General features: G+C 44.0%; 4 protein-coding genes and 1 long non-coding RNA gene across 7 annotated transcripts in view; 2 read left to right on the top strand and 3 right to left on the bottom strand.

Moving 5' to 3' along the window:
- The window catches only part of LOC125943304 (uncharacterized), a 36,369-nt gene extending 17,351 nt beyond the window's left edge, over positions 1 to 19,018 (top strand). The window contains exons 1-7 of one of the 2 annotated variants that reach the window (XM_049662326.1): positions 6,682 to 6,925; positions 13,599 to 13,712; positions 13,790 to 13,805; positions 13,884 to 13,979; positions 14,122 to 14,209; positions 15,028 to 15,134; positions 18,844 to 19,018. In XM_049662326.1, coding sequence (XP_049518283.1) covers positions 6,896 to 6,925; positions 13,599 to 13,712; positions 13,790 to 13,805; positions 13,884 to 13,979; positions 14,122 to 14,209; positions 15,028 to 15,134; positions 18,844 to 18,848 — 456 coding nt within the window. In that variant the 5' untranslated portion in view covers positions 6,682 to 6,895 and the 3' untranslated portion in view covers positions 18,849 to 19,018. Of the gene's footprint in view, positions 1 to 6,681; positions 6,926 to 13,598; positions 13,713 to 13,789; positions 13,806 to 13,883; positions 13,980 to 14,121; positions 14,210 to 15,027; positions 15,135 to 18,843 lie in introns of those variants that run through there. The other variant, XM_049662327.1, reaches the window with a different exon arrangement.
- Positions 19,019 to 19,087: 69 nt separating this feature from the next.
- Positions 19,088 to 35,353, bottom strand: LOC119442703 (COP9 signalosome complex subunit 2). The gene is made up of 10 exons (XM_037707670.2): positions 35,194 to 35,353; positions 34,445 to 34,558; positions 34,269 to 34,349; positions 33,185 to 33,310; positions 31,882 to 32,049; positions 26,764 to 27,170; positions 22,750 to 22,847; positions 22,583 to 22,665; positions 22,436 to 22,494; positions 19,088 to 20,477 (listed from the first exon to the last, which is right to left on the bottom strand). Exons 1-10 carry the CDS (start codon positions 35,245 to 35,247, stop codon positions 20,330 to 20,332), a joined length of 1,338 nt encoding a protein of 445 aa, XP_037563598.1. The 5' UTR covers positions 35,248 to 35,353; the 3' UTR covers positions 19,088 to 20,329.
- A 5,246-nt stretch (positions 35,354 to 40,599) lies between these two features.
- LOC119442702 (NBAS subunit of NRZ tethering complex-like) lies at positions 40,600 to 131,788 on the bottom strand. 2 transcript variants are annotated; one of them, XM_037707669.2, is made up of 57 exons: positions 131,644 to 131,788; positions 131,123 to 131,165; positions 130,909 to 131,014; positions 130,246 to 130,293; positions 130,141 to 130,184; positions 127,674 to 127,807; positions 125,269 to 125,360; positions 124,880 to 124,936; positions 123,106 to 123,352; positions 122,672 to 122,728; positions 120,657 to 120,785; positions 117,394 to 117,510; positions 116,201 to 116,344; positions 110,777 to 110,952; positions 109,894 to 109,963; positions 108,601 to 108,726; positions 103,300 to 103,451; positions 102,061 to 102,198; positions 100,051 to 100,129; positions 98,503 to 98,741; positions 95,473 to 95,559; positions 95,294 to 95,368; positions 93,137 to 93,266; positions 92,525 to 92,659; positions 91,669 to 91,842; positions 91,502 to 91,575; positions 89,293 to 89,352; positions 88,190 to 88,258; positions 87,928 to 88,050; positions 87,003 to 87,105; positions 86,010 to 86,221; positions 84,026 to 84,138; positions 82,624 to 82,700; positions 81,488 to 81,583; positions 80,860 to 80,981; positions 78,496 to 78,646; positions 77,217 to 77,383; positions 75,882 to 76,014; positions 71,325 to 71,457; positions 70,536 to 70,627; positions 62,886 to 63,041; positions 61,127 to 61,317; positions 59,036 to 59,146; positions 58,256 to 58,503; positions 57,571 to 57,689; positions 56,702 to 56,791; positions 55,789 to 55,902; positions 54,940 to 55,022; positions 52,406 to 52,571; positions 50,160 to 50,308; positions 48,817 to 48,906; positions 47,947 to 48,055; positions 46,238 to 46,324; positions 44,886 to 45,027; positions 42,251 to 42,380; positions 41,978 to 42,106; positions 40,600 to 40,977 (listed from the first exon to the last, which is right to left on the bottom strand). In XM_037707669.2, coding segments are annotated over exons 1-55 (6,492 nt in total). In that variant the 5' UTR covers positions 131,755 to 131,788; the 3' UTR covers positions 40,600 to 40,977; positions 41,978 to 42,106; positions 42,251 to 42,378. The 2 variants fall into 2 exon arrangements, with proteins under 2 accessions (XP_037563597.2, XP_049518282.1); XM_049662325.1 differs by lacking the exon at positions 48,817 to 48,906.
- Positions 40,675 to 42,340, bottom strand: LOC125943582 (NBAS subunit of NRZ tethering complex-like). Its single transcript, XM_049663027.1, has 2 exons — positions 42,251 to 42,340; positions 40,675 to 40,977 (listed from the first exon to the last, which is right to left on the bottom strand). The coding sequence occupies exons 1-2, from the start codon at positions 42,338 to 42,340 to the stop codon at positions 40,675 to 40,677; spliced, it is 393 nt and encodes a 130-aa protein (XP_049518984.1).
- On the top strand, positions 65,034 to 65,847 carry LOC125943303 (uncharacterized). Its single transcript, XR_007465728.1, has 2 exons — positions 65,034 to 65,558; positions 65,713 to 65,847. It is a non-coding gene; the product is annotated as an uncharacterized LOC125943303 (long non-coding RNA).
- Positions 131,789 to 138,046: the final 6,258 nt, after the last annotated feature.

Here is a 138,046-nt window from a genome sequence, read left to right as displayed (position 1 = left end):
AACTAGAACACCAATGCATTTCTCCACAAAGTTCGGGAATTATCTCGAAACTGGTGCCATCCTGAGAATTCGCCCCAAGTGGGCCTTGCGACATCCCCGGCTAGAATTTGTGACATAAATATTAGTTGAAACATAATTAGTGAATTTTTGTTTAATTAGTCGATTATCCCTTTCAACATTTTGTGCAAGTTGTGTCCCCCTCTTCCAGTGGACCAGCTCATGGACTAGAAAGGTGACCCGTAAAATAGCGAGGGATTGTTGGATGCGCCGTCTGCTAGCTGCTTCCGGTTCGAGTCAGCGCAGCCGCCGCCACCACTTCGCCGTTGAATTCTAATGGATGCGCTTGCAGTCCGTTCTTCTTTCAGGTTTTACGAGCCAACCAGTTCTGATTATAGCACGCCGTAGTGGAGGGCTCCGGATTAATTTTGACCACCTATGGTTCTTTAACATGCACTAGAACGCAAGCCACGGGCGTTTTCGCCATTTAGGTTCCATCGAATGCGGCCCCGGCGGCTGGGAGTCGATCCCGCGAGCCGCAACGCCTTAGCTGATTAGCTACTGAGCCACTTGCGCTGCAGTCCGGCTTTGTCCCACTCGAAGATTACCCATTGTAGCTGCCTAGCAAAACCATCGTCGGCTGGTCAGCCGTTGGCTGCTCAAATTCAAGCGTTAAAGGTGAACGCATGTAACTACTGCCTTGCAGCAACCCTTGCTGAGTCAGCTGTGCCAAGCATCAGAGGAATGGCTGCCACTTACAAAACAGTAACAAGGCAGAGGACTATCCGTGAACAAAAAGAAAATGAACATACAGTGCCACTTATCAGGCGGCGATTAGCTGTGTAGGGGCCGACACGGAATGATTCCCCAAGATATTTCTTTCTCTAACATTGACTCAGGCAACCAGAACTATGTCAGTACTCGCATGCACATATAAAGGTATTAGGAAACGAGGTTTTACGGCGCGAATTTAAGTGGGACACAGCGAGATACATACATAATATTCGTAACCAACTAGCTCTCCTTATCGCCTTCAGCACAGATAGAGATAATGCGCAGCCGTAATATGACGGCGATGCGGCAATTGCTGACAAAAAAAAAAAAAAAAAGCGAGAACGTCTAACTACGTACCACTTCAAATGAACCTAGAGTTTCGACCTAGAAATGCCGTTGACAGCGCGCAAAGTTATTTTCGGTGCTAGCTGCGCCGTTATACCGACGATATCGGTTTCTAGCTACGATCACATAAATAGCATGCACCGCTGTAGCCATCGCCTCAGCACCCGATTTTGTAAGTAATGCTTCTATACGCTTGATAAATTATCGGATAACGATAACTTTTTCACCTGTCTGACTGACCCGCAGGCAGAGCAGTCAGGACGGTGCGTCCAAGCAACGGCAAATGTCGTAGAGCTAAACCTGGTAGAAACAAAAAAGGCCGCCGAAACGAAAAGCAGAGTTCCTTTATGAATAAAATCATATCCTTGCCTTTCTTGGCTCGTCATCGTCACGTCAAGAGTGAACTGAAACCTAGAAATCAGCTGCATGAATGGTACGACATTGCTGGTCGACAAAGCGGACGGAAAGCTTCGCACGACTGACAGTTGAAACCGCGTAGAAAAACACGCTGCACCGGGCATGCCGCCGATGCCGCACGTCGTCCGTCGAACCGGAAGCTGCTAGCAGACGGCGCGCCCCACAATTCCCTGCGATTGCTCGTTTTACGGGTCACCTATTGTGCTATCTGCCACAGGCAACTAAAAAGAAAAATGAAAGTGTTCGCTGGAACACCATGACATTTTATACAAGCAAGAACTTATATTCGTTTCACAATGTCTTCATCGCAATATAGTTATGTACGAGGTGAAGCTTACATAATGTATTGCGGTGAAGGAAAGTGGCAATTTGTGTAAGTACCAAGTGCAAACAACGTGTCATTATTTTGTATACTTAGGAGGCGCATCCGAAACACCGAAGGGTCAAGAGGGACATGAAAGCTATATAGAACCCGGACCAGTCCGTGGCATGGGCGCTCGTCGAGGTCCACGCAAGCTTTGATGCACCCACTGTCCCTTAGGTGTACCCTGGATATCCTGCGCCACCCGCTTTATTATTGCGTTTAGCATTCTAAGGTGACTTCCGGTGTCTGATTATGTCCGTATCTAACCGTTCTTCCGCCAACTTGAGTCACTGGGTTGTCCATGGTCTAATAGGCCCGGTAGATCATCGGGCTGCTGTGCTGAATGAACCGTGAACATGCACAGCGAGCACCACGGCGTCGAAGCAGAAGCGGAAAGGGCGCGAACGCGGTCGCGGAAGCTACATTGATCTCGACGGTGCCACGCCATGGTGGGCCACAGGGAAAGCTCGAGCCGGTAATAAGTATCGACGGCAGCGGCATTTTGCTTGCCTTTGTGGTCGGAATTCCGGCAGCCCCAGCTTGTGTCTTGGTCATTGGAACTCCCCGAGTAGGATCAGATCCTTACCCTTGGCGAGGATGCAGGCACCTCGGATGAGGGTATAAAAGTCTGTGTGGCGTTGCGGGGGTGGGGGGGACTGTAAGCATTGAGGATGAAGAGGCTGTGTTTGCTGGTATTTTTTTTTTTTTTTTTGGCGCCGGAGCACGAGCTCGACAATGACATGCTCGATATCATGTCCTAGATGACGTCGTGGGCAATGACAGTGAGCGCCTTATTGACGAGAACGGCCGCTTTGCCCTCGGTCGGGCTGTCATAGGCCTCGTAACCTGGCAGGGTCGGCGAGACACCTGGCTCTTGTAGGGCGATGGCATCTGGTGGTTCATGGGTCTGGGTGGTTCATGGCATCTGGGTGTTTATGTATTGTTAAAGGAGGCTTCGCTTACGATAGCTTCGGCAGTTCCATTGCCAGATTTCTAAGCGTTTTTGCTGGGATGCGGTGGTGCTGCCCACGTTAGTTACGAGAGGTGGGGGGGGGGGGGGGGGGGGGGGGGTTAGAGTGAGTTGGGATGCCTTGAGGAGAACTCCGGGGCCGGTATCTGGAAGTGACCGGGGTAAGCTGAAAGGGGGGGGGGGGGGTCATTTTTTGCAGACGGAGCCGCCTATTTCCGCGAAGCGCGGGCCTCAAAGTGTGTTTCTACATTCGCGAGACGTTTCCTGCCTAGTTGCCAGAGTTGGGCAGAGAAGGTCGGCGTAAGCTGGTGGTGTTGTTTGTGTTGTTGTGTGAGCTGTTTCGTGAGCTGTTTCGTGAGTTCCGCCAACATTTCGTGTAGCACGGAATATGTTATGGGGGGTTCCTGGGGGAGTGCAGGAGCATCCGCGCAGGAAGGAGGCCTTGTGAGGGGGTGGAGTGGGGTAGCGGATTGGGTGATAAGGGCGCGTAGCTCAGCCATTTCACGGGCGTATTCGGCTTTAAGTTGTTTGAGTTCATTCTTAAGCTGCTGGTTCTCGTGGGCCAGTGCTGCGTATTGAGGTGTGGGCGGGCTGTCTTTGAGCGCGGGGCGAGGGGAGTCGCTGCCACAGTTGGCCAGCTTACCTTGGCGGGTACCGCGGAGCGCTGTTGCAGGCCGATGCGTCGGTCTAGGCGGCGTTGCGCTCCGGCCGGGCGCGGGAGCTCCGTTGCTCTGGCTGGGAGAGTTGAAGCTGGTCCTGGCCGGCTGGTGGAAGCAGCGGAAAGGAGCGTGACCGGGACCGGCTCCTTGACGAGTCGTCCTCAGTGCTGAACCACCGGCGGCGCGCGCCCGGCGGCTGGCGTTGAGCGTTTCTGCTGCGCCAGCCGCTGGCGAAGAGTTTTCAGTCGTTGATGGCACTCCTTCGCCCATGAGAGGTGTCCCTACCCGCAGAACTTGCACTGTGGAGTGCATGGGTGGTTCTCAGGGAAGTCCAAGACACCAGATTGGCGGCACACGGCAGCGTACGGGGTGGGGCAAACGTCCGAGCGATGACCAGGCTGGTACCTGGCACACCTGGCGGGTTGGACGGCACGCGTGGCACGTTACGCCCCCCCCCCTTTAGTAGAGAACGTAGCGGGGAATGAGGGGGCCATAGAGAAAGAAAAAAAAGTTTTCTTTTTTCTTTCTCTATGAGGGGGCCTTTGAAAGTTATAACGTACGGCCGTCTTTATAGACCTACACCATGTTTGTAAACAGCGGTAGGCACCGTCGATATATTTTAGGCCCTATAGCGACGTCGCGTAGGCTCCGCCCAACGTTTGGCTCCGCCCACGTTCGCCGCCATGCACCGCTTGCACACGCGGATGGCGCATCTTTTTTTAATGGGGTGAGGGAGCTAAAACCACGATTTCATTATGAAGCACACAGTGGTGGGGGCGCCGGATTTAGTTTGACTACATGAGATTATTTAATGTGCACCCAGTGCACGTTCTTGCATCTCGCCCCCATCGGGATACGGCCGAACGAGACGCTAGGCCTAGCTCGTTGACCGCCGCAGTGACGGCCGACAGCGCTTGCGACCTGGCCTGCTGCTCATCATTGTGCGCTTATTTTTGACAACACGATTAACGTGGGCTTAAATGAATTGGTTTTGTTGGTGTCGTTGGTGCGAATAGCAAACGAAACGTAGTACTTGCAAGCCAGCCGAGCCGCCTCGTTGAGACGGCCGATGCTTGGTTCCCGTCTACGAGACGAAATGCCGTTCGCGCCAGTGGTTTAGTACGGGACGCTGCTTTACGAAACATGCGCAAATTCGAGATATTTTTTTTCTATTAAGCGCTATTTCATGTTAAGAACAAGCTGTAGCCGATTTCTACGTCGCCGTGAGCGGTGCATGATAGAAGCGATCGCCTCGGTGATGGGACCGGCTGGGTACCGGCTGTACGGCGACGCCGCCTGTGTAGGCCCGCGCTATGTGAGCTAGCTGTTGTACGCGGCCGTCCGATCGCTCCAACTCTGTACTAACACTGTACATTTTGTTTCGCGCTCGAAATTTAACTGACACGTTTAGGCGCGTTTATGACTTCCACACTGCAATAAACGCAGCTGTGACCCTGCTGCCTGCGTATGTGAACGTGTTATAGGATATTTACACTGCTGGGGGCTCAATTCTTTGAGATGAAAACAAATTCGAATGTGAAGTGTTTTGTGGGGCATCTGCTCGCTCGACCTACATTCAAGGCTAATCCTAATCTAGCTTTCCCACAGTGCGGCAAGCAATTATAATGGCACGCTATAATAACGATCCTAAGATCGTATATGATCCTAAGATCGTAACGATCCTAAGATCGGCTAATGCACGCCAATCAAAATAAAAGAAAAGCTTAACGGTTACGAAATGTATTGCGCATAATGGATGATCTGGTATCATAATCCAACTTTCGCTTTTTACCGCGGCGGCCCATTGCTTGCGACGGTTTTCATCAACAGGAAACCTATGAAAACTTTCGTCTCTTGCGTATTTCGACGCAACTCAGCTCGTCCACATACTGCGTTTCTTTCATTGTAAAATCGTAGAATAAAGACCTCACAGATGGAACTGCACAACCACCCGCGAAGCCGAGCGGCTGCTGTGGTAGGCGCGACACGGGCGGCGGCTCGGCGGCGGAGTGCCTACCAAGCGAAAATAAATTCCGACGACAGCGCCACCGCATTTTCGTGACGTAGCGCCGTGGTGTAGGTCTTGAAAGAGACGCCTACTTCTGCAGCCCTTAAGAGAGAGAGAGAGAAAATGACTTTATTGACATTAATCCGGCATGTAGGGGTGGATCAGGCCACGTAGGGCTCCATCAACCCCCTATCTCACTAGACCTCAGCGCGGACCGGTCCGGCGCTAGCTACTAGGAGTTGCCTCCGTTCGCTTTTGCCGGGCCAGGGCCGCGTCGAGCCGCTGGATGGCTTGGAGTTGCGCCTGATGGTCAGGCGAACTGATGTAGTGTTTCCATGTCCGGTGGCAGAGAGTCCCGCACGGTTCCCCCCGCACACGCGTCACACCCCCACAGCACGTGGGCTAAGGTTGCCAGTTCTCGCGCACACACACTGCACGTAGCACTTTCAAACAGTCCGGGACACACGTGCCGGGCTAGGGCCGGCGTGAGTACTGTTCCAGTCTGTAGCTGTCGTAAGAGGACCCCCTCACGTCGCCCTAGTCTCGGGTGAGGCCCAGGCAACGCTCGGCGGCCCTCTCGGTACCAAACGAGGATACCTCCGTAGTCCAGTAGCGGGTCCGGAAGGGAGCACGGCGCAGAACGCGCGTTTGTTCTCCGCCGTGCGTTCACTCCCCGTGAAAGCGCGCGCCCCTCGCGCCCTTTCACTCGCACATACAGCGTTCGGCGCGCGCTGAGCCGTGCTCCCTCAAGGGCTGCAGAAGATAGCGCCAACCTTTCCCTTTCCCTCAAGAACCACTTATCCATTGACGTCATACGGAACCTCACGGCGACGCCGACGGCAGAAATCTGCTTTTGAGTGTCCATATAATTGCTATCGCAATAATAATGTTCGACCCTGGACGGATCCGCACAATAAAGTCGTTGCCGGTGCACTTGGGATGGTAGTTGCAGGCTCCCACCACAGCCCGGGACACCTGATGAGTTGTGAAAGTATTGATGGCTAGGCCCTTCTTGGGGCGCAGGATCTTAGAGTCGTTCCGAGGTAGCAGAGGCAGCCGGCTACCCGGATGGCGCGTCTCTCGGGGATAGGGAGCCTACATGCAACGCCGTTTTAAAACGGCGTTGCATCTAGGCTCCCTACTCGGGGAGAGTTCGTGGCGCTCGCTGCGGACGCGTCGAGAGTCGCTGGCGTTGCAGGAGGCGAATTGTTTACCGGCAGCCCGGTAGCCTGACCTTCCAGTTCTCGTGCTCGGTCCTAACGCTATTGTTTTTGCCTCTGACGCCGGAAGAGTACCAGTTGCCAATTTGTGTCGGACACACTGTGTCCTTTGTTGTTGGGCCGCCTGCTGGAGCAGCGGGGATGGACGCTCGAACGTCAACACTGGCTGAGGTGAGTTCCTCCAGCTAATGTAGGTCCGCGAACTGGGGCGTCGGGTGAGCTGGGAGGGGATGCATGGCCGGAGATTGTCCGGCTTGCAGACCCGATGTTGTAGGTGGTGTACGTACGTATCCGTGGGGGTTCAGGAGGCCACGTCACGGAGCCTAGCAGGTCATCGCTCACCGAGGGTGAGCTAGGCCTACTTGCGAGGCTTAAAGGGATACGGACACGAAATCTGAAAATTTTACGAAAACGCTGAAAATAAATCCTCAGTGTGTGATTACATCGAAAAGAAGTAGTCACTTCGCTCATTTTTGAACCGATGGCTTTATTTTTGTCGTTTCTGTGAGCGCGCGACACGCCGCCCGACCTGCGGGAGTTGGAAGGCGTCCGGGCGCGCCACGGTCATTCGAAGCGCGCCGACGCCGCCATCGCGAGCATGGATTCGAGTTCTGGTGCGTCTACCAGCGATGAGTACACGTCTGAAGACGAGGACCATTCCAGCTTGGCAAAAAATATTACTGCTTACGGTTACGAACCTTCCGCGTCAAGCGACGAAAAAGAGCAGGCGGCCGTGGAAGTGCCGGTCAGGTTTTCGCGAACCGTAGCGCGAAGATTTCGCTCTGCACCATACACTTGGCCCAACCGCATGCACGCGATTTTCAAGCGACAGCGACAAGCGACGGCGACGAGCGACTGGTTTTGCCGTCGAGGAGGGCGATCCGTCGCTGTCGCTGGTCGCGTCGCCGGCTTCTGGCCAGCCAGAAAATATCGCTCGTCGCCCGGAAGTCAGCACGACGACATCCGCTGGGGACAGCGATTGCGCAACAACATGTCAGCAATCAGTCTGCCCGCTTCGATCTGAATTCGCTCTTGCAACTTGCACTCTGCTGTGACAGCAAAAAATAAAAATAAATAAATTGTACATTCAGTCATCACTTCGTCTCATCGCTAGCTGAGGACTAAGTATCGGCGCTCTCTTGTCGTTATTATTGAGATCGGTTGCGTGTTTTGACGCTGTTAGGCCTGAGACGCCACCGAGAGCCGAGAAAGTGTTTTAAGTTTTACTCAACAGATGGCGCCACGGCATTTTACGGTGGCGGCATGGGGCGGATTTTCACTGAGGATGCATGAGACGGATTTCCACTGGGGATTATAGCATATTTTAGCTAGGTCTAGATAAAACGTTGACTTTTTGATAAAATTGAGATTTCTTTACGCGCGCACGATAACATTTATTCGCACAACAATGTAAATCCGTCGCTACTGTTTTTCGCGATGTCGCGTTCATGTGGTTGCTCCACGCCGCGACACGACAACGTAACAAGGTGTGCCTGTCACGTCGCTGTCGCTTGAATATCGCGTGCATGCGGTTTTGTGCGCGACGAGCGACAGCAATTCGAGCAACGAAACGGGCCGTCGCGCGAAGAAATCGCTGGTTCTTGTCGCTCGATCGCTCGGTTCTGCAAATGTAGAATTCGTCGTTCGTCGCCCTATGGTGGCTAGCCACCATAGCCCGGAGGTGCTATGAGTGACTATCCAATAGCGCGAAGCCGGAACAGGATGTACATCAGTCATGTACTACCGATTGTCGCACGGAACGAGCAAACGACTAAATTTTAATACGTGCAAGGATGAGAACTTAGTGCAAGGCATTTAGAAGTATTTATGCTGCTCTTTACAGTAAAACACATCAACTTAAATTATTAAAGCACGCGTCGCGCCAGTTTCGGCACGTATTTGCTGCCCTCATAGCGGCAACACCGGGGTGACGTCGCTCAAAGTCGTCGCCCGCTTGCGGTGAGACATTGTAGGTGACGAGCGAACGCGACAGCCATCTCCGTCGCGTCGCTTGTCGCTGTCGCGCGCAAGATCGTGTGCATGCGGTTTATACTTGCAAGAATTATTGGTCATTTACTGGTGCAAATTTTCGGCAGTGGCGTAATCGTGTTGCTGCCGAAGATTTACACCAGCAGCGAAGTAGAATACACTCTGCGCCACCAGGTGGCAGCACCATACAGGCCGCTCACGTTCACGGTTCCGCCCGAACGCCCCAATGCCCGCGTTTACCCGATTACCGGGCAAGCTAAAGCTCTCGAATAGGCAGCTATCCAAAGTTTACGCACATTCTCATCTCTGGGAAACGTGTGCGACGGCTCGTCACGACCGACGATGCTGTTATAACAGCAATGTCTGGGCATTTCCTTCCGCCGCGACGATCGCGTCAATACAAACGCTGCAAGGAACCGACACCCCTGGAAACACTGCGACAGCTGTGGCCGACCTTGGCCGCGGGTGGGTGTTATGATGTCAAATTTCAGCTTCTGCCGGCGGCCGCTTGGAGGCAAGGTGCAACAGAAAATCGCAAAAAAAAAAAAAAAATGTTTCTCGTTCTTTTTTCAAAGCAGCTTGTTGTATTCGTCATTTTCAACAGTTCAACTTTTGTTCCGACGCGAAAAAGCACCCGCCAACTTTTGTGTCCGTATCCCTTTAACGGGTCGGCGCCCGTTTCATTCCTCTCGGGCCGATAAGGGGAAGAGTGATCCTAGCGAGTTGAGAGTGGGGTCCTCAGGGTCTCGCCGATGAGGACTCGAATATCCGACACAGTGCCTAGGGCGACAGCGAGGTGGGCCGGTCAGAACGGGCGAAGGTGGTGGAGCCGAGGTGACGTGTGACCGCTCAGGCCAGCGGTCATATATTCCCTCTCGGGCCACAGGGAAAGCGCATATTGCTACCAAGGAGGTTTTAATTTAACCCTCCTTGATTACTGCACATGCAAAGAAGAGACGCCGTGAACATGCACAGTGGGAGATAGAGTGATTGTGAAGAGGAACAGCGCCTCTTTCTCTTCACAACCACGCTCTCGCTCTCTGTATGTTCATGTTCGCAACGTCTATTCTTTGCGTGTGTAGTAATATGCGCTTTCCCTGTGGCCCACCAGGCATGCGAGCACCGCGGCGTTGAAGCACAAGCGTAAAGGGCGCGAACGCGGTCGCGGACGCTACATTGATCTCGACGGTGCCACTCCAAATAAGCGTCATTTTCTTCTTCAATAAAATCACTACTACTGCCACGCCTTGTGGGCCACAGGGAAAGTGCATATTGCTACGCATGCAAACACGAGACGCCGCGAGCGTGAACAGCGAGCACCGCGGACTCCCGGAGTCGAAGAACAAACGGAAAGGGCGCGAACGCGGCGATTCTCCTCTCCACCTCCAGGCGCCTTCCTCCTCCGACGCTGCATGCCGTCAGGCGACCACGGGGTGATATGCGGCTCCGGGCTCGTCGCCTGTTGCAGCGCGCGTGCTGCATGTTGCTGGGTGACGTAAGAAGAAAGTCGCATCGAGGGGCTCGGCTTCGCGCTCGCTGCAGCCTACAGTTTCGGGTTCACGCGCTCCGATAGCCGAAACTCGTCGTGCCACAGTTCCGCGGGTAATCGCATTCTTTCCATATCCAAAAGTTGATACGGCTTGTGCGGAGAGCTCCTTTCAATTGCGCTATTACGATGAGTCCCTCCGAAACTAAACGTTTAAAAGTTAATTAATAGATGTTTGTTGATTAGTGACTAATTACCCCGCTTCACCCGTCACCCCGTGGTCGCCCCACTGACGGCATGTCTTCGAAGAAACCGCAGTTTTATTTCAAAACGGCTATTTTTAAATATTGCTTAAAGGGACACTAAAGGCTTAAGTCAAGCTAAAGTGATAGATTAGTGCTCGAGAACGTCTTAGGCGTCAATACTATAGCAAACAGAGCTTTAGTAATCGAGGTGAATGCAGGGCACGATTAGAGACTCCCCCGGGACATGCAAGTACAAGCTTGATGACGAAGCCAATCCTCATTATAATTCTGTCACCAGCACTCAAACACGTAGTAAAAAGATTATTTTATTGTATTATAAGACTAAAGAAAATGCTACCTCTCCAATCCTATTTAATTTTTATTAAAAAAAAAGAACTAATTGACGTTACCCTTGAGAACAACGCGGACGGTCGGATGGCTTCGTTTTCTCCATGCACTCTGCGCCGTCCGCGCTTTCGCGTTCCACTAGTTTCGTTGTCGCGTAGTGCTGCGCTGGGTTTGCTGGTTCGCGAAACTCACAGCAAACTGCAAGTAGCAGAGAATTCTACGTCCGTGTGATGTCGCGGTATTCGCGAACGGTCCACGCCACTTGACCAAGCGGAGCTGCAGCGGCGAATCCAACGCTGTCTTGGCTCGCTTTCTCCATGGCCGCGCGTTTGCGTATTGCGCAGGAAACCATAGCGCCGTATGTCGCGCGCGGTTTGCTCACCGACGTCTGTAAAGGTCGGAGGTCGGTGATGGCGTATGTATACGTCACTACTCCCCCCTCGAGGCGGGCTATTTGAACTGCGCTATATATATATATATATATATATATATATATATATATATATATATATATATAGTGTGTGTGTGTGTGTGTGTGTGTGTGTGTGTGTGTGTGTGTGTGTGTGTGTGTGTGTGTGTGTGCGTGCGTGCGTGTGTGCGTGCGTGCGTGCGTGCGGACCATTCAGACGCAATTTTCTCGTAAACCAAGTCTTTTCTTGGTACGGAACAAGCGCTGCAAGGTTTCTGGAATGGTATTTCAACAGCTCACGTCGACTTAGTATTTGCCTTTAGTGTCCCTTTAAATTTTTCGTAGAAACCACCTATATATGGGGTGTTCAATAAAGACTGAGACTGCTGCTCTGAAGTCTTGATATCAGCAAATTATTATTCGGCACGTTTATCTCTTTCTATGGGCTTCCCAGTAAGTGAAATGCACGCGTTCCTATACGTTTCTACCAAGCCTAGATAACACGAGCGGATCCATCTTTCTACACCTACTTAATAACCCCTCTAATGTGTTTACAACGCCTGGTTCCATGTATTAATTGTTCCATATCGAATCAACGTCCATTCTTTTACCGGTCCCAGAAGCACCGCAACCATCCCCTTACCCGTTTTGCAGCCACGATGCGGCACTCTCCGACTTCTTTATGTGCCTCACGGTAAAAAGGGGCATGGCTTTAACATGAAACAATCTATAGTTAATTGGAGGCGATATTAAAGTAGGTGTGAAAATTTCAGATGACTTGACTCATGTTATCTAGGCTTGGTAGAAACAGCGGGATGCGTTGCATTTCACTTACCGGGGAGCATATAGAAAGGGATAAAAGTGCTGATGACTAATTTTCAGAAATAAAGCTAGCTTACAGAGCATCATGCGCCTCAGTCTTTATTGAACAACCCGCGTATACATGACGCGTTTCGGCGGTGGCAATACGGTGTGTTGCCTCAATGCTAATCATATTAACGCTTGCATTCATCGTGAAGTGGGTTCTGCTAGAATTTTTATAATCTTGGGGGCTCTCCTGAGACGTCCGTTTGCTGCTATGCTTTATTTTCGCGTGCTAAACAATCTCACCGCATTACAGGTCTGCATTGCGGTGAAGCTTACTAAAACGCATCAGTCTGCACAGAACGCATATATGACCCTAGCCTATATACGTCATACATATACTGGGTGTTTCAGTTAACACTTTCAAAAATTTCTAAAGGTTGCCTGTGGCCGAAAACAAAATTCTAGTTCATGAGCTGCACAAAAAATTGAAATGCATAATCGACGAATCCGACCAAAATTCACTAATTAAGTTTTCAACTAATTACCTTATGGCCCATATTGGAATTTACAAATGTTAGCCGTGAAGTTCGCAAGAGGGATCCACTTGGAACGAATTCTCAGGGTGACACCAGTTTCGAGATATTAATTCCCGAACGTTCCCGTAACTTTTGTGCTTCAATGCATAAAACGTTAAGAAAGTAACTGGAAAGCCAATGCATTTCTGCGCAAAGTTTTATCTCGAAACTGGTGTAATCCTGAGAATTCGTTCCAAGAATATCCGCCTAGCAAACTCTACGGCTAGAAAGTGTAAATAGCAATATGGGCCTTAAGGTAATTAGTTAAAAACGTAATTGGTGATAATGTGTTAATTAGTCCATTAGGCATTCCAATTTTTTGTGCAAGTAATGTCCGCCTCTTCGAGTAGACCAGCTCATGAATGAGAATTGTGCTATCTGCCACAGGCAACCTTTAAAAATATTTGAAAGTGTTCGCTGAAACACCGTGTATAATCCAAACACGTCTACGGCGATTCTACAAGAAAGTTTAAAAACTCTTTGCAGTATAGGAAAACTTACGTCGTGTTGTCGTGTTATATGTTGTTCACTTCACAGCACAAAAAACAGCGCCGATGAAATTACTTCCCAAAAAGCAGCGTGTTCGCCGTTCAGTGTCGTCTGCACACAACACCAAATCTTCGTCTGTTACAGCGTCCCCTTGTTTCAGCAGATACCAAGATAACTTGCACTTAACTCATTTAGCGAAATATTATGAAATTAGTTGTCGCCAGACAAATTAATGAATTAAAAACAATAAATATGGTAACAATGAACGCGCTCGCCTGTAACTATTATTCGAACAAGGAACAGACGACGCGTTTTCACGACTGCACCGAAGCTCACTGCCGCCGCACTGCAATCTCCGCCGACTAAAAATGTCGTTTCAGAGCCCCTTAGACGTAAGTGGTGTGTTAATTAAGTGCTCCTGAACCATTTTGATGTTCTAGGCACTCTAAATGAAACGATAAACATGTAGAATCGCATGCACTCGCTTAATTTGCAGGGATCATCTAGCCCTGACTATGGAGCAAGAGATCTTCATGAAGAACTGGAGCGATACCGACGAGTGTCTATAGAAACCCTACAACAACTACAGGCGACTGTGAAATTCAAAAAGGTAATGTATCGAGCTTGAACTAGATCGGCGCTTTTTGGAGAGTATGATTCGTAACAATGTGCCATGTTTACTTACAGTACAGGGAGAAAACAGGTAAGCTTTTCCTCCTGCCAGACGTGCGGCTGAGCTGCTTTGCTAATGACTGCCATTTGCTGCACCAAATGTTTTTAGAAATGAACGACGAGATGTCAAGGATTTCCGACCCACTTTCCCCGATACCAGAAGCGCCTGATAACACTGAGATGATAGAACAAGAACTGAGGGAATGTAAGTACTACTGAGAAAGAAAAAAAGTCACTCTCAACTGTACGGTGGTACCTTATTTTCGCTTGCCCGAATTGCTAAAAAAATGAAATATTCGTTTATTTGTGAGACTCCCTTCGCTTTTTTTTTTTTTTTTTTTTCCTAGGTACAGGGATAGGCTTCGCCAAGGCTAAAGATTGCACACTGGAAAACGAACTGGATGAAGCAATTCGTACCTGCAAGATAGTCAGGCAGTAAGTTCATCTGCATAAAATACGGCGCCACGTTGTCATACGTCGATAACGCTGCTTTCACAGCCAGTAGTTCAGACGATACTACGAAATAATGTTTCCATATACAATGACTATGGCAACTGTTCTAACGAGCAATATACGCAAGAAAAGTGCTAATATGCAATGGAAAACGATGACATCGCGTGGTCCTATTTAAAAAAAAAAAAAATAACCTGCCTCGCCATTCACAAGAACTTCGCGACAAGTCTGCTGCCATTGTGGGCGCCGTTAGCGCGGCAAAAATAGTAAACTGACTGTTCAAAAAGAAATTAAAAAGAGGACGAGAAGACCATATTACAATTACGACGACGCTGCCAGCCTGCCTCTCGTCCTTTTACACTGCCAATTTTCATTGGCCATTAGGACTAGTATTGAAACCTATGCATAAGCACGTGTCAACAGTTTACTGTCCCAATATAACGCCGTGGCTGAGAACTTTCGGCGCTGTTCTGGCGGGCACCAGGACGTCCGATCTTTTATTATTATTATTTTTTAGCGCAATAACTCTACTACTCCAGGTACAAACCCAGAAAACGCCTGGTTCCGTAAATCTGACCTTCAAGTTCAGCCAAGGGCAAAGCGCGGCGCCTGCCGCGTTTCTACCAATCACAGTTGCCGGGAAGCGTCAGAAGCAGTCAGGGATCTTTGAATGCTATCGTGTTCTACTCTTAAAGGCGAAGCTTAAGCGTCTCACAATTTTTCAGTTGACCACTTACATGACAATGGAGTGGTACAGCTGACTTTTATCTGACAAGCATCCTCCGGTCATGTCTTTTCAGGAGAATTGAAGTCCTGATGGCGGAAGCGGCAGAGCTGACCAAACTCCTGAAGGAGGCGGCCGAGACGGATTCGGACGACGAGACCGGATCCGCTCGCACAAGCAGGAGTATGGCAATGAGATAACCGGAATCCATTTTACTTTTACCCTGATACAGTGCGGCTTTGAGTAGCTCTCAAGCGTGGTACGACTGTGTCAAATAAGGTGGAATATATGAGCCGTTTATGCAAGATACTAGTATAGCCTCACTTGCAAAAATTTCGAGAATTTTGTTTTCTTTCCATTATGTCCATGCAAGTGTGGCGTTTCTATAAAGTGATGAGCTGGGTTCTGGTAACTCCCTTTTTCGGCGGTAACTGCATTTATCCTACATCTTTACCTCTATTTTCGGGAGTTCACGTACACCCCGATAAAGTTCACTCTTAAAGGCTGCGCGCATGTCAATTGAGGCCTAGACTTTTTTTTTGTACCACCTTCGATAATCATAAGTGCGTTCTCTTTAGGAGCTAGGAAACTTTCAGTTTGAAGCTGTTATCTAGATACATGGTAATAGAGAAATCGCTTTTCTCAGCATCCCCTGAACCGATTTTGAAAAGCGTACCTCACACCATAGAAAAGAAGCACGCGAAAAGTGCCGCGCGACACTTTCGTATTTTGTTCCTTGCGGGCATTAACGAGCAATTGAAAAAAAAAAAAAAAAAAGACGCGTTTATGTAGCACATGTTGAGAAACAGAAAGATGGCTCGGGAATGTTGATGGCCTTTAATTTTATGATTAACAATTCTGCATTGATTATAATATTCGAAAAGTTAATTAATAGCCAATTATGTAATTAGACAAAATACAAAAAAAAATAGTCCGACTTGCTCCAAGCGACGGCAAACGTAAGTTACCTTGGTTCTGCCCAGCTGCGTGGTACTCGCATATTTTTTAAATTACATTTCTACATGAAATCTGAACATAATGTCGGCTTATACAGGTACCTCTGAAGCACATCGACCTCTTAGCGGAATAGCGCATTACATTTAACGGACTGTATGGTTTAATAGACTTTCTGTCATTTAGCCATTTGGCATGATGTGCCTATTCTTAGCAAATCCTCGAGAATGGTTATGTATGCCACAGTGACAGAATTAGCGTTGTCTTGAAATGTAGCTATAGCTATGTATCGTACTTCTCTCTGTGTAAGCCTGTAATGGCTATTCTCTCGCAAGCATCATGCATCGTCTTCGTGACATCGCTGCGTAGACGTCTCACATGGTGCATCCACCTGACCTCGTGTCTGTATTTTGGCATAGCTCGTGCAAAATATAAATACTGCATGAGCTCAAAGGTGTAACCTCTGCGGCGTGTGCGGAAACATCAACATTGCACGAGATTACACATTGTATATGATGAAAACACACACACACACACAGTGTACAGGGTGTCTACCAAGTTGACATTTTCAGATTCCCTGAGTTTTCCAGGTTGTCCCTGAGTGACTTTGGTAAATTCCCTGAGTGAAACGGAACTTTCTTTTACATCAAGACGGGCTGACACCATGTTGCCTAATGTTGTCACTCTTTAGTAAGCACGTAAAAAAATGTCGCAGTTTCACCCGAAAGGCGAAGCATCAATTGCGATAGCAAATTAGTAGAGAGCTATACGGAGTATGGATAGTAGTTTTATCAGCTGTGTAAACTTGGACATGCAGCAGCACCAGCAACGCGCAGAACTGTTGTCGACGCCGTCGGCGTTTTGCCCGCGTTCGCACCGAACGCGCACGGCGTTGGTGACTGTTGCCGGTGCCTCTGGGTCGGCTCGGAGGTTTTGGACGAGATCAGAGAACGGGACACTCGTCGAGCAGCATCCGAAGTCTTTACCACCTTCTCGCCTCACAAAATTATTTATATAAATACGCATTTGGTGCCGCAGCTCAACGTCGCCTCCCCTCCCTCCATTACCGCAACTTTCGTTCCCTTTCAATAAAATTACAGCTAATTTAATTAGGGTTGGGCGAATAGTGGATTTGAGGTTCGAAGTGAATTCGAAGCGAATATTGATTTGGTCGAATAATTTCAAATCGAATAGTTCGAATAGTATATATCACATATTACAGTAAAACATAGTCCGGATTATCAGGGTATCCAGAAAACAATAAGCAAATGATTACTACATCAGCACGATTTTATTAGTGTAATGAATGAGCAAATCCTTTCGCTATTTTGCACAAAAGCAGTGCGGAGGCTGCAATTCTCGTCATATCGTGACTGATTGGCTCTCGCAGCGGTGATCGACGCCTCGCGACTTCCTTCGCAGAACGGCCGCGGCGATTGCCATCATTTGCGACACGCTTTGCACTACCGCGCACACATCCCGATTATTTTTCGCCAGTAAGCTGACCGCCAACAGATCGCACGTCCATCGCGATGTATCCGGTGCTCTTCATCCTCGACAGCTTTGCACCGAGTCAAACCGAAGCAACTGTTTGTCGCAATCGTCGCGATTATGAACGCGTCGACGGGTACGGCCACGCTAGGGGCAAAAACGCGCGCGTCATGCCGCGCGCGCGGAAAAAGCGGCAGGAATCGGGGGTTTTACGGCTTTAGCCGAGGGTGCCGAAAGCGACGAGGGTGACGTCACGGAGCCAATGGCAAACGGACCTCCGCCGCTCCGCTACCGTAGCTCCGCGCCGGGTTATCAATCGACGATCGTCGTCTCTCGTGGTTCTATGTAGGGATTTCTGGACACTGTCCGATCGCACCCTTTTCGCTCACGGTGATTCTGCGTTCCGAGAGCGCGCGAAATCATATCGCCCTACCGCGCGGCTAGACGCGATTGCCACGGTGGACTTCGCGGCAAGGCGCGGACGCACGACAACTCGCCGCTCGTGGCATGACGCATGCGTTTTTGCCGCTAGCGTGGCCGTACTCGGCCTAGGCACGCACCGAGTCAGAAAAAAACTCATGTTCGCTGCAACAACTGCAGACAAAATCGCGGTCGCTATCTATGCGATCATGGATGGCCACTACGCAGCTTTTTAGGCACGTGGCCGACGTGCATGTTGAGTCAAAATGAGACTTTTTGCCGCAACCGCTGCGAAAGAAACCGCGGCAGCTATCGACGCGATGATAGGTGGCGACTATGAAATCCCACGGCCAACGCGTTGTTATGCGCGGCGGTAAACGCAATAAAGGCGCAAATAGGCACGAAGCGTTCCGTCGTTGCTGTCATTCACGTACGATTTCCGCTGCTGACTACGGCGATGCGGACTCCGCCGCTTCGTTTCGGTTGTGCGCTAGCGCCGTTTCTGCTCTTCTGCGTCGCACATTTCAGGCTCTTTAATGCAAAAACGTATAGCCTTTGAGATTTATGATTGATGTATGGCAGCCATGACGTGACATAGCCTCCGAGATGTGTACCGCCTGTCCGTAGCTTTTGGCTGCCTATTTGGGAGCGCCGAATAATTAGAAAATATCGAATACCTGAATTCAAATCAAAGCGAATAACGAATATAGAATTATTCGATTGAATATTTGACAATACTGTATATTCGCCCATCCCTATTAATTATTCCCTGATAGAGGCACAAATTCCCCGAGTTTTCCCTGAGTATTTCCAGAATATTCAAAATCCCTCAGAATTCCGTTTTCCCGGTTGGTAGACACCCTGAGTATGCCTTTCAAGACTTTTCCAGGCAGCATTTTTAAGAATGGCACACTCGCACTGCATCTAGGCACCACATACAAAAGATAGCTCTGGCAACATATCTTGGCCAAATGATGAGGTTGCAAGCAACGTGATCACTTAATAACAAGTGTTTCTCATCTTTCAGATTAGGCCATCCATTCACTTGGTACCAAGGAATACACTAAAGGATGTTTTGCCGCAAAGATGGACTCTGGTATCAAGCAATACCCTACAGAATGATTTGCAGCAAAGACTGGCTGTTTGTTTCTTACAACGCACATAACCAAAAACTGAAAGAGCAAATAAAATTCTTTGTTAGCACATAAAAAAAACGGCCTCATGATTCTGGGAAAAAAAAAAAGAAATAAGAACACACACATGACCACACCTTGTCAAAACTCTCTGGCACAGCATTTATTTTACAAACCCAAGCAGTCTATCACTCACTCTTAAATAGCATGGAAGGAGGCGAACTGCCAACAGGCCAGAACCATCGAACGTTTCTGCTGTCCTGTTGGCAAACTGTTATGTACAAGACAAGACCAACAACAGATCAGAAGAAAAATGCTATCCACAAAACAAGGACATGTGAGAACGTGAACAGAACACTGGATGCCGATGCATTCAAGCAAAACAGCACAAGTTAAAAGCAGCACAAGTGCTCCACATTTGCTTCACCTTCAATGATTAAAAAAAAAAAGAAAAGTAAAGCTAGTATTTTGCTCCTGCTGGGGAAAGTGGGGGAAAAAATAGGTGAAAATCAGAGGCACGACAAAAGGGACTCCTGTTGTTCCAAGTGAGCTAGCATTTAGAACATGTGTCAGCAACTGGTTCAACACACATGGGCATATCCTGCCTACTCTGTAACACGATTTACACACACTCGAAAGCTGTGCGTAGCAGCAGATGCGGGGCTCTGTGACGGTTTGCAAAGGTCAAGGTGTCCCCATATGCACTCTGCAGCACTAGTGCAGAAAGCTAAATATGAGTGAACTCAGGCGAAAGTGACTATCAGCCATCTGAAAGGTCATCAGTGGTTTTTTTTTTTTTTTTTAACCTTTCGTCACAGTCAAATCCCGCCATACATTTCTGTAGGATCTAATTGAGAAGGGGGGAACATGGTCATGCCTTGAGCAAACCATAGCAGGCAAAATGGCAGATTCAACATTGCCAATATGTCCAGAAGAGGGTCACAGGAATAATTTTTAAAAGTTACAGCAATGTAAAGAGCATCATCACATGCGCTTGCCATGATGACCATAGACCACCAGCACACTTGGCATGGTACGCTCATTTCTTCTGCTTCTCCAGCAGGAAAGTATCCCATGTAAAAAGAAAAACATCGGTGCACAAGCTTGAATTAAACTCGTATGCCTGTAATTTGTGTGAGACACAGCAACAGGTGGACAATTTGTAGGTCTTTGTTGGCAAGTGTTGCTAGACCCAAGTCCAGGAAGGATCGAGGTGCCAGCCTGACACAATGCCACTGCCACAGAGCCGGCGATGATAGGATTTAGAAGTTGCACCTCAAGTGGACGCCAAGAAGAGAAGGCATTCTTAGGTGGACAATGTGGTCGCTGCACTCAAGGACTTGCGCAGCTTGAGAGGCAGAGGTCTAGGCCAGCCGTATGCTACGCCATGATCTTGTTCACGATGGTCTGATGCAATGTCCCAAGTTGAGCCGTCCACTTGTCCAGCGCATTGTACCGGGCGGCACCTTGGCCCTTGCTGTCCAATTCGAGAACCTGATTCACCTGGTCGATGCGACCCTGGATCATGCTGCTCCGAAGCAAAGCAACAAGTGGAATGACATGAGAAAAGGTGGTATGCAACAAAGGTAAGAGATAAAATGTAATAATTTTCTATACTTTATTATTTATTTATATGAATATTGTTTTTGCCTCTTCCCTCTATAATGTACTACATGTACCTTGAGGATGTTTATAAGTAAATAATTACATACATACATAAACATCTCCTGATAGCATCTAAGAAGCATAAAATAATTTCTTTAGTTGTGTTTCTTTAGTTTTGTGCAACCAACAAAATTAATTCAGATGCTGATCATAAATCTGGCAACAAAAGCTAATGCTCAAAATATCTGCAATACAAACGAGAACATGTGATGGCAGTCACTGCCTTCTTAACACCAAAGTACTGAAAAGCATAAAGACCTAAGTGCTTTGATGTATAACAGAATGTCCCAGAAGTAAATGAATTTTCTCATAAAAGAATGCCAGCACATCGTAAAGTTGACAGCGTCAAGACATTATGGTTAATGGCATATTGGAGCGCGAAGGCACAATTACAAAGAAGAGACACACTTCACAGGCGCTACTAACAACTTTATTCGAAAGACAGCGAGATGCAGTATATATACAGTTCCCAACGCGCAGGTGCACCAGCCACATCGGGCAGTCTACAGAGGGCGATTATCAGGGCTAGCACGACCATTTGGAAGTTCTAAAGAAAGTAAGCTCCGCGTTGTACAAAACAACAGAGGTCTGACTTACACAAGCACTACCCTTTTCTTTTATGTAAAACGCTTCCAATAGCTGGCGGGCGGTTTTATCTTCACTTCTGCCCAGGATCTTCAAATCATGAACTCTCGGAACACAAGGGCAGGCTTTACAGTGAGCTGAAAGATGCGCATTCAAGTCTTTAGTCATGTTATTAAGCATGCTCCCTCATTTGATCACCGACGCAGCGGCCAGTTTGTCCTACATAGGACTTACCACAAGACAGGGGGATTTCACTGTGTCCCCACATAATGGGCAGCTCTAAAATAGGCTGCCAAGTGTAACATGTGAAATCTTACGTGCGGTGCACCACCGGAGTGGTTTACGACATTCCCCTGTGTTGTGGAAAGTCCCATGTAGGACAAACTGGCTGCTGTGTCAATGATCGAATGAGGGAGCATGCTAATAACATGACTAAAGACTTGAATGCGCATCTTTCAGCGCACTGTAAAGCCTGCCCTTGTCTTCCAAGAATTCATGATGTAAAGATCCTGGGCAGGAGTAAAGATAAAACCGCACACCAGCTATTGGAAGCGTTTTACATAAAAGAAAAAGGTAGTGCTTGTGTAAGTCAGACCTCTGTTGTTTTGTACAACGCAGAGCTTACTTTCTTTAGAACTTCCAAATGATCGTGCTAGCCCTGATAATCACCCTCTGTAGACTGCCAGATGTGGCTGGTGCGCCTGCACGCTGGAAACAAACAGTATATATACTGTATTTCGCCGTCATATGAATAAAGTTGTTAGTAGCACCTGTAACCTGTCCGTGTCTCTTCTTTGTAATTGTGCCTTCGCGCTACAATATGTTGTTAAGCAAACACCAACTTGCCCAACAACAAGTTTTATGGGCCTCACATTACAACCACTGCCCAAGCTGTTTTAGGCTGCTGCAATGTTGAGTTTAGCAAAAGATTGACAGACTTTGCACAAGCTACCAGCTAGTTGCGGTACTATTGAAAAGTCTGTTTTCTAACTGCTCACGTACTCCAGCAGAACAAAGCAGGGATGCAAGAAAGAATGTTTGGCATCCACAATTTTTTACAACAAATTTTGTCAAAGGTAATCTTCCTGCATAGTGGCCACGATGCAGAAAAGCAGAACAAAGTAGTTGCACACAAAACCACCATTTTCCAGGTCACTGCTGGAAGAACAAGTTTCAGAACTACAGTAGTACATCACATTACCTAACAGAGAAAAAAAAAAATGACAAGATGCCCACCTGTCCAAGATACAGGATACTAGAAGATTTTCCACCTCACTTGAGTCTATGTTGAGCTCCTGGAAAAAATTAAGAAAAGATAAATATAAATAAACAAACTTGTAAAGAGAGCCACAAAACGATCAGCAATGAATATAGAAAACCCACCTTTGATATGAAAGGTATGTGAATCCTAGTATAAGGTGTGATGAGCTTTATTAAGACTTGTGTTCTAATGTTCCTAAGCAGATCTGTAAAGAAAAAAAAAAAAGTGAAACTGTAAAGACACAGAATAGCACCACATAATTAGGTTTTCTAATAATGCTTCCACTAACCTTCAATGTGCTCTCTGATGAAAGGGTCATCCATTATGTTTCTCCTGTTGGTTTTCAATATTAACTCAAACTCACTGATGTCATTATTCTGGTAGGCACTGCAAAGACGACATCACATTAATTATGCTTGCAATATTTTTAGCAAAATATGAGGGGGGGAACACCCCAAGAGTAACAAGAATTTTTTTACTGATGCAGAAAGGGCAGTTACTGCCGAAAAGTGCCACTAGATGTGCATACTACGCTATAGTCTCCATTAGTTAGCCAAGCTGCATCCTTGTGTAAAGTTTCGTCCGCTCACTGCATTGCTTATTTTTAGCCTCCGTCGCTGCCTGCGTCAGTTTTACAATGCCGGACTGTTAAAGAACCACGTGTGTGCTTCAAGTTCTGTTCAATATTGGGAAAGTATTTTATATCAGAAAGCCGGTCCACTGTAAATTTGCATCGCAAGGTGAGACAGTTCAAACAAAGCAAAGAGCTCAGCTTGTGCATTACGACAATACTCCCACCTACACAACACTGCCTGTACAGTACACTGACAAAAATGAGATGGCAATACTATTACCTCATTATCTTTATACTACCCTTATGTTGTCCCTTGCCATCTCCAAAAATAAATGAGACCATAAAGGGGAGAGTTTTAAAGATCTGGAGCACGCAGAGAAGTGTACGACGGAAGCATTGAAGGACATGAGCTTGTAGGAGTCGCTGAACAGTTTTGAACAATGGATAAGGAGGTGGGGCAGGTCCATTGTTTTCCAGGGATAGTTGTACGATGATGATTAACATTTCTGAATGTTCAAAGAAATATGTGAATTAGAAAAAACATTCTCATTACTTTTGGGTATGCCCTCCCACAACTAGCTCAACTGTCCTGTGCATTGGCGATTACCAGGCAATATACACAAAACAGTACTGCAAACATTTTCTGGCAGAGGGCACTGATTCCATGTTGTATGTAGTTGTAAAGAATAACTGGTCAAAAATGCACTACGTATTACAATTTGATTTTCTCCCAACCATCAAATTTACAATCACAGAATGGCCCTATCAATTCTTTGAAAACAACCAACTTCCATCACTATGATGTGCACTTCTGACAACTTCTGACAACAACCGACAACTCCTATTAAGAAATCGTAAGTGTCCTGGGTGAATCCTCAGGACAGTTGTAGTGAAAGCTACAGCAACTTATCAGGCTATCATGTAAACCTTATGTACTACTTGTAACAAACCCGTGACAACTATTCTGTACTCATGCTCTGCATGATCTTACATGGACCTTGTCGTTAACCTGTGTGAGCTTCGCGACACTGCTGCACGTAGTGGCTGATCATTATGTGTGGTATAGTCCCAATTGGTTCAACCATGGTTGTTTCTGATGCACCACAAGATATGAAATTCAGTAATGCAGAATTATGCAATGTATAGTTCGAAAACTGCTCCTTCAGTTTCAATCTCAGTCGTCTTGTACAACATTTTTATGAGTTAGCGCAACTCAGAATTAGTGAAAAAAAAGACAAAGACGAAGAAACAGGAGACAGTTTCACCAATTCGTGAAAACCCGTTATGAAATACAAATGCTCCCAAACTGCCACTTTTGTAGAACATATAACAAGATATAAGATAGCTTTGGCCACGTTAGCCCCCTCAAACACACTGATGTTTGAAATACCGTATTTACATGATTGTAGGTCGACTCATTTTTTCAAATTTGACAATCCAATATTGGGGGGTCGACTTGGAATCGAAACCAAACCGTGTACCGCTAGTAGCGGCAAGAGAAACAAGAAATCAGGGGCGCTACGGCGTGGTTACAACTTTGCACCTATGTTTCCATGGTTACGGTAGAAGCGTAGCGTATTAATTTACCGTATTGCATACATTTTGATTGCGCGCACCACGAGCGCACGGCTCTTGTGGGAGCATCGATCATGGAAGAGCCGCCGTTTGGGGGGGTATTGGTAGTTGGCGGAAGAGCCGCCGTTTGGGGGGTATTGGTAGTTGGCGGAAGAGCCGCCGTTAGGGGGGTATGGTAGTTGGCAGATGAGCCGTCGTTTGGGGGGTATTAGTAGTTGGCGGAAGAGCTTTTCTTTGAGATACGATTGTTTTCGACGGCCGCACGCATCTGTCACTTCTGCTGTTGTGCTGAATCGTCGCGCCCGTCATGAGTGCCAAGAACTTTCGGCGCTCGTTCACAGCAGCGTTCAAATGGGCTGCTATCCTCCATGCCGAGGAAACTAACAACTGCGCAGCGGGACGCAAGTTTGGAGTCAGTGAACGTGTGGTACGGCAGTGGCGGCTTCAGCGCGAGGAAATTTGGCCTCCCTGGCTACTGTGTGTGGGTGGGTCCTCTCTGCGTGGGCGGCTGTACCTCACGATGTCGTGGTGCGGTCGTTCGCGAAGTGTGGACTCGGACTGACTTGATGACGACGTGCTGTGGGACCGCAGCAGCTATGACGGCAGCAGTACCAGTGAGGTCGACTCGAGTGACGATGAGTAGTCTTAGCAACCCCATCAATAAATTTCCCTTGTGTGAATGCACTAGCGTGGTTCCCCCCCCCCCCCCCTTCTTTCTGCGACATGCAATTTGGGGGGGGGGGGGGGTCGACCTACATTCGAGTCGACTTACAATCGTGTAAATACGGTATGCCTTCTGCATGGCACACTTTGCAAAACAAACCATGCTAATTACATTAAATCTGTTTCAAATAAACATTACTAGTGAAACATCAGCACTAATACAAAGACATTCGTGTGTAAGCATTAGGTCACTAGCTCCAATGATTATGACTCATTACAAAAAACTCCCATTTCAATACACACATGGCACTTATAATTGCTTTAGCTTTTACAGAGCACAGGTGTCACATTTAAGTTTCATCTGTGAAGACAGCTGCCTTTTCTTCACATACAAGGCCTCAGAAGATGGTGCAATGGTTTCTTTGAACCAACAACCAGTCACACTTCACCTGGCCACATTCAGTGACTGGCTTAGAGTTTTGACAATGATAGCTGTAGAGGCCACCTCAAGAAGCAATAATTTTAGAACCATCAAAAACAGATATTTTTTTTTATGCTCAAGAGATGCAACCTTCACGCTAATACTATGTCACTCTTAATCCCCATGTAAACAGCGTTCGTTTCAGAACAAGCACTATCAGCGAACAGCTCAGCATGCATAAGCTACCGCATTTACCCAAATCTAACGCACAGCTTTTTTCAGAGAAAATGGGTCGGAAAATTATCTGCGCATTACAATCGGATACAAGACCAACACTGCGTTCGTGGCATTGGCGACAGCCTACCATCAGAGCTGTCAGAGAGAGCGTCATCACAATCACAAAATCGTGACGGAGCACGATTTCGTGAACGTCGCTGCCGATTCATTTTGTGCTCAACTACGATCCCTTGAGCGGCAATTTCAGCTATTAACTTTCGGAGATACTAGTAGCACTTTCGTAAGTTTGAGCACGACTTGGCACTGGATCCACAGGCATAATCGGCCGCCAGGATTTCTGGCACTGTGCAAGCTCGTTATCTGCGCAAAGTGCCAGGAACGCTGCCGGACACATACTTCGACAATCCAATGCAGAGTCCTGTGAAGTGATAGTACTATCTTTAAAAGTGACTGCTCGAGAATATCGCCCCTGTATGCTTGGTATCTGTGGCCAATGAACCGCAAGCGGCGATGATGACACGGCACTTTCATTATGACAGCTCATTAACAAAAATGTTTCCCTTCTGCGAAGATGGATTCTGCACGTCTCATTTCTTTCCGATTGCGAACATGAGGACATGATTATTTTTATTTTATAAATCAGGCGCATGCTACATTTAGGTGTACTTTTATTTTCGTACATTGCCCGCAAGAATTGGGTGTGCATTAAAATTGGGTAAATACAGTAAGCAGCCAGAACACTGGAGGTTTTCGAAATTACATTTGAAGATGTGTGGTCCTTCAAGTCCAGAAAGAATGGGCACCCCTAACAGTTGCAACAAACAGTGACATACCTGACAAGGTTGGTCATGGCAAGAATTTCAGGGTCATTCTTGTAGGGCTTTGCCTCCTGGGAGTCAAAGGGGTTGATGCCGCTCTTCATAAGCATGTTGGCCAGCACAAGGTACTTGAGGCAGGTGGTCCGTCGTGGGCTGCCCGACTCGTCGTAGTTTTTGAATGCCTCAAAGAAGTCTGTGTGTGCGCGCTCGTACTCGGCCTCACGCAAGTGCATCTTGCCACCACATTCACGAATCACTCCCATAATCAATGGATGTGGGATAGCAGACTTGATGTGCAGCGACTGCTCATACAGCTTTTTCAGTTTTTTGTTGTTCTTCTGTGCCGTGTACATTTGAATCTCCAATGCATAGATCTCCAATAGCTGTGTCCCCTTTTTCAGGTCATCACAACCATCATCAGTCTGCCATCACATGAAAAAGAATGATGACAAACACTCATTTAGTGCTAAGACAAAGCAATTCATCAGACCATCTCAATGTGGAACCCCGATTATACGACTTTCAAGGGACCAGACAAAACCGTCGTATAAAAAAAAAAAAAAAAAAAACAAGAATATAGGCAGTGATGCTCAGTCTTGCCCAAATAATGGGTACAGACTGCCTGAATAAGCCCGCGGCATGAACATCCACTGCTCCAAGGAAGGTAGATTAAATTATGAATAAATTACCGTATTTATTGATGTAACGCACATATTTTTCACGATTTTCTTTGTTTGAACTCAACCCTCACGTTACAGTCAAAGAACAGCAAAATTGGCCATTTTAAAACAAATGCTCTAAATCCCGCTATTTCTAGCGCTACAGTTGGCAACCTGTAACTGTACGCCTCGATCCAATCCACATACAAGTCGACCGAAGTCTGAACTTGTTTTTGATTAGAATCGACGCTGTTTTCGCTGTGCTTGTGCCTGGTTAAGATGACGCAATACCCTACGGCCTTTTGCGGTTCGACTCTGTTCATTCGCAACGTTGTGGCGACGCAGCGCATTCGGTAAGACGGCCGCTTCGAGAGACGAGCAATTTTGATGGCCAAGGAGCTGGGAAAGTTTGTCCGCGGCTCGGTGTTTCGACGTCGACGAATTGCAGATGGCGGGACCAGCAGCAGGCCCCCTTTAAGTGTGAGGCCAGTCGGAAAGGCTCTGTGGAACCTAAAGTGGCCTGGTACTGACCCCGAATGAAATGCCGTGCGGTCTTTGAAGAAGTACATAAATCTCAAACAAAAGCTTGACGGCACGGAAGGCGACTAGATTCTTGGGCGACCACTTCAAGATAGTTTCGGTTTCGCGAGACTCTGCTCGTCCCGGCACTGAACCCCTCGAAGTACACGGCCGACAGCGCTCTTGGCACTGATAGCGTGCTTAGGACAGCGCCATAAACACTTGGTGGGGACGTTTTCAGTGCCGAGTCACGTGAAATTTCGTGAAAGTGAAACTATCCACGAAAGTGATCGCTCGTGAATATCGTTCAAGGAAAGCCCTGTCTCCTCTTCAGACGATGATGATGGGTGAAGAGAACATGTTTCCGAATTGCAATTCCTTGAATAAAGGTACCATTTCTTTTTCCATTCATCTCGCGTTACATTCCTGGTTTTATTTTTATTATTTCGCGTGACTGGAAAGTCGCCCCTCGCGTTACAATGGCGGTCACGTTACATTAGAGTGAATACGGTACTGCGCACCCGTTATCAGACGGCTGCAGTAAGCTCATGCGCCAGCCTGCGTCTGCTTAGGGCTTTTTTCTTTCTTTTTTTTTTCTCAGATGGTAGCAACAGAGGCGTCATACGAGGTGGGGTCAGCGTAAAATTGCGTTGTATAATCGCGGTTTTTAATAGATTATTTCTATGGGGGTTATGCCGGGACCAAAACCAATTCGTCGTAAAATGCGGGTCGTCGCACGAGCAGGGGATGTATAATCGAGGTTCCACTGCACCAGTTTCTCCTTTTCTATGACCAACAGCCCATTAGGACATGAAACTCAGACTACAACTACATTTGTGGCCACATGAAGCAGATAAGGGTCTATGGTACAGCTGTGGAATCCCTATAATTCAAATAGATTCTTGGGTCTCATCAAAGCTGGAGAAACTTAGCAGTTAAAACATGATGTGCAATAGTTAATTTGAACACAATTCCATGCTCACGTTTATCACTTATTACAGAAATTTGGTATCAGAACGCAGATCTGTAATGCCACATCACAGTATCAAATGAGTCACTGCACATGCAGTAGTATGTTCTTTCCTGCAGCAGGAACCACCACAGTGCAAGCGATTGAGTCATTTCTCCATGCCACAATGTGACCATGCCACATGTGACCCCAGCATGGCATGCACAATAGCAGCACGACAGCTTCAGCTACGCTTCGTTCTGCTATTTTGCATGCTGTCCGTATTTCTTCAGCAATTCAAATCACAGCTTGCTTGAAACTAACCTTGTAAATATATCTTAGTCACAAGCGAGAACTTAAAAAAAGTTTTCCAAGCATGACATCCTTGATAGGGTGGCCAACACTGAGCATTGCAACACTCATAAAGCGAAAAGCTGGATGAATGTCAATTAGGCAAATAAACACTCTTATTAGCATGAATGATGCATATATATTAAAACCATTTTAATATGTACCTTGCACGAATGCGCCATAAATAGGCACTTAACGGTAGCCTTCATTAACCTTCACATACAAATTTGCATCTTAAGACGTGTGCCGCCGGTATCTAACGAAAATATCATTACGATGCCACCTTAAATGATGGGCAAAATATGCACTAAAAAGTTTTTTTTCCCTATAGCACTGGAAAAATTTCGGCAATACCAAAGGAGCATTTAGAAAGTTTGGCAGAGAACACCGTGGCAAACATGGGGGCTGTGCAGATGACTCGTCCAGCATTCAATGATAGCGTTTGTACAGTGATCTGCTACTCAGCAAAACCCCGCCGCTTCATTAAAACGGGATACTTGATGCCACAAAGTGCTGATCATCCAATGCAATTTGTGTGCGGTGCGTCCTCTACTAAGCGCATGCAGTCACTAAGGTCAGTGACTGTGCCGAGATGCTTGCTAAAAAAGCATGCTCAGGCAATCACTTCAGAGACATAGTTTTGCTTTTGTGAGATTTTGCATGACTTGGCACCGCACTTGTGCATGTATACAGACGACATCATTTCTGGAGCTTGTAAGCTCGCTATTTAAGCACAGTGCCAAGAGCGCTGTTGGCAGTATACTTCAAAGTGCCAAGTCACGTGACAGTGAAACTATCTCTGAAAGAGACCGTATGCCTGCGTTTCGGGGAGTGTCTATGCAGTGAGCTTTCTGCATGCTCGCACCACTCCTGGCTGTGCACAGGCCCAGCACCTGTGGAGCGTATTTTGTTGAGCCAACACGCTGACGGTGGGCTGCTTTCATTTCTGAAAGCAACGCACACCTGAAGCAGTCCCACTCAAGGAGGTGGCAGAGAACAGCGGCGCTTATGGGTTATCGCCCATGAGATAGGAGCAATAGGCTTACGACGACGCTATGCACTACACACGCACAGTCAACCAGATAGCGAAGATGCTAATCATGACAAGGTTCTTCTTTCTGGGGTTTTACGTGCCAAAACCAGTTCTGATTATGAGGCACGCCGTAGTGGAGGGCACTGGATTAATTTTGACCACCTGGGATTCTTTAACATGCACTACAACGCAAGCACACGGGCGTTTTTCAATTTTGCCTCCATTGAAATGCGGCCGCCGCGGCCGGGATTCGATCCTGTGACCTCGTGCTCAGCAGCGCAACGCCTTAGCTAACTGAGCAACCGCGGCGGGTAATCGCGACAAGGTTGGCGGCAATAAGTCACAGTGGCGCCTCCATTGGTGGTTATATACTTTGCTGAGGCCGCCAACACTGCTCCATGCATTTCCTATGATTATCTATGACGACGCTATGCACTACACACGCACAGTCAACCAGATAGAGAAGATGCTAATCATGACAAGGTTCTTCTTTCTGGGGTTTTACGTGCCAAAACCAGTTCTGATTATGAGGCACGCCGTAGTGGAGGGCACTGGATTAATTTTGACCACCTGGGATTCTTTAACATGCACTACAACGCAAGCACACGGGCGTTTTTCCATTTTGCCTCCATTGAAATGCGGCCGCCGCGGCCGGGATTCGATCCCGTGACCTCGTGCTCAGCAGCGCAACGCCTTAGCTAACTGAGCAACCGCGGCGGGTAATCGCGACAAGGTTGGCGGCAATAAGTCACAGTGGCGCCTCCATTGGTGGTTATATACTTTGCTGAGGCCGCCAACAGTGCTCCATGCATTTCCTATGATTATCTGCATAGGCGCAACCACACTCATGCCGAAGCAGGAATCATTGGTCGTCGAGTCTCATTACTTTCTGAAAAGGTGGACAATATTTTGTGACAACATGGTGTTGGCCACACCGCAAGTAGAGGCGGCACAGTTAACCTTGACGAGCCAAAAAATAATTGTTATGCACTAACCAGTAGTTATACGAGCCACTAGGGTTTAAGCGGTCAGCCAATACATTATCAGGGATTCATCAGAACTATGTTTAAGCTGTCAGTATGTTTTAAGCAGGTACATATTAACGAGGTTTTACTGTAGGTGGCATGCATCATTGATTTGGCGTGCTGTGAACACAACCAAGGTTATAATGCATTCCCTTTTTATGTACGTCAGTATCGATTAACACAAATGCACACTGCATATTCATATTTCTTGCAGCTTCCCTCTATTTTCCCAGATTGAATTTTTTTTTCTCACGCGAATTCCCTGCCGCAACGACTTGGCATCACATCACCAAAAAGTTTTGAAGCAGTCTTTGTAGTGTGCAGTGAAGCACATTCTATGTGGCTGCTATGCACTAATTTGTGGAGGCATTGTAGTTTTTGCAACACAAGGGTTCCCACTAGTTTGAAGTCCCTTTATTTAAACACATTAGTGGTCCCCTTGGGGTGTGAATGAATAAAATTCTACTGGGATTTGATGTCTGGATTCAAATGACGGACAGAATCAGTCCACGAATCGAGTGTGGTGCGGCTCAGCAGGTTTCCTGTATATAAACCACAACTGTTTCTTTGTACTAACAAGAAGCACAAATCTCTTACCTGGCATGACTGGTGCAACTGTTTTAAAATTTTTGCCAACTTGTTGAACTCGTTTCGGTCAAAGTAAAGCTTCCCTAGCTTCGTGTTTGTCTTGAACCACAGCCGGTCATTCTTTGCATCTTTCAGGGCCTCCAGGGTGGTTTCATAGAACTCTTGCAGCAGCTCCATCTAGGAAGCGTATGCAGTAATTAAATGCAAACTGCATGCACAAAACATAAAAAACAAGTACTCGACGTTGCTCGATCTCGACAACAAATCTCGACGTTGCCACCTATTTGCAGCGTGCCGAAGGTCGACAGCTCGCCCGCCTGCGCATCAAGAACCAGCAGAGGACCGACAGCCGACACTACAATCTTCGACGACGTTATGTCGAGTACCAGCCCGGCGACCGTGTTTGGGTCTGAACTCCGATACGCCGACAAGGACTTAGCGAGAAACTGTTACATCGCTATTTCGGATCACATAAGATCATCCAACGTATTGGCGCACTGGACTATGAGGTTGTGCCAGACGGCATTTCCCAATCACAGCGGCGCCGGGCACGACCTGAAGTCATCCATGTGGTGTCTTAAGCCTTTCTACGCCCGCTGACGAACTTAAGATACTTTGTTGCTTTGTTATTGCTTTTTTTTCTCTCTCTGTATGAGTGGTTTTGTTTTCGCTTTTGTGTCTGTAGCATCGGAACGATGCTTTTCAAGGGGAGGGTATTGACACGTATACATGTTTATCCTTTCACCGGTGACCGCTTTTCACCGGCTGTTAAACGTTATCGCTAGGTACAGGACGCGCCTGCATGTATCAGAAATTTCTCGAATGTTATTAATGCTTCCATCCGTTGTCTCTTGTCACCGGCGCTCATGTAATCTGATTGTATGAGCGAAGTGAATTGTTTAGAACTTTCTGGAAGACACGCGGGTACCAGGGATTAATCTGGAACCTTCGATGACTCATGTATAAAAGCCGACGCGTTTCGCCGCTGATCAGATTTTGACGATCACCGACTGTGTTCGCCGCTATTATTGTGCTTCGGGTGCAGCTTGTTTTTGTGGGCACAGGTTCGCCGAATAAACTCCGTTTCGTCATTCACAGTTTTGCGACTGTTTTCTTCAGCGTCACTACTACGTGACAATATGCCACAAGGGTTTTTTATCCAGCTTCTGCAGCACATGACAGGAAACACCTATACAGTTGGGCATGTCACTGCAAAACCAGTTTGGCATGTGCCAATGCAGGCAAAAGAGCTTCTTCCTGCAGATGAAGTCAAGTAAGTGCTGAAAATCCAATGCTCCACACATCCACTGACCTGTTTGGATGTGGATATGTAATCCAGGATTGAGTTAATTGACTTCTCCGAGTAATTCCTCGTCACCGCACTTTTGATGTAGGTGAGTAGTTGCTTATACCTCGTCATCATCTCTTCGTACTTGCCCTGTGCATCAATGAAAAAACAAAACTTGCTTAGCGTGAGCACACATGCAATTCTTGCTCCAATATACCTGCACATTTTGGCAACTTAGAACACATCATTGTAAGATGAGGATATTATTATGTACTTCAAAATTATGCACTTCATGTGAGTTGCATTGCAAGTAATATTAAAAGGTACAATAAAGATACAAAAGTGAGTGTACAAGTTTACTCGTTGATATTACGATGGAAAACCCAATAAAAAGAAAGTTTAACTTCCCTTCATTTACACACAAACCTAGTAATGGGCAGTTACGTCAACCAATAATGCAAATGGCTTTATAAAGATGGCTTGCACTGATGTCATCTTAGGTGCCATGTTGGGGAATTAGCATGGTAACAAGCTGCGTCAATTGGCACCTTGTGCGGCTCCAATACTCTTCAACACAGATGGTAGGGCAGGGGCTTCTAAGCTTTCTTTTCTCCATGAAAGCAGGTCACCCATGGCAGTGAATATGATATACTGACGTCATGTCATGTGCAAGCGATCTACAGCAAAACACTTTTTTTTTTTCTGTGTCTAGCTAAACTTCGAATAAATTACTGCAGAGTTTCCTCCCATTTTATAATTTCATTTCTATTCAGTTAATTAAATAACCCATTGTTTGCTGAGCTTTAGAATGCCAATGATAGTTCTTCACACCTCTTGGAACTCTGTGTACCCAAGTCCTGCATAACCCCATCGCTGACTGCAAGACAAATAATTCAAATGACATATAGCCATTTTGCACCACTAATTCCCACGCAAGTCATAACTGATCACTCCAACATTCACTAGAATATTTCGTTCAGTGGGTTCATTGGCACAAGCAGCAAAGGGAGCATGCTCCCTTGAAGAAATGGTCACTAGCACCAATAACAAGCTGACACTTCCACCTATATTTAGATTTTACAAGGATCCCACAGGGACAATGACTTACCAGCTTGAAGTTTATTTTGATCATCTGTTTAAGTGCCTTGAATCCCCATTCTCCCTTGTCGTTGTGCTCCAAGTCCAAAACCTAGGAAAGATCAAAAGCGCGAAATAGGGTTCAAGAACGTCTCTATTCGAATACAAGTACAGAAAAATGCGCAGCAGCTAACTTTGAGTGCTTACCTTTTGGAAGCTGACAAGGGCTGCCATCGGGTCATCCTCCTTGAGTGCTTTCGAGTTGTAATATTGGTTTTCCAAGTCGACGTCTGGTTCCGAGTTACTGTCCTCCGAATATTCCTACGCATCAAAAGCAAATCAGTACCGTGAGGCTATTACGTCGCGCCAAGTTGTCTGCCTTGAGGGAACAAAGTTAATTGCGCCACATGCGATGGGCGTCGATGCTGCCAGAGGTGCTTACGATCGTCGTCTAGTGCCAAGACAGCTGTTATGACCTAAACTGACACAACACACCAATCATTGATAACCAGCCTGCGCGAGAAACTGCAGAATGTTACTATGTGTTTATGCTACAGAAGTAAACCTATGTCGAGCGAAAAGGTAACGCCCGAAAGTGATCCTCCGACATCGATTCATTCGTTAACACAACAGTGGGTTGAGATTTAATGTCGGTGCAGTGTTCACGCTTGACGACTAAAACTTTATATCACTTAACAGACAATCCCAGACAAATGGCACGAAATTAAATATTGATTACTTATTGCAGAGCGAACAGGAAGAGATGAAAGTTCGCACACTGTCAACACAAAACGGCCCATGCAGAACACCGGCACAGTGCTAGGCCTAAAATGAGTGTTTATCAGTCTGTGATTTTGGAAGCAAGACACGGAACGTGATTACGTATGTGACTTTAACATCGTCAGTTTTTCGGGTGAGACGCTAAGCCTGCAAAATTTAATGACACATCTACATACCAGGTCATAGTCCTCTTCATCGTCGCACATAAAGTCATCCTCACCGTCCGACATGTTGACTGCGTGCCAAGGTTGCCAGATGGCGTCGACTAAAAACTGCCAAACGAATGTCAAATGTAGCTCAAAAGTGCTCAAAAGCACGCCCTACTTCTCAAAAGAGCCAAACCAACCTGGCCAAATGCAAGCAATCAGCATCGGCCCCAGTAACGGCTTCCTGCGGGCAGTGGCGTAGCCAGGGTGTAGCACACCGTGCCAAAGCACTGACAGTGCTTGTGCCCCACCCCTCGAAATTCATGTGTTAGAAATTTCTGGCCACGCCACTGCACTGCGGGTAACAGAAACAAATCTCGAAAGCCATGCTATTGTTGATTGCATGCGTTGAAAGCGATCTTAAAGCCGAAAACGACTCATGGCGTCGTTTTGAACACCGTCCGGCTTTCCCCCGGCCCCTAGGAACACATATTGGACCAAGAAGTTTACGATTTAATTCTTCATTACAGGGCGCAGATATGAAGTGCGCATTTCGTGAGAAAAGCCCTACACGTCCGTACCATTGGGTTACGCACGCGTACGCCAATGCACATACCAGTGGCGCACCGACCGGGGGGGGGGGGGGGGGGGGGGAAGCGGTCTACTTCCACCCTCCCTGAGGCCGAGTTAGCTACCCCCCACTGTGCCCCACACACACCACGCGTCCAGCCCCACCAGTCCAACGTGTACCATCAGTGCTCTGTTCACATTGTCATTACAATTCCGGAGGTGGCTTGAGGTCCAATTTTTCTGATGAACAAAAACACTATCATTGTCTTGTATTTATTCATTCACTTTTAAATTACGTTGAGTAAAATGCTGAAGAAATAAACATCGTCATCATCCTTGGTGTCATTAATATTATAATCAATAGTCATTTTATTTGCTGTGGGATTCCTATGGCTAAAGCAAGGAAATTGCATATTATGCAGTGCTTGCTACCCCCCCCCCCCCAAAAAAAAAAAAAAAAAAAAAATTGACTCCCCCCCCCCCCCTCCCCCTGCAGAAATCCTGGATGTGCTACTCGCACCTACCTCGTGGAAATGAAAGTTGACGAGCACTCCAAAGGCGTTTCATTTATTTCAGTTGCCATCTAAAGTAAATCTAATTTTATTGCTTGCATTAAAACTAAATTCTGGGATTTATTTTGACCACGCGGGTTTCATTAGTATGCCACCAACTTGTGAAACAGAACTGCTAGAAAACTTGAAATGACTTGAAAGGCTTGTAGACATCTCGGAATATTATATAATACGGAATAAACATTTGTGGCAAAACGTTCTTGAAAACATTTTTAAAACATCGACCTCAAGAGAATATTATTAGTTTCGAGATATTATTTCCCAAAGTGTGGGACGAAATACATGGGCGTTCCAGTTACTTTTGTGCTTCAATGTATAAAACAGCATTTTGGTGAAGACGTAGAACAGCAGTGCATTTTTACTGCGAGTTTGATGGCGCATATCTCCAAACTAGTGTCATTCTGGAAATTCATTCGAAGTGGATATGCCTGACAAGCTTGCCGGCTACAATTCGTAAATTGCAATATGTGTCGTAAAATAATTAACTAAGAGGTTCATTAGTCAATTTTTGCTATATATATGTGTTCAGATTTCTCGTGCTACTAATGTCCACCTCATTGAATAACCCAGCTCAATGATAAGAATTATGCTACCTGCCACAGGCGATTTCTAAAAATTCCGTAAACTGTATAGCCACTTCATATATAAACTGCTAAAAACGAGAAAAAAATGGAAAAACAAAACAAAAAAAGATTTTCCCAAGACGAGTAACCATTTTGAATTGACTACCATGTATAATTGTGTTGACTACCATGTTGCTTGTGTTGTACATTATTGCATTTGTGTGTAAATCCTCTTATAATGTGTTATGCTCTGTACATACATGAATGTGTTATTTGTACAACCGCAACAATGTGTGCTAATGTTATGAAATTTACTTATACAAATGCAGGAAACATTTGAAAGAGTATGTATTTCAGTGTAATAATCATGTTACGATTAGTTTTTAAAGTATTATAATGTTAGTAAAAATATTTGTGTTTGTATCATTATTGTTGTGACATGCTCTTTTTCATTAATACTTGAATAAATCCCAACTAGCCTCAGGCCAGGGATTCAGATGCAAATTCCATTTTTGTAAATTGTTTTGTCAATAAAATTCGATTAAAAATTGAAATTTCTATTGAAGTTTGCCGCTACTCAATGGGATACTGGCACTGTACGTTAGCTTGGTGTTACCCTTCATCAATTTCGTAACAGTAGCTCACATTGGCCCGATTACGGTACAAAACTGCAGCATGCAGCTGGGGCCTGGGTTGGAAGAGAATTGTCCGTCCTCGGAAGGGCAACCGTCTGCACTACTTTTCTAGCTGCCAAGCTAATTTATGTGCTTTAAGTCCTCCATTGTGCAGTGAAAAAATATTCAACTCTTCCATAGGGTATTTGCCCACTTTATCTGGTGCCTTGGATGGGAGCCAATGCAATGACTTGTTTCTCCCACCTGAAAGTGTTGGTGTTGACCTTGCCCATTTGTTTAGATGGCAGTTAGTCGCTTTTTTACAGTTTCATGGTTACAGTTACACCTTCGTTTATATGCGAGGTCCTACAGCACCATATATAATTTAACTTGCCTTCCCTTGTTCTCCTCCTTGTTGAAATGTATTTCTTTGTACGAGTTCCAAACAGAAATAGTTGATGCTGTTTTATTTCTTCATACCAGGTTTTCAAGAGCTTACTATTTATTTGGCTTAACTTGCAAGGCGATGGTGAGGGATGTTATTGATGTGTGTTTACCCATGCCTCTATACTATACTACATTTGGAAATCGTCAATTGTCTTATGATAAAATTGCGTTAAGAAAATGTGTGTTTCGCCGGGAGCAAAGACTTTCTTCTTTAAGCTTCATACCTCGACATTTCCTGCATAGACGTGGTATGAAGACTAAGGGTTTCTTTGATCTGGGACACAAATTGTGGATTGCTTTGTTAAAAACCAGAAAATATTGATTGCTTGATTGTTGTGACGCAGCTTTTCGGGAAGATGTTCTACAGTGAACATTGAAAAAAAGACTTAAACATTAATCCAATCCCTATCAGGTACCTTGACGTGACAAGACAAAACCTTGCCATACAATCTAATTTTGAGTACGTAAACATTTATATGTCTACCCAACGAGAAAACCTGTCCGTCCATCATGTAAGACAATCGCTTTCAAGATAGGGCCCGCAGCAGCGAGTGAATTCACCTCTGTGCTGCCTCTCACTTCAACACGAACTAACTGATGAGAACACAGCGCTCACGAAGCTATCAGCACTTGCCACACTCTGTCCCCATTGCAGATCACTTTCAAGATAGGGCCCGCGCAGCTGCGCCATACACAGCCGCCGCTAGAGTACGTTTGATCATGATTGATAATGGTTCGCATCAAGAGGAGGCAACGTCATTGACCACGTTTACGTACGAGGTCTACCAAAAGTGACACTATTCTATTATGTCACATACTACAGCACGCATCGGCCAGTGCTCATCTTGCACGAAGCAGCGGCATCATCCAACATGAGTGAACATTGCTACTACTCGACTCTTCGTTGTCGTATCATGCTGGTCTCAGTTAACATTTTGGTGTTGCAACTGTGCTTCTCCGTTTCACGATTCTTTTGCAGTGCTTCTTGCAATTACACCAAACACAGCAGCATACGATGACGAAACAGCAGGATGATGCTTATACATAATTTCAATAACTCCCACAGGAGATTCTGCATGTAATTTTTTCTTGCGGGTTGGCAATGAAAACAACATTCGAAAACCAATGCAACTGTGAAGAATGCAATAAGGTACCTTGTGTGTATGAAGCCTTGATCAACACTGCACTGACATCATGCAGCCCAGTAGCCAGCAACTATTGTATTAAATAATTATATAGAGGTGACACTGCATCATTGTACTGATATAGTACAAGTGTTCATCAGTCTCTGCCTGATGAACTCTTGTCAGTCAGTCAAGAACTTTATTCAGGTCCTGAGGAGTTTTAACCCGTTGGAGATTTCACGCAGGGAGCTCCTCTGGCCAAAACCGTAGGCGACGCCCAAGTCGATGAACTCTTGAAGCTTAATTTTTTCTTGTTTTGTGAAAGGTGTAAACAAATGTACCTAGACACAATTGCACAACCTCCATACAATCTTATCCTCCGCTGAGCATTCGAATTTGTCTCCAAAAAATGAAGCCCAGTGTTTGACAATAACTCGTCCAACTAGGATAAATCATAGACGAAGGTAAAGATAGATGCCAGCATAAGACAAGAAAAAGAAGAAACAACACATGAACTGGGTACTCATATGAAAACTAAAACGATTATTTTTTTTCTGGTGGGCCATATATTTTTACCTTTGAGTTTCACTCCAGAAAGTTGAAGTCAGCCCTGTTCTTAGTATGAAATAATCACCCTTTCAACATTCCTACTCTGCTTCTAAGCTTGAATTTTGAAACCAAGCACTTTTAGCGGCCACTCAAAGACAGAGGAATGGAGGAGCATTTATAAAGCAAACATTCTTTAAAGAAATTACCAATGAGTGTTACCGAATTTTAGCATCTACTTCAATCAAGAGTTGATGTTTTGTGAAGCTTTGTTGTATGCACAATAAAAGAATTGTAATTTTGATCCTGATGATTTCTTGTACTTGGCGTAGTAGAGAAAGAGGTTAGAGTTGAGGCCTGCTTGTGGATGCGAGGGTTACCTTCATTACCCAGCATTTCCAGATGAACTTGTTTTTTTATTCAGACAGCATTTTTTGCAATCGCATGGAGCACATAACACCATTTGGCCTGTTCAGGTGGATTACCTGCAGAGGTGGAGATTACTTGCACGATAGATTGCCATGTCTAGGTAGCTAATTAGATTCATTAATTAGAAGTGAAGTACTTACTTCACACCAAAATGCATCGGTATTTCAGTTAAGATCATCCCGACTGTTAGAGGGATGCTCTTGGGAAAATTTGAACTGGCACACCAATGTATCTTACAGCACATATTAAAGTATGGGTATGTCAAAAATGGTTCTAGTCTTATAATTTCTTCTAAGCAGACAAGATTTCATCATTGCTAGGATTCCATTTTGCCCCTGCTGCATGTATCCTAAAGTGCATAATCAGAAAGTTAATTAGTGGACCATCTGATTAGCTACACACTGAGATTTCAAATGCAAGCAATTTCTGCCTCTTCCATAAATTCATCCGAAAAGGTGGAATAGCGTTATCTGTCAGACAATTAAAGAAAATGAACTAAAAAAAGTGATAATAAATAAAGAAGTATAACCAGCAATATACAAGAATGAGGAGCACTCAACAAGAGTTAAATAAAATAACTGCTGTGCGCAGCATATCGATGTATATTTAAGAATAAACTATAGCTTCTAGCAAAATGTACAATTCACTAGGGTTCACTGGTCGTCCCTCGAAGCCACCGCCTCGCAGCATTCACGGCTGCATTGAAGGTGCACACAGCGGGGTGTGTGCGTGACGACTGTAGCAATAGTGTGCCAGCTTCTGCCAGCATATTAGCATTGGTAAGGCTCCTTGTGGCTTCGTCGATGCTGAAGTGCTTCTCTGCAGAGCCTTGATTAGCAATCAGGTGGTCTACGACAGGCTGGTACAGTGCCGTTGACACCACATCAGGAAGCAGTCTCAGCTGCAAAATCCTGTTCAACACAGTTTCGTCATAGTCGCATTCCGAAACCTGTTGAGCACGAAAAAAAAAAAAAAAAGGAAGACTCAGAAACTACAGGGAAAAATAACCACTTTGTTATAATACAAAGCGAATGCAAAAGCAATTGGAATTTTATTCCTTTCCTGCAATTTAATGTTATGGGTGCGACAAACTGTCACGAATTGCCAAGAAAAGTGCACATGATGAGAGACAGATTGATCAGCAACCCTAAAGTTGAAGGTGATGCTGCATATCAGCCTGTCTGACAAAGAGCAAGAAAATGACAACCAATAAAGCTGCATGTCTAATTAAAAAAAAAAAAAGTTTTTCTTTTTTAATTCTAATGCCACTTGTTTAGTGCTCAAATCTCACACAGAGATCATGTTTTTGTGGTTTACATTAAAAACTGTGCAATTAGGCATCAGTGCTTTCCTGGCTGATTCAGGAAAGTACCAATGCAAGTACCAATTGTAATGCAAGTACCACTCTCAATTGATGAAAGTACCGACTCAAGAATAGTAATAGGCAAGTTCAGCATGTGAGCGGACAACCCTTAACACCAGTTTCCAGTGCTGCTCCTGCTGTTAGTTGCTTCATTTTCTTCATGGTAAACAATAAAATAAAATAAAATTGCAGGGGAGAACGTCCAAAAGCAACTCGCTGACTATGAGCGAGGTTGAAATGGGGAGCTCCAGATTAATTCTGATCACCTGGGGTTCCTTGACATGTACCTAAATTCAAGTACACAAGTGTTTTTGCATTCGACCCCCCTCAGAACGTGGCTGCGGCAGCCAAGAAATCAGGAAGCACATGTTCAACGTAACAATTAGTAGTAGAGGAGCTCTGGAAACAAGTGTCAAGGCCAGTCTACTTGCATGACTTGCTTCTTCTAGATGCAAATGGTTTTACAACGAGCTGCCACGGGTTCTTCGGTCACTCACAATGTTTTAGGAAATTACGAAGACTGATATTGCTTACTGATTACGCAGGTGAGAGTGTTGATGAGAATAAAAATGGATATTTTTCTCACCTTATCAACATGCCTGAGGAAAGCAACTGCATCCTTATGGAGCTGTGAGTAATCAGTTTGAAGAAATGGTCTAACTATGTGAATCAGGCTGTTCTTCTTCTCGAACTCGCAGAAAATATAGCGGCAACACTGCAATAAATAAATAAAAAAATATTAAAAACAGACATTAAGAAGATAGTTTTGAGAACCAAATGCTTTCGAGCAAGTGAACACACACACTACTAACACAAAATATGCCAGAACATTCCAATAAACAATGTGGCACACACTCACTTCTAAATTGAGGTTACAATTCTTGATGGCAGCTAAGAACAGGCTTTCGGCTGCATCCAAGCCCGATGTCTTATCACAAACCAAAAGCATATTGCCTATCAGTCGAGTCCAGGGATTCTTTTCTGGGTCTCTGAAAAGCGATGTCAAAGGGAATCAAGAGAAAGAAAAGAAAAAGAAATAACAAAGACATTGTCTTACAAAACTGCCAAACATTGAGTGTCATCTTTCTATGACCTATCCTGTCCCATGCTCATCCCAGTTTTGACAACCTGACAACTACGAAATGTGAAAATAGCGCTCAGAAAGTTCACACATCCACAAATTGCCTTCATCGTGGTTGTTTCTGGTGATTAGACGACTGGTGCACATTAAAAGCAACAGGTTAACCAGCAATCTCCTCTATGCTTAAACACAGTAACCTTCTCCAGCAAGAATACTAAATTACAGCAATTTTTTTATTTATCATTTACAGCTGGCCTACACATTAAGTATTAGGCAGGAGTGGGAATAAAAGTGAACACATTGTACAGAATGAGACAAAATAACTTACGCCAAGCAAAGCAGTCAAGACAGAAACAATGAAGCAGTACACACATGCCCAAATATGAAAAACAAAAGTGCTACGAGAATACCTGTTGTGTACATACATCCACATACAGTTAAACCTCAATTTAAAGAAGTTGATGGCACCCAAAAATTAATTATTGAACTGAGAACTTTGTTAAACCAAAAAATAAATGCACGAAGAACATGGTGTTTATTAAAGGAGGAAAGCAGATGTAATCACTGCCTATGTAACGCTTTGCCAGACTAAGAAGGCTGCACTAGGAAGACAACAAACAAATGTTTCAACTCGGCTACAACAGAGCAAGTGGTGCCATTTGGTAGAACCGATGCTGAGCTTGCAATGCTGGGACACTGCAATGGGCAGTTGCACAAAAGTAAAATGGCCGACCTCAAACCACCATGGTAATGCGCTTACTGTAGGTGTGGGTGTGAATAAATTTCTAAGCACTTTGAAAACAACAAATTTCCTCTGATGTTGTTCTTTACCACACATTTCTTCCCAAAACTTCACTAAATAAGGCAATACATAGAGTTCATTTCGTTGATTCAAGGTTTTTCAATGCATTAGGGTATATGAATATGTGTCGAGGAATCGAAAACACTTTGTTAAATATAAAATTTTGTAAAATCAGCTTTGGTAAATCGAGGCTTAGCTGTGTGTAAATGCAGCATGTGTATACTATACAGCACCCTGAAAGCCAAGAACAAAATACAATCTGCTTGAGATGCTACGTGAAATGCTTGATGCCTCATAACCATTACCATGTGCAATGTATGAAACCTGTTATGTAAAGGAATCTATAGTCGGTTATTGTGAATACATAAGCAGGCAGAGCATTCCAGTTAGCGATTGAGAAGAGAAAGAAAGATTTTAAATGCATTCATTTTAGTTAAAAAAATTTTAAGCTTGATTCACAACTACAGTGTAGACCGCTTATAACGTAAGTCGCCGGAGTCGTGAATATCCGCACTATAAGCGGTACCGCACAATAACCAAAACAAATATTTTATTGCGGTAATGGACACTCCAGGCGCATTTCTGCCGTCGCTGTCACCGTGCTCTAGGTTCTGTATTCGCTTACTAAATAAATTAACCAGCACGGTGTCACGTGCGCACAAGCAAACATGAGCACATCTCGCTCGTTGACTGCGGAAACGAACTGTCAAAACGCTCGAGTAACGAAGCGTGGCGAGTGAATTGACCTTCGTGCTATCATGACCTCTCGCTTCAATGCGACCTATAAGCGGCAAAAACACGGCGTGCGGCGGACTTCCCCTCGCCGCAGATTCCTTTCAAGATAGGGCCAAGGCGATTGTATCGCCGAAGTGGATCGTCGCAGATTTCGTCCTGCTTCAGTCCACTGAAACCGTGCTGCATTGATTTGCTGGCAAAAATCCTCTCCTTCTGTTTGCGCCAGTCCCGAACAGCAAGTTTCCGATTCTCAGAACGCCTGTGATGCGGCCCGATTTCCGTCCGTCTCCGTACACATGATCACTTTCCTTTTAAATGCGACATCATGATGAACTCCGTACTTCATGATGATAGAGCAGATGCAGAGAACGTAAAGACAGACAGTAGACTATTGCCTAAGCACGTGTACTGCAGCTCATGGAGGAAGCTACGGTAGCTAGGCTCAAGAGTAGCTATAGTTCGACGCACGTGCAAGGCGGCCATCTTGAAATGCCGACGGCTATATGGTAACGCAGATTTAGGGTCGTACTCGATTCTAACGCGCACGCAATTTTTGGACCTGTTCTATCGGAAAAAAAGTGCACGTTAGATTTGAGTAAATACGGTATTTGTGGCTTGAGGGGAGCGTTTGCCGTCTAGGTTGACTGCCGAACTTCCAGGCAGCCGCACTGTAACCGGTATTTCGTGTCCCGCAACTGCACTATAAGCGATACGCGTATACATAGAGTACTATGGGAAAATTAACGGAAGTCTGAAAAGACTATTATATCTGGTCCGGCACTATAAGCGGTTACATTATAAGTGGTCTATACTGTACATTCTAATGAATTAAGCAACATAATATAAAAAAAAAAGACCAAAGGTGAGTCTCCATACAATTCTGACGTGGAATCCAGGGGTCACCGCACTGAAGGAGCTTTCCGAGGACCACAAAGCCCGATAGAGTGCTGCAGCGTTGAAGGAGTTCATCAAACATGGCCTGCCTCGTGTCACCATCCAGTTCAGTGCATTCGTCAAGCTTCAAGAAAAGATGAAAGCACAAAGTGTATTGTTCTCAGGAGATACAACAGACAACACATTGTCTCTCAACCACACGCATGGCCAGCACATATTCTGACGTTTGGAACGTGGAAGTGACCAGAAAGTCTGCTAGGTTTGCTAGTTATTGTGCAATGCACACAAACTCGGGAAGCGATAGCTAAGCATATGTTTCTCCCACTCAACTGAATACAACATTAATTAATTAATTCATTCATTCATTAACTCTTTTAAGGACATGCTCAGCTATCATTGTTAAGGCACAGAATACCACTGTTATAAGGCACAGGTTTCGGTGGTGTCCGTGTACGCAAAAAACTATCATCATCAGCATTGGCTCGAGCATTGTCTTTTTCTTCCACAGCTGGCTCTATGGCACCTCTCGGTTTGCGCTGGTGCTCATGCTCGGCACGTGCTCGTGCCACTGCTCCCGTGTTCGTCGTCATCTGCTTCCACAGTTACCTGTGTTGCCCCTAATCCTTCCAGCATAGAATTTTCTTCCCTTCCGTCTTCGTAATGGGGACAGACAGACATGAACTTTATTTGGTCCTGAGGAACTACGTGGGGACCCCCTGTGGGAAGTCCGTAGTAGTCGCTGGCCGAGTCCATGTAGGGGCAGGAAGACCGTAGTCCTCCGCCCTTTGGCAGGCCCTCTGGACAGCCTGGAGTTAGGACTGAGAGTACGCTGCTTTATGAGGCAGCGTTTACGGGGGTATGAGCCATTGCTTAAGGGTGTATGAGCCATTCATTGTCTTACGTAACAGACAGATTTAATTTTGGAGCAATTTAATTTCGAGAAATCGCAAGCGGCAATGGCGGGAGAATGCTGCCGAGCAAACTCGAGACACCGAACGCAAGCGACAACGGCGGACTGTGGGCTACCGTCACTGATGTCGTTCTCTCCATCGCAGCCATCACATCATGGTTAGTTTAGGTGCACCCAGGACAAGCTTTGCCTACCCCCATTTTTCGGTAGGGGAGGGGTTGGTAATTTTTTTTATTATTAAATCAGAGAGCCATCCCATGAAAAATAAAACATTCATTCATGCAATCAATAACTCACTGACTCACTCCCTCCTTCCTCAATCAATCAATCAATCAATCAATCAATCAATCAATCAATCAATCAAAATGTTTTGACTGGGATGAAGTTTTCCAAATGTAACCTGTAGGAGCTTTGCTGCACTCACCTCATAGTCCGGCCACTCAGACCAGATTAGTGTCTGTACTTGCAAGAGCAGCAGGAGATTCTCATCGTCGGTGCTCAGCGATACATTCTAGAAATTACACAGCATGCAGTATGAATTATTCGGAAAACCTATAGTGCAATGTGACGTTAGCTAAATAAACATATAATTTCAAGATTAATTAAGCACATGAAAATTTTGAGCAAATGCTTACGCTTTTGTAGAGCTAGAATAACAGAGGAAGAGAACAAGTTGACATCACAGAACTATGCAATAGGATGTAAAAAAAAAAAATAATAATTTGGTTGATTCACACACAGTAGATGCTCATCACATATAGCCAAGTAAAAATCCCTACAGCAAAAGACTAAAAGCAAGCACTACAGCATGCACAAGGTATTTAAGGATGTGGTTTCAAAGTGCCATAGACTTTAAAATTTTCAATCTACATATCGAGGCACTTCGTCTTTTCCAACTCCTCTGCCACCAATCTAGCCCATTTATTCCAGGGTAGTATTCTTTATGGGGTTTTACGTGCCAGAACCAGTTTCGATTATGAGGCACGCCATAGTGGAGGGCTTCAGATTAATTTTGACCACCTGGGGTTCTTTAATCTGCACTACAACGCAAGCACACAGGCGTTTTTGCATTTTGCCTCCATAGTAATGCGGCCGCCACGGCCGGGATTCGACCCCGTGATCTCGTGCTGAGCAGCGAAACACCTTAGCTGACTGAGCTACCGCGGCTGGTTATTCCAGGGTAGCAGTAGCTTCTGGTCTGACAAAGGAGATGCAGTCCTAGTCGCCTTGCATGCCCATCCCAGAGACTTAAGAGGATCGCCACATTTTCACACATCAGCCAAAATCCTTTGTTTTCACAGTGGAACAAGAGCTCAGGGCCAATTGTCATTTGTGACAAATTGCAATGAATGCTGCTAGTGGCCAGATGCATTCAGCCGGTTTAGTTTCTCCAGCTAGTAGAGACCACCATGACTAAAAACCCTGAGAATCTAATGATGGTCATTGCCATGTAGCTTTAGGTGGCAAATTGAACCGTCAGGATTTTGGTGTGTGAGGTCATTAGGCACCATTTTTAAGTAATGGATTTCCTTCTTCCCTCTGGCCCTGCACTTCCCGAGAGTGTCCGATTTTCTGTAGACACTACACCTTTAATGTGGCGTCCAAGTTTCTAATATTTAAACCTGCTATGCTGCTATGCACAGGGGCTTTACTGAGAAGGAGACCAACAAACAGTCATACAATCATTAAAATTCTATCTGATATTGTGCTGCTGTGGACTGCTACTGTGAAAGCCCTAGCCAACATCGACGTGCACCATCTGATCTGAGCATACAGTTGTTATAGAAGCGGAATTTAGTCAATTATTAAGCCAGAAGAGGGTTATATTGAACACTCTTAGGAAACAGTGATAAAAAACAATGAAAATATTTTGAAAGAAATATATTGAACATTATCTATTATTTATTCCTGGAGTCATTATGTCATCAAAAACGAGCAGACCACCGTCAGTTGCCACACACACACATGCACGCACATGAGCATGCGCTTTTTTAAGCTCTCTCATTCCCTCTCTACCTCTTTTTCCCCTTTGACACTCTTAATGCTAATGCATTAAAAATGAAAGAGAAGAAAATAAGTTTCAACACAGCTGCCATTATTATGTGGCAATGAAAGTTCGGTATCAGTACCTACCTTCTCGAGTATCTCCAGCACCTTGAGGCGCACATGAATTGCAACACTACTGTCCAGGCAGAAGGGGCGCAGCAAGTCGAGGACCATGTCACCGACAAACATGTCTTCACTGCAAAGAAGAAAAAACACCCTTAAAAAACTGATAAAAAGTTTCTGGGTGTCATCATCCTCTCCGTTGTCAAGATAGCAAGTGGCACCATGCTGTGTTCATCCAATGATAATGCTCACTGCCAATCAGTGCCACCCCCAAGAATTTCTTGTTGCCATTGACAAAAGCGAGACAAAGGAGTTGCACGACTATGGAGACTTGAAATGATCAACAAAGGGAAGCCTGGAGCCAACATTTCAGTAAGGTGACAAGGGTGGCAGTTTGGCCACGTTAGTATTCCATAAGGACGACTAAAGAAGTACAACCAGGACACAGACATAAAAAAGACACACACACGAGAGTGCTACTTCCGACAAGTTATTCTTGTGACCTTGTTACTGGGGCAAGTAAGCGTGCAGTAGAAGTAAACCAGCTAGAAGCGAACCTATCAAATTATTGTTGGCTTAGATTCAAATAAATAGGGTACCTATTTGAACATGCTATTAGCATTAGGGCAACAGGGTTCATCAATATTATAACTGCGAATGTGTACTGGTAACAGCTTCCAGCAAAATGACTCCGACCATTTACCTTTCCTACAAAGCACGCCTGTTTATGATGTTCAAGCCCTTTTTAGAGGCCCTCTCTGACACATGAAATGTTGGCACAAAAGGTACTGTTGGATCTGCATTGAAATAAAGTGCCACCTCAAAGACTTTGAACCTGTGCTGCCACCCTTTCCCTTGCCAACTCTTGTCATTCCTGGCAGGCATAGTACTTGCCTTTCTTCAAGCACCTGGCGAAGGATACGTTCCAAAACTTCCTCAGGCGTCATCACGTCGAACACTTCATGCAATTTCTTTTCTGGGTTTCTGAGTGAAAACGAAAAGCACAACACACACGCTCGTTTAGTACTTAAGAGGGCACCTTCTGACATACACTACATGTAGGTGTAGTAATGCATCAAGTACGCCAAACAAGTTCTGAGAAAGTTAGGAGGCCGCGATCAGCCTCCTAAAATTTTTGAGGTTCCATGCTTGAACAGTACAGGAAAAAAAGTGCAACAGTCTAGCGATTCTTTCATAGTGAATGAACGGCAGTAAAAACCACATGTAGGTTCCGAAAACGTAAAGTCTATGTTCCATAAACCCACATCAAATACAGGACTGTTTAGGACCCTCATCAAATACTGGATACAGACTGTTGGATTATATGGTTCGAGATGAATAACTTGGAGTGCACGACAACAGGACAAAGTGAGATGCAAATATACATACAATGCTCAAACATACATACAGCATTGTATGTATATTTGCGTCTTTGTCCTGTTGTGTACAGTCGAACCCGGTATATCGAATCCACATATAACAAAGTATTGTGTATAACAAACAGCAGTAAAATCCCCTCAAAATGTTTGTATAAAATTTTTATTTTATATATCGAATTACCTATATATCGAACTTTTTTTGTGGTCCCCTTCAGATTCGATATATCTGGGTTCGGCTGTACTGCAAATTAATCATCAAACACAAGCTGATCAATCCTGTGTTGTGCTATCATCTCGCTGATGTGACTCCCCTTGTGTTCTGCCTGCATTTAAAAAAGCCCACAGATGGGTGTTCTTGCAGAAAGCTAAGTAAAAAAAACAAGCAGGTCACAGAGGAGAGGCAAGAAGGCACTGTCATCACTGGCACAATGAACATGGCAATTGATGTGGCAATGGATACCTCAAGCAGCTGCTCCATGCATGCCATAACAATATGAAAAAGCTGCTCTATATACGTGCCTTTAGCAAATAAACCTTCCTCTTTCAAAGCTACTACTTTTAACACATATATAAAAAAAGAGGCTGTGATTGAAGCTATGCAGTACCAAATTGCCTGAATGCATACATTACTTTCTTTTTTATGTCTGCTGCAGTAAGTTAACTGTACTATAGCCTAGCTAAATTGCATTAACATTTTCTCACCCAAATTAACTAGCAAATGAAATTACAAAACTTAATTCTGGAGATCTTCCACACACATTAAAGCACAGCCTTCAATATTCCAATTCCAACGCCATAGAGCACAACAGCCTGCATTTATACAACACCAAGCAGAAGTCATGCATTATAATCACTAACCTGAGCTGTTCTGAAGCTAGCAAGATGGCATCTGAATAGATATCTGTGGGTTGCTTGTCCACTGTATTTGGTGGGCAGCAGGACAGCAGGGACTGAAGCAGCCCGGGCTTGGTTTCTGACATGGCACAACGAAGCAGCATGGCTTCCAACTGTAACAGAAACAACAATAATAGAGTTTTATCGTAGCATTACCATCTTACCGTTATTATTATCCATACTGGCTGCCAGGACTGTGCCAGCGTGGAGTTTATCAAGCTCTGGTCAGTTTGTTGGAATGGCTCCTGACAGTTAATGTGATTGCGTAATAACATGGCAGTGTCCAGGCTGCCTGCCTCGATATTACTTTGCGCGTATTACTTGCTCTCCGTCATGACAGCAAGAAATAAATGGCAAGATCAGCCATTGCTTAATCTCACCTCAAGCTGAGTTCAAAGCATAAGCAATGTTTTGTTGCAATTGAGATCAGCTGTTTGTTTTGATGCTGCTAGACCTATAGAGATGACATCAAGGTGAGAAAGTGTGTCGATTTCCACCCAGCAGATGGTGCCACAGCACTTAGCATTGACCAACGCTGTGGCCAACATAGGCAGCCAATACACACCTAAAAAAAGAATGAAGGCTGCTGCAAAACTGTGGTGTCATGGTTCTTGCGTGAATGTTGCAATCCCCAGACCTGAACATAATTTAAGATGTATGGAATTTAATGAAAGCAGCTTTGTCCCGCCAAAGCATCCACGGCATAGAGTTGGCACAATAGGTGGATATTCAGTCCGCACTCATCAATGTTTTCGCAGGCTGTGTACACACTCGCACCCGTGTGCACTCACACTCGTCTGTACTCATTGACACACTCATGCCCACTCATACTCACCGACATTCACAGGCATTTATAGTCACTTCTACGCACGCTCATACACCCATCCACCCCCACTCACCAGCACTCACTCAAATACATACATCCACTCACAGTTGCAGACAGTCACTTATGTTCATACTTACGTCCTCTCAAAATCACTGCCACTGACTTTCGTTCGTGCTCACGCTAACCCTAATGCATTCTCGTTCACACTCGCATTCACTGACACCCTTTGTCACTCCTTCTATCTCGCCCCTCTGAGATGAGTGTGGAGTGAGAACGAGTCAGTGTACTCATGAGTAAGTACGCCGACCTGTGATCCATGGCACATCGACCAAAAGGCTCTGGGCCATGGTCCAAGTTAAATGGAATTGTGTGAAAAGGAATGTGAAGCTCATTAAAGCACTCTCATTCCCTACCCAAGTAGATGAGGGCTGTGTTGGATGTTAGTGAAGATATAACACACTACTAGTAAAACTGCACAACGAGGCCATCGATGCAAACAAAGCACAGCCATGCCATCTGGTCATATTTAAAAGCAGTAATTTTGAGAAAGAATAATTGCTTCGCTGCTGCTTTTTCACATTTTATGCCACTGTAGTAGAGTGATGTGTACTTATACACTTTCTACCTCTCACGGTGGCCTGCTAAGAAACTAAATATATTTCCTGTGTAAGTGACATATGACGTGCTATTGCGCAGCCAGGAGGCTTAGAACAACTGAAAGTTGAGCAAGTTGGCAGAGATTCATGTCAGTGAAAGGCAGACGTGTAAACACAGACACAAGTAAGAACAAAAGAGTCAAAACAGAAATGTTAACTATCAAATGAAAGGTCGCACAGTGGTGGAAAAGAAGGAAGACACTTAGCTGTGCATGCTCAAGGGAAGGCAGCGCCACCTAGTCAATCATGGGCATGTGTGGGAACTCGTGAATGATAACTGTTTGGGCATAACAATGCCTTATAGAAGAAAATCGAGGGCTGACTTCGTATGATGCATATGCCATGCATCGACCATAAGACGCACTTCATCCTGATGTCTGAACAAAACTATACTGCCTGAAAATTTTCAAGTACATTTGAAATCACAGCAGTGTAAAGAAAGGTCAAACGATATTCCACCAGGCAGCGACTGTTTATGCTCAATCCATCTCCGATTGACCCAATACGCTTTCAATGTCAGGAGGCTGCATGCCATGTGCAGGTGATGCGAAGGGGTGGTTTGGTAACGTATGACACACGGCGTTGATTGCTTTTGTGGCATTCTGTGCATGCATTGGGTTATCACCACTGTTGGCACCTGCTGCTATGGCAACCATGAGCCACAAGCTCGTGTGTTCATGCTAACAGAGGACTGACCTACACACGGCACTCACTGACATTCAACTTACTTTTGTTGGAATGCCACGCGAAAGTTCAAACTCAGTTGCATAGCTCTGAACCACGGGATTGCTAGGGTCGACAGCTTCGTCCAATACTCCATCCGCTATCCTCTGCAAGTGTGACAGGTAACTCTGGAGGGTTTTTGCTGCATCATTCCACTCTTTCTCAGATCCTCTGAAGGGAGCAAAATACATAAAAGAAAGTAAATTTTTAGTGTTAGTGCATATGACCAAAAAAAGAAAAGAAAAAGAAAGCCATGCTACATTGGCCCTCAGTGGCCAATGTGTACTTGTCAACATAAGACTGCTATGTAGGCAAGGTTAAACAAATTAGAATGCACACTAGCATTTCCATGCTTCTAGTTGAATAAAAAAGCAGTGCATGTGATACCGGCATGATTATTTATAGAATGTGGACGTTTGATGACATAGCCAATATAAATTCTGAATCAAACATGCAACTAATCAGCGTGACACATTCCAGTTTATGTATTTACATTTGGCATTGAAATCTATGTTGTTGGTATGCTTTACAGGAAGCTTGGAAACAGAATCTTGTTTTCCTCAATATGAAAATGCCTACTGCGTGGCCACTGCAAGACATTCATCACCTAAAGAATAAAACTTAGTGATTTAATCTCCTTAACATTTTTAGCAACACATAAAAAATTTCATCAGAACTATAATGAAAGTTCCTTCGTTACTTAACTCTTGCTGCTTCATTCCTATCTATTCATTTTCTTTTTCTAATTTTATTTCTTTCAGATGCTATAAAGGTAACGCACACTCCAAACACTTAGTGTCGCCTATTAGATCTCAGGAGAACTATATTTACAGTGAAAGCTCGATGATACGAATCTCACGGGGTCACGAAAAATATTCGTATTAGCCGAAATTCGTATCATCGAAACACAATTAAATCTACAGTCGAATGTCGATAATTCGAACTCGAAGGGGCCCGAAAATTTGTTCGAATTAAAAGGACGTATTTTTGAAGTATTTGTGCACCATAGCACGTTGCACGAACGGTGCGAGTCGTGAAATATCGCGGAGAGCAAGCGCATAGCAAGCGCGGGCCACGAAACTGCCCACGCCGGCTAACGGTCGCTTCCCGATAACGGCAGAAAACGAAGCTTCAGGGAGCGGGCGGCGCCGGCACACGGGTGCGCGCGGAGACCGTCGAAGGTGAGGGAGGAGGGCGGCATGGAAGCGGATTTGGCTAGATTTGGCAGCGTCAACTCCGCCGCTTCGGTGGCTCCCCTCGCCCTCCCTCTCAACTCCCTCGTAGCTCTCTCACCTTCGACTCCGTGCGCACATCTCCGTGCGCGCCCGCCGCCGTGCTGGCGCCAGCTTATTTTAGCCGCTCCCTGAAGTTTCGTTTTCTGCCGTTATCGGGAAGCGAGCGTTTGCGGGCGTGAGCAGTATCGTTGGCCCGACTGCGCCTCCGCCGCTGCTTCCCTCTGCGCTGCTGCCGCAGCGTGCAAGGTCAACATGTGACTAGAAAATAGAGAAGGGTTCACTGCCATTTTATCCGCGTGGCTGAGACGTCGGCACTAGTGTGTGCTAGGATACGGTTGTCTAGAACACTCTAGTCGGCACGTACACGCTTGTTCCGGCGCGATGCAGAAACGGCGACCTTGCAATTTGAGAGAGGGTGAAATTTCCGCCGCGGGTTCTTTTTTTTTTCCCCGGGCTCCTTCGCGCGCGGCATTGAGGGGTCTCTCCTGAGCTTTTGCTCTATGGCGGTGTTGGAGCAATGCCGGTTGGAGGCGCCGCCGCGTGATTTGGCGCACTGCTAAGAGCATTGTCGGTGCGCGGTATGTTCGAAATAAGCATGTTCGAATTAACGAGATTTGACTGTAGCTAAATTAAAGAGTCAGAGGTGAACTCAGTCAGGCACATGTACGTAAAAAGCATTTATTTCTTGAAGAAAAAGTCTCTAATGTCCTTCTATCTCGGTAGACAATCCTATCTCGGTAGACATAGCTCGCTGCGACTAGGTAAAATGGCGCAAACACAAAGAACGCGGCCTGAAGCACAGCAGCCACTCCGTCCTATGGGCGGTCGCAGAAAAGGAGGAAAAGTACAAAAGCGCCACCGCTTCAAACTCTTCGCGCCCAGTTGCGGAGTCCACGCTGTCCGGCGCCGCGTCCGCGCCTCCGCACCAAAAGATAACGGGAGAAAGCGCGTGACTGCGCGCTGTTCTCTTTCGCGGCCGTCAGTGGGGCGGCGTTTATTCGTATCAACCGACGCAGGCCGAAAATCGATTCGTAACAACCGTTCTCTAGCACGTTGCAAAGTAATGGGGCTCGGCCGGGACCACAGAAAAATTCGTATCATCCGGAAATTCGTATTAGCCGTGATCGTATCATCGAGCTTTTACTGTACTATCTGCCACTTGTTATATATACCCATCATACACTTCTAAAATATTTTTGCAATTGAAGTGCTCGCGAGTTTTGATGTAAATATTCAAAAGTGTCAAACCGAAAGCTGAAAAGTTGCACCAGCTGTCATTCCAGGAAACGTGAACTTAAACTTACATTTTAGGGGTTTTCTCGACTTGATATTGCTTCGCAAGTTTTAGGCACTGCCTCACCACATCCAGGCGTATTCGCCGGCTGACCTGCATGAAGAAATGTGGCTGTAAGCAGCGGTTCATCCGAGTGTAATACTACTACAGAAAAATTGTATGCACACGAACAATGCAAAGGGCTCAGTTTCCTTGAATTGAGTACCACATTTGGAAACAGATCAAGGATACACCACAGATTGACTAGGGCAGTTATAGCCAATGGTTGATGAACCACGCAGGAAAAAAAAAAAGAAAGAAAAAAGAAACAAAAAAAAAAAAAACAAGCGAAGTCACTAAGTTGCGTATGAACTAAACTGGTGTATGTCAGTTTGTCACTAAATTTTAGAAGAAAGACCTTCAGAGATATTAAAAAATGGAGAAGGTTGCTTTGACCCTTTCAACAGCTGAACAGCCAAACTTTCACAGACCATGAATGTTTCTTGGACACACAAAAGTGTTGCACAGGATTGCCCACACAGAAAAGACGTCATTATATTCGAGCACTTAAATTCAACAGGAAAGATTACAGACTATATTTCATTAATAATGATGCACTTTAGACATAACGTCAGCTGCTGTTGCCTTAATCATAAAGTAGAGAAGTCGTCGAAGTTATACAGGACTAAAATGTAACAAATTGTTTTTACTAAGCACGTCTGGCCCTGACCCACATCAACATAAAAAAAAATTGATGCCCGCAACAAGCTGTGTGAAACCACTTACAGCCTCAACATACTTAAATCAATGCACTAAGAGAATCTGCACTTTTTAGGTCAGTCGCACACAGGACGGCACATTAGTAAAAGCCCAAACTTACGCGTTCAAGCGACACCTTGTCAAATGCAACTGATTCTGCAAATGTAACAAGATCCGACGGAGACAGGTTCTCAAGGTATCCCCGGCATTTGTCAAAGTGCTTTGTCCACTCAGTCTGAAAAGTGAGCAAGAAAAAATAATGAAAAGGTCTTGCTCGATAAAAAAAGAAAGAGTCATAGCAGCGCAAGTTTGTGAAACAATATAAGCCCCCATGTCGAACTTTAAGTACTTAAACATGAGAAATACAAGCAGATGCACAAGCCACCATAATGGCAATAAGCGCCTCTGGTTGACTGGTTCATCTAATGATTATTAGATTTATTGATAATCACTTGATTAGAAGGCGGTTCCTCGCCTCTGCCTTTAGCCCCTTCGTCCAAGACGATGTACTGTACATCTAAATAAACAATATAAATAAATTAGATTTTACATCCTGAAGGAACATCTAGGCCATGACTTGACACTCTGGCGAGGAGACTCTTGATTAATGATCGGCACCTCGTGCTCTTTATGTGCATCCAAATCTGAGCACATTGGTGTTCTTGGATTCTGTCCCCACAGGAGTATGGCTCATGCAGATGGGAATCAAACCTGTGACCTTGTGCTCATAAGCCGAATTTCATAGCCTTAGAACCATTATAGCAGCTAGATGCATTTGATGTGCTTTACAACATCTAGTAGACATTTTGCCTACTTGTTTTTTTTCGCACATTAAGCTTGAATGTAAAAATGTTATTTGATAATGAAAGCAAGACCTGTGAAAGGTTGCAGATGTGGTTCTTCAATCTATTCATGTACCCCAAAGATCCTCCTGCGTGGGTATTACATAAGGAGGACCTATGACGAGTGTACTTTAAACTTAATCGATGTGTCCCTTAAAGTAAATGAAGGCATTATCCTGATTACTAAATTACCGTCGTTAGCACTGTTTCTCCTCCCTTCGACAGGAAAAGCTTGGAAGCCCACGTGCAATAAATGGAGGAGGACGTCAGGCGGCTGCCATCCTGGAAAAGCAGAAATGGAAAACAGCTGTTACCACAGAATTTTCGCCAGCACTGGACTCGTCTCAAGGCCAAGACAGACATAAGCTCTTCTGTGAGCGTCTTCCTGCAGTTTCCACATTACTTACAGAATCTTAATCCCAAGCTGTCTTAGTAGTTCTGTTATCATCACTATTCTAATATGCATCTTTGTTGCATGTGATGAAAAGCAGGATAGAAGAGGATGTTAAATTTCGATAGCTGTTGTGGGCCCGTTCCTGGCTCGAAATGATGCAGGGTGGTCGCTACAACAGAAACTAGCTGTTCACATTGGCACATACTGGTTTGAAATGGTGTAGCAAGCACTAAATGTCGCTGAAATCGGCTGCTTAAGGTTGGCGCACAAGTGAACAGGTGTCACAAATTTCACACAAGGTGAATAAGGTGACACAGCCATCTCTGGCTGTGACCATGCTGTGGATTCAAAGAAAGCTGCAGGCTCTTATTTATTTGCTTGTTGTTCAAACCTTTGAGACCCAAACATTTACTTCACTATGTGACATATGATTCATATCATGCACTGCCAATATAGAAAATATAGTACTGTAGGGTGTTCTTTAGTCGTTTAGTTTTTAAGAATTATCTCTCTAAACAGAGTGAGATCTGTATTTAGGCATTGGTAGAAAAAAGGAAGAGTGTTTGTAAACACTGCTGGCTCATTTTCACCACACTATAAGCACTGTAACCCATACAGATTTTAGTTACTAAGATTGATAATCAATGTCATACAGCAGGATACTCACATGGCAGGGAATGCTGGGAGCCAATTCTGCAATGGCCTGAACTGTGTCTTTGTTCACAAATGGACTTAGGATGACAAGAGGTGACTGTCCTGGCTCGAGTAAGGCCTTGTAGTCTATTTCTGAAAAGCCACACAAGACAAATGGTGTCAGTGGAAAGGAAGGTTAAAGCTGTCCATCCTCTCACCTAACCAATTTGTTAAACTATCATAATGTGATGCTCGGGGGTAAAAAAGATTTGTGCCTATGCCAGTGTTTGCAGTCGCACACAATGAATGTGTCTGATATGGTGCAATCTGGTGCAATTTTGTACAAAACCTGCCCAATTTTGTGCAGTAATGTGTAGTGAGCTAAAGATGCTGCTGCTGCCTTATCTGCAGTAGTGTGCCTGCAAGTATAGTAGTCTTTCTCGAAGTTCCACGGCACAAGATCTTCCACTCTGCACACAACTGTCAAAATATTATTTGAATACTTACAAACAGCCTAAAGCATGAAAAATTTGGCAATAATTTCACTGGCTGCAAAGGCCTGTAATCTAGTATCCTTGCATCCGCTGCACTCCGCAAATGCAAATCAATCCTTATTATGTCTGTTATGCACGCAATGAGAACCCAAATACTACGTAACAAACTCTCAATTGCTGTTTGCTGTAAAGAAGGAAAGGCGGGACATAAATTAGCTTACGTACTAGGGCATGCTGACCGAAGCCTCTCCAGGAGCCTGAGGTGGTCGGATGGTTTGAGACCCAAGTTGTCGGTGACCGTGCGGCCACAGATATCCAACAGCTTGTAGAAAAACCTCATGACTCTATGGTCAGATCCATTGAGTGACGGGTAGATGCGGCTAAACAGCTGTTCCCTGAGGGACTCGGGGCTGGAAAGTAGGGCTTCCAGCATGCCGCCAGTGTGAAGGCGCTGTTCGATATCAGTCACGTCACTGCGCAAAGTTTTCATCCTCATCACACCCCCCTGTTCCATGCAACACTCAGAAAAACTTGATCCAACGAGACAGCAAATTGATACATGTCCCAATTAAAGCCAAGGCTAATCATAGATTATACTGAACTAAGAACAATCTAGTTTGTTTGCCTTTATCTTTACCAATAGCTACATTAGGTTTGAATTACATAAAGTCCAAGGCCTGATGCTTGAAGCAATGTTCCAGGACTTCTGATAGTTTGACAGCATTCTACTTGATAGGGCTGCTGACTCAGTTGCAATTGAGCTTTCCAGGTGTCGGCAATTATTCATTAAACACTGAAAGTGTTGCTGTTACCTATCTGGCTCAGATGCCAAGACTAAATAAATGCTGCATATGGTAAACATGCTGCTGCATAATTCGTAGGAAAATGCTGCTTAGTGACAAATGAGGAAGCGGATTCACTGCTGAGCTAGCACTCAAGGAAGGTTCGCTAAATGCACACGACGTACGAGAAGCAGAAAATCGTAAAGATTAAATAAAACCTCACCATCCTTCAGAAAATAGAAATTCCAAATGGCATATATAAACATCCCACGCAGGAATGTCATAGCGCCTCGCCAGGGAGATAGCTGCTTCCAAGGCTTCCTGGTCCAGTGTGCTGTTTACAAGAAAATAATAGAAAATATCTTAGCAAAGTATAGTGAGGGAAACTACAGCCCACAAGTTTGCAATGCAGGCCCTCTGAGGCTACTGAAAAGACTGCCTACCCTCCCAAGCATTCCAAGAGTAATGAGAAAAATGGCAGAGAGATAGCTGCCCAATGTATGCCCAAGTATGACATTTATCTACACAAAAGTAAGAGTTGAAAGCAAATCTACATCACCCTGCCACCCCTTGGTCACATGAAACAAGGATAACATTATATGTATCAGTATGACATGCTTCTTCACTCCATCAAAACATACATGCGAAAAGATATAGTGCTCTTCTGAATGCAAATTTGCTTATCAGCCACCTTTAGCTTTTACTCAAAATGCTGGAGCAAGGGGCATTTCTCAAACAGATCCTCGTTGCAGGAACTACATAGCAGCATTATCGAAGCACAGCGACTACTCTCGTTGATAGGTGGTGCTTTCCTCCACTCAAAAATGTTAAGGTGGCATTTCAAGTGGAAGAACAATGAATACAGCGGAATGGGATGAACTAACTGTTCTTCCTTAAACAAGGCAGATTCACATTAAGTAGGGTGGTGTGAAGTGAGCAAAAGATTAAATGCAATCACAGCAGCATGCAGTGACTAGCAGATTGCGCATTAGCAAATTTCTGTGAACAGCTGAGCAAGATTGTGTGGAGGTAATAGCAGCTTGTGACACCATGAGAACCAGACCGGTCAATGTGCTGATCCCGTAAAGGTGACACAGAGAATCTGCCAGACTGACTGCAGCTTTAATCAGATCTCATTTTAGTGGAGTGCCTATAAAGTATTTTTCTTTTTGTCCACAGTCAGCCCAGTGACACTAAATGACACACATCTGTCATTTTTTCAAAGGCTGATTTGCATTGCTGTATTTAATCATGTAAGGTCTCTCCTTGCACATGGCCCACACCCTATATTGAAAATTGAGCTTTCGGGAAAAAATATGTTTCAGCTAAAGACACCCACATTAACACTTGTGCCAAAGCAAGCTAAATTACTAATAGCAAGAGCAAAAACAATGAAGAATACTGAACAAAAGTTTTTATGGTGGGTCTTCAATATTTCAATATTCTGTGTAGCAGTTATAAAGCAGCACACAGCGCCAACAGAGAGACACGAGCTTGGATTGCATAAGAGCCACAATGGGTCGAGAAGGGGGAGAAGGAAAAAAAATGAAACAAACAATTAAAATTAATTAAATTATTGGGTTTTACGTGCCAAAACCACGATCTAATTATGAGGCACGCTGTAGTGGGGGACTCCGGAGATTTGGACCACCTGGGGTTTTTTAACGTGCACCTAAATCTAAGTACACGAGTGTTTTCGCATTTCGCCCCCATCGAAATGCAGCTGCCGTGGCCGGGATTCGATCCTGCGACCTCGTGCTCAGCAGCCCAACACCATAGCCACATGAGCAACCACGGCGGGTACCAAACAAACCAGGAAAGGAAGAAAGGTGTAGGTGTTACACAAGTAAACGTGATTATATGGGACAGAGTAGATGAGACCTCATATTGTAGTGTACTACAAGCTACAAGTCCCAGAGCTACAATAATGTCACTGACAAGCAATTATCCAGCTTGTTACTTTCTGAGGTTGATTGACATGATACGGCAGCTCTATATACACACTTCACAGCTGTAGAGAACAATGCTTGAGTGCATGGTTTACACACAACATGTAGCAGTTACTGAACATGACAGTGACATGAAAGCATGCATGCATGATCGACCAAGTAAATGCCCAGAGTTTGTTCATTTAGCTTGAGGTGGTTATCACAATGATGTTACCTCAAATATTTAACGAATTCCGTGTTTTTATTTAACGAAGACTGCCGAGTGTTTTTTGCTGACAGCCTGTCAGGCCTGTACTACACAGAACTTCATGCTACAAGAGTGGCCAGTGTCACAATGCAGGGGATGATGAGGTAGTGCCACTCACAGAGCCATCCCAAGAATTGTTTCTGCCTTGTAGCGATTGTCCTCGGTAAAACGCTCCACATCAATGCTTCCACCCTGCTTTTTCAGCAGCTCGGCTTGAGCCAGGTCTGCCTGCATTTGGCAAAACTTCGAGGCAAGCTCTGCGCAAACATGCGCATCATCGTTAAGTGCATCATGACTCTTGCTTGAAACCTACAAGAAAAGAGAAAAGAAGAACTCAGGCACACAGTAAACCAATGTAACAATTATAGCACAAACTACTGGTGCTATAATGTGACCATAGCTATCAGTATAATCAGTGGCTATATTTTGTATGTAAATAAAATTTTTCCATTCCCTGTTATTTGATAACTTATTCAATGCCTCTGGAAGTTAATTTTACAATCTATATGGTTCTACTCAGAAAGGCAAGAAGGTACGCTGCGAATACACACCAATTTTTTTCACATGACACACTTTTGCTTCTTTTTAGACAAATCTTCCAGTTGGCATGCTGACAAGATATTAAAAGCTTACTAAGCCACAAATATTTACAATAGAATTAAGAGCATTTTAGACAATGAACAATTTAAGTACTCAGTGAATGGCACCAGCATAGAACCACAAGGGCAATATGGCTTCAAAATTTCCCTTCCAAGATTACTTAAAATTGGGCACCGTATTCTCGATCGATCACACTCAGGGATACATTAACTTATGCGTGACTCAGCGTCTGGTTCAACACTCTGCTGAAATGATGGGTGTTCTGCCTACTGTATTAGGGCTCTTTCACACCAGTGACTCACAGAGGTGACTCACAATAAGCTCACAATAAGTGACTCACAATAAGCTCACGCTTATTTTATGTATGTATGATGGTGCAAGCAGACGTCAATGACACAACTCGCGAGACATCTTGAAGTGACGACCGGACCAACTAGCATTCACTGAAAGTGTTATGCCCAAAAGTGATCATTCCAGAATAAAAACACAGGTGAAAGTGGCACCTCATGTGTCCTACCCTACCCTCATGTTCACAAGCAAGCACCACGAAGCTCTTCCTAAATACCATTTAGCATAAGACAGGGCCACTGCTTGGCTGAAGTAGACACTGTGCATTAATAATGTTCACTGCAACCATAGACAAAAAAATTGACAATGAAGCCAGGGAAAGCATAGGTGAAATTAATTGTCATTTTTAATTAAAGTGTAGAAATAACAAGAAAGATGGAAATAACAGTGGACGAAAACATAAATTGCCACCAGTGGGAGCTGACCCCACATCTTCCACATTTTGTGTCTGGTGCTCTACCGATTGAGCTACGGCAGTGGTTGTCCCTCCATCCACCTTCTTGGGTATGTATACTCGATGTAAAAAAAAAAAAAAGAAGCGTTAGCCAGTGCCACTTACGGTCATGGCAGCAGAATAATGGCTAAAGAATAATGTTCTTTAGCGATTCCAGTGATGAGGAGAAGTGCTAACGAAGTGCAGTGACAACTATAGTTGAGCGGTGGCACTGCCCTCCGTTTTTGAAGACAAGGTGCAATGTCAAGTATAGGAATGTTTGACATTGCTAACCTCTTAACTCCTCTCCTAATTGGGCAGTACTTACTGCCTGCAGTATTTGTAGACAAACAAACAACAACTAAATAAATAAATAAATACATAAATAATAGGGACTGGTCCTATTTTTTGTTTTTTCTGTCTTCACTTGGCAGTGCTTCACCTCAGGTAATGCTGTTTTACCAAATGCAAAAAAGTGTGGGATTGCATAGCGCACCTCTTGCACCACCTGCTGGGCATCCAGGGAAAGCAGCCGATCTGTGTCGGCTGGATTGAGGGTGACGAGGACCAAGAGCGAAAAGAAGTAGGAAGCGACGCTCAGGACTATAGGTGTGCTTGGCAAGTTGAGGAAGAACTCTTCCACCTGGTCCAGCTGAAAAAGTACAGCATGTCTTGCAATAAGCACTTGATACCCCAACAGGCTGGCACAATACGATGATGCAAAGATCAGCGAGATTTAAATCACATTGTACATCAAAAGAAGCAAGCAATGCGTATAACCCGGAATGGAGCAAGCACATAATTCAGTGCAGCAAAAAATGTGCCACAGTCCCTTTACCAACAGTAAAGCCCCACACATAGTACGCAGGAATGACACTCCTGAATGAATGCTTCCTACAGCAAAGGGCCTCAGTGTCACTAACGACTAAATCTGACAAATACACTATTACAGAAAGCATCAACAGCTTCAGCAGTGCTGTACACTACAAAAACTCGCAGCCACAAAGAAGCCAAACGGCTAAGTTCTTGCTCATAATGCACCATGACATGTGGCAACGTCTTACTATGGAATCTTCAGCTCAGCTGCTACTACTAGTTGCTGCTTCCAGTTTGCACGCCTTCTGTCGCAAACAAAACAACAATGTGCATTCATGCTGATATGAATGATACGTTTGTTGAAGTATGGTTTTCAGTAGCTTTGCCTGATAGTAAAAATTCTGATGTAGAGATCATCAATTCATTATTCTTGTTTCCTATAGTGCTTTATACTAATGATATTTCACTATTTTTCAACAGTGTGGAAAGAGTTGTCACAGTTAACCTCTCTAGGCTGTTGTCATGATTTCGTGACATTTACAAAATCCGAGCTCACAAAACCAAACGGGACGCTTAACCCTTTTCCTCCCATTGACGAGTATAGTCGTCATGAGATTTTGTACCAAAATGACCGATGACAACTATACTCGTCATCCACAAAATTTGTCACACAGGGAACCAATGACGACTATACTCGTCATAGCTGTGTTTCTTGACGCTAGATGGCCGCACTTGTCCATGTTGTGCAATTTGTGCCTCGGCTTTTATTGTACTGCCGCCTCTGATACCACCGCATGAAACATGGCTGCCTCCTCAAAACGAGGCAATGAAAGAACGTAAAAGGAATTTCTTCTATGACTGCTTGTCAAACGACAGCTCACTAGAGTTTTGTATGGATACAAAAAATGATGTGTTCTCGTCTGACGATTTTGATGACAAAATTCTGTGGATGGACCGGAGGACCTAGCAGCTGCCCGTGAGTGCGGAGTTGGCCTCTGTGCCGCACCGTGCTTCGAAGTCTACCATACGAAGACGGCCTACTAACTGTGTTAGGAGCTGTGGAAGTATGTGTTTTTGCACCGTTTAGGTTATTTTTGCTTTGTATTCTCTTGTTTCATAGTTTATTGAGCCCTGACAAACGCTTTTTTGCAAGACACTGCAGCTGTGCAGTGAAGCTATCTTCGAGCTATCTTTTCCCAGTGAACCACAAATATCCATTCGATGTACCACAAAAGACCAAATATCCAAGACATTTAATGACGTCCAGTTTACATCTATAGTACGTTCGACTGGTACGTGGCAGTCAAAGGTCATCCATAGGACGTTGAATGTCCTTATGATTTGGACATCTCTTGCACATTCAAAGCTCTCGTGCATTGATCGTACATAGTGCGTTATGAGTAGATGCACGCACTATGCCGCAGAAATACAAGCAAATTGTCTCTAATGCCTAACAATGGGAAGCTAGGAGAGAAAAAGCATTTAATTAATTATTTTGCAATTTAGCACGACCTTTGCTCGCACTGTTGGAGGTCTAGTAACGTTGCTGCCGGACACCGCGCGCCCAATACTTTCGCCATTTTTTCGCTATGCTTTCGGTCTCGATTACGTCATTTTCTTTCTCATACAAAGATGCTTTATTTTTCAGTTATATCTATTAGTACACTGTTGAAAATACGTAACCTTTAACTTGCTGATGTATCACGACAATTTATAAAGAAAAAAAGAAGCTTGAACCAGCTTGAACTCGCAATAGCTCTGACTTCGCATCGCCACTGATATCAATTCAGCAACACCCGCCTCGATGCAACTGCTACGGTGGCTAGAAGTGCGCAGCAATGTTCCGGGCGTGAGCAGCGTGTGCTTTATTTGTGTCTTTTCGACTTTTGTGCGGTTGACCATGGCCCAAGTACGTGTATACTAGGCAGAACTGTACAGTTGCGTGCTGAAATTTCGAGCTGTGCTTCTGACTGCTATTTGTGGTACGTTTGTTCGCCTTGCGGAGCGCTTACGGGAATACTCGGGAGGCAATGTTTTGATGGTTAATTTTCGCACATGTTTGTATCGCTTGGTTTCCTGCGTTCCTCTTCAAGTGTCAGGGATATTTCTCATTTGCAATGCATATCTCTAAGTCTCTGGCAGCATTATGTTATTGACACTTTTGTGATCTGAGAAGCTGCCTGACCAAGTTGCCTATCAAGATGAACATTCCATCTCTGGATTCTGCTTGCGTGGAATTTATTTCACCATATATTTTTCAATGCAGCTGGAAAGTACTGGCTTTCTATCTTGAATCCGGTGGCCCCAGAAGCAAGTGCTGGCAAGCAGGCCATGCGCTTTTGGTCATTAATTAGTATGTTATACTACCTCTTACTAATCAGTTTTATTCTTTTTAATTATAATTGTGGCACTGTGCCTACTAGTCATTTTGTGCCTACTCGTTACTTGTGTTTTAATGAAGTTTAATTTTCAAGAATATGTTTTTGATTACGTTTTTTTTTTTTTAGATCCGCGTTTAACCTGTTTGTATACAGCGAGAACATGTAATGAATAATTTCATACATGTGCGTGGCTGGGGGCCGATCATTTTTGTAATAAAGCTTTATCAGTTGTATAAATAAAAAAGTAACATTGGTATGACATTGTGAGTTTCACTGGTGTGCTTTACCTAGTGCTTACTGAACTCACTATTTTTCAATTATCCATTGCAGGATTTGTAATGATGCATAATGATCAAAATGCGGATTTAGGGTTTTGTTAGCACAGTTTTCGCATTTTGATGAGCGCTAGAACTATATATAAAAGTTGACAGTCACTTTAGCGAACACTGAAGAGGATGAAGGCAGAAGCCTGTGCACTCACGAAGCATTAATTAAATTATTTGTCATTCTCATTCGCATGCGTTGTTACTTCTATTGTTTTCTCCTACCAAAGTTGTGGGCTCGAGTGCCTTAATTAACTTCGTCATAATTAACACCAATGGTTGCGGGCTCTACTCCCACCAAAGGTCGAGGGTTTGAGTGCCTTAATTGTATCTTAATTAACTTTGCCTTAATTAACACCAAAAGTCGTGGGTTTGACTTCCACCAAAGGTCGAGTGTTCGAGTGCCTTAATTAACTCTGCCCTAATTATCTTGCCTTAAGTAACTTCGCTCTAATGAACACCCAAGGTAGTGGGTTCGACTCTACCTTCACCATGTCAATTGGAATCCAACTTGGAGATAATTTGGAGATGTGGCCGATTCGCCCATCTCTCCAAGTGGTTTTGACTCCCAACAAAGGCCGTGGGTTAGAGTGCCTCAATTAACTCTATCTTAATGAACTATGCCTTAATTCGCTTCGACCTAATTAACACCAAAGGTCGACGGTTCAATGCCCAATTTTGGTGCCATTAAATTTTGGTGCTGCAACGCTGGACATCGGATTTTTCGACCATTGAGCCATCTAAGGATTTCACCTTAATAAGTGTTGCAATTTATATTTTCACATTCACACGTTTACACGCTAACAAAACATTTCAAGCAAAGTCACCAGTTACATGCCGACAATGGGGGTAACTGTGCCATTAGTGTGCCTCAGCAGATGTACCATCGAGGACAAATTAAATGCGAACAGCGGAGTGTGTGGCCGAAGCATAACTAAAGGTATACTGTGCATGTCGTCGGCCAGTCGTTGTGCACGTGCGTGGGAATGTAGTTCTCGAGGAAGAGTGCAGCGCATCCTCGCCCTATTGCGACAAACATCACATGTATTTTGTCCGAAAGTTGTTTTCTCATCTCTCCTCGACAGTGCCATACCCACCTGGCAGTACAGTGTTATGGTGACTAGCACCATTGCTACATCTGTAGTGTGGCATGCTACCCAGCTTGCTAACGTGCATTGCTTTGCTTTTGTTACCACCATCAAAGCTGCCAGTGTCTAATCGTAATTTGAATAGCACGAAAAATGTATTGCATTGGATGCGCAACAACAGTGCTAGCCACCGATAGGAATCACAGATAATCACAGATAGGAATGGCACTGCAATGGCGGGGTGAGAATACAAGCTTCCAACAAAATACAGGTGACGTAATACGCACTAGGACAAGCAGCCCCGCACTCCGCATCGAAACCACATGCATGTGTACAATCATCGCTGGCCGACGCCACACACTGTGCTTTTAGTTACGTTTTGGCCACACACTCTGCTGTTCGCATTTCATTTGTATTCAATAGTACATCTACTGTGGCACTCGCAGGTATACAGCTCATTATAGCGTCAGCAGGAAAAATCCACTAGATGTGCTATGGACCTCCTGCGTCCCCAAAAAGAACATCTATTAGAGGTTACTTATGTCCAGCTGTGACATCCTTTCAACGTTAGAGCAACATGATCTGGATGGGACTTAGATTATCCATGGTACGTATTTGTAACGTTGTTTGGAGAAATATAGATATCTATAGGATGTGTGCAATGTCTCAAACATGATGTTCTATGGACATCTATGGTACATTAATGGTTCACTGGGTTTATGCAGTTAGTGAAATAACGGAACCCCATTGAATTGAAATAATGGTGCCATTTTATTCAGAAAAAAAAAAAGCTCCACAACTTAAGCGAAAAAAAAATTTCCGGTAAATTTGGTACAATTTTCTTCTTTTCTCACAGTAGGTAAAGGGTTAAGCAAGAGAAATTAAAGTCGCCATCTCTGCGACACCGACTGTTTCACAGACTGCCATAAGATGCGAGACGGTTCACTTGCCAAGTCTGAGTATGTTCAGTGTCAAAATATGCAAATATAAAGGCACTGTTTTGTGCTAGATGCCCGTCTCAGTTTTCTTTAAACTAGTCTACAAAGTTAACCCGGGCAGCAAATGGTGTGAAAATAATTCTGTATTTTCTTACCAAGCATACCAATATATATAACTGCAATTCCAATGTTCTTCTTCAGCCAAAAAAATTCAGGTTATGAGAGTTTATTGCAAGCTGGGTAACATGCTAGTGTATCTATTCATCACAACACCCAAAACTTTGTGACCTTTAGTGAGAGTGGCGCAACGAAACCACTATAGTCATGCCATAATGCTACACATGCTAATGACAGCTTCAATGCTCATACACACAGCTCATACTTGCAACAAACAAAAACCACAGGTCCAAATTTTGCACTGATTCTTTCCATTATTCATTCTTCTTCCCTTTAGTCACTGGCTTGCACAGTGAGATGCCACTTTATTGACTTCATCAGTCTTTGAACAGCATAGTGGATTGTAAAGACTGGCAGCAAAGAGAAACAACTGCTATGGTATGTGGCTCCTGACCACGATAAATCCTGCTGCATGTAAAATACTTGCAAGTTGAATTTCGCTGCTTTTCTTTTTTAATCATTGCAATTGCAATAAGAACATGGAAAAAGACACTGCATGATGACAGATGGCATCGCTGTTCCGTTGCAGAGAAATTGTCATCTTCTGAGATGACATACACTTGCCACTGCCTTGAATTGGCACTGCTTCAGGCTTAAAGTGCCCCTCACCAGGCCACATAGCAAATCTTGGTTACACGCTGGAAGTTGTTCGGTGCCCTCTGAGGAGTGTTTTAGTGCAAGATTTTAAAGCGAAAGCTCTACTATGCCATGTCTCGCAAGGTCATTCATTGCGTCACAATGACCTTGAGCAGCTGGAGCGCGAGCGAGTGTGGCAGGTGTGACGTCATGCCACGTGATCTGCTGTGGAGAAGTGTCACAGCTGCGCTCGCTCGGAGCTTCGCCACTGCGGTACCACAAGACTAGGTGAGGGTTTAACGGCTGCTTTGCCAGCGCTTGGTCGCTCAGTCTCGCCATGGATGGCGCGCCGGCTGGGTCATCTGTGCGTGTGCTTCAGCGCAAGCAACAGGCCGAATCCAATCATCTAGTAGATATAGCTAGACGGCAGGCTGTGAAATCTCAAGCAAAGGCAAAGTTGGCTGCTAAAAAACCGGAGCAAAGGGAGGCCAGATTAGCCCGTTATAGAGAAGCTTACCAAGTGTGGAAGCGTGCATTAATGAAACACTGTGTGCATAGTCTTTGCAAAACCAAGCCAAACAGACCTTTCGCTCATGATAACTAGGTTTACAAGAGTTAAACCTCAGCCAATTTTTTCAAATTAGTTCACTAATAGCAGAGATATAAATATATGAAGTGCCACGAAACCATGATTTCAGGAGGTGAGCGCCACCACCAACATAGTCACTCTCTCCCGTCTAGCCTCCGCAAGCGAAATTTCTTCCCTGCGTTCTCCCATACCGGAGCCGGAGGATCGCCTGACGAATATGTCATGGGCCCCGCCTAGTTTATTTTATTTTTCTCTCTCGTGTTTTTGCTGAGTGGCACACTTCTGGTGGCAGTCTTGTGCGCGAGCTTTTGCGTTTGTCTTGTTTCGCGCAGCGGACGATCTTGCGCGCTCTGCACGAGGAGACCTGCTTAGCGGTAGAAGTCAGTGGCACAATCACGAGCACTGAGGCACGTGTGAGAGGATGAAAAAGCATGATCACAGCGCTGGAACACGGTAGAAAATGACATAGTTTTGTTCTCTGCACGCGCGACTGCACGACACGGTAACAAGCAGATGAAACGGAAGTACATCTCTCTTGCTACGGTACGAAGTAAAACAAAAACACGCAAACATTCGGTTTGTATGTTTCATTATTTCTCTAAACTTTAATTTGTCTACTGAAGCAACAGATAAAACAAATAAGTGATACTGCCTTGAATAAATCACGAAGTCACGTGTCACTATGACCTGACATCACAACACTGCCATGTACATAGGCACACTTGCGCGACAGACGTCGACTCTCCGGCTGGGAGCGCGGCCGCCCGTGAGGAGAAGGGCCAGACGGTGTGTGGTTTGAAATTTAAGCTGTTTCCGTGGCACGTAGGAATGTTATATTTAGCAGACACGATCGTCAGCGTGCACTGTACACACTGCGCTTGTCAGCTCAAAATGGCCAGACCTGGTGAGGGGGACCTTTAAATGCTGCTTTAGAGTGCCACAACAGGTTCCTGACAAAGTCATTCCTATTATGATCGGGTTCAATTCCCAGCCACAGTGGCCACATTCTGATGGGGGGTTGAATGCAAATACCCTTGTGTACCCTGCCATGCTCTGGGTGCATGCTAAGGAGTCCCAAGTGGTCAGAATTAATCTAGTGTCCCTCACTATGGCATCTCTCATAGCCATGTTCGTTGCTTTGAGAGATTAAACATTCTAACTTTTCAAAAGTGAAACATGCAAAGCATAAATCTGGCCCTGCATACTGAAACCTTCAAAACTATACAGACTGATACTGGCACTCATGAAAGGCACTCACATGTTGCACACCAAACAAGCAGCACATTGCCAGAAGTGTGTCATCAGGCAAAAGACCCTTGGCCAAACCGAGCAGGATGGAGCTGCGGCTTTCTGCAAGACAGACAGTTGATAAGACCTGACTGCACTGACGGTACCTGCCAGAAGTGTTGGGGCTCAACAGCAATCGGCACAAGCTAAAAAGAGGGCAAGTTAAAATTGACAATGCATTCTTTCATTTTTAGCATTCATCAATTATGGTGATCAATGCACCCTTCTTATTATGACAGATATACCTTTCAGAACTGCAAAACTACCAAATAGGCTGCACAAACATTGCAACGGGTGAAAGGTTTTGTGATTACCCTTTACCCGTTTGCATTTCAAATTACATTACAGGGCACAGACAGACCTTGCTCAGAAAACTGCACTACCTCTAGGTTTAGGTGAATGCATGGTGGTTCTAGCAAGGTGAAAAGATGTGTGCACAAGTAGAACGAGGACACCAGAATGAGGTTTTTTCTTTGTGCTAACCATAAATTTCCCTGCTTATACAAACTTGTGAAAATTTTGGATGGCACATAAGTTAGTTCTCCAGAAATTACTAATACAGAAAAGAAGAAAAGACCATTTTCAATTTACTTCTTTCCGGCTTACCTAGTAAAAGCCTAACTCTACATTGTATTTACAGTTAACTATGAACAGTCTTTCTCTAGGAAATTCCAAGGCTACATGACAGAAAAAAAGAACTTTTAAAAAGAGGGCAGAAGAAAGCCCTATAACACAAAGCTAAAAAGGCATAACACTTTACCATATGAGCACTGCGCTGAGGGTGACTTGTCATCAATGGATTCCGCTATCATGGACGCCCTCAGAACATTGAAGAGATCCACCAACACAGGACTCCAGTTGGGGCTGTCCCACTTCTCATAGGACGGACTGTACTGTGAGAGAAGACGCGTGGAAAAATGAACACCATATGCAGAAAGTCTCTCTTAGTAAGAGAATGCAGCATTGCCTAATCTTAAAATGCAGTGCACCCATAAATTCAAACTATGAGATTCAAGCACCCAACAAAATAGAACCATTAGTGACAAGTAACAGGAGAAAAAGTACAAACCTCTATGAGCTAGCATTTGCGGAAAAAAAGAAAAAGAAGCTATCTTCATGGCCATTTTTTTAAAGGGACACTAAATATCATTTTGCTAACTAAGTTAGCAAAGTACTATTGTGAAGTATCTTTTTTCAGGACTCAAACAACATATATTTGGTGGAAAAAAAGTTGGTTATTTACAGAAAGAACGTAGGACAAGTTTTCCTTTTCTAAAACTTTTGTGCTTAAACAGCAGCGCAAGTCTGTTAATGTGACATAAAAAATTTAACAATATTTTCACATGTTTGGGCCATTTTCCTTGAGAAAAAGTTCTCAAAACTCGCAAGGTTGAGTATTTAGTTCATTTCGTATGAAATGTAACCCTTGTTTATTGATAAATTATTACAGATGAGTGCCTCTACAATGAACGTCTCTACAACGAAATGACCTGTATAACGAAGGACTAATTCTTCTTCTTCCTTCTGGGGTTTTATGTGCCAAAACCAGTTCTGATTATGAAGCACACCATAGTGGAGGGCTCCGGAATAATTTTGACAACATGGGGTTCTTTAACGTGCACTACAATGCAAGCACACAGCTGAAATGCAAAAACGCCCGTGTGCTTGCGTTGTAGTGCCCCAGTTACATTGTGAGCTGTGTGGTGTGAGACCTTTACTACGAAGTGACCTATATATTGAATGATTTCGGAGGTCCCAAGCACTTCGTTATAAAGGCACTTGACTGCAACTGGTTTCGAGCAAATGCTGTCCAAATCTCATAACATCATGAACAGCTAATGTAGGAACTTGCAGTTGGTCTTTCATTTTTGCAGCATTTCTGGATTACCAAGATTTTGTGCATGGAAAGACTGATGTTTTTGGCATTCCAGAAATGCTATCTACCAATACAGCTTATTTTCCGATACCTGCTTAGTGTCCCCGTTAAAGAATGCGGTGAGAACTCACTGTACCTGGCAATAAAGCAGGTATATTTACTTTTCGAGTCTTTCTTAGATTCTATGAAGATGAGCATAGGATTGCAACATAAATTGTTAGTGTTTTGAAAGGGACACTAAAGACAAAGAATAACTTAAAAAGGTTTAAATGCGAGCTTGTTGGTATGAATCCATCGAAGAAAACAAGCTGAAAACATGGACAAGAAAGGAAGAAGACAGGACAGCGCTTGTCCTGTCTTTTTCCTTCCTCGTCCGTATTTATAGCATGGTTTTCGTTGATGCATAATTAATAAGTCAATGTGTACTGTTAAAATACCATTCCAGAAACCTTGCAGCGCTTGTTTCACGCCATGAAAAAGCTTAGTTCCAATGAAAATCACGATTAAAGGGATACGGACACAAAATCTGAAAATTTTACGAAAATGCTGAAAACGAATCCTCAGTGTGTGATTACACTAAAAAGAAGTAGTCACTTAGCTCATTTTTGAGCCGATAGCTTTATTTTTGGCGTTTTTGAGAGCACGCGCCTCGCCGCCCAACCCGTGGGAGTTGGAAGGCGCGACGTCACGACACCCACGTCGGATAGCCAGCCGGCTGACCGTGGTCATACGAAGCGCGCTGACGCCGCCATCGCGAGCATGGATTCGAGTTCTGGTGCCTCTACCAGCAATGAGTACACAACTGAAGACGAGGACCACTCCAACTTGGCAAGAAATATTACCACTTACAATTACGAGCCTTCCGTGTCAAGCGACGAAGAAGAGTAGGCGGCCATGCAAGTGCTGGTCAGGTTTTCACGAATCGTAGCGCGAAGATTTTGCTCTGCACCAGACACTTGAGCAAGAATTATTTGTCATTTCCTCTGTAAACTTGCTTTTTCAAGAGCGCACGCAGGCGAGGCAGCTGCGGGGTACTTCAGCACTGCGTGGATGACTGAATAGTAGTTTATGCCGTCGGTGTGAGCAACTGCTGTGAGGTATCAGTACATCTGAGACTCTCACATCCACTTCACCAGCCGCCTGACAGATAGCAGCACCTGTCTGGTGTTCTCCCCAGTTTTTGCGCTTTTAGCCTGTGGAGAAGCAGAGCTGTGTGTGTGTCTGCCCCACTGCCACGTAGGACTGATCTCGTGAGTCACGCTCGCACGCGCTAGCCTTGTATTGTTTTACTATGCTTTCGCCAACATTTTTAAAGACATTACTTCCTTCGTGTCCAGCCTCGGGCATCTCGCCTCAGCCTCGCCCTCACACTGCACAAGAAGGCTGCAAGTGAACGAAAACAGTACCGACATCTTTTCGCCTCCTCTTTTCAAACGTGCCGCTGATCATTTCTGCCTTGCGTTTTCATGAGAAGACCGATGGCACAGCGTCAGGCTTTAGGCGTCGCCTTTTAGAGCGGCATGCAGAGGTTTTTCAGCACAGCCGGGCTGGTCACAAATTCATCGTCGAGGAAGTGGTCCGCACAAATGAAGTAATTTTTTAGAGGTCTCCAGGCTGGGCGTGATGGCTGACAGGAAGGTATCCAAAGTTTATGCACCTTCTTGTCTCTGGGAAACGTGTGCAACGGCGTGCCACGACCGCCAATGCTGTTATAACAGCAATGTCTGGGCATTTCCTTCCGCCACGATGAATGCGTCAATACCGAGCAACGACCACAGGAAGGCGCATGTAAGACGCACCACCTGCGTGGAGTGCCGACGGTAATAATGTTTCAGGCGGACCCCGTGCAAAGATCGCCGAAAGGGGTTAAACAAACGCTGCCAGGGACTGACACCCCCGGAAACACTGCGACGGCTATAACCGACCTTGGCCGCGCGCGCGCGGATGGGTGGGTGTTATGACGTCAAATTTCAGCTTCTGCCGGCGGCCGCTTGGAGGCAAGGTGCAACAGAAAATCGCAAAAAAAAAAAAAATTATGTTTTTCGTTCTTTTTTTCAAAGCAGCTTGTTGTATTCGTCATGTTCAACACTTGTGCTGACAGAGTGCTGCCATTGCAAGGAATGGTGCGTCTTGCATCAGCACTCCGTCTGTGGCCTTGTCTGAGGCAGAACTAACATATCTCCGGAACCGTCATAATTCGCGGGAAATCCAAATCTAATCAGTGTCTATCTTTTGCCCACGCTCAGTGATATACCCTTCTTTTCTTTCTTTTTTCTTTTTCTTTTGGTATATATATGTCCCTTTCTGAATAAAGAATTCAGTCGTCAGTCAGCGCTGGTGTGTGTCTCCCCTCTTGTCTTCTTGTGTTTTTTTGCGCTGTTTCCCTCTCGAGTAACAGTTCCTTCCTTTTTATAATGCAATGCAATAATCGTTTTATTATGCGTGGTTGAATACTAGTGACAGAATTATAATGAGGCATTACAACATTATTGGGACACTACTAGAATGTCCCGGTAGAGTATCAAATCGTGTCCTACATTTACCTAAATTTCTCGCTTACTAAAGCTTTGTTCTCGATGAAGGATTAATATTTTGCTCACAATATTGACATTTTAGATGCATTCGAGCATCAATTATCACTTTTGCTTGACTCAATATTTGTCTTTATTGCTCTATTAAAGATGTTTGTTTTGACAGCAGACTGTGCAATCTGAGATTCACAACTCAAGTGTCGGTTAGACATGTGTTGTTCACACATGATTTACGTACTGTTGCAAGAGGCCTTTGTCATACTTTTTCACTCAGTAATGGACATTGGCAGAGAGCAATAAAAGATATAACCTTTTCGGGAACTGCATGCACAACTGTACATGCCAAAATAATGAATCAAGATGCTTCCCACTAGATCTACTGTACTGCAAAATCCCTTAATAAGTGCACAAGAAAATGAGCAGACATATGGGTGGCTGGTAGCTGCATCAGTATACAGGTTTATAGCGGTAAGTTTTCTTTCCCTCTTTTTTGACAGTAATGATTTACATGTATAACAGGCAACTTTTTGAGATGGCTGCATACTTTCCTAGTAAATTGCATCTAAAAGTCAATTTTATTTCATGTGAATTTTTCTGAGGTGTTCAGGTGCCTAGTCCTCATTAGAGTATGCAATGAACCTCTGCAAAAGCTTCAAATATTTTAATCTGTTTTGCTACTTTGCTACTGCTGCCTGGTGTTGATGATGCTGAGGATGCCACCAAACCAATATTAAAAACAAATGTTCAAAAGAACTAGCTGACACATGAAGGAGACGTGACTGATATCTCAGGCACATTCACATTTGAATGACAAAAACTACAGGAATACGCATGCACCTTGCTTCGCAAGCAACAACAGAAAGTGAATACCATCAATCAAAACCTTTAACTTCATGCTGAATTGCCATACCTTGCTCACATAAGCATCTCTGAAAACAGACTGGTAGACAGCTGGGACAGCAAATTGCTTGAGGTCGGTGTTAGAGCGCACTGTGGATGCAGTTCTTTGAACTGGCTTGTGGCGCTTGACGTTAGTCAAATTCCTGCATGAAATCACTGCATAAATATACTTCTGCAAATGGATGAAAAGAAAACTAAGTGTAGTGCTGCTAAAAAAAAAAAAAAAAAGAGACACACTGGCATTACAAGTTTAGTAATTAAGTAAACCTGCAACTGCATCTGATATTCTGGGAAACTTGATAAACGGCAACACTATGCAAGTAACAATTATTACCACATGCAGCTGAGATATTGAGAGCTGCAGGTTGTGCAAACAATAAACATTCATTTAGTCCACACAAATATATTTTGTGGTATCTGATCCATCACGTCAGTATTCAACCTGTATGGCGACAATAATGCATACACGTTACTTGTTTAATTAAACAGTGTACACTACTTTTACCATGAAGGGCAACTGGTAATATGTGGGGAATGTGGGGCAAAGCAGGATTTAAGCAGGGAAATGTTCATAATGAAAGCCGGCTGCAACACTACTAAATATGTCTTGTTGACCTCAAATAATGGTTTCCAAGAAAGAAAAAAATTAAGCTTGTCAGCTCTACTTTTTTTAATAGTGCACGGTATGCCTGTCCCCAACATGTGTGGATCATTTCAAAATATAGCCAAAGTACAGCCAATGACTTCCATTATTTGTTTTGAAACCAAATATTAGTGATGTGTTTCTGTGACAATGGAGTGAACTTATAAAGGCTGTTATTGAAGTTTACTGTAGGACAGTGTTTAATGGAAACCTATCTAGTATGGAAGGACCATAACTAAAATAAAACCCACATTTTATAAATAAAATATTATAATATAGTGACTGACACTTCAGGGTCTACGGTGGTCCTTTGTTCACAATAATTTTCCAAATAAAATTAATGATAGATTCTGAAGCTTCAGGATCCATACAAGTCCTTTGTTCACAAAAATATTGATTCTGCCATTTTGGGGCCCATGTGGACAGGTCCCTTGTTCGCAATCATTGTGCACAGAGAACCTGTATAGGCCCTGAAACAAGAGAACCAACACTTGACTTCATTTGGCGAGTCGTCTTCTTTTTAATTTTGAGATTTAATGGTTCCTGTTTCTATATCCCAACCTAGCGTAAGAACTGCAGTGTGAATATAGATCTAGGTTTTCACTGATCTATACAGGGACCAGCAGAGAACAGTTACAAAAAATGTCACACAGTATGAGCAGTAACTGTAATCTAATGTTGCCAGGTGATGACAGCACACACCTCACGGTACTTTTCCAGAAGTCAGCACTGCCCAGGGTCGTCAGCATGGAGCGAGTTTTTCCTGCCGTGAAGCCTACGAAGCCCCAGGAATTTTCTTGGCTCCCATCTGATTTCACAGAGTCTCCAGAGCCCCATGAAGACACCATCTTGTTGTCAGGCAGCTGTGCCTTTTTTCAATAAAAAGCAACAATTAAATGAGCAAGTTAATATTTTTTTTTCATAAAGCACCATTGATACAATGCCACCAAAAGTTCTGCTAGGAATGTCCACCATGCTATAGTTGGGTACAACTTTAGAAGGCAGCAGCATTTGTCCCTCCAAGGCGGATGCACGTGAGTCTCCACCAACGAGCGCGCACTCTAGACTGACATCATAAGCCGGACCTCAACCAGACAAACATCGTGAACACGATTACACATCTGTTGAAACCTTACACCAACAGCGAAGTAGAACACAGTTGTTTACTGCAATATTAGCACTGTGTTTTTCTGGTTGAGCTCTGCGCCACAAGGTGGCACCACAGCTCCAGCCGCTCGTGTTTATGCCTCCGCTCCCCTTTATTCCGCTCCTTTAGTAGAATACCGGATATGCTAAAACTCTCTAAAGTCCGCTACTGCGTCAGCAAGGGCGGCCCCTCCACAGCACACTTAATGCTCTTTTTGTGCCGAAAATGAAGTGAAACACTCGCTTGGGAGGCATCGAGCACAAGGGGCTCTGCGGCGCACGCAACATGTAGCACTGCGTGGGTCTCTACACCGAGTATAACTCTAATTCGAAAATTCAAATAGCAAATATTCAATTTGCGATTCCAATTATTTGTACGTTCACTATTTGATCTGATTTGGTGATATTCCAGTATTCTCACAGCCCCACTTATAGCCAAAGACTACCTAAGAATACAGCAGGAAATACACCGCCGTTCATGTCGGTCCGCACAGGTGTGCCAGCCATTTATATGTTCACTCATGTTCGTGACGTCATGGCAGCGGTAAACTTTTTTCAATGTCAGCATCTCCCAGGAATTATGTTTTCAAGAGTGGAGGAACAGAGGGTAGTAGTGCGCAAGGGCTGAACTTGTAATGAATGTTTACGTTTTCACCACATATAGTGGATTCTTGTCACATACAAACAACCCAAACTCATGCAGCAAGAGAGAGAGAATAATGGTTTTTACTTCTGCACTCCGTACTGAATTTATATGCTGCAGAGATGGCATGCGAAACGACAGTTCTAAAACTCAGATAGACAGCTAGGGCAGATGCGAGTAGATTGCTCTTACAGATTCTCTGCTGGCGCTGCTTGACAGTTCCTCCTGAGGAAGGTCCAGCTGTTGGTAGATCTCCTGAAGTTCCAGCATCTGAGTGGCCTTCAGCAGGTTGTCCACTGCAGTGTCCGGACAGTAGCAGAGAGAGAACGCAAGCAGCTTCTGCCTGGACCATTTCAGTGAGAAGGCAAAAGAAAATGAGAGAGAGAGGGACTGACATACTTAATTTCAAGTAATCAATCAACATTTAAATTTTTATTTCTTGATATGCAAAATACAGCATCTGCCATCTGAGTCCTTAGTGGTCATGGCTAGACATAGGTCCATGTATGGAAAGTCGGGCAAGGTACTGAGAACTGAATGTGAGTGAAGCAATATACTATGCACAAATAATAAATAAGTGCAACAAACTGTCACGCATACTCAACTGCACATTTATTGTTATGAGTGACCACTAAGAGCTTAACACCATTATTTTAGTGCACTGCATGCAAATAAAACTAAAATAAAGGCAAAAAGCATAGACATGCAACATATGAGAAAAAAACAGAACTGGAAAAGTTTTTTTACAGACTAGAAAGCGTAATGATGTAAGCAATGAGAGATAAAGCAAAACACAGGGCATTGTCATGTAATGCTTTTCAGCAGTAAAATAGCCTATGCTCAGAAGAGAACCAAGAACGTACACACCGCATATCTTCCATGTGTAACACTTTAAACTTGGGTGGCTTTCAACAGCAGAAGTTGTGACCTCATTTCAGTGCTCAAAACTGCACTCGTAAGCATAAATGAAACACAATTCTCAAGCAAAACTACAACTTGAGTATTTGGGGCAGAAAGGACAACAAAAACATGTCAGCGGCTGTGGACCTGTTTTCAGGCATAGGTACAGACAGTGTTAAAAGTTTACCGACATGTTATCTGAGGAAACATTGAATTTCTATGCAGTTTGTCACAGTAGTCGGTAAAAATGCACAGCGCTATGTTTGCCTATGCAGTGGAACTTCACTTATTCAAACTATAACGTCCTCGAAAATTTATCAGAATAAAAGAGAGTTTGAACTAAAGAGAGCCCTTATGAATAGAGCACCCAAACAACTCGTACTACAACGTGCAGTGCCATATGAGAAACCATAACCTTATGCTAGTGATGGCCATATCAACTATTTTTGAAGAGCTGCCTCGGAAATTGCGAATCACGCACAGAGTGTGGCTAATTTGACTTGAGAACACACAGAGAAAGAGAAGTGCACCAGTGTGTATCTGTGGAGTACAAGTGGTGCCCAAATAGCATTAATAACAGGACTTCTGCAAAGGTAATGACAGCTACTGCCAGTTACTGTGATTACCTAACTACATAGCCACCCGTAAGTTAGGGCTCAATTCACCCTTGCTACTTTGCTCCGAGTAGTAATGGCAAGAAATAAATGGTGAAATCAGCCATCACTTAGTCACATCTCGCCTTAAGAGCAAAGTATATTAGCAATGTTTTGTCATTGCTACCGAGATGAACTTTTTGTTTAAACGCTGTTACATGCCAAAGATGCCACCGAGCTGCAAAAGTGCTTTGATTTTAACCCACCAGATAGGCGCTACAGCATTTGGTGTTGGTTATGCATTGACACCATGGAACAATTTGTATTATACTTCGCTGAAGCGTGGCACGCAACGACAGTATGCTAAAACGTTGATCTAACGTCATGTCTACTGCTGTTCTGCAGAGAGCCGGCATATCAGCTGTGGGCTTGACGTATCACCACAATGTATCATGAAAAACTAAAATGCATGGTATGTATTGTTATACTGGCTAGCAACTCATCTAACCTTGGTCAACCTCGAAACAAAGAACCCCATCTAACCCTAGATTTGCCAAAAGGCCGTGTGTGGAAGCAAGCAATTTTGTTCGAAATAACCGTTGCACAGTTTGTGGAGTTGGCATTTATGAGAGTTTTTTCCGATTAAGTACAAACGACTTTCTTGGGACCAACCAAGCAGTTTGAATTATACAGATTTCACTGTACTATCGGTCCAGGATAGAAATATAAATACCACACTACATGCCCAAGCTGTGGAAGCATTCAGCTTTTACTGAAATCTTGTGGCTTGTAACTTTTGACACTGACTGCATGTCAGTGATCTTGGCAAATAATGTCTAAAACAAAACAAAAAGAACAATATAAATCTGTGGTCACACTTCCCTGGCAGTTGAAATGATAAGTGTTGTTCTAGTTCTGCTAAAAATTTACCAATGAAAAATAATGCCACCACCATGAAATGTGTCATTATAAGACTGCTGCAAAGGTTGATGAAAGGCAAAAAAAAAAAAGAAAAGACAATGGAGGGTTTTATGATTGACTAAAACAAGAAGTAACACATTACCGAGCTGCAAGATCAGCAAACTCTGTGCACTCTCCAAGGTTCTGGCAGATCTTCCAACCTTCCGAGTGGTACCCGGCCATCAGCTTCTGGCAAACCTCATAGCAGTGCTTGTAGTCTGCATCCTAGAGAAACACAGAAATTGTGAGCTGCAACCAAGCAACGTAACCTCTTTTGGAACAAAGTTACCCAAAATGAGCGCATGTACACAATGTGTTGTTTGTTTTTGTATACACTCTGATTTGCTTCCTTGCCATCACACAGGAGTGACAGCAATCTGTCACACTGTGCAGATGCCTCTGGAAACTTAATTAGCATTTAAATGCTGCCTCAAAAATTTTTGTGCTTGAGTCTCACAAGGTTAAAATGTCATGAACTTGTGCCCCGAAGTTGAATGCTTTGCCAGAGTTTTAGCGGAGGGAATCAGTTTCAAACAGTCGTGCGCTTTATGGTGCCGCTTCCAGCCATAAATAAATGTTAATTAGCTGCACTAGACGACTACATACTATGACCTTGTTTGACAATTCCTGTATGTCATTAAGGTATGTGTATAAGCACTTGTCAGGTCTGAGAAGAGGTTTTTAGGACCATTTTAGGATACAGCACCCCAGCACTCTGCCTAAAGCCATACCTCAAGGGCAACATTTGCAAGTAGAGAGAGAACAGCTCCTTCACGCCTCGCAGTGTCCTCGCCGTACAAGTGCAAGAGTTCTGCCAGCTTGAGCACCTGTAATGACAGCAAGTGAGACACAGTTAGTGTTTTTCAGCTTTGGTGTGCTTTAGAACTGCTAACTTAAAGAACAACTTGCAAGATGTACCCACTTTCAGACTTTACACACAAACTTTTTCTGGAACTGAGTTACAAAAAAATCAATTTCGAGGATGATCTTATAGCAGACAATGCTCACTGAATTGTGCTGGTCAATCTGGTCATAGTTTTGTAGCTAAGTGATGGAAATGCGTTTTCCACTCAATGCTTTGAATCAACTTCTACCATAGCAGACTGCTCTGTCTTGCTTCAGTGCCAAGAATAGATTGAACTAGATGTTCTAAAGAATATTGAGTCAGTTCTGGCAACTGGGCATCACGACTTCTGCTTTGATCCAAAGTTGAACACTGTTTTTCTCTAGAAGGTTTGGATTTAGAAGATTCAACCTTGACTCAAATGCTTGTTTGAGGATTCAGGTAGTTATTCCAAGCTACTCATAGTAGAATTCTCCACTTGTGTCTGTTTCATGCTTCTGCGAGATTACAGGTGAAGATACAACGTTTTCCCTAGAGCACAGATAAACTGAAGTGTACTACTGCTTTGCTGGGCTGCCATTTTAATGAAAAACCAATTTGGTCATCACTATTGGAAGTTGAACTGTCTCTGGCTTGGCAGTTGTAGGTTTGGTAGTAACCTCCTATAAGCTCTAGTTCAGTGGATTATTCACTGGGTAAGCAGCATATATACTATCAGCTTTTTCAACAATGTTGTAGTGGCTACTTGATGCTTTTGATGGGCAGTAACAAATGCTGCAGTAACGTGCCAATGACTAAAGATTAAGTTAAAGGATCATCATCATTATCATCAGCCTATTTTTATGTCCACTGCAGGAAGGCCTCTCCCCGCCACCTCTAATTACCCCTGTCTTGCGCTAGCTGATTCCAACTTGCGCCTGCAAATTTCCTAACTTCATCACCTCACCTAATCTAGTTAAAGGATACTCAGATTCAAAGATGGTTCGAACATTTGTTTAAAAATACACACAAAAATAGCTTTACCTTGCTTGACTGTTTGTAGGCATTTGGTGTCTGTTTTAGAGCTTCTCTGACCAGCTCCATCTTATCGCAGTGCCGCGCTGAAGAAAAAGAAGTGTAAGGATAAAACATGTATCAGTTGTGTTAAATTTGTGTTAAAGAAATTAGGTGACTTTGTTGCGCCTCTTTCAACATCACATTCATGCCCCTTATGAGGGCTCTAATCTTCTGTGGATGAGTGGCCAGATAAGGCAGCCATCCAGACCATAGGAACATTCACACTACGCATTGTGCTTTGCAGGGTTGCTGCGTGGCTGGTATAAAAGAATGTTGTTGATACACAACTGTTTGTTGCTTCTTCCCAAACTCTTACGCTTTGAAACGCTGGTCCCATTTAGTTTCCATAGGGTCATGTGTATTAGCTTCCAGTTTGTTACATTTCCCTTTCTGTTGCTTCTTCCCAAACTCTTACGCTTTGAAACGCTGGACCCATTTAGTTTCCATAGGGTCATGTGTATTAGCTTCCAGTTTGTTACATTTTCCTTTCCAGTTGTTATGCCCAATAACTGCAACTGTCCCCCATCGACGTGGCATTGCCTGTCGGCGGAACTTATGTTGACTACCACATGTCGGTGCTAAAATGGTCACTTCGCAGCGTCTGCAGTGCGGCGCAGTAAAATAGCCATTGCCCCATTGAAATTGTCACCAGTCCCCGATCTCAACATGGCTGCCGATGTCGAAAGCGAAGAGGAAGTAGATGAAGGCACAAGTGGTTGCTTCACATTTCTGCCCATAGATGCTGTCGTGACATTCGATACCTTGAGAGCTTACTCCTATACACACTCTTGAGTGGAAACTCAGAAAGGGCAGCGAGTGCTGGATGAGGTTTTGTCGTTATTTAACGTTCAACCCGAGCAATAGATGGAAATCACAAGCCTCATTTATTGTCATTCATAGCTACGACAGCACCGAAAATTTGTTTAACTGTCAATCTAACCAGCGGGCAACGAAAGCGAGCTTATTTAACTGGTTCCCAATATTTGTTGGCTTTTTATTCAACTTCAAATAAAACACACATTATGGAAGTTTCAAAGGCAGAGAATATGAGGGAAGGGATTGTCTGATTCAAAGCATAGCTTTTTATCTCATCTGCAGTGCCGCCGCATGTGTTATTAAATATTACGTTTTCCCAGATCCTGTGTTTTCTTATAGCGGTCCTCTAAGAAACATATCAAAAGGGTTCTAGCATATTTCACGGACGGATGTTGAGTGCTCGGAATGCAAAAAAAAAAAAGGGTATAGTACATATATAAAGCAATTTGCATAGTAACAATGAGATGAGAAACAGCAGTAAAATATATCTCATAGCTTGTCAGCTGCTTTGGGACATTAAACCCCACAACTTAACAGCAATCAGACCAATCACCTTGAACAGGGAGTGCAGCAACTTTGAACTGGCTCAGCAAAGGCAATGCTGACAGAAAGTCCAACTCTGCCTTCACTTCAGGAAGTCTGCTGTCTAAAATCTGCAAGCATGCCCTGGATGAGGGGGACGTGCACAAAAAAAAAAAAAGAATGTTGTTAGACACAAAGAAGCAATAAATCACTGCAGAGGCATGAACAATTTACTTAATGCTTTCTAACATATAAGCATACATCAAAGTTTTGCTGCAATGCATAACTTTGCAAGAATTGCACAAACAGATTTTGTACACAGCACAGGCCAGTTTATAAAAAGGGGAATGCTGCCATGTTGGAGTGCTAATACATGTGTGAATAAACAACCAATACAAATTCTTCAGGGTAAGTTTTGAATACAGCAATGTGGTCACACAAAATTATCCTATATAAGTTACTAGCATGCTAACTTTAAAGCCAGATGTAGAAAAATGACCTTATTAGGAGTTTTCTGTCTTTATTATGGCAATTCCATAGTTGAAATTGTATGAACAGTGCTATCCACATGAAAGCTTTGGCTAGTTGGTTTGACATTAGAAATGTTAAAGCAGGGCCTATGTGTGTGTCTGTAGACCTTCTTGCAAGTCCATGTCTTTTGTGATGTCTTTATCATTTTTAATGCAGATGCTAGTTCGTCCCCATTATTTCACCTCTTGGCTTGGAATAGTGTGAAAAAAAAAAAAAAAGCCAACATAACATGACCAGCACTGTAGAAGCAATGTCTCCTACAATTCTAACTCTTCATTACTCAATGCTTCACTGGCTTCATCTCGTGAAACAAAGCATAAAAGGGGGTCAAGGCAAACAAAAAAAAAATAAGCAATGGGGTAAGTGCTTGTCCTGATGCTTCTTTCTTAGTTGTGATTGTCCAACATGAATTAACATCTTCTTCTTCTTATTTCTGGGGTTTTACGTGCCAAAACCAGTTCTGATTATGAGGCACGCCGTAGTGGAGGGCTCTTTGGATTAATTTTGAGCACCTGGAGTTCTTTAACATGCTCTACAATGCAAGCACATGCGTGTTTTTGCATTTCACCTCCATCGAAATCGAAATGGCCAACTCTTGGTTTTGTTGAACTTCTTTGACTTTATTGACTGGTGGCCTCCTTTCAGCACTAGTTAACTACATGACACCCTCATTTAATGACATTCCTCCCACCTGTTTTTCTCTACACAAACAAGCAGGATATTGCTGAGCAAGTATATTAACTCAAGCTAAGGCAACACATTAGTGCGTCACGATGTCCAAAGCAACACTCATAACAAGAACAGAGCTTTTGTAAGGGAGAAAATAATGTAATTATAGAACAGGATTGGTGCCATCACTTTGAAGATATGGTACCAGCTCCCGCAGCATAACATTCCCCATTCACAACTGGTGATACACAGCCTACCATTGATATTAGTGACTTACGATGCATTTAAACATGAGAGAAATGCAGTTTGGCCAATATTCCAGCATTTTCCAACGGAAAAGCTCAGTTATGCAACCCACTACCCACTGCGCTGTTGTTGCTATTTTCTGGAGTGTGGCGCCCTCTCTCTCTGAGCCTATGACTTAAAGAAAAGAACATGGCACCCAGTTCACCAGGCCTCCAATTCAGAAAGGTTATGCCGAAAGGTCAATTACAGAAAGGTTATGCAGCACCTTCAATCAATGAAGAGGCTGCACAATTCTGTGACAAAATCACTTATTGGCATAAAAGAGTGGTTGCAAAGTTGAAGCTGTGCTTGACAAGTCTCACTAGAGGTCAAATATCCACAGTGCCACCAGAGTTGAACAGAGAGAGAGAGAGAAACGGGGTGGGAAAGGCAAGGAGGTCAACCGGAAGAAGGAGTTGAACACAACTTGATGGTTGCTAACAATCTAGGTTGGTTCGACATTTGCCTTTAGTGTCTGTTTGAAACACTCTGCAAATTAAATACTAGGTATTTGCACAGCATGGACTTGCCTTGCGAGGGGAATGCAGGAATCCGAGTGCGACGCTGCAGAATCCACATACTCCCTGGCAGCGGAGAGAACCAGGTCCACTGAGGTCTTGTATGGCAAGCTGTTTGGGTGTCTCAGCTTGGAGGATGTGCCTTCTTGGTGACACGTCAGCAGTTTTGATGCTGATCCAATGAACTCGCGATTCCCCGATCCGAGCAGGGCGTTTGCCACAATCTGATGAAAAAACGCAAGCAAAGGGCAAGTGATCAAATGAAAGCTGAGTCTATCAATCTGTAAATAGATAGATGCGAGACCAAAATCTATATACATACTGCCTTATTAAGACATTTTCACTGCGGCTGAAGCCACTTAAAAGGCTGATAGTGTAGAGATGTGAACACAGTTTTGTATTTCCATTATGCTTAGACATTAGTTATCATAGAGCAATGAGGCTACGTGCACGTTTACATGCCTCATTTAGAAATAAATAAAGTACACAAGAGCTCGTCACAATCTGCAGAGCAACTACAGTGATAGCTGAAGAACCTAACTCAAGAAAGAGGCGCAGGGCATTTCGTACAATGCACCAGCAGCTTCACGGGAGGATTTTTTGTTGTGTACTCTTTTCCCTGCACCATTCATGAATTTAGGCTTGAATAAAGCCTACATCTCTATACTTTTATGCATGTTTTGTCAAAATAATTTACCTTTAAGCTAAAAAAATCATGCAGAGCGCGCTGTACATTATTGTAAATTACTCAGGCGCAAAATACTTATACTAATTTGTGGCTCTTTTTTTATTACATCTATATGTAAACAGTGAGAAGTACTCTAATACTTCTTCTCACTGCTTACATATAAATGCAGAGATAGTACCAAAGCATATCGTGGCATAAAACTAAAGAAAAGCGAGACAACATGAAATCTAACCAACATAAGCAAAACTTCAAATACTGTATCACTATCAGGCATCGCATAGTAGTGATCTCTAGAATAATGGCTCAGCATAATGTACCTTGACACAGTCGGGCACCGTGATGTTGCTGAAGACATTTTTCTGAAATAGCAATATGTCGTCCAAGAAAGAGCTCCATTCATTTTCTGTGAGTGGAGGTGATCTGAAAGAGAAGTTTTTCTTTTCTTAAAAAAAAACAAATTTTTTCACAAGCCAGACTTCACTATAGAAGTTTGCCAACCTGTCCGAGTCATTGTCTTACAATACAAGGCCTGCTTTTAGAAATATGTAAATTTATACTGCAGAACAGTCAATAGCTCATAGAAAACTGTACTAACTACAGTGGAATATCGTTGATACGATCTTCATGGGAACCGGAAAATAAAATGTATCCTCCGAAAATCATATTTTCCGAAATAGTACTTTGCTCCTATGACACTGGCCAGGAAATTAACAAAAAAAGTATTATCCCGCAAAACATATTATGCAGAATCGTATCAACAAGATTCCACTGTATAAACTATGTGCGATCATAAAAGTAAAAAAATTCACTCTCTGTAAAGAGCCAGCCCTCTAATAACAGCCACCATGGCTGTGAGTGGTAGTCACAAACATTTCCATGGTGAGATTTAATTCACACACAAATACCCAAGAAAGCGGAAGGGAAGTTGGTCGCCACATTAGCTCAATGGTGGAGCATCACATGTGTATTGTACTAATGTGGAAGATGTTCTGCTCCCCTATGTGGCAAGTTTTCTTTTCGTCTGCTTTACTATGCTTTTCCTTCTTCTTTCTACATTTCTATTTAAGCAAACAGTTAATTTCTACTGTGCTTTCCCTGGTTCCATTGTTCATCGGCTTCGTGTGGTTGTAGCAAACAAAAAACCGAAGCCCCTGGGTTCCCCTTACTCTTATCACTAAGCAACAGCTTCACCTGCCACATTATTACTCAAGTCAGGAACAAGGATATAGTAAACATGCAAACCTCTTTAGTGCTGCAGATGTGACTTTCTTCAACAGGAGCTCGAGCTGCTTCACATCACTTGCACTGTCAGCGATCGTCTTAACACAGACCTTGGCGCCATAACGCTGAAAGCACTCTGCAACCCTAGAGGCAGGAGGGATAAGTGCCTTTAATGCAAAAACAGGTTGCTTGAACATGCTCTTCAAGGTCTTGCATATATGTAGAACTGAAAGGATGGCAAGACAGCTATTTCCTGTCAGTCTGTCAAATGTGAGTTACTTACTCAATGTAGCTTTCAAGAGCATCCAGTTCGTCATGCAGCCGCTTCAGCTCCTCGTCTTCATTTTCACCACTGCAAGAAAGCACAGTTAGCTGTCTTATAAAATGCACTAAAGAAGGAATACACACACACAATAAAAAATCAAAACAATTTACTTGAGTCACTTATGAATTCCTACTCAGGAAGAAATGACATACAATGACACTGCAATACAACTTACCTGAAAGGTTCTATGCTATAAGCTGCAATTTTTGCAGCCAAAAGTCCTTATGCGGTGATGTTTATCCTGTACTAAACATTTGATGCGAATCCTACTTTAATTGTGTATGTTAACTTTAAATGATCCTTACGTAAACTTTGTATACTGTATGTTTGTACGTAAACTTTGTACAGTATTACTCACATATGTTATAATTGTGATCCTATATGCATATATGTGCTGTGAACGTCGTATGCTGCCGATGTAAGGGTCTTCAGGGACTCAGTCAAGCTGCCTAGAGCAGCTTTTAGCCCTGAAGACCATCCAGAATTTTCTGGTGAAATAAACTTTGATTGATTTGATTTTGATTGATAAAGTGACCCATCGGGACTCCAGCTCATGGGTCAGATATAGGCCCTTTTGTTGAAAAAAAGATTTATACAACAAAGCAATCTAATACATTGTTTTGATTTTTTTTTTGTAACAGACAAGAGCCACATAGGAGACTGAATTTCAATGTCCAACGATGAAAACAACACTTAATGAGGCAGTCCGTGTCCATCATGCCGATATGGAAAGAGTAGGTATTTGTAAAAGTGACACTCAACCACATGTGACACCATAAAGCTGCATCTTAATGAGTTGGACCAGGTGGTAGTTGAAAGCACAATGAAGGGTAAAGGGAGTGAAGCCGTGACTTGGCACGTTCCACTGAATTCCAATGTTCTAATGTACTGTGACGAGGAAGTAGGCAAACTTAACACACTGCCTCAGGCCTTGACAATGATGTGTGGTAATTTGCCTTCGGCAAGTTTCATACCTGACTGTCTATGGAATTTCTCCAATGTAGCCCAGATACCTCAAACAAATGACAACACAAATCGCACATCTGCTGGCTGTCACCCACCTTGCCCCTCGCTGTGGAACACATTTTATGATCCTCTCAATGTAGTCCAGCTGGTCCTCTCTGCAAGAAAGTGGAAAGCTGTGATTACCAGTTCACCAAACACTACAGAATACTCTCAAACAGGCTTTTCTCACTCAAGCGAGGCATGGCCACAAAGGCATATTTAATGAGCCACAAGAGTTAAGCACTCAGTTCAAGAACTGCAGCAAACACAGGGTTCACAGATTTTTTTGTCACTGGCTGTGCCTTCTGGCTCTTTATTGCTCCTTCCATTAAACAACACCAACTCGTCAAAGCAGCAGACGTGCATGTTTGTGAGAACTGCTTATTGTGCACAAATTTGCACAAAACTCTGCATTCTGTGCACAAAACTGTGCACAAAACTGTGCACAAAAGACAAGTGAACAGCGACTACCTAACTGGCTACTAAATGGTTATGAGCTGAAGTTTACCCATGCCATCAGTGCAAGAAGTTATTGCCAACCTTTTTATCAATAAATTGGGAGGGGCAAGTGACGAAATTTGTAGCAAAAATGAAAAACTTATCAATCGGCAACAAAGCTTGTATCATTACAGACAAATGAAACACAAAGAGGAAACTCTAAACTGAATGAGAAGACTGTGGTTCAAGTACGTAAGTACTTTAAGCCTAAGAGGGTCAAATTTTTTCGCAAGAATTGTGCCCCCGTGGTCAATTTTGTCTATTACCACTTCTAGCAGTAAGAAATGGCTTAAAACTTATGAATGCAGAAAAAATTTACTGCAAGCAATATTTTGTTCAAGAAGTGCTTGCCTTGCACCAACAGTACACACACAAATATACTATACAGTAATAGATAAAAAAAAATATGTCTTTCAAAACTTGTGGCTATCAATTTGTTGTCCCAAAAACATGCTTCATCAGAAGAAGAAATGCTTGAGCAGTAATTGCGAGAAGAGACACCGCGCGTGACCCGAGCAAAATGGTGACAGCGCGCACTCCAGTGGACGGGAATAGGTGAACCAGAACCAAAGGCAAAGAAAAAGAAAACCTATTAGTATCTCGGCACTTTGGCCATACAGGGCTACCGGAAACATGATAGTGGCGGCCAGAAAAAACAATACCATCGACTCCATGCATGACTTGGACGTAGCAGATGGTGCATGTGCGAGCACATGAGCGAGCGCTCAGAGGTAGACAAGTCGAGTTGTGCACCCTGGCAAGATGAAATTTAATTTCAAATGACTTTGGGCAACTTCATAGAGATGGTAGCAGCTCTCAACAACCAGTGGTGTCGAATATGCCCAAAATATCAACCATAAGTTCGGCGCCATTAGGTATGTACGTCAAAAATCATGCGCGACAGATCAGCGGCACCATACATGTACAGCAAAAATCCTCGGAGGTTTAAATAAAGCTGCAAGGGACAAGCGAAGTGTGACAGATGATCAGCTGCTGTGAAGTGACGGTAACTTGTACTGCCGTTTAGCCCACCCAAACTGCAATTTTCTCATTTTGCTGTTCACATTTGAACTGTCCCTTTCACATCTGGTGCACAATGGTGCATGGTAGTACACTGAAACCTCGTTATAACGAAGTTGAATCCAACACAAACCTTCACTACATCCAATATTTTCTAAAAATCTACATACTGATATCGGCAAAAAAAAAAAAAAATGCAATTGGCTCTATGCGAAATAAATGCAAGCAGGATCCCTCAGGTGGGCCCGATACGGTCTTTTGTCGATTATTATGGTGCGTTGGCAGCTTACAATGCTGATATGTGGCACGTAAACAGTGATAAATTACAAAAATGTGTTTTGCACCAACATTAATAGGTAACCATGCGATCACATTGATTGCATGGGATAAGAACATTGGCTAGCTGGAAGCCAGCCAAGCCAAACTGTTGGTTAAAATGCATATTTGCACCCAGAATGTGCAGTTTTTTCAAGCTGCTCTTCCTGAGTATTTGACATTCTCGCCAACAGAATACTTAATGTATTGAGCTGAGAGCAACTAAACATTTGTTTTGCTGTAACCGATTTTGTATAGAATCTTGCATTTTTGGTTTCATTATAGCGAAATACTCATTGAAAGAACATGTGACCAAGAAAATTTTATGTTTGCGTTATCATATCTGATAATTCATTATATCTGTGTTTGTTATATCGACCTTCAACTGTACTACTGAACAGAGGTCATAATGTACAAAATTCAGTAGCCCACCTTTGGCAGCTACGAATGCACGACAAGGCCAGTTCCGCAAGTTCATGAGCATCTTGCAATATTCGCTCCGGATCCTTAAAGAAAGAACTGCATATTAGTTATTTTTCAAGATATACAATGTTCGATGCATTGTGCAGCCCGTTTTATATCTAAGGGATGAACTGTACCTCAAGGTTGGAGTTCTCGAAGACCTGGACGCAAGGCGACAGGTCTTCTTTTGCCGTCTCTGAGAGGAATTCTCCCAGCAGACGGCGACGGCTGCCGGGTGAAGCTCGCTCACACCGATTCACAAATGGTAGCAGCCAATCCCGGAAGCAGAGCACATACTTCTTGTCTGAGCTCTACCAATTACACAGAATGAAGCAAATAAGACAGAGTCTCAAGAAAACACTGAAAAGATACTTACTACCCTGTATTAAATTTGAGCATCTGAAGTGATGCAACAAGGAAACTGAACACAATGATTTATGCTATTCATAAATATAGATCTATTTATGCTGCAGAATTTATTAAAACACATGAACAAGACAAAAAAAAAAGTGTTTTAGTAACTTTTCCAGCTGAAAAACTCGTATAGTTATGACATAACTAGCTCTAAAGCAGCTTTGCTGGACTGCATTCGTCACTAGAGCATCATTATTCTAGGAGCTATATACTATCACCGGAGATTGCTTTAATTTCAAAATTAACTGATGTGAGGATAAAAGTGCAGACTTTGATTTGACTTTGATTTGGAAACAGGAAACAGATCAGGAAAGATAGATTATAATACTTTAAACCAACATAGACAATGAACAGTTGTCTCACAAAAAGGATATAATATACTACCAAACAACAAACTTTTTCAAGAACTAGCATTCTCATACAGCTGAGTGAAGAAGCACGGTAAAAATAAAACGGAATCGAAATGCCAGAAAATTGCAGTTTCACTGGTTACACGATATGAAGATGGACTAACTGGCAGGACATCCGTCACCTGGCTGTGGTAAATACAATTCCTTCTTTGTCAATGCAAGTACTTGCCATGCTCATCAGAAGCCTGATCTTCTCGCTGTCCGAAATTTGCTCCAGCTGAGCAAGAGTCAATGGCTGGCTGATGCGACACTCATACACAAGCGTCTCTAGGGTAAGGAGGTCACCATAGAGCTTTCCTAGTCCCTACAAAAAAAGCAAACATATCGTGAAGTTGAAGTGACAGTAAGCAGGTAGGCAAATCATGAAAAAAACTTTGAAGAAATTGTTTAAGGCAAACTTGTGCCACAGTGCCAGAGTTGTTTTCACCACTATGAAAAAAAGAAAGAAAACTCAGTGTTTTAGTTCACATTTACTATGGTGTCATATTTCCCTCTTTGCTGGTGGTGCTGCATGTACAGAGATTCAAATTTGTACTTGCCGGCTAGTGCGTAGCACTATAACTGTTTAGTGCATAATTATGTTGAGTCTTCAGCCAGGTAAATATAACAACAAGGTTTCACTGTGCTTTAAAAAAGGAGAAAAAAAGCATGCATGCGTGAACATACGTACACATGCACACACACAGCATACCACTATAATGGGGAACCCAGCACTCCTTTGTTCATTGGCTCACAACTCAAACCTGTACTGCTAGCGAATGATTATGAGAGAAATACACACCTCAACATTGTTCAGGCATCCAATCTTGACCAGCTCCAAAGCATTTTCAACCAGAAAACTCATCTCTTCAATTTCATGAGCTCGCTCCGAATACCACTGCGTCAGCATCTCGCAAGTTGGCTCTTCAGTCCTGAACAAAATCCAAAAGTAATTTTAATGCTCACTCCCCACACAAGAAAAAGTGACAGTTGCAAAATATTTATTCACCTTTAGCCATCTCACTTGCCTCAACACTACTGCTCTTTCAATAAGACAGTGAAGCATGCCAGCAATCAGCAGTGCACCTATGGTGCTTGCTGCTGTATTGCTTGGCATCTGTTCCAAATGTGTCGTAGTTTTCATTTTGCCACTTTACAACTCAGCATGTCGATCAACTAGCACAAATCATTTAGCTTTTAGCCATTTAGATGAGACAAAGCCAGGTGACTTGTGAGTGGGATACTATGTGCTTTAGAACCCCATTATAGTAACCCTGCATGCAGTGAAATATGGCTTACAGTAGATGAAATCAGTGGTTATAGTTCAATTTCTATGCCTTCTATACTATAAGAACATCCAGCACACTTTTCTGTAAAAAAGGTTAAAAGTAACTTCACTTATGGCAAATTGCACTGGTCATTCTAGATCGGAGATCCGAGTCCTCAAAAGTGCACTTGGACTGCATTTGAAGTACGCCAGAGGAAGACAAAATGCTCTGCGCCAGATTGCTGCAGAAGTTATGTTTAGCTAGCATCTAATGCACTATTTAGGTTATACAGCCTAAAACTTCCATTTGAATCTATGCTGAATGGGGGAGTGAGATAGTCAAATAATTCTGCCACAGACTGGGTTGACCCGACATAACTGATGGAATATGTGGGAAACGGCAAGAACCCGTTACTTCATCCGCCGCAAGGAGTGCCAATACACCTACGCCGGATGCCTTCTCTACCCCTGCTCTCTGCACCCGAACCCCTGAACGCATGAAGCAGGTACCAAGGGAGACGAGGACGAGACACCGACTGGAGCGGAAGCAGCGGGAATCGGCATCTTCCAAGAACGGCAATCAAAGAAAGCGAGCGACGCCAGACACGAGGCTGCAGCACTAAGCTAAAGTGAATATCCCCACTCCTTGCTAGACTGCCTTCTCCCCATTCATCAAGCGTCCAGGAAGCCAGCGCGTCTTGTTGGGAAGACCCAAGAAACAGTTGGCTCTGATTGATTATTACTGTGTGTGTGTGTGTGTTGTGTTTGTTTGCGCCTGCGCGTACCGTGGTGTGTGTGTGTGCTCGGAGGCTAGACAGTGCCTGTAGCACCTAAGTAGGAGCTCGACTGGGTGGAACCTGCTACAATATGAATTTACTTTTAGACATACAGTGGAAAAAGGTTCTTTGTAACGAAGAAAGGAAACCTGCTCCAGATCGACTATTAGAACGAATGCAAGTTTATCCACTCAGTAATTCAGCAAAATTTATTTAATTTGAATTTTATGAAACTGTAAGAAGTGTCAGAATTAATTGAATGTCAAATAATCGAACGTATAAAGAAAACAATAAACCAATGCTTACTACATCAACATGCCTTCATTTACTGAAGAAATTCACAACTCGTTTCTTTGTTGCACAAAGTCAGTGAGGAAGCTGCAATTCTCGTCACCTTGTGACTAATAGGTAAGTGCTCATGATGGTGAGGGCCTTGTGACTACCTTCATATTGCTGGAGCAGCGTGTAACACGTTTTCATCCAAATAGACATGCTTTTCACTACTGTGTACAGACCCCAATTGCGATGTAACTGGCAGGTTCGACGCTAGCACCCAATGTGGACCTCGCCACTTTGTTTCGGTTGAATGCTAGCACCATTTTTACTCTCTTGCTTTGCACATTTGCAGCGCTCCTCGCTCGGAATGCATTAAAAGTTTTTGAAGTTAACCGTGGCGCGGCCAAATATACATCTGAATTAACAATAATTTCAAGCCATCAAATAATGCATATGCTTGCAGGGACCAAAAGGCCAGTCGAGTCTGAATTATTCAATTTTCCAAATTAATGATTGTCTAGTTAGTAAGATTTTACAATTACATTTTCATTACATAGGGCTCACTGTAACCAGGTTTTACTCTATGAGGGTGATATAACGAATGCCAGTGGGGATCTGTGATGAAACCTGAACAACTCACCACCACTTTTGCAGCAAAGGGTTGTCATCATAGAAGTCTTTGTCAAATGAATTCCACACAGCAACCATTGGTGCCCTGAAATGGCGAATATAAGCACACAAACTAAATTAGATGCTTGCGTGAATGTTGGCAAGCATTATAATTAAAAAATAATTCTGAAGAAAGTTTTACATCCTTACTCTTGAATCATTTCCTCACACCAGTCCTTCTCCCTGAGGTCTTGTGTGTCCCATGAGATCACTTCACGTTTGCCTTGTTCCGTTATCCTGAAGAATGAATCCAACAGAACACGGACATCATGAGTGGAATAATTATGGCAGTACCATGACTCACAGTATACTTGTGTACTTATTTTCAAGCTCATGTAAAAGTAAATCAGGTAGTCACATTTGATCTGCATACATGAACGATAGCTGAGGCCTAACATATAAACTAAAAAATGACATATTTGTCATACTTCTGAGATGATGGAACGTGGCTGAGAAAACTGAAGACAAAAATGATCGATGTAATTAGTATATATGCCTTTCTGCTATCATGCCGAATATAACTGCTTTATGCAAGTTCACTTCAGTGACTGACATCCACAGAATCAAGACGAACATCCCTCAAAATTACTTGAAAGTGTGATTCATTGCAATTTTTCATGTCTTATCTGCTTTATCATATTTTATCCGTCTTTAACACATTGGCTCTGAAAGAAAGCAAACAAGAAAGTAAATATAAATCAAGGGCCACAATCTCGGTCAATCACTTTCAGAGATACAGAACAAACTCGCAACCAACATAAAAATGCCTTCATAATATCCGGTACTAGCTATAACATTTGTTACATGCTGATATTGGCAAGGCACATTTAGATTTACTTCGTTATATCCATGTTCATTATAAGTCAATCCTGGATATATCAAATGCGACATATGGAATTATTGTCTACATCAAACAGTTATAACATCTCCTTGGAAATCCCATGTAAAAGTATACCTATAGCACTGTACTACGTGTGTTCACCAGCACATTTGATATATTGAACTCTGTGCAGTGACCCCGTCAATGCGCTTCTCCTAATGAGGATGCAATCCTCTCTCACACAGTCAGAAATATTTAATGTTAACGAATTCGAAACAGCACTGTTCTGGCAGATCTGAATGGCAGTACATGCCACAGAGCAAAATGACCAGGGTGGGTGTCTCAGTTTTGTTCGCTGCATTTGTGGACGGCTTGTGCAAACTGCGTTCGTTCGTTACTGGTAAGAGCAAATTGCCATTTCAATTCAAGAATGCAAAAGGCCTCCCGGTCAGATGCATGTTCCACAATAGCATGGATGACACTTGGCCTTTTCACTGAGTGGCTACGGGTATGGGATGTCGAACTGGAGATATCTGCGCTGCCGGGTTCGCATTGTTGTACACCAGGGATTTCCACGAATGGAATCTTTAGGGCTTCATGAGTGGCCAAAACAAACCCCCCTTTGGACGGATTTTCACATTAGAGATTGGATTTAGCAAAACTATTGTATGCCACATCTGCACTTCGTGAAAACACCATTGCAACAGCGGCGCAGAGAACTCATTGCTGTGTAATTCGCTGGACTACAGTTCGTGCTTAATTAACGCGTTCAATTTTTGCTCACGGGGTTACACGAGAGTTGGAATGAACTTGGATGTTCTGCAAGTTGAAAGCTACTTTCGAGTCTTACAGCATCTACAGGGTTGATTTTTTGACGACATACGACAATCAGACATTTAATAGGCGGCCGGGCATGTTCACACACAGTTCATAGTACTAGTACAAAGTACAAATGCGCAGATGGTGGCATGGCACATATCCATACAGGCTGGTTTGCTTCTGCACTGTGTCAATTTATACCTTATCGTGAATAAAAACGAACAACAAGCACTTCGACGCATGCAAGGCACACCGTGGTCATTTAGGATTAGCGTTGCGATAGTATATTAGCAAACTTTTGTGTGTTCGACATGGCTTTGTAAAAACAAATCAATAAATTCCCACTTTTCACAACTTCAGGAAACTGTCTGAGATGGGTGGAGCTTTCCCATAAACTTCAGATAGGCATATTTTATATTTTGAATTATCGATAAACTGAAATATTTTGCAATACCCTTTGAGTTTGATACATCTGGGATCGACTTATCAAGGTTCGACTGTATTACACTTTCAGTGTGCATTAAGTGGCTGCCAGTGGAAGTGAATGGGATGAAAGAAACAGCACATGTGCAATAAATGTTATTTTTTGTGCTCTATAGTTGCCTTGATAGGATGTCCATCACTCCAGTGAGGCATCCAAATGAATGTCCACGTCACACAGAAGTGAAAGTTCTCATGAAACTTATCAATCAAGAACAGTGTTTCAATTCAAATTTAAGCCAGCTTCAAACCTATGCTGTTGCCCAAAAAATGAATGGAAGAAAAGGATGGAAGAAATGGAAGAAGAAAAAGTGTTCCTGTATTTAACTGGCTAAGAAGAACAGCAATAGCATGAACCTTTCACATCAAAATGAGCATTAATTTAACTATTGTAACTACTAAGGATTACTTTCTACACGAAAATCACTCTTCCCTTCATCTTCCTTGTCTTCATTGCTTAATTCTTTGTAGCTCTTCCCCTCTCTCCCTCCAATATTCTTTGCCAGGGAAAGAAATTGAGTATTTAGCACATGGAAGCGCTCATGCTGTCGTTAAAAATGGCATGTTATGGCTTATTAAGGCTACTGCAGTGGCTAATACTAGTTACAGTGAAATCTCTCATTCCGCTAGGCACTGAACGGACCTCATGCACGATTCCATGGCTGTGCTCTATTCTTGAACCAAACTGACCTACAAGTTCCACACAGCTTATTTTGAAGAAAGTGTCAGGCTTAGAAATTAATAAATACAGTACAGCCCCTAGACAATCACCACTACATTTACGCCAATGGCAAGTCAAAATGAAAGAACACTGTAAGTCAGTGACAACCTAAGCATGCAGAGGCAAATACATTGCTCGGTCAACTAAAAGAGGATTTTATAAGATGCTCCAGCCAATCATGCTTATTCATTTCAGAGGTGAACTTTCTATACTGGCGTCTTTCAGAAACTATGTTTTGGAGCATGGAGGTGGTTTTGCGGGCGGAGCTGGAACTGAAGTCTTAGGTTGTCACCGAGTATAGATGACTTCACACGAGTAAATGCTGGACAAGCAACTCCACCTGGCCTTGGGCAGGCAGGTGGAATAATGAGACGGGGGCAGGGTCTCTGGGAAGTTGCTCACGACGGTGAGCCAGTGAGGCAGAGTGGCCATGCCAGCATAGGTGAACAAAGTTGACACCGCTGTGGCATTCCCTTCTTGTGCGAATGAGAGGGCAGCCTCGAGGGGTGGCTGGCATCGAAAGCGCTCGAAGAAGTCAGCATCGAACTTTTCAGGAGACAGAGCCAGCCCTTCCTGGATCTGTTGTAGAAGAGAGATGTGATATGCCATGAGCAAGCAGAAAAGACCACAACCCCCAGCTGCCCTGTCTATATATGCTGCACTGTAATAGCTTCCTTTCGCTGTTCCTAGTTGATTGTTGATCTGAAATGTATAAGTTACACTTCTTACAGCAAATAGCTCTTAAGGGTTCATTACAGTTTTCGAGTTCTCAACATGTGCGTGGACACTATAACAACCATTATCATCAGCCCAGAACACTGTGCTGGAGTGAACAGAATGGAAAGAGGTGCAATGCTGGCAGTGTATTTCTTCGGCAAATTTTTCATGATTTGACTTATAGGCCTTGAAAAAATAAATTTTGACAAAGGAACACAGGGCAATAATGGTGGTTTGATGGTATAACATGCTTGAGCATTGTGCCTGTGGCTCCCCACACAACTGTATGTGACTGGGTATGTTTGTACAGGATTGAGCAGTGAAACAGCTATTTGCTGCGTATGATTCTGTAAGCCTTGTCCTGGATAAACACGCTGTTTTGTGCACAACAACTTTAAAATGGGACAGAAATCACACACCACACACAAGGTGACACAAACAGCCATAATACATGACCAGATCTAAGATTTTCTTGCCCAGTGGCAACGGGAAGTTGACTTTGAATAACTTGAACAATGGCTTCAGTTTCTGCTCTGACTATTGCACAAATGTGCTTATTAATGTTTTTGGAATGGGGAAACGGAAAAAGCTCAAAGGCTTAGGAATCTAAGTGTGCAGACTCAAGTTGAGCAGTCTGCTACATAATCCCCACACTAGACTGCACAATGTGCCCTACGTATTGCAGCATGTACACCATCTGCAAGTGGACTTTGTTGCAGTTTCCATGTTTTAAAGACTTATGTGGGCCAATGCACATTATGACATCTAGCACATGACCATCAGCACTCTGTTCACAGCTCGTTTGTTCTCACTGTTTACGTTCAACAACCATCACATAGAGAGAGAGAGAGAAAAAATATTCTCAGCATACAAGGCACCATCTGCATAAATTGAAATGCAAACAGGAAAGAACTCATCAGAACAACTGTCACGCATAATTACCTCGAAGCACAATCTGCAATAACTCCATAGCTAGTTAATGAGCATTGTGTAGTTCTAAATACACATTTTAAAGCTTGAATGAAGCCCCTACTGCAAATGCAAGCAAACATGAACACGCCACAATGCATGCATGATAGTTGCTTTTAACTTGTTATGTTTGAATTTATGGCAATAGTATACAGTATAGTACACATTGATGCACTGCTAATGTATGACTGAATGAACATACCTCATACATGGCCAGCCTGTCTAGGTACACAAGAAGTTTCAAGCGGCATTCACAGAGCCACCGCTGATCTAGAGAGAGACTGCAGGTGAAGAAAAACAACATTTGGTCACAAAGGTGAGGGGGTTACGACAGGTTACGCACTCCCCTGAGCAAGAATGTATGGAATAGGGATCCCACAATATCATAAATTTGATTTTCTTCTCAACCTATGAATGTAACGCGTAATTGAGGACTGTCGACCAAACTCGGCATTGCAACATTTAGAGTGACCTCATCAATATCAGTTTGTGCATCTGAATTAGAAATAAGTTCAGTTTCTTTATTGAGCCTGCAGTCCGTTTACTTTTGCTCACGAGTGTACACTGAGCAAAAGAACTCCATTAACTGGCAAGCCCCCTACCCCTTGCAAGCTCTCCATCTCCAGCGTGTGCAATCTTAGGCATAATGAAAGACAGCTGGCATGTTCCCTAAAGCATGCAGAAAGATACACGAACTGCATATCAGAAGCAGTGTATGGAATCCCGCTAAGCCATAATAGCTTCACACAAGACAATGTTCAAATGACTGAGCCAGGAAACGCCAAAACAACATTTAAAAAAATAGATACAGCCGAAATTGGCAGTCCACTGTATAATGAGTGCGCTTGCACACCTTTTTAACAGCGAAGCTGTTTAAGCCAGCTGTAATTTGTGGTTCGTGGTTCGTACCAAGAAACTCAAGCGAACCCGCCTACCCCCGGTCCCAAGGCGAGCGTCGTAACCACTAGGCTATACAGCCACGCTTGCAGAACATGCATTTCTGCGAACCGATATCGTAATAATATGATTGCGTTTGAGCGTCGTCCACAGCTGGCGCGTTTGTATGCTCGTGCTCTGTGAGGTGGAGAGGTTTTGCGCGCTATGACAGCGAGAGAGAGAGCGAGAGAGAGAGACGCATTCATGGAGCGGGTCTGCTGGAACGCGTTGTTGACATTGCAATGTGGTGTCGGTGTTGCAAGCTGTGCTATGCAACGTGCAGTGACGACTGTAAGTCCGAGACATGCGAAGAGAAATTATCATCATCATGAGTAATAAGACGAAAAGTTCGCGCGCACTTGTGGAAAATGCTTGGCTACAATCGCCCAGCTTCGCTGTTTCAAGTGTTGCGCGGCCGAGTGTAAGGTTAAGCGTTTTTTTTTTGTTTTTTTTGATAAGACCAAGTTCTCAATGGAAAGGCAATAACTAAGCAAGAACGTGACAATGCAGAGGCATAGTTCAACAAAAAAGTTGGTGATAGGTGTGACAGTGCCCCATCACTCATCCTGCTAGACAAAAAATATATTGTTCCTAGATAATTGCAAATTACACTTTTGTACTTGCATTGTATGCATGCTCATTCTCCATTATTTAATGTGTGAAAGTGTTATGTAATACAAGTGTTAGTTTTCATTAATAAAATTCATTTGGTAGTCAGCACTCTGTCTGTCTTCTACTCCTTTATTTTCACTAACATTTCACACTGTTTAAAGTATAAAGACCAGAATTTTTGTTAGCCAGGAGCTTACGTATGTAAAGAGTTACCTGCACTAAAAAAAAAAAAAAGAAAGAAAAGCTGTTGACATAAGGTTGTGATTGCAGCAAATATATTCACTGCGTCATTGTTCAACTGTGCTTGAGTGCAGTGGCAAATTAAAGTTCCTGTGCAAATGATAGGCCACATCCTGGCTGCTTGTCGATAGACTGATTTCTTGTCATCAATATCATCTGTCATGTACCCCACTACACCAATGCTCTATGGGCAATTGTAGTACAATGAATAAAGAATCCGACAACTACTCAGTCATAGAAGTAATGCTGTCTCACAGTGAGCACTTGTATAAAAAGGTGTATCTGGATGAAAGTTAGAAAAAAAATTGCCTCCTCTTCATCGAAAAATTCCATATGCTTAGACTGATGGCAAGCCTGCTCATTTACTTGATAAAATTTATAGTGCTAAGCATGAGAACAAGGACAAGAAAATTGCGATACTCACTTGTCAAAGTCCACCTTTGCGAGCCACTCTTTCCTCCACTCCTGCGTGGCCACTTTCAGCTTCTCTGAAAGCTGATGCTCGGTAAGGTCCTTGTCCTCATATTCATTGTTGTAGACAGGAGGCTCACTTAGTATGAACCTGCAATACAAGAAAAAACAGTAAAGAAGTCTTGAAAAGAAATCACTGCTGCTAATGTGATAACATGATTAGCTCGTTCAGGTTCACTGCAGGACGAAGGCTTCCCCTAGAGATATCCTACTACCGCTGCTCTGCATGAGTCAAGCCCATCTCGCCTGAGTGTGAATTCCCTAGCTTTATCACTTTGTTTTACCCTCTGCTGGTTATATGTCTTACACAATTTTTGTGACAATTGATGAAGTCATGCCCAAGAAGCCTGAAGCAACACTCTATTTGGCATGCATTGATTAAAAGATGATATAATACATGATTTGTTGCACATTTCAGGAAATCAGGTCTCATACCATCGTCATAGAGCTGGGAGCTATCCTGGCAACCTAATAAAGCAAAAAGAGAGTGGCACACGGTTTTGTGCCAGTAGCCCTTTCAGTTTAGGCTACTGCAGTACAGAAATTTGGGCTCTATGAAAGACATGCACTGCAGAAAACTTGGTTGCAGGTGAAGCACAGTTGAAGCGGCTCATGATCCTGTGTATAATTATATATCAGACAGTCATAAGGACTAGATTTGAGTATGAACTTGAGTTGCACTACAGTAAGTGCAGATATAACGAACTCTACTGATATAACTGCATTTGTGCAATTATTTCTATTGCTATAAGTGGGTTTGATTGTAACTACAAAAAAACATTGAATTGAAAGTCATCATCATCATCATCACCTTCAGCAATAGCATAACCATCAACATAATGGCAACATCAACGATGTCAGTGTCATCTACGACGACGACCACAACAACGGCACAAACATCATGACAACATAAACAATAAGTCTATCATTGGCATTATCAACAGCGACAACAATTACAACACTAACACACACACAAAAAAAGTTTTTACAGCCCATTTGGGATTACAGATACTGAAGCAAGTTTTAAAGTGCGATACAGCATGGCAAGGTGAAGACTGACATTGAGAAGACAAATTTGCCAGTCTTGGTCTTGCCGCGTTGTATTGCACTTTGAAGCCATGCTACACCAACTATCCCAATTACGCCCACTTCTGAAGTGAGTATCTTTCAAGAGTGTGGATCCAATGCATACCTTCCACCATCTGTGCCCTGCCCACAGGCGACCAGGGCCTCCACATCCGTGCCCTGGAGTCCAAACTCCAGCAGCCGGCGAGCTGCCTCCAAACTTTCTGGAACCCTCTCCAAGCACTCATGCAGCACCCAGGTGCACTTATTGATCTTGCTCTGTAAGCGCGGAAGGCAAAGGGATAAGTGAGCCGCAAATCAACAGTAAAGCACTCTAACAAAACAAAACCAAGCATGTGGATGAAACCACATCAATGACAATGTGATGCCTAAATGCTTATTAGAGGTGGAGAAACTATAGACATTGGTCTAAGAAAGAGAGAGAGACTTTCATGGTTGTAAAAAAGGAAGGGTTGACTACAAGAGTGTGTCTCTGGCCTGCTAATCTGCACTGGGTCAAGAGAGAGACTGCAAAAACGAGATGAGACATAACGGTCTTGGTACCATGGGACCTCTCTCTTATTGCACTTTCCATTTCCTTGTCAAATTTTGCATTAATTCAATTAAATAATACAATGAGTTGCATGCACAGCATACACTACATGCACACTAAATGCAGTTTGTGGGTGTGCATGTGTGCCCGAATCCTGGCGAGCTGTTTCGGGCCACAACTGCGACAGTCTTCTTTTTCCTTGTGATGTCGCTGCCACTTTCTTATACTCCGGCTCAAAATCAATTTGCAGCCCAGCGAACGCTAAGGGGCGTGTGAGCCACTCAGAGGAGCCAATGTCCAGATTGTGACAGTCCGTGACGCGTTATTCCGCATCTGTGCTGCTTTCTCTGAGGAGAATGATGTAGGTGATGAGAAGCTGATGACACAGCAAGCAAGTGGTGTGCCTGACTGTCTACAGCACCGTTTATCACGAAGGACATACACAAATAATTAACGCATATGCAATGTTGTTCGCCGATGCTTCAACCTTGATAATGCTGGTGGCAAGTGAGCTTTCATGAAAATCAGCCGAGGCCACCTAAGCACTTCTTATGAGTTGTGAATGTGAAAGCATTAATGTCCAATTGAATGCCGCTGAGCAGTCCTTAAAGTTATGAACTCCTCACGAACGAGCGAGTGTGTTGAGATGCTTGGCGTGTTTTGATTTAGCCTTAACGAGGCGCAGTTAGAAGGTAGGCAAGAGCTTGCGCGGACAAGGAACGTGTGGATAACACAGGGGTCTGAGAGTGAGAGTGACGGTGACATCGTGTCACGGCAATGTTCTCTCCTCTCACGCAGCACCTGGCGCGATAACGCAGCAGCAGGTGTTCCCTCTTGCCCGCTCTGCTTTGTCGAGGCACGCTCGCGACACGGCGTCGCAGCCAATAGGAACTCCGTTGAGGCGCGCTCGCGATGTGGTGGTGCAGTCAATGGGAATTTACCTCCCCTTTCGCTGCTACAGGTGACAGACGCCAGCTTTTTTGGTCAATGGGCCATTTGATGTTCTTGCATAAAAAGAGATTAAGATTCCACGCACTGTGGGAATCGGCATAGGCAGAGCTTTTGTGTTCGCTCCCAGAGTGGATCCACGCTGAAGCAGTGAACCGCTCTGTACATGTTCGACCATGCACGATAAACAGTGCAGCATTAGGCCCGCCGAATGCCACAAGGAACATTTGTCTTAACAAATGCATTCAAGGTACATTTGCAACGCACACCCCCGCAGCATAAACAACGAAACCACAGATTAAGACAGTAGGCATGACTCTGCTTATCTGAAAGGCACACACCATGAAATGCAGGCTGGCAGTTCACAGCATGTTAGTTCCATGCAGATTCTTGAACATGGAAGATGAGTGTGTCTGTTGAACATTTTGTGCAGTTTCATTTTTGCGTCTGGTTTTATTGGCTTTTAATGGTTGCAGAAAAAAAAATCTCTTTTTTTGTTTCTACCAATAGAATTTTCTATTTGCTTGCTGCTCGATTCAGATGACACAAGTCCGAATGTGCAGCAGACGACAGAATATAGCAGACGACATAAGAGAAGACAGTGCATTTATATGCGGAGAGGAGCAGAAAGCGGCATTCAACAAGTTATGGCAGCGCCTACAAACCGCGCCTGTACTCGCTCGCTTTGATGAGGATGCACCTACATCAATCCACACAGATGCCAGCAATGTGGGCCTAGGTTCTGTGCTCTTTCAGTGGCAAGACAGTTCCAAGTGAGTCACTGCTTACGCGAGCAGAACCCTGTCACGTGCGGAGTCCAACTACTCCACCACAGAGAAGAAATGCCTGGCTGTACTATGGGCAGTCAGTAAGTTTTGACTGAACTTAAACGGCCGCTCCTTCCAAGTAGTGAGCGACCATCACTCGTTTTGTCGGTTGACAAACATGAAAGACACCTCTGGACGTTTGGCACGTTGGGTATGACAGGACAAACATGACAGTGGTCCATAAATCGGGAAAACAGCACTTAGATGCCGACTACCTCTCAAGATCACCAATTGAATCACTAGGTGCAGATGATGATGAATACGAAGGTCGTTAAGCAGATGTTGATGCTTCCACCATCTCTCGTCCACAACAAGAGGATCAAGAGCCCCATTCACTCATAGATTTTGTGGAAGGACGACCTACAAATGTGCTGAAAGTGTTTTAAAGAGACTATCACCGTTCTGCTTGCGCAACGGCATTCTCTATAAAAAGAACTATTCTTCGACAGGGCACAGCTACCTGTTAGTCATCCCAAATACTCTTCGCAAAGAAATCCTGCCGGTGTGCCACGACGAAGCCACCTCAGGCCACCTCAGCTACACAATGACATTGGCACAAATCAGAAACAAATACTACTGGCCAAAGCTTGCAGGAGAGGTGAAGCATTACGTCAGAACTTTCTTGACTGTCAGTGATGCAAAGTAACACCAGAGTAAACCCGCTGGGCTCTTACACCCCGTTGCAGTGCCGTAGTTGCCATTTGTCCTAATTGGAATGGACCTTCTAGGCCCATTTCCGACATTTGCCAGCGGAAATAAATGGGTCATAGTCACGACAGACTACCTTGCCAGGCCCACGGAAACCAAGGCACTTCCGAGTGGCACGGCAGCTGAGGCGGCACAATTTTTTTATTCAGAACATCGTCCTAAGACTTGGTGCTCCAGTTGTTGTCATAACAGACAGAGGAACTGCTTTCACAGCGAAGCTTTTGAGAAGTGTGCTCATGCTCAATGGCACAGCCCATAGGAGGAGACCAGCATTCCATCATCAAACGAATGGGCTTACAGAACGACTCAACAACACCCTTGCTCACATGCTCTGTATGCACGCCAACGTGGAGCACAAGAACTGGGAGAAAATTCTGCCGTATGTCACATTTGCATAAATACGGCATGCCAGGAAACTATAAGAATGATGCCGTTCAGCCATCTCCACGGTCGAGAATTAATAACAATGCTTTATGCAATGCTGCCCCATGATTGTAGCGATACAGAGGCTGATGTCACCGATTTTACAGAGCGCGACGAGGAAGCCAGACAGCTCATGTGTGTCCGAATAACCAGTTAGCAAGACCATGACGCCCATAAGTATAACCTCCAACACAGACGTGTCGTTTAAAGACCTAGCGACATAGTTTGGATATTGACACCTATTAGACGCCGTGGCCTTTCGGAGAAACTTCTACGGCAGTACTTCAGACTGTATAAAGTTCTGCGCTGCCTTAGCGACATCACCTACGAAGTCATTCCTGACAACCCGTCTTGCTCGAAGCACTACCAGCATGCGCCTGAAACTGTCCGTGTGGTGCGTATGAAGCCTAATCTCTCCGAGTGACATGGACAGCCTGCATTTGTGCACTGACTAATATTCACCGTGCATCGGGACGATGCTCGCTCTGGTGGGAGGCCAATGCCATGGCCCTGTCTGCATCGAGCCACGATGGTGACAACAAAGACGATCTGCTTGAGAGTGCGTGCAGGCTCAATAGAAGAAGACTGCGTTCCCTATTCTCGGGTGTGCCGAGAGAGTGCAACAGGACAACCTCTTACAATTAAAGCGCCCATTCTCAGTGAACCGCGACAATATGTTAGTGCCGTACTGCCTGTTCGACACCCAATGTTTTTCTAGACAATAGACACCAAAGCAAAAGCGTCGTGAAAACCGCGGCGCAATGCCAACCCAGTACTCCGCATTGCAGCAAATGAAGTCCGTGAACTAACTTGTTTCCTAAGCTAATCCCAAGTTATTATTTAACTGAACCCTTCTTTGTGAAGGATTTCACAGCTCATTCGCAAAAATGTGACCATAGATATTACATTATAAACTTGGTAGGCAATCAGCAAGGTTTATGACAAACTACAGTGAAGGAGGGTACTATGTCACTGTCACTTTTTTGGAGAAAAGGCACATGCTGCAAACAGTTATATAGAACTTCATAAACTATACAAACATTCATGTAGCGCTTGACATTACTAAACCTATGTTTCTGCAATATAACCGATATCGAAGCACGAAACTACATTCTTCTGCATACTAAACTGTGCATGAGGAGCACGTGTCGGTGCCTTAGTACACCTCATAGCTTTCGCTGCACTGAAAGTAGATTTTGAGCCAGAGTATAGATGCGAACATTCACTGATAGGCAGTTCACTAATGGGGAGTTCCCAGAGGAATAGTTCCCACACTACTCCCCCCTCTTCAATGAGGTCGCTGGTCTTCTATAGAACACTGCTACAATACCACACATCACAGGCTTGCTTTCTTGCTTCCTGGTACATGTCACCAGATGCAGGAAGGTGAGCACCTATGCCAGGCAGAGGTCTTGCAGATGCCTGCAGGCTCTCAGCTTGCCCACTTCTCTGGATGACTTGGCATACTAGCTGATCAGTGGACATGTCCAAGCAGGCTCATCCGACAAGAACACAAGACTGCCGTTGTTTGTCCCGAGGTGCAGTGGTGCTTCCCCTAATTGGGGAGAGTGTGCTTTTGCGCTTTGTCTTCAGAGCAAACTTTGCCTTGGCAATGTTTTGAGGCTTATTACCAATGCAGGGACACTTCGTAATAAACAAACTGTTTCAGGCCACACCTGCGCTGGTCTTCTACTTCCTTGTGATGTTGCTAACACTCTCCTAGAAGAGATTGCTTGCTGATGGATAGTTCCCAGATGAGCAGTTCCCACAAGATGAACTACTTAACTACACTAGCAAGTGAAAGTTTATGCTGTGCAGCAGTTCAGAACAGAGCAGCACTGGTTAAAATATAGAGCAACAGCAGAGCTAACAGAGGAATTCAAACTGTTTTCAAGCAAACTTTTTCTGCAAGTTTTCATTGTATTGCTTTTTGGCTATAGATAATAATATAATGTTCAAAGAAACATACTAGGTAATCCTGGATAGCTGCTACAGATGCAGACGACTTGCGCCACTGACGCTGGTAGACGAGGTCACTGTCCAATCCATAAGTGCGAGCCAAATCCAGAGCTTCTCCATATTCTTCTGCATCTATCTGCAAGTAGTTCAAGGGATTCGTTTATGTTTTCTGCATAATTAATTGCAAAACTTTAACATTTATTAAGCGCCAACAAGAACAACTTAACACCCATTCACATGGGCACCGAAACACATTATGAGCAGTGCAAAATAATATTTCAAACTGACACAGCACTTAAGCATTTACATAGCATATGCATTGCTTTGCATAATACATATTGCATAACAACTGACACAGCACTTAAGCAGCACTTAAGGCCAGGCAGCCGCAGCTGGGCCTGGGCCTCAGAGACCTCCCCGGCGTAATCTTGGGGGTCACGCCCAGGCCGTGCATTCACTTCTCCCTCTCCTTGCGGCGTGTCACGCGGGCTGGCAGCTAGGCGCAGCCTCTGAAATCGCATTGGCATCGAATCGGTGTAATCTCGGAGGCCACGAGCCGGCCGAGCCAAGCCAGCGCAGCGAAGTTCGCTTGCTTCCTTGATCACCGGGAGGAGCGCTGTGTTGTGTGTCACGTGCTGCTCGACCACTGATGAGGCAAGTGGAAAGCAGACGCGAAAGACCATCACAATGGAACAGAAGGCAGCAATCTACAGTCTGTCGCGTCAGGTGCTAAGTCACGTGTTGCATATGCCAAAGATTCTTTATTAAAATTTCATTGCATGTGTGGCCGTGCAGCGGTTCCGTGGGCCGCAAAGCCGTCTTCTTATTTCCATGCTTACAATTGTGCACCCCATGCGACATATATTGCAGTAAATGACAACAATGGATATAACGAAGTAATGGATATAACTAAGTAATTTCAGCTCCCCCTTCAACTCGGCTATAACGAGGTTCTAGTTTAGTTACAGCTATTACTTCATTATAACAATTGCCCGCACTCCTGGCCAGCATTGCCTACTAGAGGGGCGGATGAGTTACCAGCAGTGTCACATGCTTCAGTCTAATTGGCAGCGAAATGATCAGTAAACCTTCATACTGAATTAAAAGGGTTTGCTATATTCATTTATAGAACACTATTGCTTCATTAGGACGAGAGCTTAAATGCATGGTTTCCTATGTAAATTTAAAAAAAGGATAACAATTCCTTTGTTATATCCATTAGTTCGTTATAGCAATGTTTGACTTTAGCCAGATGGAAAGCTGCGCAAGTGAACTAGACATCGAGCAAATGGCTGCTATTTACCTTGGCTGCGAAGAGTTCTTCTGGTGTGGTTGACTTCACACACAGCAGCCGATAGAGCTTAGTGATGATTCTGGAAAAAAAAAAAAAAAAAAAAAAAACAGAGAGAGTAAGGTACACGAATACAGCATCAGAGAGGCTTCAAAATTGAGAAGAAGCACAATGTGTTACATTTGACAAGACTGATAAAAATTCGTCTTTGTGATCTGTCCCAATGGTCTTTTCCGCCCTCCAAAGAAAGACCCCAAGTGCCATTACTAAGCAGCCATTACTCATATAGACGCTTGTCTTCTGCAGGTTCTAGTTAATCATACTACCCCCAATATTCAACCAAATCAAATATATTAGAAAATTCAAAATATCCAATTCTCAAATCAAGAATGAATCAAATAGCAAGAACTATTTGATTAATATTGTTACGGAGCAACCAAGAGTAGCGCCAGAGAAGAAGTTCAAGCAAGAGTGATGCCAAAGACAAAGTTTATCTTCAACAAGAGAAGACGATTTGACGGGTCAAGCTTGGATTGACTTTCATCAGCCATCTTGTTTTATGTATCGTTGCCTGGCTTGTGAATAACTAGTAAATACACCTTTATGTGTAATCCTAATTTTTTACGCAACGTGACAATAATTCAATTTCTTGAAAATGTGTGTGCCCCGAAACCGTTAGTTTTTTGCTTACTGTGTCCAGTTTTTTTCTTATTAGATAAAACAGTTTTTATGTCATTTAATAATGTTATCAGCACATAAAACAAAAATAACGAAAACTCAAGCTCAAGGAGCAGGAGCATCAGCAGTAGAAAGTAGGGCAGGAAGAGTAGTAATAAGGACAAGAATAAAACCAATAATAAATGCTTCATAATGGCAAACACTGTCCCCCACTCACATGGGCTTTTTTCTGGGCGGTGCAAATCGTTCACTGTCAGTCACGTAGTAAAGGGCATGCCGAACCACACTGCCCGCTTTGCCTGCCAATGAAGGAGGCGAGGTCTCTTCATCACTGCTCTCACCACCATCGATTGAGTCCACGGGTGTCCTGACCCCTGCAAACAGCCACTCGCACTGCGGGGAGAGAGACAGACTGGAGCCATCTTGCATCACTCAATGCCATCTCATGTGTGCCATCTTTCTTTTTTAATCGACAGTGTCAGTTTGAAAATTTCAAGTCAGTGACACAGGAGGCTTTAAAAAAATTAAGCTGAGCACAAGACCACCAGCTTTACAGATTGCACGTACAGTTAAACCTCGATATAACGAAGTCGGTAAAATTGCACCTTGACTTCGTTATGTCACAATTTCATTACATTGAAATTCGACTTTTTATGCTAATAAGTACAGTCGCCAACAAACTTTTCTTATGTGGAAGGGGCCGTAACATTTTCTGAATTATCGAGCAATCTGAAAAAACTAATTTCAATGAGAAAATTTTTTTATTTTTTTGAACTTGATGGTCAGCGAACAAAGACAGCTTTATGCCGTGTCGATATCTCCACATCGGCGGTACGAAGCAAAGCCTCGAAGATTTCGCGTCCACTCTGCCGCGGCAGCTGCTAGTGTTGCCCGCAGTGAGACGACACTATCATGAAGAGCGCAGGCAGAGGGTAGCGAATGCTTTGGCTCAGCTGCCTCTCGTTTCAATGCGTCTCCGAAACTTGATATTAAGAGACCTCCAGCACAACATGCACGGAAAGACAGTGCACATAAAGCCACAGCTATCTCAGCTTGCCCAGCTTTCGCACATGCCACAGATTACCTCTAACATAGCATGTGCTGACAGCCATGCGCAGCCAAGGCCATGCTAAATAAAGAGACTTAAACAGCGGTGTGTGTGCTTGTTGTGAACTATTTGGGCTGTATTGGTTTTATTCAACAAAGAGCAGCAGTGTCTCTGAATTTCCAGCATGAATTGAAATATCTTCTCACTATCTGATTGATTGGCACAAGAACTAAAACAAAGAGTGCTCGTGTACTCCCAACCTAATGCAATCCCAAAACATCCAAGTGACAAACACGACAAAATATTTGTGTCAGCCACTGGCATCGTTCTCACGCATTTCAAGTCTAGTAGACCTGAAATCACTATGGCTATGTCTACGTTAGCCTCTTGTATGATGCCAATGGCATTGCTCAACACAACTATCATTGTGGTTGGTAAACCAGCATGATAAATATAAGTATTGTGCTTCGGCATTGCCTGTTGGCCCTGTAAAGCAGCAATATTCAAACAGAACTGCATAAAAAGAATCCGACGACTATCTGCGAGGACACAATTTCCGTAAAACGGGGTGTGCATCGTAGACAAAAAAGAAAAATCAATGTTTATCCTCCTGCTTCGAACACACACACAGCTTATTCCGCAGCACAACTTATTCCGGAGCAGAACGGTATCCACGCTGTCAGGATCGTTTTATGTTTTGTAACTACTCATTGCTGCTAAACCACAGCTTAGAATGTGAGAGTACTGGAGTAAGATCACAATTGTGAAAATAATTTTCATAAATGCACAACTGATCTCCAAGGCTGCTTGTAGGCTCAAACACGTGTGCACATATTGCACTGGGTGCTCCGTCCGCCTCAACTCTAGTAGTAACTCCGGCCATGACCACTTAAATCCCTTCAGTATGTCTTAGGGAACTGTCTCCCACTTAGAAGACACCATGTCATATTAAATGAACTGCACGAGCACGGAAACAACTTCCAGAAACTGCCGCCGAGCGTATACCTGGCATACAACATGTGCTTGCCAAAGTCAGCATGCCAACTGCCTATAGATGGCACCACTGCCTATGCAATATGGCGGTGTCCATAAAAAAAAGGTCTGTAAACACACTTCGTTACATTAAAGTTGAAAAATACATGGAGTTCTATGAACAAGCAGCTATAAAAAGTTAATTACTTTGTTATATCGAGAACTTCGTTACATTGAAGTTCGTTATATTGAGGTTTAACTGTACATACACGGCTGCACAAACATGCACACATGCATAGGCACCTTTGCCATACAGTAGCACACTGATAAAATGTCTGGCCTGGGTCCCTCGACACAGTGACATAAAATTAAATGGTGCATCCCTTCCATTGCATAGAGATCTCTTGGACTTTTACTGCTTATTGAGTGAAAATGCCTAAAATGTGCCTAACACGGTCCTACAAGTAGTGCTGCCATTCTGTGGTTCTGAAACGATATGTGTTTATAGCGACCAGTCCAAGTTTCGATTTAAGAGAGCAATGAGCGGGGTGTAGCTTCATGCGAGGCTTTGCAAACACAGCTGGTCACGTGACTGCACAAAACTATGACGCAAATGATGGCACGCGAGATTTGTGTTGCTAGGTGTTTTGCTCCATCTACGCACACATGTGCTGTGCGCTATGTCCTTGCTGCCAAAAAGCTGTTAGATTCTATGCTTGAAAAAATTCGACATGCTACACAACTTATGTAAATATAAACTACACCCTTGATAGATAAAGCAATTTAAACACTTTCTAGCAGCACGTGTGAATACAACTCAAAGGGATGCAACAGCTAGAATTGACACTTTCCTGACAGTGGGAAAAGCAGCAGTTTTCGGGTAATCTTGTAAGTACTTTTTTCCTATCACAGAGCATGCTTCATACTGAAGTGTATAGTATCAAATTGAAGAGGAAGAAATTTTCTTTCCGACTGCACTAGTCCCAAAAAGCATGTTTATTAAAAAAATTTTGAAAGAGATACCTAAACAAGCATTTTGCAGAAAAAAGAAATTACATAAAAAACGTCATTGATGCTTTGCATAGAAAAACCTTTAAAAGTTATTAAGAATATACATTCTCATCATGAAGAATCTGTGCAATGTTCCAACAAATATTGTCTTCCTATGTAAAAAATTTCTTGGGATATAAAAGAAAACGTTCACTCTAGCGACTAGCCCTAACGCGATGCCAAGGTCGACTCCTGGCAGTCTTTCCACACGAAACTCAACTTCTTGCGCAGCTGCCGGCAAACGATCCCAACCAAAGAATGTTAACACCCTGCAGATAAGAACTGTGAACTTTAGAACACGCAGGATACCTTTACATCGGCACATGGCAGCTTCGAAGCGGTTCGGCGAAGAAAGCGAAACTCTGTTCTGAAATCTGAAGAACCGAAGTTGTTATAAGCGTCCGTGCTGCTTTCAAAGTCCAAAAGCTCCCACGCAGATGCATTAGAATTGGTAAAGTGCAACATTTCTGGGCATGAGTGGCGCGCAATGCCAACCCCATCTTGGAAACTACGAGTCCTCATCATACCGACCACAGCCCTGCTCTAGAGGCGCCTTAAAAATCAGTGTGGGGTGGAAAAAGAAAGCTGAAACTGCCTAAATAGTTCCTAAGTAAACCAATAAATGGTGCTAACTGTCTGAATGTGCATGGAAAGCAGCAAATTACAATTTTGTAACCATTTATAGTGGGCTATCGATGGGAAGAGGCACAGACAGGAAAGTCTTAAACGGTGGAGACAAGATTAGCATTGTGTGTGCAGTACTCTTGGTCACAACAAGTTCGATGCAATAAAAATACATTCCAACAGCTTTCTCACACTTCTAATAAAGCTTCTTTGTCAAGCGATGCAAAACAATACAGCACAGTCAATTATCATAGCATTCAAATTGGTATGTGGTAACCATAGCCGAACTAATAAGCTTTGGACCACAGATCAAGCACGGAAGGCTGTAGGGTACTGCCTCATGAATGCCTCACTGCACTCAGCTCGTTATTGTTATCTGTGTAGGCACAAGTGCATCGCCTAGATGCGAGCACTTAAGTACGAGGCCTGCTCATCTTGGGGGTAATTGTGTGGCTGGTTGTGCACCACTCGGTAGGTCTGAGTAAAATGTGGTATGTCAATCATGCGCGTGATCTGTCCTGGTTCATGCTACAGACGGAAAAGAGCAAGCTAGGCCCGAAAGGTTTATTATAAAAGTTAGGTTCAAGAATACCGAAGTGTTTAAGTAACAGAGCCAGAAGAGTAAGAGCAACTATGTCATGCTGAAAATAACTGAAAGTCCCTGAAACTTGAGTCGCCATGCTGTTGTGTTAAAAAACTGGAGAATCATTGTAACACTGTTGGACATCAGTACTTGCATGATTATATAATGGCAGTCAGTTGAGTAGCCAGCACAGTTTCAGCATATGTGGAATGACACAATAAAGTAAACAAAGACACTACATATGACCGTCTCCCGTTTATCCTTGTTTCAAGTACTTCCCATTAAACTTTTTTTTTTAATGATGTTAGAATTGTTCGGGACCCTTCAACGACTTTGTTGGGTCCCAAAAAGTGTATTATGTGCAGTTTACTGTTCAAGGAAGTCCACAATAAACTCGCAATGCAAGGTAAGATGTCCGTACTGAAGATGTACAGTCTACGCTCGTTAAAATGGACCCGCGTACAACAGACTTTCGGATACAACGGACCATATTTCAACCTTAGTTTGGTCTACCTATTTTATTAATGCAACAAAGTTCACTTTTAATGGACCGCACTACAACGGACTATCGGCTACAGCAGATGAAATTAGTGGAAATGTTTTTCAAAATCGGGCGTGTAAAGCATACTTTTGCTGTGTCGACACGGGCTGACAACAGCCTGGGTCAGCCAACAATCACGGCCTCAAACTCACGCGCACCCACGAGGAAGGAAGGTGGGGCGAAAGCGCACCGTCTCTTTCACCTGCGAGGCACGGGGGGGGGGGGTTTACTCCAGCGGCTACTGCTTACGACGCAATCGCGTGAGCGCCGTATCTTGAAAGCGATCTTGTCTTGAAAGGACAAAGTGCGCTCAGTAACGGCAGCTTCATATGCGCTGTGTTTTCGACGTTTAGTTCACGTTGAAGCGAGAGACAGCACGATTATTAATTCGCTCGCTGCTGCTGCCGCGCTTCCTGACTGCAGCATTTCGACAGCGAGTTTATGTGGTCATCGAGCGAGATGTGTTCATGTTTACCTGTGCGCGCGTGACACCGTGCTTGTTAATTTAGTTAGGAAGCAAATGTTTACTTTAAACAGCTGATAAAACTACTATCATTACTTTGTATAGCTGTCTACTAATTTGCTATTGCAATCGATGCTTCGCCTTTCGGGCGAAACTGCGACCTTTTTTTGTTTGTTTTTTACTTTGGACGTACGTCACTCGCTCTTTGCAATAACATTGTTAGAAATCACAACCAAAGTTTCGGAAGTGAGGCGTTTCGGATATTACGGACCTCAGATAAAACGGACACTTTTTGTCGGACTATGAGGGTCCGTTGCAACGAGAGTTGACTGTATTATGTATTGTGGAAGTAGGACTAACCTCAAGGGCAAGAAATCCCCGATCGAAGAGTCCAGACACCTCTGGTGAAAACTCAAACCACTCTGGGCTATCACCCAGAAGGTTTCGCCGAGACAGGAGAGAGACCACCTTGACAGCACCCGAGTGATGAGCCAAAATCAGGCACTGCAAAAAAGATTAAAGAGCTTAACGTCTCAAAACTGCACAGTGGGTGACGAGGGAAGCCGTATTAGAGGGACCCAGTTTAATTGTGATCACGTTTTCTGTTAATGTGTACAGAAACACAGTGGAATATGAGTACTTTTGCATTCTGCTCCTACTGGAATGCTGCTGCCGCAGGCAGGAATGCCATACTGATTTACTGATGTGGGTGCACTGCCAGAGTATTTCATTGGCGGGTGTTCGTTTTATTTCACTATGCCAGAGTGTTAGGGAAAAAGAAAAGACAATCAGAGACACATTTTTCACTGTCTGCACTCTACTTATTTTAGGGAAATCTAACGTGCGCAGTCAGACCTCGATATAATGAACACAAGTGACACAGGGTTGCGCTCCCCTGTGTCACTTCGCGTCTGCTTCATATTCAGCATTCATCTCATCCCTGTTGCCTCCTACAGTACTTAGCAGAAGAAAAATGAATTAATCTAACAGTTATGGGATGAGTAAACTTAATATGTAGCTTGCCATGCTTTGTTTTGTATCTGTGAGCTTTCTATGGCTATAACGAAGCTGAAATTGCAAGATCTGATGCAATACTGGTTATAGCAAAAAGAATATTTGTTTATTTGCAACTCGAAATGTGTATTCTGGTCGCAAAAATGATGAATCCTCAGCAAGAGCAACTTGCAGTAGCAGCTTACTGAACACTTGAATTATCTGCAGAGCAAAATTGTGAATTATGGACGTGAAGATGAGTTCTACCAGTGCATTACAGAAGATAAAAACAGTGAAGTATTGATTGATTTACATGGTTTACCATTTAAAAGCGATGCAATGATTATGACAGACACCGCAGTGGCGGCCTTTGGATTTACTTTGACTGTCGGGGGCTCTTTAATGTTCATACAAGCCTCAGCATACCAGCGTACATGCATTCCACTTCCATTACAATGGCACCGCAGTGTCCGAGAATTGTACATGCAACCTTATGCCTCAGGTGTAGAACGCAACAGTTACTGCGTCTATACAGTCAAATGAATAAAACATTTACTTACGTCATCAGACCACCAGTTCATGTCACAAATGGTGAGGTTCGTTGACTCCGGACGAAGTGAAAAGTAGCGGCGCTTGTTCAGCTTGTGCGCCTGAGGGTTTAGGTGGTCAAACTTGGGCTGCGTGTACAAGTGGGGCTTCAGCTATATTTATTTCCCACATTACAGAGCTACTATAGGGCATCATGAAATCTTGCATCATAAAAACATATTAGCCACAGTATTATTCAAATGAGGTTGCTCTTTTTTTAGCACACTTCCTACATGTAAAAGACTGTATATACAGTTAAACCTGCTTATAACAAACCTCCATATAACAAATTTCTGGATATAATGAAGTTTTTCTATTCCCCGCCATTACTCCGTAGAAGCACATGTATTTGAGACCTCTACGTAAGGAAGTGGCAGCGGGAAAGCCGACAACCTTGAGATTTCGCCCCAAATTTTGTCATTATTGCGCGAGCAGCAACCGGAAGCACCTTCTCCACCGCGACGGAATACGAAGCGGTGGTGCCGTGCTTGGCGCGCTCGAATTCATGGCGACTGTGAGGCGAGAGCGAGCGCACGTGTACGTGCGTGCGAGCGTGCGCGAGGCGGGCCTGCATCCCTCGACCCGGCGATCTTGCCGCCGCGTGCGTGACCTTTCCCCCTCCCTTCATTCAAACCTGATCCTGCCGCCTGCTGCAACTGGACTAGCCCGCCAAGCCGGCACTCGCCTTTTCCAGTTGATATTGCCGAAGAAAAAAAAAATGTTTTTTTTTTCAACGCGCTGGCAGCGCCACTCTTTGGTTATTGCGCAAGTCTCTGCACTTCACATCACTAACCTGACACTAGGTGACACTATACGACGCTACGACGCCATCGTGTCGCTCGCTCTTCGTTTCCGACGCCTCGCACTTGTGTGAAACGACACGTGTCCACGCATCCAGTACCTGGTGTGACATTCCAAAAATGAGCGCTTCAACGAAAACGGGTGCGTGTTACATTCGAGGGTGCGTTAGAATCGAGTAAATACGGTACGCGTTTCTTTTTCAAATTTTCGTGTCGAACCTGCATATAACGAAATCCTCTTTATAATGAAGTTTTTCGGGAATTTGTCAATTTCACTATATCCAGGTTTAACTGTAGTACACAGCACCTATCAAATACGGTAATTTAGTGCCTGACATCCTTTGTGCACATTTCTCACTATATTGGCACATGCACCTGTTTATCCAGTGACCACATTTCACCGCATCACAACTGTTAAGTTATTGCTCAGCGCAAGACATGCCTTTCTGTATCAGAAGTTTCTCGAATGTTATTGCAGGTTCTATGCATTGTCTGTTTTCTCACTGAAAATTGAGCAATCAGATATCACGCACGATACGAATTGTGTAGTACCTTCTGTAAGACACGTGGGCACCAGCGATTACGCTGGAACCTTTGACGAGTCATGTATAAATGCCAATGCGCTTGACACGCAGATCAGATTTTGATGATTGCCGCCTGTATTGGCTGCTATCATTGTGCTGGAATATTAGCTGTTTAGTGGGCATAAGTTGGCCCAATAAAGAGTTAGTTTCATGAGCCGTAGTTGTGCCACCGTCTTATTTTTTAACGTCACTACAACGTTACAATATTATCCACCCAAAGGAACATGATTTTATACCAGCGACACATAGCTGCAGTTCGTTCCGCTGTTATCTCGTCTTTCTGTGGACTGGTTACTTACAAGGTGTGTTCAAAAGGTACCCAACCTTTGGTCAGCAGAAATACATTGATTGATTAGGAAGTACAAAACCCTAATCCAAAACCCTAATTCAAAGTAGTCTCCTTGGTAATGCACACACTTCTCCCAGCATTCCCGACATTGTTAGAAACACGTCTGGAACGCATCTTTTGGAATGGTGATCAGCCGGGCCGTCGCGTTTTGCGTGATGTCTTCTCTTGACTTATCGGGTTCCTTTCAGCGGCATTTTCAGCTTGGGAAATAGCCAAAAGTCACACGGAGCCATGTCGGGGATGTAGGGAGCCTGACGAACCACAGGAATGTTGTGTTTGGCAAAGAAAGTCTGAATCAGATGCACAGAATGGGTGGCTGCATTATCATAATGGAGCTGCCACATTTTTGCTGCCAACAGATCCGGTCGTTTGCGCTTCACAGCATCACGAAGGCGACGAAGGACCTCCTGGTAGTATTCCTTTGCGATGGTTTGGCCATGTGGTACGTACTCATGATGCACCACCCCATGGGAGTCGAAGACGGTCAACATGACCTTGACATTGCTGTGGACCTGCCGTGCTTTTTTTGGCCTCGGGGATGTCGAATCTTTCCAGTGTGACAACTGCATCTTGGTTTCTGGGTCGTACCCATAAACCCACCACTGTGATCACGGCGTTCAGAAAGTTGGGGTTACTGTTTGCATTGTCCAGCAGGTCCTGTGTGATTTCCAGACAGAGTTGTTTCTGCTCCATTGTTAGCACTTTCAGTACGAATTTCATGGACACTCTCCTCACGCCCAAATCCTCGGTCAAAATTTAATGTACTGATCCAATGCTTACTCCTATCTCATTTGAAAGTTCTCGGACTGTGATGCGACAGTCCTCCATGACCAAAGTCCACACTTGTTCAATGACTTTCTCCTTTTGGCTTGTTGAGGGTCTGCCAGAACACAGTTCGCTGTCCACTGATGTGCGGCCATCCTTGAAGTGGTTGCACCACTCCTTTATCCGTGAGGTGCTCATGGCATCGTCCCAGAAAACTTGTTGAACCTTATGAATGGTTTCCACTTGGGTATCTTCAAGCATTTAGCAAAATTTAATGCAATATTGCTGCTCATGTTGTTTCATCATTTTACAACTTACTGAAATCCGGCAAGTGCTAACTAGATGTCCTCACTCATAGGCCAACTGCCAGAAATTGACTGCTTACTGTGGGTGGAAGAAGTTCACGCATACGCATGAATGTCCCCTCCATATCTCCACCAAAGGAAGCCTCCCGCAGTTCATTGGTTTACGTGGGAAAGAACAAGGTTTGATACTTTTTGAACACAGCTCGTACTTCCTATAGGCACTAAATGGCACTATAGAAAGCATGCCAAAAAAAAAAAAAAACAGACAAACCAACCGACCAACCAACAAACCAAAAAGCAAGCAAGCAAGCAAGCAAAAAAAAAATAAAAAACAATGTGCTCATTGTGAGCAGCCATTCCATATCTTTTCCAACAGAGAAGGCGATGCAAAAGATGGACGTTCATATCTGCACATCAGAGTGCATTCCATACCATGTCTTCAAGCTGCCAAAGGCTGATCCTCGTAAGGGAAGGGACAGCCCAGACGGAAAGTGCTCCTGAGGTATGAGCAGCGGCCATTTTGGTTCCTGACGGGGAAATGCTGAGCTGGTACACTGTATCCTGCAATGTATCAAATTACATCAAGGAATGACTCAAGTTTATGAAACTCTTGACTCGAATTATCACTTGGGAGTTACTCCAATTTCATACACTTAGGGCATTACTTCAATATGACATGGTGCAGCATACTGCATTTTCATGAGTATTACCATGCGTAAATCTAGAAATTTACAACATGCTGGTGCTGATTGCAGGCAAATGTTGCTTTACATTGTGGCTTGGCTTCACAGCAGGTCGCTCAGCCTTGCAGTGAAGATCTGATGTAGTGTAGTGTGGCTTCATGGCACTGAACTGTATTGCCGTGAAGTCACACCATGCTTCTACAGGCAGCAAGAGTGAGGACATTAATGTACGTTATGACTCAACAACCAGCTTCTAGGGCTCTGGTATGTGCCAATCATTGTTCGCAGTATTTTATATAAAGATTTCAGGGCTATTAACTGTACTTATGGGTGCAGGATATATGCGATAAAATATGGTACATTACTTTGACATACTGCAAGGAGGCGTGCATCGTTATGCTTTCTTTGTAATGTGCTTCAGTGGCTCCAAAGTGCGTGGGACATTTAAATAACAACATCAGCTGGAAGTAATGGTTTTGTAAGTGGTATGAGAACGCCATTCACTGCTTAAAGCAACCTAGAAACTTTAGTACAGTCGACTTTCCTTATTTTGACTCCGGTAAATTTGATTTTTTGGTTAATTCGATCTCAACCGTAGGTCCGGCAGGCGCCCATACATTTCTATGGGCCTAAACTTTCGTTATTTCAATCTCAAAACTGGCCTTCGCCAAATAATTACACCTTGATTGGTCAGCTTCGCCGCAATACATTTGTATTATGTGGTGAAGCATACCAAGAATGGAAAGGGGCCACTGTCATGGGACATCATGTGTGTTCCTTAATTATACATGCGTGCACGCGCCTTCTCCGGTCACAGTAAGAGCACTTAGACACTAAATAAGCATACTGGCAACCATTCAGAGCTGTTTCTTACGTTTGTGTGTTGATTTGAGCCTCATTTCGCCCACTATGCGTCTCACACATATGAGACCGTTAACGGAGCCTAGAACCCGTTCCTTAATTATACACACTGAGAAGTGGAGAAAAGCCATCTGTGTTTTGGGAAAGCTAGCAAAAAGGAAGGCGGTAAGATGAAAAACTCTGAAAGGGGACGTCGAGGGGCCAAGGTCTATCTAAAACTCTGAAGGCCTACAGTAAACGTATTAGGTATCTCAGTGCTTGTACTGTAACTGGAGACGGTGCATGTGCATGTGTTAATTAAGGAAGAAGTGCTATGTCCCATAACAAAGGCACTTTTCCCAGCTTGGTAAGCTTCACCACATAGCACGACTGTAATAAAGCAAAGCTAATTTTAAAGGCAGATACTTGCAAGTGAATCAATGACAGGTTTCAGTGTTTCTATTTTTGTATAATACCACGCGCCGGATAATTCGACCAGTTTCGTCGGTCCCATCAAATTAACGGAAGTCGATTGTACGAGCTATGCAATGATGCGAGTATAGAGAGAGTTTTTATATTGTTTCTTTAGCTAAAAAAAACTCCAGAAGTTTTTCCGAACATATACTCGTGATGTCATTTACAACCATAAGCAGTAAAAATAGTGCTGACACTGGTTAAGTCCGCCCTAATCTGTTTGAGCTTCTCTGACCACCAGATGTATGCACGAAATGACATCAGTGAATGTAAATGTTTAAGAACGCAGCCACAGGACTATGTAAAGAAATGACAGAGTACTTGCAGATAGAAAGGGGCAAATGCAATATGGTAATGGCTTCAACACATTGTTGCATCCAAGTAACAACAGTTAGTGTAAACCAATTCCTTCCATATCAAACCAAATGAATCAAACAGGTTGACACTTACCTCAGACTGCTTGTAGTAGAGGCTCATTTTCTTCAAAAACCGCCGTGGGTTCATGCGCTACAAAGGGGGGGGGGGGGGGGGGAAGTTGGACAGGAAAGAAGAGGCAATTTTGACATGGGACATTTGTTTACTGTTAAATGGGCTGTCTCATTACAGATGAGCAAGCATGCTTACTTCCCTTGAGTTCTATTAATCTGACCCCAACAGGACACTCAAAATTGTTTCGAATTATCATTGCTCAAATGAAAAGAACTGTCAACAAGCATGGGCACTACTTGAACACAGGTAAATTAAACGGCGGGTGGAAACAGCCAATGTGAAATTTAGGAAAGTCAACCATACTATGTCTATATCGGTTTAATATAAGTGAATAAAGATATAAAATAAACTCAGAAAATAACAATATATGATAAACACTGCATTGGATGAATTACCAGCATGTCATCACTGAGTGTTGTCACCAGCTTGTAGTGGGGATAGTCCGAGAGAAACCGCCAGGCTGTGATGCCGAATTCCAGGGCTGAGCCGCGGTTACCGTTACTGCCATTTGCCTGGGGCACCGGCGAGCGGCCTGCCACAAAGAGGACCTGGTGAGAGGGGTGGTACTGGATGCTGGTCACTCCCTTCGAGTAGAAGGATGCCAGGTTCACGCTGTGGTTGTCTCGGTAGCCGTCAGATGGGCTGTTCACATGGCAGAAAATGAGCAAAATGTTCTGTGAACAATTATCTTTCTAATTCACAAACTCGACATTTCATGTTTTTAGGTCAGTCTGAGCATTCTGATTAGCTTGTGGATAATAATTTTCCTGGAGTGGATGGATGTGCCGTGATACATGATCGTGTATGCCAAAGAATGCAAATTGTTCACGGGATTATTCATGGGCTGCTGGATACTGACTGATTGAGTGTCTAATTGATTGAATTTAATGCCCCAACACAACTCGAGGGTTATGAGACAACTGTATTGGTGGGCTCAGGATTACTTCTGACAACCTGGGGTTCTGTGTTGTGCACTTAGACTGCACATTACATGAGCATTTCTTGCATTCGCTGGCCATAAGAATGAAGCTGCCAAGGCCCAAAATGTCTGCTGTGGGAAGTGCGGACAGTATAAGATGTGTGAAAAATCAGAAAAATAGGTTCTTGTAAAAAATTTCATCCTTTGCAGCACTTATGTACTTCCTCCCAAAATATTTCTGCAGCATCGTGGAAGCTACAGGCACCTCAACAAATAATAAGTACTACAGCCAGGCATTCCCACAATGCTTGCAGATGCACAGGTAATTACATTGTCAGCTGCATTACATAATTATAAATAATACAGTTAGCAGTATTGCTCTCAGCGTCGAGCAGGGACAGCAGTAAGTAGCATGATATTATGTGCCATAACACTGTCAACATTTAGTGCAATGCCATTTACAGTTAACACTCATTTTGGCTTGTCAACTCTGAAAGAAATATTTTGTGTGCTTAAAGTGTGCTTATATATAGAATGTTTTTCTTTTTTTAGCTATGCAGACTATTTATAGAAAGGCAATGGCTGTAGCAAACAGGGCGTTTTTTGCGGAGGAGCTGCTAGGTGAGGCGGTCATACTTTACTGCCATAATAATATTACTCTGATGACTTATTCAGAAACATTTATAAATGAACTCTTTTTATTAGAATCTTAGGGGCAGTTGTTTGTATGTTTAACTTCCCCCAAGGTTCTAAAAAAAGATAATTAGCAAATTTTTAATTAATCACCACAAGGTTACATTATTAACGGCTAATTATGTACGCCTCACCATATCACCCCTTTGCAACAATGCCACATTCGCCAAGCTCAAAGCTGTGTTATAAAAAATCTGTATAGTCTAAAAAAAAAGGAAAGCACCTTGCATGTTCCGTTTTTACTAATAAACCTCTAGTAGAAACTCCGTGCTCATGTTGTCCACTATCCCTGAGACCTTGTTTTCTAGCTTTTTTTTTTTTTTTACATTGTGCATTAGTATCAACTCAAACAAATTATTTTTTTTTACAGTAAATTTCTTGTTTCCCCGCATGAAAAATTGTTCAAAACCACTCGGTAATTCTACAGAAGCAGGGGCTAGAGCAATATTATGACACCGACACAGTAATGCGTTATATCAAGCACATAATACAGTAAAAAACACTAATAAAATTTGCAATAAGAATACAAGAAAGGGAAGAAACATCTTTTATCATACCTGAGCAGGTAGCTTTTAAGCTCGCCCCTGTAGTTGACTGTAATGAACTCGTACGACCTGTGGAAAAAATTACAAACACATCAAAAGGATAATTCTAGAACCTCCAGCTAATAATGGCAAGACACTGTTAAGTGTGCAACTGTGACTACAACATACACTTTAAAACATTGGTTGATCTTTGCTGACTTGGCCTGCATCACTCAGGAAAGAAGAAAAAGCTCCCATTACTAGCAAACAACTTGATTTGCATGTGTTGCATGCATAACCTTAACATGGTATTAGAGCTTTAATTCCTGCATTTGTGTAGAGTATGTCTGTATAAAATAAAAACTATGCTGCATCTTTAGCAATGCAAAAGCAAATATGGAAGAAAGAACGACAACACTAACCACTGAGTCTTGTGCACTCGAGCTTCGGTGAAGAGTATGCCAGCCATGGCATAACTGATGTCATGTAGAACACCTTCAATCTGCACCACTGGCTGTAACAAGAAGGAAATGCCACACATACTTGAAATGCCGAGCAATGACCACTCCACAACCCAACTTATATTTGATTATATATGCCTAACACATTTCATCATGATAATATACAAAGTATGGGCTAGGGCTAATTGGTAACTCATGTTAACCGATTAACAGTGCGAGAGAAAAAAATTAAGGACAGGGAAGACACTTGTCCTGTCATCTTGTTTGTCTATCTTTAGCTCACACTGCCGATCTGTTACCAGTTAGTATGCACTTTCGAAATGCTACACGCTTAGTATGTTGATGAGCAACACGAGAACAAGGTGAGAGCAGGAGCCAACGTTTCGACAAGTGGACTTGTCTTCTTCAATTTCCATCTCCCGAATTCCCCTGGACACTTAGTATGTTGTGACTTAAATATCCACAGCAGAAAGTATATAAAAAAAAAAGAAAAGCGGGACTAGCACAGTGAGTGAAATAGGTTGTCAAGGATTCTAGGATTTTTTAATTTTTAGAGCAGATGACTGTTTGCTGGAACCACAAAGATGCAATTAGTGATAGTCTCCAATATACAAGTTATGGCAATTACTGCCATTCAATTTCTCTGATGTTTCCATTCTGTTAAACAATCTATGGCCCACTGAGCTTTTGCACAGTCCCAAAGATTTTATTGATTGTATAGATGTGGTATAGTACTCGTCAAAAGCTGTTTTCATAAAGTGCATCACCTTAAGATACTGTCACCTGCATTCATCTCTGAAGCATCAAAACACACCTATAGTCACTTAGAAGCTAAGAAGGAATGCATCAACAATTGAACCTCAATGGGAAGATGTATACCTGCGCCAATAAATCATCTGCATATAATCCAAACTCCCAATTACAACAGCGGGGAAAGAAAAAGAAATATCCGCGCGCATAACCCGCAGTAATAACTGCATGCAACAACGCTCAAATCTTTGCAAAAGAAGTTCATTCACAGATACATGACTCGTCCACATCATCGTATCATCGACCAGCGGCGCTGTTCCCCCCTCTTCGGCGATGCTGATAAAGCTGGATTCACACGACGGACGCCATTGCGAACAAATCAGTCACATGACATCTGACACAAATCGGATCACTTCGCAGGCGCAGCTAGCATTCACGCGACAGAGGATGACAGTGCAGCTGGAGCAGCACTCGCATGGGCAACGGCGATTTGGCTATCAGTCGTATCGCGAAGCGCTTCGCATGAACTGTGGGAACGGGTGACGTACGAGTTCGCCGGCACCGCGTGAATTATTCGCTATATGCAAAATGTCGACCCGTAAAAAGGAGGAGAACGGACGACCATGATGGAGGGAGAAGGGATCTTCAAGACGCAGTGGTGGGGAGAGGGTAGGATTCCCTAGGAGATAATGAAACTAAATGGCGGAGAGCTTTGCCTCGAGGTGTGGCTACACTGCAGCGTGCACCGTGCTGCCGTGACGCCACACCTCCAAGTAAAATTCGCGTATAACCCGCACCCCCAACTTACCGCTAACTTTTTCGAATTTTTGGTGTGGGTTATACGCGCGAAAATACGGTACCTTTCTCCTTGTAAATCTCTGTGTTAACTTGTTGGCACATTGACTCATCATTCTTGCTGTTTTGTGTTTGCCCGTTTGTGACCAGTGCTATCTTGCAAGATCACGTGCTACTCTCTTATTCTAGGACGGCTCCTGCCACATGTCACTAAACAGTAGGCTGGTGTGGTTCTAGGCGCTCTGCACAGACTTTCATGTATGGCCATTCCTGGTTCAACATGCATCTGTGTGTACACGTGTGTTCCCATACTCCTCTTCTCGTTGCACTGACGCTGCATACTTTTAATGTTTGCTTCTGCAGTGAGTTATCCTCGCATCCTTGCTGCGCTTTGTGTACACCTGTTCCCACACTTGCTTAAGAATAAGTCACACGTGACTGTGACAAGTTTCTACTTTCCACTGCTCTTTTGTTTGCACTTACATTGTGTCATCAAAGCATGTTTCTATTTTGAACTATTCCGTTTGGCACTTCCATCGCCAGTAAACCAATGCACACAATTCATGACTGTGCTGCTAACCAGCTATAGTTGAACCTCGCTTAATGCAGTGGCCATTCGACATGAAAATACCTTTGTTATATTTGATATAAGCATTTATCATTAAACGCTGATATTGGTGAGAGAGATCATAGCTTTACCTCATTATATCTGCGTTTAATTATATTGTGGTTCAACTGCATTTCCAGTGAGGAAGAACAATGAAAGGTCGCACACAACAGTCATTCTACTGTGCATCAGTGAAGCACCCTTTTGCACTTACCTCTGGGATGTGGAAGAGGGTGCTGCCCACAGTATCAAAGAACTCTACGCGCCCAGTGCTCAGGGCAACGGCCAGGAAGCTGCAGTCGGGAGACCATGCGATGCGTCTCCACTGAGGCATGGGATCCCGGGGCACTGCACGACCCAACACACACCAGCACTGAAACATTGCTACCAATTTACCCTCCCTCCTAATGTCAACTTCCAATTACAGTGTAGACCGCTTATAATGTAAGTCGCCGGAGTCGCGAATATCCGCACTATAAGCGGTACCGCACTGTAACCAAAACAACTATTTTAATGCGATAATGGACACTCCAGGCGCATTCCTGCCGTCGCTGTCACCATGCTCTAGGTTCTGTATTCGCTTACTAAATAAATTAACAACCGCTGAAATAAATTAACGTTGACCGCGGAAACAAACTGTCAAAACGCTCGAGTGACAAAGCGCGGCGAGCGAATTGACCTTCGTGCTATCATGCCTCTCGCTTCAACGTGACCTATAAGCGGCGAAAACACGGTGCACGGCAGACTTTCCCCATCGCAGATTGCTTTCAAGATAGGGCCAAGGCGATCGTATCGCCGAAGTGGATCGTCGCAGATTACGTCCTGCTTCGGTCCACTGAAACTGTTCCGCATTGCTTTGCTGGCGAAAATCCTCTCCTTCTGTTTGCGCCAGTCCTGAACGCAAGTTTCAGATTCTCCGAACGCCCGTGATGCGGCCCGATTTCCATTCGTCTCCGCACACATAATCACTTTCCTTTTAAATGCGGCATGATGAATTCGGTACTTCATGCTGATAGAGCAGACGCAGAGAACGTGAAGACAGACGGTAGACTATTGCCTAAGCACGTGTACTGCAGACCATGGAGGAAGCTACGGTAGCTAGGCTCGACGCGCGTGCGAGGTGGCCATTTTGAAATGCCGATGGCTATATGGTACAGAATTAGTGTCTTCTCGATTCTAACGCACACGCAATTTTTGGACCTGTTTTATCGGAAAAAAAAAGTGGCCGTTAGATTCGATTAAATACGGTATTTGTGGCTTGAGGGGAGCGCTTGCTGTCTAGGTTGACTGCCGAACTTCCAAGCAGCAACACTGTCACCGACATATCGTGTCCCGCAACTGCACTATAAGCGATACGCGTGGAGTGCTATGGGGAAATTAACGGGAGTCTGAAAAGATTGTATTATATCCGGTCCTGCACTATAAGCGGTTACGTTAGAAGTGGTCTATACTGTATATTGTAATCCAAGCTTGGCCACCAACAAATTATAGCCTGTATATCATAGTTCAGTCAGTAGCAATGAGCAATCCAGGTAGGAAGATATCTGCCGAATGTTTACCTTTGATTGAATATGCAATGCAATTTAAAATGGCACACATGGAAAGAAACATGGGACAGACAAATGTGCAAAGTTAAAAACAGACAATTTTTGAACAAAGGAAAACAGGCACAATGGTGACAGCTGTGGTTTTGCAAAATGCTATGCACCCCAAACCAAAGCTTACAAATGTATAACATGGAAATATAGCAGGTAACAAATGTACAGTGAATGAAATAGAGAAATAAACAAAATGCTGCATTTTGGTTAAAAATTTTAATTTGTTCACCTTTTCTGTATTGTCCAGTCTGACTTTTTTTGCACACATGGTTGCAGTTTTGTTCATAGTCTGAGACAGAGCTGTACCTTTTGATTTGAATCAAAGTATGGTGGGCATTAAATAATTTTGTCTGGCACACTGATTAAGACCCAAAGTAACAACAGCACATATAACAGATTTGACTGTGGTATGGAATTTACAGCTGACAATAGTCAGGTCACTTCCAATGCCTAAATACCACTTAGAAACAAGATTGCATTTGGCCATAACAGTATAATGATGCAAGTTTGAGCCACTATGTAATTTTCTGATAACAGAGTGCAGGAACCTTTAGCAGTTCCACAATTATTCTTGTCAAATGCAAAACCAATGGCTATAAGACAAGGCTTCGATGTGACAGGGACAGCAGTGAATCTGGATGGCAGCTATTCTGCTATGCGACATTTCAATGCAGTACAGATATATATGCTGACAAGCTTTACTCAGGAACAATGTAACAACCTACACTGAACCATATCCAGGTTATAGGCAATCTCAGCTAATCATGGTATAAGTGGCAGTGCTCCATGCATAGTGTGCTGTCAAATGTGATATGGTTTACACATAACATAATGCTTAGATATCAAGAAAGAAGTAAGCAGGCAAAAAAGTGAAACATGGCAGAGGCCGTCAGACTGCCCCAGTTTCACAGTACATGAAATTCACATGAGACGGGACCCTATAAGTTCACTGATTCATCGAGAGACCCTAAAATCAGACAAAACTGCAGAATTGCTAGGGACATCAACAATATCTTCTACTACTAAATTCAGTTCGCATGCCATCACTTAACAAATACACAACTGTGTTGAGGACACACTCACCGATTCCACGCCCAATGACAGTTGCATACTCGTCCCTTGAAGACCTGCATAAAGCATATTTTGTGATGGGTATAGAAAACGGGAAAGCTACTTTATTCTACTTGCCTAATCTCCACACACTGGTCTTGTAGAATGGCCAGAACTTTGCCGTCTCTGAAAGAATCAGGAACAAGCAGCAGGATAAGCATTACTAAAACTGGCAGCCCAAATTTAGCCAGTTTATAACACATATACGGACGACAGCACAGGATTCCTAACATGCTTGTGAATTAAGTGAGTGCAACATTACAAAATCAGGTGAGTGGAATGCTACAAACCGAATAAGGGAGCTGTTGTGTCTTCCAAATTTATGATAAGTGAGAACACCTTCGCATTTGCAGTGTGCGGAGATGTTCTCACTTATCCCTTAGCATCAATGTGATGCAGTGCCAACAGAGGTGCAGGAAGTGTTGGTTGTGTGGCCAACATATTTTAGCAACATGTTTCCTGTGCCTTGATCGTAATGCCAACAAAGATACAATGCCCGAATGGAAAGTACACATATTTTTCTTGAGAATTTGCAAAATCGCATGCAATATGTGAACAATGTCACAAATACAGTGCAGTTCAGTTCAGTTTACTTCCTTAAAACTCTATTTTAGGGGTATTGCATAAGGAGTCATACAATAGGGATCGCTACATAGCGACCATGAGCAGCGTCTATTTGTCATTATACGGGCATATGTCACTATTCTGCCATCGAAATGAGCAACGAATGCAACATCTCACCCTCCAACGACAAAATGCCATTCCATATGGAAAGAGCGAAGCCTTTGAACAGCGGGCGGTATACTGGACATCGATGTGGCCAGCAGTCCAAGCCAGCCCCAAAATCCTTTAAATGAAGCACAGAACCAGGTTAGCAAGTGATATTTGGAACCAGAATTAAGGCATTAAGGCACTGCAGTAAAAACACAATAAAAACGAATGAAGGTGACAATACCTGATCCCTTAGCATCGTCTGACTTCTCGACAACTGCTCGGCTCTGAAAACAGCAAAACACCGAATTTGAAAGCTAAGTACACAACTTATAATTGTTACTGTGTTTTCAGTTGCGACAATCCAATATTTCTTCTACACATATTCGTCCTTGACAGGTAAATAAATTTACCTAGCACTAACCTCATTAATGCTAAGAAACGCTCAGTACATGCGTCTATTTCTTGCCCGCTGTGCTTGCTACCCGAAAGCGGTGTCCATCACTGAATTGTCAGTTACAACCACCCGATTACAGTGGCAGGAATGTCGTGACAGGTAAATGCAGCAGCACGCACGGAACTGTTAGGTTTAATGTATTTTCTTCACAAAAACAAGGCGTGCTTTATAAAGTTTATAATCAGTGTACCTAGAGGTAACCGAAAACAGAACATCAACGAGGTGCGATCACGACATCGCTTTTGTTGACTATCGAAAGCACTTAAACTGAAACGCCTGCACAGCCTACGAACTTGAGGCAGTCTTACCAGCTTTTCAGGTTCCTGCTGCCATTCTGAGTACGTTAGAAGTTCATACAGTATATTATTCTCAGTTTCCATTCCACTTTCGTCCACGCTGTTTACGGCAGCAGGTGCCATCGTGGATCGCAACGGTGCATCGTCTGGTAACGATCAACGTTGCTCGCCATACGTGAAATTCGGTTGCGCTCAGCCAAGCAACGAGGTTTCGGTTTCCGACACGTGCGAAGGACGGATGGAATAAAATCAGGGTGCATTTAGGAGGACTTTTAATGTCATGGACATTTAATGACGACCATGGTGGCGACGATAGTATAACGAGAGCTGGATGACGAAGCTGGAATGATGACGATGGAACGACCAGAGGCGCAGCCAGGAATCTTTTTCGGGGCATGAGTGGGGTAGGGATGGTCGAATAATTATTTTATTCGATTAACGATTAATCGTTCATCGTTTTAGCCTTTAATCGATTAATCGCTTTCGATGCAGGGTTTTTCAATCGAAATTTTTGCCGGGCACTTTCAAGAAGGCTGAAACGCAGTTATCTACTTTTGTAGGGCCCTATTTTAACATTTGAGAAGTGGAACCAAGTTAGAAACACAAGTACATGTATAAACGTTTGATAAAGGTAATCTTTACCTTGTTAAAGACTAACTATACTTGGCACTAGTGGCTTTTGACAAGATAAACAATATATGCTATAAAATGGCACTTAGTCCAGAGTGAAAAAAATCGTCGGCCCTACCACTCCGTGAAGATGGTTTACCAGCGAAGCTGAAACGTGCGGCCCCGGTATTTATCACTGGGTTAATACCTACTACCTAGGGCTCATTAAAGTATTTCTCAATTATGAGGTTACACACATGTTCGGCTGCGATGGAGAGAACGTCTCAGAAGGGTTTGGGTGCGAGATAGTTGGTACGGATCATTCATATTTAAATCAGCGCCAAAAAACACGGACAAGAGAGTACACGGGACAAGCGCTGACTGCCAACAACACCTTTATTGAAGCCTGCGCAAATATATAGATACCTTGAACTGACGTCAGTGAAAGGAATTCTGGGATATGCATCCGCCATGCATATGAACCGCTCACTCTCCCACAGTCGTTGCAAGCCATGGTCACCATGGTCATGTGCATGATATTTGGTTGTTCCAACCGCAGTGACAGCCACGGGAGAAAAAAAAAAAAAAAAACCCGACTAACAGCAACTTCTTTTCATTACCGAAGATCGTGGAGAACCAGTGCGAGCGCACGAAAGCGTTGAGCACGAAGCGGCGCCGCCTATGGCTGGCGCGCATTGTGCCAGCTTAGACATCGAGAACCGCAACCTGCGAGTCTGCGGCGCACACTTCATTGCAGGTAAATAATTTCTTTCGACTTTTACCGCGTGATAACGGCGATATATAACTAAAGGTTAGTTTTGTAACTTTGTTCATTTTGCGTTCCTAGGGAAGCCAGCTAAACTGTTCGACGAGACGGACCCTGACTGGGCTCCGTCGCTTCTCCTCGTCTACAGCGCCATTAACACGGATCCCTCACGACACCAACACCTCGAAAAACGACGCGCCGAAAAGCGGGAAGCTGAATTGCAGGAATGGCATGCCGAGGCCGACGCGGCAGCGACAGGGATCCCAGCCGTGTGCCGATCGGCCCCTCTCGTCGCACTCGACTAGAGAAACGGACCAGTTGAGATACCTTGAAAGTGAAAAAAGAAAAAGAAACATCTGCGCTTACCTCTCCAAGTAGGAGCACTTTGTCTTCTCTGAGCCTCCTCGCCGACAAACTCTTCACCCAACCATTCCCAGGCGCAGTGTGTAGGGATCGACGTTCTCGCACAGTTGAATTTTTTCTTTGTACTGTACACGCGCAGATCCAATCAACTGTGTGAAGTAGTCCACGCAAAAGGGCCGTGCAGTTGGAAATGCTGGCATGTCCACGGAAAAGACGAATAGAAGCCTGTCACAACACAGAGAAAATAACTGCTTGACGGATTCTCGCAGCGCGCGCGCGTCAGACTAGAGACAAGTGGTTCGCAAGCATGGCGGCAGCGAGCCCGCGGATGTGACGTCACGTGCAAGTTATGTATACAATTCGCAACGGGAAGAAAGAGAGAAGAGGAAATGGTAGGCGAGTCATCGTCTGTTAACTCCTGCTGCGCATGCGTCAAAAACATTAAAAATACAAATGTAACAATACACATAGTGTACACAGGCCAAACTGATTAACTCCTAAGGAACTTAAGTTCCTTATCGCGAATAGCTATAGCAGGGGCACTTACACAGGTGGCTCCTAACTGACACATTGAAAAGGCCTCAAAGATTTCCCTGGCCATCTGATAGTCGTACCTTCTCAACACACGTGTGTCATCCAGGAGTGGTGAACAACCACACTTTGCCCAATGAACAGCCAGATTACTGCCAGTCTTAATCTTGACGCAGTACGCAGTACGCTACTCTGCCAACAACCGCGCTCGTCGCTCGCTCACCCGCACCGTCTCTTATCTCCACACGGCTCTGACCTTTATGCGCCGTGCATTCGCCGCTCAGTTTCTGTTGAAGCGATAGACCGCACGTACCTTCGCCGCGGCGGCGTATGCGCTCGCTGCCAGCGTTTTGACAGTCGTTGTCTCCAGTCATTCAGTGTGATCTATTCATGTTTGTTTGTGCGCGCTCGCACCACGCTTGTTCATTCAGTTAGTAATAGTCGGGCCACATTTTCCAACGCACGCTACACATGCAATGCTGCCCGGATCGGCAGTGCAGCACTACAGGTGTGTCCCTTCGCACGCGCTGCCCACGGGAAGCGCTTCTCATCAACACCACCGTTTCACACGCGCCTTCTCGTGGTCATCGAGTCTCTCTTCATGTCGGTCTACTTACGCCGCAGCACACCTGCTTACTTAATCAGCTCATGTTTACTACAATTCATATTGCTACGAAAGCCGCTCACCTTACTTCGTATGACATTGCTGTGTTGCTATCGCATTCATTGCTTCACCCTTAGGGCGAAACTGTGACATTTTTTTTTTTACGTTCGTGATCAAACGCTCATTCGTGCCGCCGCAAGTCTCCCTTTTGGTAGGCCCTTTCCTGCCTGCTGAGGACCAACGCTCAGGTTATGCCGCCTCTTGAGGTCGGAGACCTGGAGGCAGATTCGGCTCCTAAAGGACGTGCTTCTACTGGGGTGGTCAAGGAATTCGTCCCCGAGCAGGCTCGCTCAGGACTTCCGCCAACAGTTGAAGCACGTCCTTTAGTTGCCACTCGTTCCAGAGTCACCGGTAAGCCTCCTGGACCTCCGCCAGGCCAGCCAGTTGCCAAACTGGGAGAAATAATTATTCCGGACCAAGTGGAAAAAGTTTTGAGGTTGGGACCTAAGTTCTGCGTTCCGCCCAAGGTTGACAAAGTCGAGGCGTTATCCCTTGTTAGGACCGCTGCGAGTAGAGCTGCTTCCCCCGACTGCGAAAGGGTAGTTCTGGAGTGTGTTGAAGCACTTCTATTGGAAACCTCCGGTCCCTGTCGACCTAAGGTTTCAAGCGTCGTCGAATCGCTGCGGAGTAGTGACTTCAAGTTGCTAGTGTCAGACAAAGAAGGCGGCTTTGTTGTATGCCAATCCCGGCAATTTCACTTTTCCGCAGAATCCGCACTCAAAGAAAATTTCAAAATTGCCGATGGGTTCCACCCTTCCAAGACCAAGAAGTTCGCCGTAGGCAGGAGTGAGGAAGCCGGTCTAGAAAAGTTGGCTAGTGTGATGAAGCGCTCCAAGGAAATGTGCCTTTCCGCCTTTTTTTACTGTTAAAACTCACAAGATGGGCAACCTCTTCAGAGTCATTGTTTCAGAGGTGGGCACTTGGCAGAAGTGCCTCGGGTCCTACCTTCTGAAAGGTCTCGAGCAACCTCCGATAAATGACCCGTTTTTAGTACGCAACTCGACAGAGGTAGACCAGTTCTTGAAGGAGTCAAGCATCAAAAGAGCACAGACATTTTCGGTAGACATCAAGAACTTATATTATTCCCTACCTCAAGATGACCTCTTCGCCGTTGTGCAAGATGGCATAGAAATGATAGGCTAAGTCCGGTTCCAGAACGCAGTTGGCACCAACGTCGCCAATTTCCTGGACCTGCTACAGGTTTACCTAAGATCTACCGTTGTCGTGCATAATGAGCAGTTCTATGTGTAAAGAACGGGATATGCATATAGGCTCCCGCATTGCGCCCATAATGAATGATTTATTGTTGGCGCACTATGATAGTCTCCTCCAGGAGCAACTCAGCACAACAGGTCCTGTGAAAGTGTTTCACTATGTTGACGATTTTCTGGTGACACTTTCTGCCCTCCCTAATGAAGTCACAGGCCTGTTCGACGAAGTTTTTGAAAAATTCAGGAGCATTTATCGAGGTTTGACGTTCACAAGGGAATTGCCTGAAAAAGACCAAATCCGCTTTCTTGGCCTTGCACTACACCTCCAGGAGGGGCATACTTGTCAGATGTATGCCCCGCGTTCCAAAAAGCACCTTCTCCCCTACACATCCAATCATTCAAAAATGGTGAAGCGCTCTTTCGCCCTAGGGGCCCTTAGAAATGCGGTCGTTCGCTCTTGCCCTCACTTGATGTTCACCAGCTTCTCCAATCAAGTCCAGCGGCTGAAGGCAAGTAGCTATCCTGCACAACTGCTGTCATCCTTGACGGAAGTTTTATTGCAAGAGGTTCGTTCCCCCAAAATACAGCGCGAAGTGGTTGAAGACTTAACCAAGATTGTTGCGACCCGTATATACATGGTGTGTCCCATCGCATCAAGAAAGCCGCAGGCCGGCTTGGTCTAAAGGTGGTGTTTACCGCGCCTAACAAGTTGGGAAGGTTGTGCAAAAAAGTGAACGAGAGCCGCAGAACACATGGATTGTGCAATAAGCAACATGTCGCCAAGCCTGTAGAATGCAATACAAATGTAGTGTATCCCACATTCCCACTCCCACCTCTTGCGGCTGCACTTACAAAGGGCCAACGGGACTTTGTATTAATGAACGTTTGCGTGAGCATGCATACTGTGTCAAGATTAAGACTGGCAGTAATCTGGCTGTTCATTGTGCAAAGTGTGGTTGTTCACCACTCCTGGATGACACACGTGTGTTGAGAAGGTACAGCAATCAGATGGCCAGGGAAATCTTTGAGGCCTTTTCAATGTGTCAATTAGGAGCCACCTGTGTAAGTGCCCCTTCTATAGCTCTTTGCGATAAGGAACTTATAAGCTCCTTATCGGTTTAACTTAGGATTAACTCCTAAGGAACTTAAGTTCCTTGTTAATCAGTTTGGCCTGTGTATACACTATGTGTATTGTTACATTTGTATTTTTAATGTTTTTGACGCATGCGCAGCAGGATTTAACAGACGATGACTCGCCTTCCCTTTCCTCTTTTTCTCTCTTTCTGCCCGTTGCGAATTGTATATATTTGCGCAGGCTTCAATAAAGGTGTTGTTGGCAGTCAGCGCTTGTCCCGTGTACTCTCTTGTCAGTATTTTTTGCCGCTGTTTTAAATGAGAGAACGTCACTGCAACGGCATGCCCGCAGTTCGCCGTTGTCGCTGGCATTCGATATTTCTCGAGTTTTTTTTTTTTTTTTTTTTTTGGCGGCGTGGTTAGCATGCAGCATTCGCCCGTCACTGCCGCTTGCGATTCTTCGAAATCAAATTGCTTCAAAAATTAAATCTGTCCGTCACGTAAGACAATGAATGGCTCATATACCCCCTTAAGCAATGACTCATGGCGCCGTAAGCGCGGCCTCCCCATTACGACGACAGAAGACAAGTGAAATTCTACGCTGGAATGATTAGCGGCTACGCAGCCAGCTATGGAAGCAGACGACGACGACGACGACGACGAACGCGGGAGCAGTGGCACGAGTGCATGCTGAGCACGAGCGCAACCCGAGGGGCGCCAACGAGCCAGCTGCGGAAGACGACGACGCTCGTGTGAATGCTGATGATTACAGTTTTGTGTACACAGGCGATTTCGCCTAGCCATATACGATTTAGCCTATAGTAGGATACAACTTTAAAAACAGTAGTTGGCAAAAAAGGCAGACGGACCGTCCACGCGAGGTTGTGTTACTCCGCCAGCCAATCACAGAAGCAAACAAAATCGTCGTCATGCGTCGTTTTCAAAGTGGCGTCATACTTGATCTTTCTACTATAATAGTTGAGTGAAAACGTATAAAATTACGCATTTATAATTTTATTTTTATGGTTACCGCCTTATTTAGATAACAGGGAAAGTTTGAAGTACGAGCTACTTTCAGCCTCGCGGAGGAGCAGTGGCTGGTGGTTATGAGGGCGTGGGCGGGGCTTCACTGCCTACCCCAGTCACACGGGCATACCGAAGGTCCTTTGAAGTTAAGGAGCATAGAGCTTTCAAAGG

This window comes from Dermacentor silvarum, chromosome 2 (assembly GCF_013339745.2).
Source record: "Dermacentor silvarum isolate Dsil-2018 chromosome 2, BIME_Dsil_1.4, whole genome shotgun sequence".
NCBI classification, from domain to species: Eukaryota; Metazoa; Arthropoda; class Arachnida; order Ixodida; family Ixodidae; genus Dermacentor; species Dermacentor silvarum.
Note: the sequence above shows the minus strand (reverse complement) of the source record. Positions and strands in the feature narration are given on the sequence as shown.

What these genes read in the sequence shown, in the direction of transcription:
- LOC119442703 (XM_037707670.2), bottom strand. Translation starts at nt 35,247, where the DNA reads ATGTCGGACGGTGAGGATGACTTTATGTGCGACGATGAAGAGGACTAT. An exon ending in ATGAAGAGGACTATGACCTG is followed by an intron (nt 34,559 to 35,193) that starts GTATGTAGATGT and finishes TTTGATGCGTAG; the next exon opens with GAATATTCGGAGGACAGTAA. An exon ending in AGTTGCACCAGTCATGCCAG is followed by an intron (nt 27,171 to 31,881) that starts GTAAGAGATTTG and finishes ATGTGATGGCAG; the next exon opens with ACTGATGATGGTTGTGATGA.
- LOC125943582 (XM_049663027.1), bottom strand. Translation starts at nt 42,340, where the DNA reads ATGCTTTTGGTTTGTGATAAGACATCGGGCTTGGATGCAGCCGAAAGC. An exon ending in ATTGTAACCTCAATTTAGAA is followed by an intron (nt 40,978 to 42,250) that starts GTGAGTGTGTGC and finishes CGTGCTCAACAG; the next exon opens with GTTTCGGAATGCGACTATGA.
- LOC119442702 (XM_037707669.2), bottom strand. Translation starts at nt 131,754, where the DNA reads ATGGCACCTGCTGCCGTAAACAGCGTGGACGAAAGTGGAATGGAAACT. An exon ending in CAGCTATCCAGGATTACCTA is followed by an intron (nt 103,452 to 108,600) that starts GTATGTTTCTTT and finishes CCGCGCTTACAG; the next exon opens with AGCAAGATCAATAAGTGCAC. An exon ending in CAGGGCACAGATGGTGGAAG is followed by an intron (nt 102,199 to 103,299) that starts GTATGCATTGGA and finishes CTTGTATTGCAG; the next exon opens with GTTCATACTAAGTGAGCCTC.